Source organism: Panicum hallii, chromosome 2 (genome assembly GCF_002211085.1).
Source record: "Panicum hallii strain FIL2 chromosome 2, PHallii_v3.1, whole genome shotgun sequence".
NCBI lineage: Eukaryota > Viridiplantae > Streptophyta > Magnoliopsida > Poales > Poaceae > Panicum > Panicum hallii.
Genome location: NC_038043.1, coordinates 42,719,911 through 42,859,776, shown reverse-complemented (window position 1 = coordinate 42,859,776; position 139,866 = coordinate 42,719,911). Strand labels below are relative to the sequence as shown.

General features: G+C 44.4%; 14 protein-coding genes and 1 non-coding gene across 29 annotated transcripts; 6 read left to right on the top strand and 9 right to left on the bottom strand.

The window, feature by feature from the left end:
* Window positions 1–11,662: 11,662 nt before the first annotated feature.
* On the top strand, window positions 11,663–13,467 carry LOC112879321 (zinc-finger homeodomain protein 9-like). Its single transcript, XM_025943546.1, has one exon. It carries the CDS (start codon window positions 11,899–11,901, stop codon window positions 12,994–12,996), a length of 1,098 nt encoding a protein of 365 aa, XP_025799331.1. The 5' UTR covers window positions 11,663–11,898; the 3' UTR covers window positions 12,997–13,467.
* A 27,388-nt stretch (window positions 13,468–40,855) lies between these two features.
* Window positions 40,856–41,997, bottom strand: LOC112879708 (mini zinc finger protein 3-like). Its single transcript, XM_025944081.1, has one exon. It carries the CDS (start codon window positions 41,413–41,415, stop codon window positions 41,146–41,148), a length of 270 nt encoding a protein of 89 aa, XP_025799866.1. The 5' UTR covers window positions 41,416–41,997; the 3' UTR covers window positions 40,856–41,145.
* Window positions 41,998–52,937: 10,940 nt separating this feature from the next.
* On the bottom strand, window positions 52,938–54,618 carry LOC112881509 (myb-related protein 306-like). 2 transcript variants are annotated; one of them, XM_025946240.1, is made up of 4 exons: window positions 54,299–54,618; window positions 54,070–54,199; window positions 53,267–53,973; window positions 52,938–52,989 (listed from the first exon to the last, which is right to left on the bottom strand). In XM_025946240.1, exons 1-4 carry the CDS (start codon window positions 54,600–54,602, stop codon window positions 52,982–52,984), a joined length of 1,149 nt encoding a protein of 382 aa, XP_025802025.1. In that variant the 5' UTR covers window positions 54,603–54,618; the 3' UTR covers window positions 52,938–52,981. The 2 variants fall into 2 exon arrangements, with proteins under 2 accessions (XP_025802025.1, XP_025802024.1); XM_025946239.1 differs by lacking the exon at window positions 52,938–52,989 and having other exon boundaries at window positions 52,996–53,973; window positions 54,299–54,615.
* A 14,940-nt stretch (window positions 54,619–69,558) lies between these two features.
* Window positions 69,559–76,189, bottom strand: LOC112880613. The gene is made up of 4 exons (XM_025945332.1): window positions 75,873–76,189; window positions 74,127–74,442; window positions 73,277–73,436; window positions 69,559–70,172 (listed from the first exon to the last, which is right to left on the bottom strand). Exons 1-4 carry the CDS (start codon window positions 76,020–76,022, stop codon window positions 69,707–69,709), a joined length of 1,092 nt encoding a protein of 363 aa, XP_025801117.1. The 5' UTR covers window positions 76,023–76,189; the 3' UTR covers window positions 69,559–69,706.
* Window positions 76,190–84,618: 8,429 nt separating this feature from the next.
* On the top strand, window positions 84,619–89,536 carry LOC112880227. 2 transcript variants are annotated; one of them, XM_025944736.1, is made up of 6 exons: window positions 84,621–85,047; window positions 85,154–86,135; window positions 86,178–87,795; window positions 88,184–88,594; window positions 88,706–88,941; window positions 89,034–89,536. In XM_025944736.1, exons 1-6 carry the CDS (start codon window positions 84,869–84,871, stop codon window positions 89,283–89,285), a joined length of 3,678 nt encoding a protein of 1,225 aa, XP_025800521.1. In that variant the 5' UTR covers window positions 84,621–84,868; the 3' UTR covers window positions 89,286–89,536. The 2 variants fall into 2 exon arrangements, with proteins under 2 accessions (XP_025800520.1, XP_025800521.1); XM_025944735.1 differs by having other exon boundaries at window positions 84,619–85,047; window positions 85,154–87,795.
* An 872-nt stretch (window positions 89,537–90,408) lies between these two features.
* Window positions 90,409–92,231, top strand: LOC112879499 (60S ribosomal protein L34). The gene is made up of 4 exons (XM_025943762.1): window positions 90,409–90,572; window positions 90,696–90,775; window positions 91,683–91,792; window positions 91,880–92,231. Exons 1-4 carry the CDS (start codon window positions 90,494–90,496, stop codon window positions 91,968–91,970), a joined length of 360 nt encoding a protein of 119 aa, XP_025799547.1. The 5' UTR covers window positions 90,409–90,493; the 3' UTR covers window positions 91,971–92,231.
* A 979-nt stretch (window positions 92,232–93,210) lies between these two features.
* Window positions 93,211–93,291, bottom strand: TRNAL-CAG. The gene has a single exon. It is a non-coding gene; the product is annotated as a tRNA-Leu (tRNA).
* Window positions 93,292–93,492: 201 nt separating this feature from the next.
* On the top strand, window positions 93,493–104,753 carry LOC112881491 (pentatricopeptide repeat-containing protein At1g74600, chloroplastic). 4 transcript variants are annotated; one of them, XM_025946199.1, is made up of 3 exons: window positions 93,493–96,318; window positions 103,751–104,079; window positions 104,167–104,753. In XM_025946199.1, the coding sequence occupies exon 1, from the start codon at window positions 93,631–93,633 to the stop codon at window positions 96,076–96,078; it is 2,448 nt and encodes an 815-aa protein (XP_025801984.1). In that variant the 5' UTR covers window positions 93,493–93,630; the 3' UTR covers window positions 96,079–96,318; window positions 103,751–104,079; window positions 104,167–104,753. The 4 variants fall into 4 exon arrangements, with proteins under 4 accessions (XP_025801984.1, XP_025801985.1, XP_025801986.1 ...); XM_025946200.1 differs by lacking the exon at window positions 104,167–104,753 and having other exon boundaries at window positions 103,648–103,780; XM_025946201.1 differs by lacking the exons at window positions 103,751–104,079; window positions 104,167–104,753 and adding an exon at window positions 98,148–98,548.
* LOC112881493 (protein FEZ-like) lies at window positions 103,206–105,890 on the bottom strand. The gene is made up of 3 exons (XM_025946203.1): window positions 105,224–105,890; window positions 104,132–104,433; window positions 103,206–104,038 (listed from the first exon to the last, which is right to left on the bottom strand). The coding sequence occupies exons 1-3, from the start codon at window positions 105,402–105,404 to the stop codon at window positions 103,322–103,324; spliced, it is 1,200 nt and encodes a 399-aa protein (XP_025801988.1). The 5' UTR covers window positions 105,405–105,890; the 3' UTR covers window positions 103,206–103,321.
* Window positions 105,891–108,310: 2,420 nt separating this feature from the next.
* Window positions 108,311–112,201, bottom strand: LOC112880678. The gene is made up of 10 exons (XM_025945414.1): window positions 111,808–112,201; window positions 111,449–111,537; window positions 111,223–111,330; window positions 111,005–111,087; window positions 110,570–110,703; window positions 110,263–110,312; window positions 110,074–110,166; window positions 109,859–109,950; window positions 109,103–109,209; window positions 108,311–108,755 (listed from the first exon to the last, which is right to left on the bottom strand). The coding sequence occupies exons 1-10, from the start codon at window positions 112,072–112,074 to the stop codon at window positions 108,714–108,716; spliced, it is 1,065 nt and encodes a 354-aa protein (XP_025801199.1). The 5' UTR covers window positions 112,075–112,201; the 3' UTR covers window positions 108,311–108,713.
* On the top strand, window positions 112,172–115,779 carry LOC112880677 (activating signal cointegrator 1). Its single transcript, XM_025945413.1, has 4 exons — window positions 112,172–112,459; window positions 113,756–114,388; window positions 114,949–115,047; window positions 115,167–115,779. Exons 1-4 carry the CDS (start codon window positions 112,298–112,300, stop codon window positions 115,515–115,517), a joined length of 1,245 nt encoding a protein of 414 aa, XP_025801198.1. The 5' UTR covers window positions 112,172–112,297; the 3' UTR covers window positions 115,518–115,779.
* Window positions 115,780–115,947: 168 nt separating this feature from the next.
* LOC112881081 lies at window positions 115,948–117,328 on the top strand. The gene is made up of 3 exons (XM_025945785.1): window positions 115,948–116,034; window positions 116,199–117,138; window positions 117,225–117,328. The coding sequence occupies exons 1-2, from the start codon at window positions 115,948–115,950 to the stop codon at window positions 116,697–116,699; spliced, it is 588 nt and encodes a 195-aa protein (XP_025801570.1). The 3' UTR covers window positions 116,700–117,138; window positions 117,225–117,328.
* A 3,101-nt stretch (window positions 117,329–120,429) lies between these two features.
* On the bottom strand, window positions 120,430–124,852 carry LOC112879680 (pentatricopeptide repeat-containing protein At2g36730-like). 9 transcript variants are annotated; one of them, XR_003226137.1, is made up of 6 exons: window positions 123,089–124,852; window positions 122,870–122,914; window positions 122,163–122,224; window positions 122,013–122,077; window positions 121,376–121,883; window positions 120,430–120,944 (listed from the first exon to the last, which is right to left on the bottom strand). XR_003226137.1 is itself a non-coding variant. In XM_025944044.1 (2 exons), the coding sequence occupies exon 1, from the start codon at window positions 124,720–124,722 to the stop codon at window positions 123,118–123,120; it is 1,605 nt and encodes a 534-aa protein (XP_025799829.1). In that variant the 5' UTR covers window positions 124,723–124,852; the 3' UTR covers window positions 122,800–122,906; window positions 123,089–123,117. The 9 variants fall into 9 exon arrangements, 1 of the variants encoding a protein (XP_025799829.1); XR_003226135.1 differs by having other exon boundaries at window positions 122,870–122,906; XR_003226136.1 differs by lacking the exon at window positions 122,870–122,914 and having other exon boundaries at window positions 121,376–121,626; window positions 121,724–121,883.
* Window positions 124,853–127,020: 2,168 nt separating this feature from the next.
* Window positions 127,021–131,589, bottom strand: LOC112883087 (E3 ubiquitin-protein ligase MARCH7). 2 transcript variants are annotated; one of them, XM_025948314.1, is made up of 9 exons: window positions 131,438–131,589; window positions 130,690–130,760; window positions 130,231–130,594; window positions 128,796–128,867; window positions 128,642–128,706; window positions 128,340–128,490; window positions 128,166–128,243; window positions 127,983–128,072; window positions 127,021–127,548 (listed from the first exon to the last, which is right to left on the bottom strand). In XM_025948314.1, the coding sequence occupies exons 3-9, from the start codon at window positions 130,486–130,488 to the stop codon at window positions 127,423–127,425; spliced, it is 840 nt and encodes a 279-aa protein (XP_025804099.1). In that variant the 5' UTR covers window positions 130,489–130,594; window positions 130,690–130,760; window positions 131,438–131,589; the 3' UTR covers window positions 127,021–127,422. The 2 variants fall into 2 exon arrangements, with proteins under 2 accessions (XP_025804099.1, XP_025804100.1); XM_025948315.1 differs by having other exon boundaries at window positions 128,340–128,442.
* Window positions 131,590–134,780: 3,191 nt separating this feature from the next.
* Window positions 134,781–135,728, bottom strand: LOC112882649. Its single transcript, XM_025947744.1, has 3 exons — window positions 135,523–135,728; window positions 135,352–135,422; window positions 134,781–135,076 (listed from the first exon to the last, which is right to left on the bottom strand). Exons 1-3 carry the CDS (start codon window positions 135,605–135,607, stop codon window positions 134,951–134,953), a joined length of 282 nt encoding a protein of 93 aa, XP_025803529.1. The 5' UTR covers window positions 135,608–135,728; the 3' UTR covers window positions 134,781–134,950.
* Between the last annotated feature and the right edge of the window lie 4,138 nt (window positions 135,729–139,866).

The following is a 139,866-nucleotide window of genomic DNA, read 5'->3' as shown; positions in this document are numbered from 1 at the left end:
GTTTTGGTCGGGGACCGCGCGCTCGAGCTAACGGAACGGATCCGGCCCGGCTTGCTGCTGGCAGCGAGCGCGGACATGTCGTCGCCTGCGTGGTGTGCTTGGCCTTTTTCGCTGTTGGCTAGCTTGTCTCGTGCTCTAGGGGAGCCTTGAGGTGGTCCGAATCCGATCAAGGAGCGAGGGATGATTAGTTGAGATGCCGCTTGGGTTGGGTCCTCTACGTCGTGCGCCTGCCTGCGTGTACCGCGGGGGCGACGTTACGTACATTGTTGACCGGGCGAGCGTTGTTCAGTATCATCGGCTTGTTCTTGAATGCTGCTCCGCAGTAGCGGCGGCCTACTGAGTGTCTGCATTGCGGAAACAGTGCCAAGTAGCTGCACAATAAATCCCATCTGGAACGATCACTGCACGAGACGATGGCGTGTGTGCGTACCTGCGCACTCCTGGAGCACAGTGGCCGTTGATCAGCAGTCCAGACAAAACTTTGGCGAATCCGCACTCTGCGCTGCTACTGCCCTGGCATCTCCAGATCTGGATCGTCGAGCACCGATCGGATGGCCCACACGCGCTGCGGTTTTGACTCCTGCCGGTGCCTGCTGCTCCGGCTGCCCGGAAGAAACCGTGATGAGGACGTGAGGCTCCAGTGTCCTGTCCCGCGCCCCTACCCCGCGAACCGAGCGGTCGCCGCCGGGGCCCGTCATGTGCAGCGGCGCCCACCCGGGCCATCGGCAGTTCGTTGGCACGCACGGCCGCCCCCGCCCAGCCGATCGTGCCCCCATCCGACCACCAACCCAACACGGCAAGCCAAACTACCCGGCCGGGATCCGGTTCTGAACCTCCCCGTCTCCATCCACCTGCCGCCAGGGCCAGGCCGACGAGGCGACGAGCGGGAGGGAGCCCCACTCCCCGTCCCCGGCTCCCCGCCCGCCGGCGCGCCCACTGCCCCCGCGCTCGCAGCAGCGTACGTCGGCCGTGCGGCGTGGTGGTGGCAACTGGCGCGCGGCGTCCCGTCCCGGCGCCGAACCGAGCGGTCCAGGAGAGGCACACAGCTCCCCCACGTGGTGGGGGGCCTCGCGGTTTTTACAGCTCCACCAACTGTTTCGTTCCTTGGGCTCGCCGTCGCGCGCCCCCCCTCCGTTCTGCCCGCCGCTCCCGGCAGGGAGGGACAGCATGCGTGTGTGTGGTCTGTGCCGGCTGTCGCCGGGGCTGCACGGGCGCTGCCGCACTGGGCCAGAACATTCCGAGCCCCCAGCCTGAGCCCCGTCGGTCGGTCTTGGGCTCTTGGCCATGGCTCGGATCGGCTTACTATATGTCAAGGATTTACTTCTAGAGCCTGAAATTCCTCTAGAAAAGACACAGTAGCTCATGAAATTGCTCAATTTACTGGCACATTACCAGCGGCCCCGGTTGCCCGGCATCCCCACCGCCGCGAACGGCAATGCTATTGCTAGCTGCCGGTATCTGTATTTACTGCGTCACCAGGCATCGCTGCGCACTGTACCATAACCACGAAGCGTCAAAGGCCCTACAGCTGCTACACCACCACCTCACGTCCAAAACCATCAAATGCCCCAGCCCGAAACGGTGCTAGACACTGCTCCATTTACTTCGCCACCGTCCAGTTTCAGATTAAAAGAAAACCATCCGACGGCTGACGCCGCGCGTACGTTGGGATCGGGGACGGACTGCGTCACTCGTGCACGTAACCCTCTTGCCTGTCTCGCCTGCCCTTCCAACCACCGCGCCATCAGGGAGTAAATGGCCAAATTTATGAGCACCACCGCTTCCATTACCTCGTTCCCGTGTCATCTCATCACCCCTCCTCGCTCTCTGACGGTCTGGCCTCTTGCCGTTTCGCCATGGGGAGGGGCGGAGCTGCGCAGGGCTGGCCTGCGCACGCACGCATACGCCCCGAAAGTCTCCGGGCGCCGCAGCCTCGCAGGCCTAAAGCGAGAGGGGCTCGTCAACGTAACGCAACCCCGCCGCCCCCCCCGCCCCCCCCCCCCCCCCCCCCCCGCCAAAACGTGGCGCCAGCCGGGCTACACTTGTTGCCTTACCTGCATGCGCCTGCGCCGTGGCAAGGCACGGCACGGCACCTGACGGCTGACGACGCTGCCTGAATGCCATGGTTGTCCGGTTGATGGCAGCTTTGTTTGTTCGTGACCGTGGAGTTACGCGAGTGATCGTGGGTGGACTAATGTGTGTTCTGTACAGGACAGGAGGAAGATTACTGGGTTCCTGGAGCACACGTTGACGGGTTTCGATTTGGACCTAATGGCCTGTACGTGCTCCTTTTTTTTTCTCAAGGACAATGGCCCCTCCGGAAGGTGATACTTGCTTCTCTCTAAAAAAAGGAAGATGGCACTGTGGATAGGAGGTTTATCATCGCGGAGGTACACACAGGAGCTGACTTTTCCGCGAGGCGACCCGGCGGCAAAGGTTGCACAATGACAAAAGCCGTAATTGAACTGTGAATTACGCGGCACCTGTAGAAGCCAAGGAAAGGACGCTGCATAATGGTCTTGGAACTAGTACTATGCAAGTTGGCATCATTGCCTAAGTATCGGATGTAAAATTTCCAACCCTTTTAGAAAGTAAGATTTACGGAGGAACTTCGTAGAACTAGAATGTTGTTTAATAATTTTTCCTACGATGAACCTTTAGGAATAAAGGGTTTCTCATCTTGGAATCCTTCAGAATCTCTATAGAATGGCTTAATCCAGAGGAATTTTGGAGACAATTAATGTAATTCAGGGTCTAACCTCTTGCAAGGTTCTAATTCATGCATGTTCATGTGTTGCACCCAAATGTTCTATTACAAACTTTTGCGCATTTTCAATTCCGCACTATCGCAAATGACAGTGCAAGCAACTCAATTCATATGATTTTCTCATTTCCAACGTTTTTGGAATCCTGCATTCCGAAAAGCACCTCATAGTGCGTAACCCAAAATTCCATAACAATAATATATCTCACTACCGGATTTAGGCTCTTTACCGAGTGCCTGGGACACTCGGCAAAGCCCCGATTACACTCGGCAAAGGGCACTCGGCAGCGATTTCGTTGGCAAAGACATCTTTGCCGAATGCCAAAAAGCACTCGGCAAAGAGAAGCACTAGGCAAAATGTAAATCGAAAAAAATCCAAAAAAAAGAAACAGGAAAAAAAATTACTGGGGGAGGCATGCACAGCCAACTAGTGACCCATCTAATGGGTTGCATATTTTTTTCAGCAATTTTCTATAAGTTGTCGATGATAGGTTTCAAACTCACGACCTCCTGCACACAAACAACTCCCTCTACCACTGCACCATTGGACCAAGTGTGTCAACATTACGTTTTTATTCTCCACATATTATAATTAACTGAGTGTAAATTATTTGTTTGAGATAGTAAATAAATTCAAATGAAAAAGTTATTAACTACAAAGTGGCATAACTTTTCGAGATCTACAACTTTTATTTTGGTAGTTTCTTCATCCGAGATCGTCTATAAAATTTGAATTTCAAATTTGAAAACTTCAAACGTATTTTAATATGACACAATGATTTCAAATCAAAAAGTTGTCAACTACAAACTTTCATAACTTTTTGAGATCTAAAACTTTAATTTTGATAGTTTTTCCATTCGAGATCATTTGCAAAATTCGAATTTTAAATTTTCTATATTCAGATGTAGTTTTTGTTGACAAGATGACTTCAAATTAAAATGTTGCCGGCTGTAAAATCTTATAACTTCTCAAGATCTACAAAGTTTATTTTGGTTATTTTATCATTTCTTCATCTGACATGATAATTCTAATATTGTTCACAAATCTTATTTATCTCTCTTATAGTTTCATAAACTACGAGAGAGAGATATATATTTTGTGAACAAATTTATATTTATTTTGTCAAATGAAGAAATGTCCAAAACAAAAATTGTGCATCTTGATGAGTTACACAACTTTGTAGTTGAAAATATTTTTATTTGAATTGATTTACTACTTCAAAATATGATTTGAAAATTATTTTTACCAAGTGTTCTAAAAAGGGCACTCGGCAAAGAGCTTCTTTGCCGAGTGTCTAAAAAAGGCACTCGGCAAAGACCGGCACTCAGCAAAGAAACTCTTTGCCGAGTGTTCGAGAAAAAACACTCGGCAAAATATTTGACACTCGGCAAAGATCTTTTTTCCGGTAGTGTCTTCATGGACAAATAAAGGAAAACAAACCACAAAAATACTAAAATAATTAGCTCAGTATCTAGGTTCCAACATAAATCATGCTACCTAAACTTTCTTATGTGTGACATGGCCTTTGAACAGTCAAAATGCAAAAGTACATGTTTGGGTTTCAAGGCCATAGATTTGAAGCCACATTCGTAATATTGGATGACACAGTAATAACAATGCACATCAATATGATCATACACACTCCATTGCACGAGGAAGATTTGATAAAGTTTGCGAAAATGACATAAGAATTGTCTACAAATGCATACATAGCCCCTCCTCCCCCCCCCCCCCAAAAAAATGCAAATGAATGTTTGAATAGACAATCAAACAAAAGCAACCTCTAGTCATGGATTACTCTATAATAACTAAAGAAATCGTCTGGTTCTTAGCTATATATTGATGAAAGTATCAACTACGATTTGAGTGCATATGTTATTCATTTATTTCTTGTCATTACGTGATGATATCGAACTACTATAGTAGGTGACAACTTGCTATACTTGGTGAAAACTACATAACAGCCGCTTGCATACGGTGATGCTGTAAATTGTTCCTCAGACCGACAAAAAAATAATGACGCCATTGTTTGAAAACTAGGCAATTTATGGTATATTTTAATTCCAATAATTAATATTAATCATGATAAAAAATAGCGATCTTGTGACAACATGATATGTGCTGGTGTTCATGTTAATTCCACTAACTAACACGAACAGAAAGATAGATCATAAATGGTTTAGAGAGTACCCCGAGGCGGGACTGGTGCCGGAGGCACTGGGTGCACCTTTCCCAGGACTGGACATGGTGCCTGTCCGGACTGTTCGATGTAGCTGAGATAGGTTGATGCAGTGCAGATGGCCATCGGAAAGTAGTCGGGGTGATCTTGATGTTCAATTGGGGAACACAGCTACGTCCACCTGGAAGTAGCTATACATGTGAGGAAGACGACTACCAGGAGGTAGATATGCTTGATGACAAAGATCACCAGGAAGTAGTCATTCACGGCGAGCAGTCGTGTAGATGTACGCTTCCCAAAAACCTTATCGCCTGCCTATCCCGAGCAGGATCTCAAGGCAGCGAGGTTCCAGAGGCCTACTCACGCAAGCTCTGTGCGTGCAGAAGTTTGCGTTAGGAACGCTAAGGTAGCGAGAGAAGCAGAACAGTAAGGGAGAAGAGATAGGCTTCCTAAGCAGAAATGACTTTGAGAGTGAGAAGTGTATATTAAGGAAAGGTGAGGTGCCTCTTATATAGGCGAGTGAGCCAGTGAGGGGGACACACCTGGACATCTTCAAGGTGAGCAATGGCCATCAAAGCATAGGTTACTTAGTAACCTCTATGCCATTGAAACCCCTTAAACACCAGCCATCAAAACACCACTAATAGCCTAGCTATTAATCTTTAGTGCAAAACTTGTCCACTCCACGCAGCACATTACGTCCGACCGCACCATACCGTACATCATGTCACATCTCAACTCGACCACTTTTTAATTCCGTAGCATTTATTCGTGAGCTTATTCTTTATTATTGAATAAATGGGCCTAGCCCAAATATTCCAACAATCCCCACCAAAAATTTCAAGCTACACGAGAAATAATCTCAGTTCTACTACTGTTTTGATATACCAACGTTATGGCGGAGACTGTTAAGTTGAACATCCACCTTAGGCAGAGGCTACACTCATTCACAACTGACCAATGAACTATGTCTTAAATTGACAGTTTCATGCAAACAAGCTTGACCAAAATCCCTTAATGATACTAGGCTGCTTTAACCATCCTCGTGGTTTGGAGCGTATAAGTCATAATCCGAGCCACTTCATGAGCATCTAGAGATTACCCAATCTTACAGACTATGACTAATAGTTGAACTCGTATAGGTGCAATCCTTGGAGATGTTCTGTAGACCAATATCTCTGCTCCACTGAGCCACTTGGATCACATTAAAGTTTACACCAATCTGCCATACAGATTAGAAAAGAAATGCACCACCACTGGAATGAGCCTTGTTTAAAGGTTCTGTTCTCTCAGTGAATCAATAGCTTATTTCACCATCCTAATTCACGGGATCTCCAATCATATAGAATATGTTACCATTACTGAGTAACTCACATGGGTTTCAAGCCCAATTTCTTGGATGCATTGTCTATCATATTATGTGAAGGACCCTTTGTGAACTAATTTTTCAGATTTTTGGCCGTCTGAAGCATAGTTCAAGGCTATCACTCTGGAGTTCCTCCATTTTGACAGATTTTAACTGCCTCTTTACATTCCTTGAAGACTTCATGTTGACCTTAGAATTGTTTACTTTGACAATCACAGTTTGATTATCATAGTTCATTAGGATAGCCGGTATCGGTTTTTCAAATACCGGCAAATTCATTAGGAGTTCAGGAAGCCACTCAGCCTCAACAGCGGCAGTGTCTAACGGAGTGAGTTCTACTTCCATAGTTGACCTTGTTAAGATGATCTGCTTGAAAATAGAGCCACCTCCAAGTGAGAACACATATCCACTCGTGGCCTTAATCTCATCCGCATCAGAGATCCAACTTGAAACACTATATCCCTCTAGTACCCTTGGGTACCCGGTATAGTGAATTTCATAGCTCGTAGTACCCACTAGATAGCCTATTACTCTTTCCAGAGCATTCGAATGATCATCTCCCGGATTTAAGACAAACCGGCTTAGTTTGCCCATAACAAACGAGATATCAGGTCTGGTTGCACTAGCCAAGTACATGGGTGAACCAACGATCTGGGAATACCTCAACTGATCCCTAATTATCCTTTTATTTTTTTCTTTAATATTTTACTAGCATCATAAGGTGCTGGAGATAGCTTGCAGTCACTGTATCTAAAGCGACTCAAGATCTTCTCCATATAGTGGGAATGAGTAAGAGTCACCCCACCATCACCTTCTCTCACTAGTTTTATATTCACGATAACATCAGCTTTTCCCAAATCATCCATCTCAAAGTTTTGAGACATGAATTCTTTTGACTTCCTTGATCACATCAAGGCATGTCCTAAATACTAGTATATCATCAACACACAAGTACAAGATCACTCCTTGACCCCCACCATAGCGATAGTACACATACTTGTCAACTTTGTTCACAGCAAAGCCAGCAGATGTGAGAGTCCTATCAAATTTTTCATGTCATTACTTAGGTGCTTGCTTCAGGCCATACAAAGATTTAATCAACTTACACACCATTCCTTCTTGGCCTCCTGCTACAAAACCATCTAGCTAATCCATATAGATTTCCTCCTCCAACTATCCATTTAGGAAAGTTGTCTTAACGTTCATTTGATGAACAAGAAGACCATGAGAGGCAGCCAAAGAAAGTAGCAATCGAATCGTGGTCAATCGGGCAATGTGTGAGTAAGTATTAAATAAATCTTCTCCTTCTGTCTCTTGCTCCTTCTAGAAGCTTCACTGTCATCCTCCTCAAGATTTTCCATTGGCATTTTCTTCATTATGTTCTATCAAAACAACAGGTTCATTATTTATTGACAGATCTTAACTAGAAGTGCTAGTTCCCTCTTTCATAGGAAATTTGTTCTAAAAAAATATAGCATCTCTGGACTCCATGATTGTACCAACATGCATGTCAGGTACTCCAGATTTTACTATCAAAAAACCTATATCCAACGTTGTCTACAACATAACCTAGAAAGACACAGTCTACAGTTTTAGATTCAAATTTACGTTTCTTGGTTACTGACACATTGACCTTTATCAAACAGCCCCAAGCCCGTAAATAAGAAAGTGTAGGTCTTTTCTTCTCCCATTCCTCGAATGGTGTTATCTCATTGTTCTTTGCAGGAACATGATTCCGGACATGACAAGCTATCAATATAGCCTTACCCCACCATTCCTTCGAAAGTCCCCCTGTATCTAACAAGGTGTTAACCAAATCAGTTAGAGTGTGGTTCTTTCTTTCGGCAACCCTAGTTGACTAAGGTGAATAGGGAGCCATCCTCTCATGAATTATATCATGTTCCTCACAGAATAAAGTGAAAATATTTGAAAAATACTCTCCACCACGATCCGACCTTACACGTTTGATCTTTCTCTCAAGTTGATTTTCTACTTTAGCTTTATAGACCTTAAAATAGTGCAAAGCTTCATCTTTTATCTTCAACAAATAAATATAGCAAAATCTAATCAATCTATCAAAGTCATAAAATATTTTTTACCACCTTTTGTCAACACGTCATTCATCTTGCACAAGTCAGAATGAATTAGTTCTAATGATGCCGAGTCCCTCGCCTCAGCAGCCTTATGAGGCTTGCGAGGTTGTTTTGCCTCAACGCAAACATGGCATTTAGAACCTTTGACTAAGATATATTTCGAAATTAAACTCAAACCAACTAGACGCATCATACAACTTAAATTAATGTGACAAAGCTCGAATGCCAAACATTAGATTCATCAATATTAATCACATTGTTAACAACGTTATTACATTCATTTGACAAAGATAAGCCGAACAAGCCTCCGCTATCATAACCTTTACCAATAAATGTTCCATACTTAGAAAGTACACATATATTGGATTTAAAGACTAATTTAAAAAGTCTCTAAGTAGTAGAGAGCCGCTGACTAAGTTCCTCTGATGGTGGGGACATACTGCATGTTCCTTAGTCGTACTGTCTTTCCCGAAGTAAGCTTCAGATCGACCGTACCAGCACCAAGAACATGCACATGTGATCCGTTCCATATCAACAAGGAAGAAGTCCCTCCGACCTGATAAGATGAAAATAAGGAAATATCAACACATACATGAATATTAGCGCCTGTATCAACACACCAATAGGGTGAATGGCAAACTGAAAGAAATGTAGGTAAATAATTACCATACCCCAATATTCCACCGGTCTTGCTAATAATCATATTTGCAGACTTGGGCCTATACTTGTTGTCTTTGCACTCCTTTGCAAAGTGCCCCTCAAGACCGCAAGTGTAGAACTTGCTCTTTCCCTTCTCCTTCTTCTTCTTAAAGCTGGTTGTTTGTCTAGCCTTTCCATAGTTATCCGGCTTGTTCTTCTTGTTGTTGTTGTTGTGGAAAGCATTGGAATTGTTCTTCCGCACCAGGTTGGTACTTGAAGAACCAACAACTCCTTTGCCGCAAGTATCCTTTGCCCTCTCTTTCTCCTCAACATCCAAAGAGCCAATCAGGTCAGCAGTGCTGAACATTTGTCTTTTATGTTTTATAGAAGTGGCAAAGTCCCTCCACAATGATGGCAGCTTAGCAATAATGCTCCCGCCACATACTTGTTAGGCAACTCACACTCGAAGCTAGCCCTCAAGTTCCTTTGCTAGTGATTGAATCTCATGGGCCTGTTCCATTACTGGACGGTCATCTACCATCTTGTAGTCGTTGAACAGTTCCAAGACATACAACTCGCTCCCAGCATCGGAAACACCATATTTGTCGTCAAGTGCATTCCACAATTCTTTGGCCGACTGCAGCGAGATATAGATATCCTCAAGGCCTTCAATTAGAACACTAATCACATCACCTCAAAACAGGTTATCAATCGCCATGAAAGTTTGCTCGGCCTCTGGAGTCTCAAATGGTCCAGGCTTCTCCTGTGCAATATGATAGACGTTCATTGCCATCAACCAAAGGATCATCCTATCATGCCACCTTTTATAGTTTGTTCCATTGAAAACACTTGGTTTCAAGATTTGAGCAAAACTAGCTACCATAAGCCTATTAACATCATAAGGTTTTTGGATTGTTAGAAAACTAGGCAATTTACGGTATATTCTAATTTCAAGAATTAACATTTTAATCATGACAAAAAGTAGTGATCTTATGACAACATGATATGTGCTTGTGTTCACGTTAATTCCACTAAATAACATGAACAGAAAAATAATCATAGAAGGTTTAGAGAGTACCCCGAGGCAGGACCGGTGCCGGGGCACTAGGTGCACCGTTCCCAGGACTGGATATTGTGTCGGTCCGGAATGTTCAATATAGCCAAACTAGATAGATGCAGTGCAAATGGCCATCAGGAAGTAGTCGGAATGATCTTGATGTTGACTTGGGGAATACAGTTGTCCACCTGAAAGTAGTCGTACCTGTGAGGAAGACGACTACTAGGAGGTAAACGTACGGCTTGATGACGAAGATCACCGGGAAGTAGTTGTTCACGGCGAGCAGTCGCATAGATGTACGCTCCCCAAAAATCTTATCACCTGCCTATCCCGAGTAGGATCTCAAGGCAGTGAGGATCTGGAGGCCCCGCTCACGCAAGCTCTGTGCGCGCAGAAGTTTGTGTTGAGAATGCTAAGGTAGGGAGAGCAGCTGAAAAGTGAGGGAGAAGAGATAGGCTTCCTAAGTAGAAATGCCTTTGAGAGTGAGAGGTGTATATTGAGGAGAGGTGAGGTGCCTCTTTGAGAGTGAGAGGTGTATATTGAGGAGAGGTGAGGTGCCTCTTATGTAGGCGAGTGAGCCACCAAGGGGGACTGGCCATCAAAGCATAGCTTACTTGTAACCTCCATGCTATTGAAACCCCTTAAGCACCAGCATCAAAACACCACTGATAGCCTAGCTATTACACTTTGGTGCAAAATTTGTCCACTCCACGCAGCACATCACGTCCGACCGTACCGTACCGTACCGTACGTCACGTCACGTCTCAACTCGACCACTTTTTAATTCTCTAATATTTACTTGTAAGCTTTAATTCTTTATTATTGAATAAATGGGCCTAGCCTAAATATTCCAACAGCCATAATTGGCAAAGCTTGACTAAGAACTTTAGAGGGGACCAAGTAAACTATGCTCGATTTGATTTTTCGCGTATGCAAAATAACTTTGGAGGAAACAAAATAACGAAAACCGGGAGCAATGTGTTACATATGATGAATATTTTCTCTATGGTCATACAGACATCGGTCATGGTTTTCCTTCTGTGGTCATTCTAGCTTTGATTGTTAACCCCAGGGGTCTGTATGAACTGGGAATGCAACTGTGTGGGCAAATGCAAGCGTGTATGTCGTCATCATCTATCTCTAACTCTAAGAAAATATCAGAGTTTCATTTGATTCTTGTAGTTGTAAAGTTGCATTGAATATCCTATAGCTGGTGCCAACTGTATAACAACGGCTTGCATATGCCATACCATGACGTCGTTACAGCTATAGCTCACACCGAGGTTCCAACAAAAAGAAAATTAAAAGCCCGGCGTCACCTAATATCACTTTCCTCAAATGACACACCACCCTTGATCCTCAATCCAACGGTTGTTATGCATGCCTAGCGACCTGCAAAATTCCAACGGATTCGAGAGCCCATGTCGTCACTGATCTATCTCTAAGATGGAGTATCGTTCAAAAACTTGTTTTTTTTCCTGGCTCACTAATAATCCTAGTAAATGAGCTCTCCCTCGGTCCTCCTCCTCTTCCTTGTGGCCTACTAGTGTAGAGAAGACAGAAGAGCTTGCTCTCTCACTCCCCCCTTCTCTCTCACAAGTCACTAGCCTTCGCTGCAGCTGCCGCTGCCCTTTTTATTCTTATCTCCTCGCCCTCTCTTCACCTCCTTACCTGTTGTTTTCCTCCCTCCTCCCTTGACCCGTCGTCCCATGCTAAAGCCCAGGGTTAGGAGCTAGAGGTAATCTCTCCCTGTGGGTGTGTGTCTCTCTGCCCCCGGCCAAGCCGAGTGGGGGCAACCCATGGAAGCCATGGACGTCAAGTACAAGCCCCTCATGTTCCCCAACGGCGCCGCCGTCAAGAAGGTGAAGCCGGCGGCCGTGGCGCCGGCAGCGGGGGAGCCGCTGTACCGGGAGTGCCTCAAGAACCACGCCGCGAGCCTGGGCGGCCACGCCGTGGACGGCTGCGGGGAGTTCATGCCCTCGCCGGGGGCCAACCCCGCCGACACGACGTCGCTCAAGTGCGCGGCGTGCGGGTGCCACCGCAACTTCCACCGCCGGATGGTGGAGGGCTCCCCGCCGCCGCCCGCGCCGCTGGCGCTTCCGGCGCCGCCTGTGCTGCCCAGCGTGCTGCACGGCCAGCGGCACCGCGGCGGCGAGGAGACGCCCGATGACCGGCTCCCGGGGGCCGTCGACGACTCCGACTCCGACTCGGACGGCTCCGAGTACGACGAGGAGCGGTCGGTGTCCCCGCCGCCTCCGCCGCACCACGTGCCGGCGCCGGTGGCGCAGCAGCCGCCCCCGCCGCCGTACTTCCCGTCGGGGCCGCACATGCTGCTCTCGCTGGGCTCCGGCGCGCCGGGGGCCGCGGTGGCGGCCGCGGCGCAGAGGCTGCCCCCCGCCCAGCTGACGCCGTCGAGCGCGCCGCCCCCCGGGGGCGCGATGCCGAGGAAGCGGTTCCGCACCAAGTTCACCGCCGAGCAGAAGCAGCGGATGCAGGAGCTGTCGGAGCGGCTCGGGTGGCGGCTGCAGAAGCGCGACGAGGCCATCGTCGACGAGTGGTGCCGCGACATCGGCGTCGGCAAGGGCGTCTTCAAGGTCTGGATGCACAACAACAAGCACAACTTCCTGGGCGGCCACAGCGCCCGGCGCAGCGCCTCCTCCTCCGCCCCCGCCGGCCCCGGCGCCGGCGCGCCGCCCCTCCACGCCCCAACCGCCAACGCCGGCGCCGCCGCACCGTCATTCAACACGTCCGCCATCACCCCTCCCCCTCCCGTCCTCACCTCGTCACCGCCCTCCGCAAGCGGCTTCAACATCAACGGCGCCGCCTCCTCCGCCCCCACCGCCTCCGCCGGCCACCCGGACAACGTCAACGGAGCCTCGTCGCCGCAGTCCGCATAAACTAGAGAGAGAGAGGAGAGAGGGGAGGGAGAATGGAGAGAGAAAACATGTAGCTTAATTTCAGTGATCGTTTCTTTTTCTTTTTTTCCTTAGACTTTCCATCTAAGAAATTAACCCCAAGAAAGCATGCGCCGCCGCGCGCCATGCCTAGAAATCCAAGCTTCCTTCCCCTGTATGTCCTTGGGATCCGATGATGATGTTGATGCTGATTTAGGATTAGATTATCTCATCCTATTCCATCCCATCCCAACCAAAAGAGGCAGTAGCCTCCTTGGTTGTTGTTCTTGTCCTCTTTGATTGAGCTCATTCAAGAGCCGTGCTCGGAGGAGCAAAGCAGGGCGAGGGTTCTTGCTTCTAGACTCCTAGGATCCCATGCTGTTGTGCTGTGACATGTTGCGCCGAACGGAAGCAGCCTCCCGTCTTGCTCCTCCGAGCACTGTTCCTCCCATAAATTAATTGACTTGCTCTGTACTTGTGATTGCTAAATTAGGACTAGGATGGTGGCTAAGCCCATGATTAGCAGCCGCAGGGCAATTATTATAATACCTGCATGCATGATTTGGTACTAAGATTCTGTTAACGTCGCCAAACCTAAGCTAAGCTGAAGACACCTGTACTTGTTGCAATGCTCGCCGAGCTCCATACCAAGTACTACAGTACTGGTCACATCAGTAAGTGTAGTTCAGGGAATGGCCTCGTCTCCAACTCTTCCTAAGTCAGGCGGGCAGGCATTGAAGCCATGAAAAGTGCTCGCTTCGCAACAACTCTAGAGCCAAAAGCGCAGAGACGACGAGCCCAGGAGGCAGCCATCAGGTCGGGTCCGTCGTACAGTTTTAGGGACTGATCTGATGGGTTAGATAAGATCCAGAGCTGGGGCAGGGCAGGCAAGCGATTAGGCAGCGACGCTTTGCCCTAAGGATGTTTTAGCGCTAAAAAGGGCAAGTAAATGGCGGGCGCTGCTGGGCCTCGTACTGGCGGCACTGTGCGTGATGGGATGGAATATGAGGAGGGAGGCGATGCTTTTTGTCGCGCTGGGAGGGAGGGGCTCCAAAAGCTGCCGCCATTGACGCTGAAAAGGCCGCTCGGAGGCCATGGGGATGGGTCTCGGCTGGCCGGCCGGCCGTGACAAGCCAAATCATGCAGTGAGCTACTAGTAGCTGCCTCTGCGCTCGTGATGGCATTAGCCTAGGCATGGCGCCCTGACAGCGCTGGCGCAGGCAGGGTGAAAAAGATGTGCGTTTTTTCTTTCTTTTTTACGTCTTCGCCTGCCTCCATCGCTTTGGCTTGGCGATCTTTCCTGCTCAATTCCCAAAGAGCGCAATCGATGGATGCGGCTGCTAAACAAACGCATGATTTGCTCTCAATTGTATCCACCGCATTGTGGTGCCAACGCCTCTTTTTGGTTCTTTCTACAGAACCGTCCATTATAACACATCAGCCGAAGGGGGGAGTCCCTGCCCTCTGCAGTGGTACCTCATAATTCAAATAATTATGGTTTGCCACAGAAAATGGGGCATTGTTTTGTCCCTTCTGAGGTAAATCAAATCTGCAATGTATCTTCCGGCAACAATGGTTTGGTAATAATATTTATAAGAATTTAATTTTGGTAGAAAGATCTATGTATGAGCGGCTTATATTGAAATCTACCTGATTTCTTTTTGGTTGTCGATGGTTATCTATAAAAAATGTGCAATTCAGAATAGATCAAAGTGAACCTAGATTGTAGTTAAGGTAGTCATGATTCAAAATTTTCTATCACGAGAAATAACGATTTTTTTTTATTATTTTGACAAGATTTATCGATTTGTTAATGTGATCGGTGATGCTGGTGCGTCTTTAAGGGGAACTCATCATATGGATGCTCCTCATCATCATGCTTTATCCTGTGCTCGTGATGGGCTTCAAAGATCAGCTTGCTGGGTTGTTGGGGTTCAGGAGATGGCCGCGAAACCCTAACAAAACAATAATCCCTGCCCTGCAGCACGCCTGGTGCGTTGCCAGCTGAGATTCCTCACTTCCCTATCCTGATCTACCTTTGGTTTGGTTCCCCAAATGAACTGTTGCTAATCTGATGAGAGGATGTTCCCACTATTAGAAGGTGCCTTCTCAGGTAATCATGCTACACCTGGGATTATAATAGTAGAGATTTGATGCTGGCATGGGGCATGGGGATTGCACATGGAAGCTGGATCTGCATTTGTTTAATGGGATCGGAACATGTTACTTTGTCCTTCGTCACTTGTTTATTCTTAGGGTTACCTGTGCTTGGTAAAATAAGCACAGCTAGCTAGGGCGTCTCTCTGGAGCACACAGCAGGTTTCACAATAAAAATGCCTGTTCTTTTTCTCGCATTCTAAATGACCGTTCAGTTTCTCACATATGGACAGGTGTTGAGTTAATAATGAAAACAAATACCCTTGTTTTACAAAACTTAGGCTAAGAATGATCATAGAGTTACTACTGTTTTCTAGGCTAGAAACATAATTCTTAAAGCTTTCGATGACCATAAATGAGGATGCCCTATTCTCTAGATTGGATATGACTAGATCTGTTTCTAATATAAGGTATTGATTTAGTATCTAGTAGTATGTTCTCAAGCTTTGGTTATGAAAGGGACATCTTGGAGACTAGAAAGAGTAAAAAAAAAAAAAGAGAGAAGGCCGTAGGAGTAGTAATTCCTAGTCATGAAAAAGTAAAAGGGTTCCCTCTTTCTAGGATTCACAGCACCTAAAAGGCTATACAGCTCCTAAGATTAGTGAATATTTCAATCATCAGTAAACGACCTACTACTCTTCAAAGGGGAATGGCCGAAAACGATGGTTTGAGGCCCCCCTTTTCCACTCTCACTAACCTTTCCTTCCCTCCAAATAATGTCAGCTTGAATAATGGGACCGAATGGAATATTTTATCTCCATAGAAGTAACACTAACATGCTGCACACTCCATCAGGCGCTGAAACGTCAATGGAATCGATGCCCACGCGCTTTCCTCTCACCCTTACTTTCTTATCGTTATCCATCCCAGCTTGTTAACAATATATACAAGCTTTATTCTAATGAGCTCACTGATCTCACGCTGGAAAAGAATGAGCTACTAGTACTAGATTCTTCCTTTCCCGATCTGATCACTCCAAGCCCAATCAAGCAGGGATTAAGGTTACCTAACCAAGCCAAGCTCAACCGCTAATCTTTTTTCCCCTGGTCCAGGTGCCGTGACGTCACCGCGGCAGCTTATTAAATTGGAGGGGTGTACTACCACTAGTGCCGCTGCTGCTCAACGGTTCTCTGTGCCTGATGCCGATTAAATTCTGCCTGCGAGATCTGTTATCGCCTTGCTTGGAGTCTTGCCCGTCAGTGAGCTGTCACCGGTTTGTTTAAGTGGCTCTTGGCTGGAGCAGGGTGATCTATCTGGCCCCTAGCTAGAACGCAGTGATGATGGGTACGGTAGTTGTAGTGCCTTCCAAGTAACCACTGCAAATGCTTCTTTAATGGGCGGCGCGGCTTCCGAGGAGGTCAATTTAGTTTACCCCAGCAGGGTCAAACTTGTTTTCTTACTGGAGTAAATTAGTAGTATACTACTAGCCGGCAGTTTCACATGTGCAATGGCAGGATGCGAGGCCGTGCGGTTTGTGGGGGGTGGAGCGAGGTGTACCCTCCGGCAAACAGTCCAAATGCTTCTAGATAAGTTTATGCATAATCCATGTTAACCCGGGTTTTAGGAGATATGTGCACCTTACTCACTTGTGAATTCTTGAGCGTAGCAAAAAAAATTTCACAAACTTTAACTTTCCACATAATTTCTAACAACATTTCTAGCACATGGATCGTACAGGTTGATGGATGAATGGTGACAAATTTGTTTAAAAACTCACGAGGAGTCCTAACATATCTCAAGTAGTCGAAGAGGCTGTATGAGTAATTTAGAGGTGGAGGTTTGGAACAATTGGTATGTCTCTCAAGTCCGACTCACCTCAATTGGTATGCCTTTCAAGGTTTGAAAGAGACCTTAACGATAGCCAATTTTAATCGTGTGCGCCAAATAATTCTCCTTTTTATCTAGAGGAATATTCATGCGCACTGAAAATAGCTCTGTGGAGATGGTAATTAGCCGCATGCTTAAGCAAGAGATCCGTTACTCGAGCAAATCCGGAGGCAACAGCTGAGTCGCTGCTCCATGAGACATGGCCTGCCATATATGATGATGGAGAGGAGGTATCCCTACTGGGATGGCAACGGGCACATACCCACTCAGCTTTTGCTATCCTAAATCCGTACCTGCGAAAATTATTTAGATCCATTAAAAGATCTATATCTATGATGGGTATAAAATTTTACCCAAATCCAAACCCGTCGGGTTAATGGGTACCCACGGGTTGCTTACAGGTCATCCGTGACCGAGAATATTTGTTTACGCATTAGTTGCATCCTTGCCATGATAGAATCTTGTCAATGATCAATATATGCATATTCTTCAAATTATCAACTATGCTTCAATTTAAACAAGTAAGAGAAACAATACATTTATCTAAGCAACAAGTTATAGTTTGTATAAATATAGAATGAGCAATAAGTTCTTAATTTATCGTATAAAGATACTAGAGGGAATAAAATTACATGTATCACAAGTTTACTACTTCAAGAGGCAATGGTATTAACAAGTTCATAATAAAATAATGGTATTAACATAAATTTACGATTAAATGGTAGTATGCACTAGATTGCATTGGGTCTAAAAATTCACAGGTTCACGAGTTTGGGTATCCATAAATCTACAGGTAGAACTTCTTGCTCGTTAATAAATCTATAGGTTAAAAGTTAATCCAAACTCGTAGCTAATGGAGTAAAAATCTATTAGATTTCGCCCCTCTCGTTGGACTCTGCGAGTAGTAATCCGGCGCTTCACCATCAGCGTGAACTCGAGAAAAGGCCGGTGAGATTCCATCTTCCGGAATGATGACAAGACCACTTTCCGCAGCGCCCTTGACGTGGCCGCTACAGTTTCAATCGCTCTTCGCATTCACCCCCTGTCAAACTGTACATGTCGCAATGTGCCCAGCTCGGCACCACAGGCACTACTTTCGAGCGGCCTCGGGTTTATCCGTTCCACTCACGGCCTGGAAAGCATTTTACACGACTTAGTGTTCGAATTGGAATAGTTTTCGCGACCGTGTTTGAACACATATTTTATTAAAAAGTTCGAATTAGATTATTAAACGGTCTTTTATTTGAATCGATTTTCGTATAAACAAAAAGGTTAATGTAGTATTACTAATTGAACCCGCCATTCATTGTTCGTGTAAACAAAAAGATTTTCTCTATGAAATAAAACGGGAAACTTTTTTTTCTTCTATATTTCAAGGTTCTATATGGTAAAAAAAACTCGACCGGATGGGGTACATAGCTCCAACTCTTTTTTATTAAGAGGAAGCAACCGGCTTCCCCACTCTAATCACATAGCAAAAGAGATTTTTTTAATCTCCATCTGAAATTCAACCTACTGAAAGCCATCTAACCAGGTCAACTGTAGGCCCGTTCGGCAACACGGACATGATCAAAACGAATCTATCTTGTTGCACAGGTTTGACCTGTAACTAACTACGGGCACGGCAGCCGGCCGTTGGACGGAACGGCTATAGCTCACGCCATGAAATTAAAGTGGCTTTCAATCAATGGAGTTTGTTGGAGCTCATTGATTGACTGCTCCGCTGATCGCCGTGCCGGGGTACGCCAACGCGAGGTAGACGAGGGCTAATAAACACGCTTTCCGGTTTCGGTATGGATCTCTGGTGGTGGTGGTACTCTCGCAGTCTCGCATACGTGGCCTGTGGCTTAGCTAGCTCTGTTCCGGTGAGACTGCACTGACAGGTGGGCCGCGACGGGAGGCAGTGCGCGATGGGACCCACCGGCCGGAACCTGGTCAACGGCGAGCTGCATGGTTGAGATCAAGGAGGGGCTGCTCTCAAACGGATCTGCTGGAAACCAAACGCCGTTTTGACTTGAGACTTGAGACAGAGGGAGCGTCAATAAAGGCGCCTAGCGTACGATCAGTGTGCTTTGAACAGCGCCAAATGCTGGTTGTTGTGCAAGCATCAACTCTCTTCAACGTTGAAAGCCCAACAAGACCCTGGCTGGTTTTAATTTTTCCATTAAGCATATGTAGTTGTATCAATGTTTTCACAGAAGATAATTACTAAAATGATACTTGTTACTTTTCTTATAGCTGCTACTTCATTGCTAGCACTGACATATGGTGTGGTATTGATAAACATAATCAAATTAACACACGAGGTAGATAGGTTGGTTCCATATAGTTACCTCTTCCTTTTCTTTCTTTAGAATTAGTAATTGCACAAAACTAAGCTTAAAACGGAAGCAAGCAATAGTCTTCTGGACCATTCCTATAATTTTAAATTTCATTTTCATGAGTTTATTTAGCTAATCATTGGACACCGAGGACCATCCACATGACAAGTCGCCTGCATGCATGGGACCAATAAACTCCATGCTGCCTTTTAATTTGTCATGGATGGCAAAGACCCAAAGCTTCAAGACCTAAAAGCGCATCTAATCTAGTGATGGTGACGGAGCCTTGCATGCCTTGGCTGGCTGGCTATCAAGACGATTGGGAATTAGCACCAATCAATGTGCTTTTACCCTAACTCAAGTCTGCTGCAGCCCTAGCTAGAGCCTTCCTAGATACTCCTAGCAACGTGTACGTGTGAGCCGTATCAAAAAGTGCTGCTTCTCGCAGAAGATTTTTCTCTTGTGTGGTGTGTGAGAAGTTTGAGCAAGAGAAGAGGCCACAGCCACAGGGGACAACAGGCGGGCTGCCGGTGTTTTACCGGCTGCCCACCGAAGGATATACCTAAGGTGGTAAGTTTTAGGTGAGGAGACGTCGAGATTAGGAACTCGAAGGTGCAAGGAACACAAAACTTAGACAGGTTCGGGCCGCGAGGTGCGTAATACCCTACGTCGAAGGTGCAAGGAATACAAAACTTAGACAGGTTCGGGCCGCGAGGTGCGTAATGCCCTACGTCCTGTGTGATGATTTGTATTCCCTTGGTGTAAAATGATCTTGATGATCTGCTTTGAATGGATCCCTGCCCCACTTATATATCCGGAAGGTCAGGGTTACAAGAATTCTAGACCGATACTAGATAAGGAATCGTAACCAAATACAACTCGAGTAGATTCCTTCTGTACCGACTAGCTTTATCTCCTATTTATACGGGATAAATAAGAGATAAATGAGATAAATAAGAGATAAGACGGGCTTTATCTCTTAAGCCTGTTTAAACTACGTTATGTACACAGTCCCGTGGCTCCGGGCCTGATAAGCCCCCGAGCTCTTCGTAGCTGAGTACTGCAGGCTTTTCGAGTACTTTTGAAGTAGTCTTCGGCTTCTTTTGAAGCTCCGTCTTGAAGTTCTTCTTCGAGTACTTACTTGGCTGCATCGAAACTATGAGGTGCTCATGCCCCGAATTACTTCTTTGGTATGGTGTGCGATTAAAAAATCGCATTCCATATGGAGTAGGCCCCGAGCCTTAGGTTGAATCGGAGAATCAGACTGAGGGTCGCATTAGTCTTGAATCTTCCTTACTTACTTTTCAAATAAATTCGAAAAAATAAGTAGTCGATGCCACATATCCCGCAGCCCCCGAGCCTTGAATCTAAATCTCTCAGGTTTGGAAATAAGGATCCAAAAGTCCTAGCATTGGTGTTACTCTGAAATTCCGAGAAAAATTCTTCGCCTTCTGCACAGTGAAATTGAGCCTCCCGCTGGTTTATTTAACCGCACGGTGACTTAGGGTTTCTTCTGCACTCTCAGTCTTCATATGAGTCGTCTTCGAGTAGTTTTGCGGCGTCCAGCCCCCGAGCTTACGAGCCAGGAGAGCCGAAGGAGCCATATTGAGTAGTGTACATCGCCCAGCCCCCGAGCCTGGGAACTAGCGGAGCTGTGATGGCACGCCGTGCTGCTTGGAGGGTTCTTGCCGAAGCTTGATCTGAAAAAAGATAATACATACATTATGTAGCATAATGCGAAGATACCGAGTAGTACTCAGTAATAATGTGAAGACACCAAAATTTATTCGGTGTAAAAATTGCTGTGTCGAGCTCTTTTTTAGGCCATTTAAATCTCTCGAGTAGTATACGCGTTACGTTAAGCACCTGGTCCCGTTTTAGCCATTGCTCATAGCGTGTATGAGATCTTTGTCTCGTGTACGCGTAAAGGCATTAGGCATGACAGAAGAGCCGAGGTTTCACGGATTAAGGCATATGCTACCTGAGTAGATTAGCGACCGTTACGAGACAACGAGCAGAAAGTAGTCATCATGCGACAAAAAGGATGCGCAGTGCGCAAAAGTAGTCGACATTGCGACAGAATGAATGCGCGTTGCGCAAAGAGTAGTCGACGAAATGTAGCTCTGGAGGGTTTCAATGCCCATCGAGAGTCATACACGGATAAGTAGTTGGTGAAGTGTAGCTCTGGAGGGTTTCAATGCCCATCGAGAGTCGTACACAGATAGGTAGCCAATCATGGAGTAGCCCCCGAGGGTCTCATGCCCGTCGAGAGGCGTACCCAAAAAGCTAGTTGATCTTGTGAAGAACAAGTCGGAAAAGGTATAAGTCACTTAGCTTGACTCGTGGACGAATGTCGACAAAGCCATGGAGCTTGTTAATGGAGTTGCGACGGTTTGCTGATGAAGCTCGACTAGTCGGAGTCGATTCCGACTGGTGAACTGAAAAGACGCCATCGAGTTCGCCGGTGGATCTTGGATGCGCTCCCCTACCTAGCGCGCCAGCTGTCGGTGTTTTACCGGCTGCCCACCGAAGGGTATACCCAAGGTGGTAAGTTTTAGGTGAGGAGACGCCGAGATCAGAAAATCGAAGGTGCAAGGAACACAAAACTTAGACAGGTTCGGACCGCGAGGTGCGTAATACCCTACGTCCTGTGTGGTGGTTTGTATTCCCTTGGGTGTAGAATGATCTTGATGATCTGCTTTGAATGGGTCCCTGCCTCCCCTTATATATCCGGGAGGTCAGTATTATAAAAATCCTAGTCCAATACTAGATAAGGAATCGTAACCGAATACAACTCGAATAGATTCCTTCTGTACCGACTAGCTTTATCTCCTATTCATACAGGATAAATAAGAAATAAATGAGATAAATAAGAGATAAGACGGGCTTTATCTCTTAAGTCTGTTTAAACTACGTTATGTACACAGTCCCGTGGCTCCGGGTCTGATAGGGGCTTTTCAGAAAAGTGAGCTGCCATGCTTATCTATCTTCTTTAAGATTATTTTGCACAATATAATCTGGCACTCAAGTGCTGATGCAACTCCTCCCTTCCCTGCAAAATTGTCTTTCACAGAGAATTAGATCTAAATGCGTGTCATGTTTTACTAACTTAATCTATCTTACTTGTTGAGAAGTGTAAGCAGTGTATAACCCCATCTAGGTTCAATTTAACTTGAGTTTGGGTTTCTTTCTTGTTAATGAAAATACATGATGGTACTGTTACTCCTGGTAGGTAAGTATACTCTTCTTTTTAAGTAATGAAGAGGAGGTGACGTGCAAGTCAGAACCGATTAGGACCTAATCAACAATGCAATGTGAATAAAAAGACCTAATCTAAATTCCAAAAATACAACAACAGAGAAAACACTCATGAAGAGAGTGACAAAAAAAGATGTGAAACCAGCAGAAAATATATCCCTCCATTTGGAATCCATCTAGTACGTACAAGAAAACAACGACACCACAAACTTTACTAGAGCACTCGATCCATAGTGGTGACTGACCACATTAATCAATCTGGATTAGACGTGATCTTGATTAAGACCGGACATTTTTCTCCATCTGTTTCTGTACCCTATCCGACACATCAGGTTACCTAAAGTCCTAGGATTGCAGAGAGCTAGCAAAGTAACTGGACCAGCTCCTGCAGCGACAGTTCACAACAATGTTCCATTCCATCAGCCCCAGAGAAAAAACCAGATCAAATAGTACAGATTTTTGGCGACGACACATGGTGCCTGTCCATGCTGATCACTGGTTCACGTGGTGGTTGATTACTGGTCAAAATGGCGCACTATTATTCTCCCAATAATTCAACTCGTTTCACACACAACAGCAACTGCTGGTAATCAGATTTTTGGAGCGATGTTAACACCCAAACACTTGGACCTCAGCCAATGGAGATAAGCCTAACTTTGCTTACTTTTCCCGATCAATATCAAAGCATACACCGAAATGCCGCTCTCGATGCGGTAATTGTCTTAATCCTTTTCCCAAAGTCATGATTCTGGATGGTCCCATTTTAACAACTTGGAATCTTGGAATATGTACGCATGGAGTGACTTCCAGGTTTAGGTTTATCCTTTGATGCTTTTCTTGAAAGCATTTGCTCGTCAAACAAATTGCTTCTTAGTACTTTTTTAATACTTTTATTAGTACTTCTCTATTATTGAAAAATCAATAGTCTTGACCTTTTTTCCGGTCTCCAAAATACTACTTGCCAGTTCAAAATATCTAGATAGGGTGACCTATTTGGAACGTAGAAATTTCACTAGAACTTCAATAAAATATATTATGAGAAAAAGACGTTGAATTACATATATAGCAGACAGCAAGACACCACCGTAATAAATTAATTAATGTGATAGTAAAGTGGGGCATGCACAAACCATGGAGATCACATGAGGGCCTTGGATGTCAAACTACAAGTAACTCCTAACAACAGTACATCAACTAATTCCTGCTGGTAAATGCCCACCGCTGTAACCACATGCACCATCAGCCTCTCCCCATTTGATGCAAGGGTGGGGGATGCATCTGAGGTATCTGGCTGGCAATGGCACAAAATCAGCATGATTCCATTTATTGAGTGCATCTGCCATTGCAAACAATAATGAATTCCTATTGCAGATGGAGTAGAGTAGGGGGTTTGGTGAAAGTTGGGAGTGGGGAGAGAGAGAGAATGATGCTGCTACCCTGAGCAGCTAATAATCATGTGTGCAAAAACACCCTTCTAAGATGCACTGCAGTCCATGCCCATCCCTCTCTCTTTCACTGAGAAGAAGGTACACAAAGGAAAACCGTCATTGATGGGTGCCTCTGTGTGCAATTGACTGCCTCTGTCTATGTGTGCATGGGTGGCACTCATATCATATCTGTGTTGTATTGGGGCTTTGATGTCCTCCACAAAGATTCCCTGTGGATAATATGGAGATGGGGGCATAATTGTGAGCCTCAGGTCACCATGCCCACTTGACAGCTTGCTTATTTGCTCCGAGTAAATTGCATCCCATATGGCCTGTCTGGGCTCAAATTAACCCCATATATGCCGGCTGTTACTGTAGCTACGTAAAGTACAGTAAAAATAAAACTGCTCAGGATGTGGGCCGTCAGACTAGACCAATTGATGCAGTGAAAATTACTTTTTACGGTTTTACTTTAGAGATTGTGTCGACAGTGCTAGTTATTTGTGATTGGAGAGAGTGTTTTCGGTTGCAAGCAACTAATCTTCTAGATTTTGGGTTCACTGCGACAGTAACACTTGGTGCTCTGGGTCCACAAAAGAGGTGTTGTATCCAATAATTGAAAAAAATAAAGTATTATATGAGGCATAGGGTGGATGGCATGGGGATGGGGATCTTAATCTTATCTCTGAAAACTCCATCAAAGTTAGCCGAAAGTGGCTAAGCTTTTCTATCATTTTCTATCTTTATTCCAAAGGTGATAATTAGCCATGCTAACATCCAGGAAAATAAACTCATCAGAAACAGTTGAACCGAAGATAGATTAGTACCACCACCCATGCATATATCATGAATAAATGTTGTTTTAGAAAGTGTCCATACTTGTTACTTCACATGTCACCTCCAGTTGGTCAAATAGGGCTGGGTTATATTGCATAACTCTGTGGGGTCATTGAGTGAGACATAGGTACACATGCAATTTGTCTGAACTCCCTAATTGCTGCTGAAAATAATTACATTTTCTGACGCATCAGTACTACTAAAAGCAATCCCTTTCAGAATTGACATGCTATTACGATTGGCATCATGCCCTATTGCTTGGTTCTGTCTGCAGGCCATGATTATACGGTGGCATCATTTGCAGGCAGGGGATCACAAAAGATGCATGCTGGGTGGATTACAGATTATCATGCATCACCTGACACGCTTTCCTTTTTTTTTTGTGTGTGTGCTCTGGTATCAGCAAGTTGGGTGTGGTAGCAATTAGGGTTGGAGAGAGGTCACTCGGCGCATCAAATGATCTGCCGATCTGGCTGACAGCCAATTTGTACGGTGCTCAGTTACCTGTCCGGGCATAGGTCATGCTACTTGTTGGTTGAGCCAAAGGTTACTGTTATTTTTTTTAACTTCTGCTCACCGAAAATTGATAATTTTTTAGAAGAAAGGACTGTAATCATCATTTAAGGCACATTTTCATCCATAAATACAGGAGGGGAGATTAGCCAAACATGACGGCCATCTCAAGAGAACAAGGCAATTTCGAAGTAATACAGGTTGCCAATTGGATTCGCTATCTTTTGTGCACAAACAGCACAAAACCGACTCGGATCTGTCCTCGATATCTTGCAAAATCGTCATATATCATCAATAATAAACATATAGTTAAATCCAATCTCACGAAAAAAGGGTTATCCGTTGTTAGCAATGCGGTGTGCAGAAAAGCATGCTGCTTGTGAAGGGGGCCGTCTTCATTTTTACATTGGGCCTCATTTAAATTCCTTATTGGGCCTCCAGTACAAAAAGCAGAGAGTAGAACTGCTGGTATTTTGGGTCGTTTCTCTTTTTTTTTTTTAAAGCAAATTTTGGGACGTTTCTCACTTTCTCCGATTGTCTGAGATCGCGCTTCTGTTTTTGTCTTTGCTTGCTGCGCGCCAATCGTGCCCTTCAGTTCTCGGGCAAGTACCCGAGTACAATTCTAGGAAAATAATCTTGGTGATAAGATGTGATCTACGGTATAATACCACCATTCTTGCTACTGTATTACTCGCACCTCCCTAAATTAGCCGTCATTTTTAATTTATCCTAAGTCAAACTTATCCAATTTTGATCTAGTTTATTAAAAGTATATGAACATCTATAATACCAAATAAATGTATTATATGGGTATATTACATGATGAACGTTGGAACTTACAATTTGATGGGTATGTTATCCATGGTGAAGTAGTGGAGCATCACCAATATTTAGTGGTCAACAACTACTTAGACCTATTTGGGACTCTCCACACCAAGTTTTTCCCGTTCCACTCTAAAAACCCTATCATGGAGCAGCTCAACTAATTTCTAGATTTCTAGAGTGCACATTTACTTGGCACCAAATCTACCAAGATGAACTAGGGGAAGCCTGCATCTCCATATCTTTTTTCTCAACTCAACATTCTTATTTATTTGTAGAATTTATTATTCACCAATACTCCTGTAGTGTAGTGGTAAACTTCCTAGTTGAGAAAAAAAATTCCATCGCTGGCAACTCTAAAAAATAGTGGCAGGACGCCAACCTGTGTCACCTGTGGCTGGTCTGGCCCCTCCTACCAGGTAGTAGTTGCAGTGGCTGCTAACTTAGTGGATCGTGGTCGATTAGATTACGGTGGGACCGTATAAGGTGAAGCCAGGGTTCGGAGATTTTCTCGTCCGGCTTGGTTGAGATTTCTTTCTTAGTTCAATGTTATGGTGATGGTCTTTCCACGTCGGTTGAGTTTTTTTTAGAATCTATTATTCAATAATTTCATTAAAGATAACTGATTCAACATTTTCTCCAAGACTCAACTTTATTTAGTTTGTTGACTCAGCATTTGTAACACTCATTTTTTATATAAGACTAGTTTCAACAACTTTTGGAAGAAATGTTGTTTTAGTATTTTCTTGTTGGTTCAAAATTTCTTTAAAATTTACATTTGGGGCATCGTAGAAACATAGATAGGGTCAACGACGGTGGAAAACTTTCCCGAATCTCAAGGAACTAGCCGTAAGATAAAGAGGTGGTCGAATACGGCCACTCATCCGCTTCCTAGCCGTAACAGATGGAATTGGAATCTCACTTAATGAAAGATGCACTATGCTTCATTCAATTGGATAGCTTTGCCCGTCTCTGGACTGTACTCTTTCAGATTCGGCAATGGATCTTTTTTTTACCCTTCTGGGGACTAGTCTAATTCTTAATTAGGAATCTAATCTTGAATAATATCAAGCAGTGTTCCACAATAGCCTGTGCCGTGACCCATCCTCCTGTGACACTGACAGTAGCAGGAATTGTTTTCAGCACCTGGAAAAGGTTTTTAATCGGAGTCAGGCAACTCGAGAGCTCCAAAGGACATAAGAACTTCAAACAACTTTTCAGTGTGAACGAGATAGAAATTGTACTTCTTTTGCTCTTTATGTTCTTTGCCCTTATTTTTCATCTACTGTGGTACAAACTTTTTTGAAACGTCTGTCACGACTTAGTTTGAGCCATTCTTGGGAATGAGATAGCTTTCACCTCTTTCTCCTTAATAATATCCTTCAATTCTGAAGCTCGTTCTATTAACTGCGCAAATGTCGTTATCCCGACAGGAGCAAGAGGAATTCTAAATTCATAACGCAATCCTTTTAGGCAAATAGAGACTTGTTTTTTTTAATGGGAATAGGCTCCGAACATTGCATCGCCAAGAGTCTGAATCGAGCAATGAACTCCTGGGCTTTCTCTGTCGGTTCCTGGATGCATTTCCTCAAGTCGTCAGTAGTGACTGACTTCTTTCTTTAGAAGGTCGGAATCCGCCTGAATAAATCGCACATATGCTCCCAGGACTTCACGGAATTAGGAGGCACAGAGGTAGGTATACCAAGAGAAAGCTATGTGGGTAAGCGACGAGGGTTAAACCCAAATAACAAGTTTTTGTTTCCAGAAGTATCTCCACGCTGAGCGATGAACCTCGCCAAATGCTCTTTTGGTCCATCTTTTAGGTGAAATTTGGGCAATATGTATCCCGCTGGGTATGGCTCGTAGTCAATCTCTGGAGGATATGGAGGATCATAGGCTAGGTAACCTTTTCACTATTCTTTTATAAAGCTTCAAATAACCAGGTCTCTTCATCCTTATCGGGCACTCCCACAAGTGACAATTCTTTTTAGCCTCTAAGAGACAACAAGAAGAGCCTAACCAGGACCTTGAGATAACAGCCCATAGGGTAGCCCCTACAGAGCCAAAATCTAAGGTCGGAATACCGGAGTTCTTTCTTTGCTTCCAAGAACATAGATTCCTTCTTCAACCCAGGTCATGACCGAGGGCGGGTATCTCACTCGCATATCTAGAGCCCAGCATCTCTCCTGAACGACACCTTCCGCAGACTCTACTGGTGGTATTTCCCGAGGCGAGGGTAAATATGTGCATCCATATCGGTCAGGATTTCATATAGCCATAGCATCTAATTGTTACATGATGCTGAGATCAAAATGTGTCACATGCTGAATTATGTAACCACTAGTAACTGTAACTAGATTAATTACTAATATAGTAGCCGTGGCCACACAAGATAAAGAAACGGCATCACGACGAAATGAAACACTCTAAATGGAAGTTTCATTTGAGTTTCAAAGTTATGGTACACCAAATTGCATCCTCACGAAGTCCAAGTCTTCTCTCTTCTTATAATTCTTATGACATGTTACAATTTTTACTTACATAGTATGTTATCTAATGAGAATGAAACTCTTGTGAAACTTAATAATAACCTAATACTCGAGTTAGATCAGACATATTCAAATTCTTCCAGCTTAATGGGATACATTTTTTGAGGGATACCTTAGGGTCTATTTTGAACACAAGAGCAACACAATAGCTTCAACAGAAACTGGTTACGGATGTAGGGCGTGGGCCATATCCTATCTCTTATCCTAGAAAAGGTACGCTATGTGCGCAATCCCGTGGGCCTGGGTCTGACAAGCTTCCTAGCCTATCCATGACTTTTCACCATTGATGACCTAGAGCTTTAGAGACTCCATGCATATCAAATCTACTATTCAAGTTGAGTTCCCCATGTCCTTAGGAACCTATAGGAACAAACCGCACTCAAAACCGTTGCTGGATGTACCGCCGTCGACCTTGCTAGTGACCCTCGGCTGACGAGCGTACGGTCCGCCACCTATAGTCGGACAGTCCGTGAGTCATGGGCCCAACACCGAGCTTCTGCACAAAAATACGCCCCTAGAATTTTGTAGGGCGGACTGTCCGCCACCCACTACGGGACGCCACCCACTACTGGACGGTCCGCAGTTCACTTCTAACTTTCACACAAAATCAGGTAGTTTCTGGAACTCACCCCGACCTTGTACGGCGGACGGTCTACGAGCCCACACCGGACGGTCCGTAGTATTGCAGTAGCACAGTAGGCAAACTAGTTTGTTAAGCATGTATCATCTTACATAATTCATATAAAATTGAATATAACTCCGATTGATGTGAAACAATTTCTTTTGGCTTTGACCTGATGTTCTCTACATGTTAAAAATATATTTTCTCCCAAAATAATTATATTGTTTCCCAGTTTATTAAATATGTGTCTATCATGTTAATTGCATAATTAATTCTCTGTTAGTCCAAAAATTATGAAACCAATTTTGCTAGATTCCTCATGGAATGTACTATCCTTTAGACGTTTTTTCTTCTCATATGAATTATTTCTAGATTGGTACAGTTTAATCTATGTTTGTTTCAACCTAGTTAACTTGTAAATTGCACAATAAATACATATTTGCCTCTAAAATTGTGGATCCAATTTTATTAACTTTGTTTAACCTTTGTATACTTCCTAAAATTGATAACACCCATGCAATAGTTATATATTCATATGCTTTGTAATTTATTGATTAAGAGGTTGCTACTTAGTTGAATGCTTGGCCAATTATTTTTATGATGCTCCTAAAATCATGAGACAATTTTATTAGTTAGCTATGACCATGATGATATGTTGTTGTTAAATGTTAGCTTTCATTAGATGTTTGTAGAAGGATACTGTCGGTACATATAGATGGGGGTACCTCCTACCAGGGTGACCAGCTCAAGGGGCGCGAGGTTATCCGTAACCTCCCACTATGCCTCTGAGCGACGGGGCGTACGGCCCGTGCCTGATAGCTGGGGGGCACGGTCTCCGGACCTCCCCCCACGCACAAGCAGGTCCGGCGCCTCCACGTGCCCGCAAGGACGGAGTGCTCAGGAACGGCTACCACAGGCTCGGACCACCGCGGAAGAGTCTTGGGCCCCCACATGTGGAAGCCGGATCCCCAGGGGGCCTGAGTGCCTGGGCCAGCCAGGGGCCTAGACCTCCCATCCCCCCGGGGAGGAGGTCCGGTGCCGCCACGTGTCCTTGTGGAAGCAGTCGCTAAACCAGCGCCGCCACGTGTCTGGAGGGTTCCAGTCTTCTGCGAGAAGCCAACCAACTACCGCATTAAATGCGGGTGATTGGGGTGAGCGTGCCCGAGACAGAGCATGGCTGCCCTCTGACACGGCGGTCAGGTATGGCTGACATCACGGTAAGCCCGCCAGTTATCGAGGCAGCGCGTCATGTCACCACGCCACGTGCGTGGGCGAGGGACGAATAGTCACATCACAGCGCCGTGCGCGTGAGCAAGAAGTCATTATTACCTACTACAGGAAGGCTACGGCGTGCACAGCTGCAGTGCGAAAAGGCTACAGCATGGCGGGTCAGTGTAGCCCCTTCGTGATGTGAACCCGTTAGGGTTTGTTCCCGATCTTTCAGTGAGAGGGGATGGATAACTCGATTGGTGGATGGAGACGACGTTCACGGCCCGACTACAGCCTTCCAAGGATGCTGCGCCTTAACAACCGATACACCACCTGTCAGACCCGGGGCCACGGGACTGGGTACATGACGTAGTTTAAAGAGGTTTAAGAGATTAAGTCCGTCTTATCTCTTATTCATCTTGTTTATCTCTTATTTATTCCGTTTAAATAGGAGATAAGGCTAACCGATACAGAGGGAATCAACCCGAGATATATTCTGGTACGATTCCTTAGCTGGTGTTGGTTAGTATCTTTGTAACCCTGCCCTCTTGGATATATAAGGGAGGACAGAGACCCCTCTCAAAACACGATCTCTAGATTATTCTACACCAAAGGCAATACAAATCACCATACAGGACGTAGGGTGTTACGCATCTTGCGGTCCGAACCTGTCTAAGCTTTGTGTTCCTTGCACCTTCAAGTTCCTGATCTCGGCGTCTCCTCACCCAAAACTTACCACCTTGGGCATATCCCTCGATGGACAGCCGGTTAAACACCGACACCACCTCCAATGGCTGCTGCGATCTTGTGGAGTGCAACACCCGGCCACTAGGGCACTCGTCCTGCAAGCAATCGAAGAACAAGCAAAACAAGCAACTCAATTGCAAATATGGAGATAAGAACCAATCTGAAATCATAGAGGTGGGGTTCTGAATCGAGTAGAACGGATGGTCTAGCCGACACACGCGTCTACAAGCAAGTAGCAATAGCTAAACTTTCAACAAAACAAAATCCGCGTGTTCTTGACGGCGGCTAAAGGTTATAAAGAAGTGGGAGAATGACCACAAGGATGCTGGGGTCGTGTTCCAACCCTAGGACACATCCAACTTGGACTCAACTTGATACACGGCCCGTTGGGCCAAAATTAGGGTGACGGAGCACCGTGGCTGAAAAGGACTCTGTAGTAAATCGAGGATTGCGGTTGACTCCAAATAGATATGGAAGTGATTTTGGATTAGAAAGTAGATTTGATAAGGTTTCCAGAAAGTACTTAACGACCAAAACGGAGTCCAGATGAAGTCGTGGCGGCCGTCACAAGTCGCGCCTGTCCTGCAGTCCGAATCCAGCCTGCGCGATGCCTCTTCCCTTTTAATCCAATCCATTGTCCCTGAGTAAAATAAGAGTGCACGTGTCTCCATTGTCTAAATATGATGAACCTGAGCTTAAGAGTGAACTTACTTGATGGGTAAGCCGACGAGCACGAGCGCGAGTAATAGGACCAAGAGTTGTTGTCGAAGTAGATACTAGTGTAGGTGTGGATGTATCGTTGGTGGTGATGTCCTCATCACTTCGCCTGTTAGCAGGGGCTGACTCTACAGTGATAGCATGACCCCCTCTACGCATATCAGCGGCAGCAGACCCTATGCTAGCAAGACGGCACGAGACCATATCCAGACGGGAGGATACGCACGGAGGCTGATAAGGAAGATCTCAGGATCTGAGGCACTAAAGGCTCTGATGTGTACGTTATTTAATATGTTGCCGGATCCACCTGTCAGGACCCCACTCAGTGTACACGCTCCCCTTGGCCTATAAAAGGGAGAGCGCGCACGTTAGAACACAAGTTCCACGAACTCACGAGGCCCTCTCAAGCTTCCTCAAGCTCACAAGTCTCAAGCTTAGACACACACACACACCACTAGTTTCACAGACACTCGGAAGAGTTCACTCACACAAGAAAGCTGACACTCACAGAGGGTTAGCCGTTCCTCATCAAAACAAGCAATACATCACACAGTGGATGTAGGGTTTTACGCTCCGGCGGCTCGAACCACTTTAAACCCTTGTGTGCTACTCGTGATTATTCACCTTTAGATCGAGCATTCCTTGACTTGCCCCAAACTCATCCTAAACTAGGATTAGGCGGGTGCACTCCGCCACCCGGCTGGAGAAATCCTCCGACAGATACAAATTTAGATATGTTTGTTCTAGAACTAATTTACTTGCAAAATTTCTAGCGAATCAATTATGCTCATGTGAGCTATCAACTTTCCTTTATTAATTAAAGATAAATGTGATATGCTTCATGATTACAAATTTTCATGATACAACTTACAATGATGATGCTTGTCTTAATTAAATATGACAAACTTAGCTAGTTGCTCATTTGTAGAATGAAGTTATTACCTTTACTAAGATGTGATGTTGCTAGCAGCTACCTGTTAATTATTGAATTGTCTAAATTTGGCTATATTAATGTTATCAACTTGTCCAAGCATGCTCTAGTACTCTGTATTGATAACAATCATGAACTAACTTCCGTGGTTGATGCTTCATATTATGTTGATTTAACATATTGTTAGATTATATAATAAATAATAATAGCTCAACTAATTTTGATGATATCCTCATGTTACAACTTGTCTTGTTGAGTGTGTGCAAATGTATGAATAAGTATTTGACATCTTCATCCTGTGTAATTCTTGTGTGCCTAATTCCCCTATTTTAATTGCTTACTTTATGACCATAAATCATGTTAGCCTTTACCTCTCATGACTCATTGCATCTCATAAGCATATGCATTCATAGCATCTTTTCTAATTCATGCATTTGTCTACTTTCTTAGAGAATGACGTTTCGGAGTGTCGCGGTTGCGGAGTACCAAGGCAGGCACCTATGTATATCGAAGCTTACTTTTGAATCCTTAATTTGCTATTATATTGCTTGTGCATGGGCTTAACCCTAACTAGTCCATGTGATATGTGTAGGACCCACTTGTTATGTTTTCTCATTCTAGCTCTAGAATAACCTATACTAGGTAAAGTATGTATATTTAGATTTCTCGAATTAATTTGCTTGGCCATGCTTAGCTTACGGTAGAAGTCGAGAGATGACAAGGTCACCATCACTCATGAGCTATAGGGTGTTTGTCTAAATATATACTTAAGTAGATGACAAGAATTGAAACATGAGCAAGTTGTGAATGTTGGATCGAGACTTGAGCAAGCGAGATAGGGCCATGTTGGGAGTGGAATCCAAGTGGCATAGGCTTGCTTGAGTTGGTTAAGGACCGACGCGTCATTGCTTTGATACTTGAGCATTTTTTCCGTACAAGCCACATGCTTAAATATGGTAATGGTAAGCTAAGTATCATACACGCACCCTTCACTGAGCGGATTCTGTGCGGTTTATGATGTGGTGTAGTCGGCGGTCCGTTACACCTATCCATCCTGGCCGTTCGTTCAGCGTCGGGGGTGGGTATGGGCACAGTTGGCACACGAATCATTGCTTACGGACCGACGAGTTGTACAGCCTATGGTCTCATGTCGTGTAGGAAAAGTTGAACAATCCTGCAGAGTCTTAATCTATTGCAATAGCCGCGCTCCCAATCAAAGAGCCGCTCTTGTACTTTGTACTTTGATTTTAACGTAGAGTTTCATGAAGGGCTTATGCAAGATTGAGCTCATGATTATATGATCACTTTACTTAAGCAATTGTATTGGTGCTTGATGTAGAAATGTAGATGCCATGTCTTTTGCTTATTCATTTGATAAATTATGCTCTTATTTTTTTATAGATTAATGTTAAAAATTGACTAGCCTCATGCATCCACCAAATATATAGTATTATGGATAAGTCTTGCAAGTACGAAATGTACTTACGGTTATACAGTTATGGTTGAAAATGGACGAGATAAATCCCGTGCCGTCCGGTCCCGTATACCGTTTTTATCCTGTCCATTTTCGTATTTCCGGGACAGACCGATAACGGGACAGGAACCTGGATGGGATTGGCTCTATGCCCTCAGAGAAGCACCTAGGCTTGGGGTCGTCATTCGGGAGATTGCTCCCATCACCGTTGCGACCACCGTCTTCTATCAAAGGCAGCAGCAGCTGCTGCGCATCTGCTTCAGGTACTCTCATGCCAGTCTCCCCTCGTAGTCAAAGTCTCATGAGCTTATGAATGATGAGCGGTATATGTTCTTTAATCCCTACAGTAGCATTCTAATTATTAGAAGTTGTTTTGGTTGCACAAATGATAGGTTCCAAGAGGAAAGCAAGTGACTGTGAAGGGGCTTCATCTTCAGCAGCCAAGAATGACAATGCAAATCAAGTAGTTGGTCTTGACAGTGGCATTGGGACACCAACATAAGGATCTGTTCCTGGGGTTGATGGTAGTGACACAAACACACAGCAAACACAAGATCAAGGTACTGTACCTACTGTAGATATTATTGCTCTTAAAGATGATGACGAGGGAGAGGGAGAGGGAGAGGAAGTTCAGGCGACAACAAAGTGGTAACAGGAACAGGAGCGGATGTTTGCGACAACAAAGTGGTAACAGGAACAGGAGCGGATGTTTCCCGCGCGTTCCCATCCGTTTTCAACCATACTTACCGTGTTGCTATTAAGTTGTTTTGCAGGTTTTCTTAGAGAGTGACGACCGTGTTTATCCCGCCGGAGCCGGCAACATGGATGTATGGTGAAAATTACTCAAAACTTAGCAAGTGGTGTTTTATGGGCAATGACATCATTATTGCTAATTAATACTGTCTACTTTTCCGCTGCGTTTTAGCTTTCAATCTAACAAAGACATGATAAGATATCCATCTAGACCTAGGATACATCTTAATTGGGAGAGAACCTTTTTAATTGGTGAAAACCTTCATGATTATATGTTATAGTTTCAAGTTATGAATTTTTGTAAGATGGTCAAGACTTGTAAATTAAAGTTTAAGATTTTGCTCTCATATATATCCTTCTGATGGTTGCTATAATATACAAACGATATGCGATTTGTTACTAGGCGATGCTCAAGGCTCATACTGGGACTGCCGGGATTATTTTGCTTAAGCTGGGTTTATTAGTGGATGATAACATAGTTTAGTCGAGATAATTTGGGTGGTTTCTCGTACAAATAGTTCCCATGACTGTTGCTAACTACTGGGGCGTATTCATGTGCACGAGCTGTCATGCTCTGCAGCTCATAAAGCTCATTGGGAACAGTCGCAGGGCCGACCAGCAGAGATGAGATCGCTGCCTGCAATTGCATCATTCCACAAAGCCTTGGGGCATGGCCGCGTTGCTGCATGTGATCCTGTTCTTGCCCAGGACAAAAAGCAAGCATCTCTTGATAGCTTAGTAGCAGTTCAAAAATCAAAAAAATCCTGCGGAGGTTATAATGGTTTTCATGTCTCCTATATGCTAATCGTATTTAGACCATGTTTGGCACAGCTTGTGAACCAGCTTCTCATCAATTTTAAGCTGTGGCCTGGCCAAACGCTAGGCTTCTGCGCCGCTTCCCCCGGCAGCGCTTACCCACCTCCTTCACAAAACGCGCGTCGGTGAGCAGCGGGAGCGGACCAGCTTCTGCAGCTTCCGCCCCCCGCGCCGGCTGCCTCCGCCCCCCGCCCCCGGCGCCGGCCCCCGCCCCCCGCGCCCTCCTCGGCCTCCGCCCCCGCGCCGGCGCCTGCCTCCGCCTCCGCCCCCCGCGCCGGCCTCCGCCCCCGGCCCCCGCGCCGGCCCCCACCCCCGCGCCGGCCTCGGCCTCCGGCCCCCCGCGCCCCGCGCCGGCGCCTGCCTCCGCTCCCCGCACCTGCCTCCGCTCCCCGCTCCCCGCCCCCCGCCCCCGGCGCCGGCCCCCGCCCCCCGCCCCCCGCGCCCTGCGCCGGCCTCTGCCTCTTAATTGTATAATTAATTATGTTATTATCTTATTTAAGAGTAATTTATGATTAATTGTATGATATATTAATTGTTAATAATTTATGAACAAGTTTTAGCTGTGCCAAACAGAGCCTGTGACCAGCTGCTTCTTTAACCAGCTGCTTCTCTGGCCAGCTAGCCACCAGCTGGCTTCTGAACAAGTTTCAGCTGTGCCAAACAGAGCCTTAATATTATTTTAAACCTTAAACAGTAAATAGTCGACCATCCATCGTTTAGCTACGGTCTTTAAATATGTTAAACAATCATTAAACATATTAAGCGAACACTTCTAACTATCATGTAGCAATGTGTAAACGGCTAAATAGCCGTATAGGTGATAATAGTCCCACTACAATTCAGATGATGATGCTTAGATGAAGTGTTGCAAATGAGATAAATAAGACGTATCGTACCCCATGTAATTTCACTAATATTGCCGTACCATTCTTTGTACAATAGAAATATATTTTCCCTAAGGAACATAACATTCTTGCTTCCGTTTCATCGACTCCCACTTTTAAGTTTCTTCCCTCTAGAGCGAGGCTAATAATATAGCGAATTGCGGGCTATACATTATTGCCATGTCATCTTGAGTCAGTCTAATAGCCAAAAGGACTCCAACATTGGTTTGAGGGATAATTGTGCCATTACCCTTATACGAAGTCTACTTGTGGATTTCACTCTTTTCTCACTTCATCAACTTTTGAAAGCAAATTCATGCTAAATCGAAGCAAATATCACTCTTAATTCTCTTGGGTTAATACACAATTTCCGTCAACAACCACGAGGTTTCATAGGACTCAGTTTGGCCCCTAAGGTTTTAAATAGTTCATCCAAATCATTGAAGTTTCATGGCTTGCTCACTTTATCCCTAGACTAATGTAGAACACCACATGTTTGCGCCGAGTCAGCAATGTGTTTATGTGGCTCTTTTATATTATCCCCCCTTCGACCAATAGACTACTAGTTTCATGGAGGATAGTGATTATATTCATCATCTGAATAGACTACAACGTCGAAGTGCATATTTTACTTCAGACTACAACGTGAAATGCATATTTTCATTATCTTGAAGGAGAACAAATATATCTTTGTTCATATACCCAAATAACCCAGTCAAACACCCGTTAATTCAGCGTATATGTCTATGGACTTTGCATATCAAATAAATTAATAAGGATATTTCCAACCCTTCATTTAGGATGGTTTCTATACCACTAATTATACAATCATATAGAAGTTTTAGCTTAATTATGTGACACTATAATACATGACAGAGACAATAAAGAGGGAAAGAAACAGGATCTCATGCAAGACTCGGTTTCAACATGAAATCAACTACCAGGTTTGCACTAAGAGGGGATGGTGTCTTCATGTTAGATGGAGAACATTTATGATAGTTGGAGAGAGAGAGAGAGAGTAATTTATTAGAGACCCAAGAAACTTTGGGTTGTAGAGTAGTTTATAAAAGGTACCTTAATTATGTGGCAATATAGATATCACCTATTAACATTATGGGTTGGAATTGCCCTTACCCAACTAACTCAAAGCCGCCAACTGTTGACTAGGCTTCCAAACATGCTGCTCCGTGTCTCCCCACGGACCTAATGACACCAAACATGAAACATTTTAGGCTTTGTTCGGTTGCCAGGGATTAAATCCCGAAGAGGAACTCATCCCAGGGAGGGATTAGGTGAATCCCTCCCATCTCACCCAACCTGTGGGGATTGCTTCCCTTAATCCCTCTATTGGTTTTCTGTGTTCGGTTTGATGGGGAACCTATCCATGTGGAGGTTCTCTGTCCTTCGGAGAAACTAGCAGCACCAAATATTGGATGGCTCAAACAAATCATTCCAAAGACAGATATGAGATAGGATTACAATACGCAGCAGATGACCAAGTGAAATCTGAAGCACTAGTGATCTATACTATCACTGAACCAAATCCACAAACAAATCAGTACAGATGTTACAGTGGTAAATTTAAAACAATATACCTAATAAACAAAAAAAAAGGAAAACGTCCTCAATACAATAAGAACGATACTTCGACAGGTCACAGACTCTAGATGTTGTTTTGAGTCCTAATAAGCCAGCTTCTTTTCCTCAACTGAAAAAGAGAATTAAGACAAATAACACATTAGATCCAAGAATTAATACAAATTTATTCCAAACTGTGTCTCGATAATAGCTGACATCACAAATAACAAATGTCGTTTTCAAGCAATCTCCATTAAAATCTGAATTGGCAATAGATTTCACGGCCGATAATTGATACAAAATGTGAACATTGTGTTTTAAATCTTTCTTCTTGCTCAACTACACATGGGAGCTTTGCAATCTCTCCCTATTTTGGCACACTTTGTATAATCTTTCATCTAATGTAAAAAAAATAAACGAAAAGAAGGTACACAGCTCATACATAGCCATGGTTTCTGGCAGAACTCCTAAATTTTAGGTGATCAAAGCATCAAAGACATGTCACACTCTTAAAAATTAGTGAAACAGAGCCCAATTTCTACCAAACTTTCAGACAGTTCAGATAGGAATTAACAATCTACATATATGACTCATACTGTTAAATTCACAACTGAATCACATTATAATTTTTTAGGTAATGAAAATAGAGAGCACATATTTTATCATCACAATGAGGGGAAGGAAGAGTAGAGGGGAAGGTAACTGTTGCAGTGTTGTTCAAAAAAAGCACACATGACCAGTTTGTTCAGAAAAGGCACACATGGTAACTGCTGTAGTGTTGTATTGCCTGAATGGCAAATTGACTAGCAGCAGGACAAAGTGATTAACATTGTTGTTCATAAATTTACACTAGTATCATGTGCCATGAAACATATTTCGCAAAAATATACTGCAGGAAACATGGTTCATATTCTGAGCAAGAGAATTAGCTTGCTCCAACATAAATCAGAAAAACAGAGTTCTAACTCGAGTAGGGCTCTTGTTATTTTTTAATCCAGAGCTCAAGATTCAGTTATGCAGGGTTACGAAGCGGTGCCACTACAGAAAAAGATACTATTGTTACAAAGCAAGTACATGTATGCACAGAAGCCAAACGATAAGGCATTGACGGTCAGAGCACAAAAAAGGTTAGTTTGCATCAGTTACTCTGATCTAAAGCTTGAATCAATGACCAGCTCGCCAGCAAATCTCTGTTCCACGAGAATCAATAAGAAAACGAAATCAGAGTATGGCACTGAGGGCGGTCGGGCTGCCTCCTCACGTACTGCAACCATTCCAACCTCCCATCAGAAAGAGAGGAGGAGGACCCAGCCCACAACTCAACGATTTGTCAAAGCTCCCAAGTCGCAAGGGCACCAAACCACAAGGTAGGCTAAGAACTAGCTCTCGGTGCCGTGCTCCCTCGCAGGTTCGTGCCGCCGCCTCCGTGCGCCGCGCGCTGCTAGCTCCGTCCGCTCGCCCTCGCGCGTGGGTTTTTTCCACACCACCTAGGTCGGGGGTGAGATCCCAGGCCGGGGTGGGGTGGAATGAGCGGGATGGGCTGGGTTACAAACCAGAGCGGGCTTAAACAAATACGCATTTCGTATTGTGCTGGGAATTTTTCCACGCCGGGGTGACCCCCGTGGATCGGACCGCGATCCCGGCCGATCCTGGGCTAAACGAACAAAGACGCTGCGTGTGATCGCTGCTTTTCCAAGACGCCGCCGTTCACATGTCTTCATACTAGGTCAAAAAAGAGCAGGGAAAGCAATTCCAGCATACATGACGGTGACACATCCGACTCCGAGGGTGAGCCAAAAAGCAAAAGATAGAAGGATCAAAAGGAAGGCCTAGCTATGCATAGCCTGTAGCTGCGAATTCACCGCCATAAGTGTTGTCGCGCTGCACGTTTCAGGCTGCTGTCTGTCACGGTCCAGCCCAGCCCAGCCCAGGCGCGAGAAGGAGAACTCATCAAACTTTTCCTTCCACATAAATGTGGGGATAACAGTCGTGTCGACCTGGCCGCACAGGGACCTGAATCTGCATCCGTTGGCGCCAGAGAGATGAGCTATGCCTCGTGCTACTTGCTGGAACCATTGACGTCATCTGCTCGTACCTCTTGTGTTGTACTTGCAGCTTCAATTGCCGTATGGCAATGCCAAAGGGCTCACCTTCCAGCTCAATGCCCGTTACTGACGCAGGAACTTCATTCACATCGCATTTTGCAAAAAGCAGAACAGAGGAAGTTTGATTTGTACAGGAATTGAGGAAACTTCTCACGTTCAAAATTGGGTCTCGGTCTGCATACACTACTGCGAAAATTCCTTGTTAATGCAGCAAAACAGCATGTGCATGCCCTGACTTTGCTTGTACAGTGAAAATCCCCAGCGGAACAGAATGCCATTCTATTTCAGATAAACAAGCTGGCAGAGACAGGAAAGTGACGAAAACTGCATTCATTCACACACAGTAGCCAGCAAAGATACTACTATTGTCACTGTGGATCCCCAGAGGGGAGGAAGAACACAAATCTCAGGAAACCAGGTGCCACAGAAAGGTTCAGAGTGAAAGAATAAGTAGATAAATTTGAGCTCCAAGTTACAAAGAATCACAAGGGTCCTAAACAAGCACCGGGCAGCTTGCCGTCGGAGACACATGGGAAGGGGACGAATGGTTGGGCATTTGCCATTGCAGAACAGCAGGAGGAGGACTCCAAGATTGCAGCACCTCTCTACTCGGTCGATGATGTGTCGGATCCGTAGTCCCATGCAACCTCGTAGACCTGCACCCTGCGGTGGAAGCTGCGGTGGCAACCGCAGGCCGCGCACTTGAGAGCGGCACCGGTGCCCTCCACCCCTTCAGCGATGAACTCCCGGCACCCGTCGATGGCGTAGCCTCCGGTGCTCGCCGCATGGTTCCGACGGCACTCCCCGTAGCGCACGCTGCAGCAGCTGAACCGCACGATCGGCTCGCACCTTCGCACGATCAGCAGCCTCTTCATCGTCAGCTTCCCCACCTCTTTCCAGCCAGCCAGGCTTTGCTTTCAGCACAAGATGACCCCCCCTCTTCATCACGCACCATATATATTTATAGCCATCTTTCCTCCTCCAGTCCTGCCCCTCCTCCTAAAGGGATGTTACTCGTGGACCTGGTGGTGGTAAGGCACACAAAAGTTTCACATGATCATTCACTCATCCCTGTGGAGCAGTAGAAGACCAAATTGGGCTGGCTGAATTGATGGTACAGCAAATTCCACCTCACAATCGCAGAGCTGAATAGTTCTTGGGCCATTAAGGCAACCTTAGATTGGAGTCCCATTCTGCCCTACCTCATTCAGTGGCCTTTTCCCCCCCTCTATCTGTATTTCCCCCCCTTTTCTTCCTTTCATACCATTAAAGTGACCAGTGAAGGATACTTGAATCCTAAGAATCCCAAAAGAGTAGGTCCCCTTGATAGAAAGTATGTCATCGGCATTGCATGCCAGCTTAGAAATCTAAGAAGCCAGGGTGCTTGGCTTTGCTCAATTTTTTCGGCAGGTCGCAGCAATGCAGCTGACTAGTCCTCGTCTCCCTTCCTGTGCAATAGATTTCCTTAACTGTTTCAGCATGTGAGATGTACGTGGACACGAATTTATAAATTGATGCAGACTCATAAACAACAATTCACCTGAGCATGACAACAGGAAGCTAGATCAATCATACACAGGAAAAAAAAGGAGTCACAATAAATCTATCCATGCAAAAGGGGAGCATATCATTATTATCAAGACATATATTTTTTTATATCTTTTATCTGCAAAGCAAGTGGCTTAGTATTATTATCAAAGACAGCCAAAGAAGGCTTAAACGAAATTAAACAACCTACGTGAGGAGTCAGGACCAAACATACCAGAAACATTAAGGCCTTGCAGGCCAGCACAAAATGCTATGACCTGTGGCTGGTCCTAACTTGAGTGGGTACAAGGCCACCGTTCATTAAGCTTTTGTAGGTACTAGATCATGCATCTACTAAAAAAAATAGAGATTTCCATCATCTGGCAAATAGAATAGACAACATAAATCTTCAAATTTAATGATATGGAATATAATGGAAGGGACAAAAGGAGTGCCTTGTAAATTATAACATGTAAAGTATTGAAAATGCAAATAGATGCAAAGAAAGACCTAGGCATTCCATAGTAAAGTAGGCACCTAATGGAAAAACAGAACCGTGGGCAGATTACTATAGTAAACGAGTCACATGATCAATGTCAGACTATCAGCTAGCTGTAACACAGTACCCATAGATCACTGTTCAACTTCACCTAGGCTTCCTTCTTTTGCATCAGCCTATGACTGGAATGAAGAAAGGAAGTAGCGTGCTATCAGGCAATTATATGGTCCTGAGTGATAAAAGGAGCAGGGGAAAAAGTTAGTGATAAAAGAAAACAGCGACATACACCAGAAAGTGAACTATTTAATGATATAAACGGGTTAGCTAGAGTTTTCTTGGTAGCAAAGGCAAACAAGCCTACACATTCCATAGCTAGTGGAATTACTACTCTGTAACTTGCATAAGTTTCAGGTCATCAAGTTAGAGAGGAACTTAAAATGCAGATACACAGAATCATGCAGCCAAGAAACCAGTAACAGGATAATCCTTGCCAGCAATGCTTAAGCATTTTGCTCTTTGCATGCTAAAGGCTGAAACATCACATGCTACAGCTGATTGAGCATACTGAACAATTTATGAAAGATAAGTTTTATGACCTCATAAATTGAATAGGCGCCCCATGCTAACCAGAAGCTCCTTTCTCTAATCGATTGGATATATGGGATCAAGTGCCCTGATCACGTTATGTAGCTGAATAGCCCATAATATAGAAATATCACCACTGTTTCTTCTGTCCAACGGAAGGAAGAACTCACTCCAATGCGTTTAAGAAACATATGGTCTTGCTCATTTCCCATCAGTGAATAGAAATTGGGTTGGTTTCTGGAGGAATCTTTGCAAACAGATGCTGAGGTTACATATAAATTACAATCTACAGATGTGAGATGTCATAGGTTCGATGTTTAGGCTAACAAAACATATTATCTTGAACTAGAAATGGAAGAAATAGACGATTCATAATGCACAATTGCACATAGCTCATGCTAAATTCCTACACCATTTTGGTCTTTGAAAAACAAAACTAGAGTACCATAGTAAGCCAGTTAGGGATCCAATACCTAGCTTGGTAGAGAGCAAACTGCTACTTACCAATTGGAACTAATAAACACTACAACATGCCCATTAATTCTAGAAGTGCCGACTACCCAAGCACCATATTTGGAAAAAATCAGATTGCAAACCGCAACAGCTAAACCACACAACAAGCCCAAATATTCAGATGACGCACGCCCATCAACATCTCTACTCTCTAGCATAGAAGGAGCCACACGAAGAGTAGGAGTGTACCACAGGGAGGATATTACCGGCAGGTTCCACCGCCGGGCAGCGGCGGGGCCGCCGCCGGAGCGGCTGGGGTTAGGGAGGCGGCAAAAGGTGGTGGTGGGCCTTCTAGAGTTTTGGTTGATTGGTTCGGCCTTGTTGGGTTGGTCCCGAAACGGAAAGGCCAACATGGGCCAAATTGGGCCCAGTAGGTCCAGTTGGTGGAAATAGTCGTAGGCTGTACTAGTTAGCATGGCTGAGTGGAAATGGTCCTGCTTCTGCTATTTGTTTATCTCCAGACAACTAAAACTCCTCTCTGAAGAGCAGCACAAAGCGAGCTATTCTTTCGCTTTTTTTTTTCCGAGAGGGCGTCACCTACCTGTAGAACGAACGAGGAGGGCACGAACAGCATGTGAGATAGATCATCGATCGATCGATCACGCGGCGAAGAGGCTTTGGCAACCCAACCACGTACATGCGCCGCGTGCTCTGTGATCAGCAAACCGCGCGCGTACTTGCTGACTTTTATTCAGGTTCGTACATACTGCTCGTAATGGGCTCTGATCACTTCAATTCGCCGTCACATGCTGACAGGATAAGATGCGAGTACGTTCGCTTCGATCTTTTCGAAGGACCGGCTGCCCAGCTCCCTGCCGATGCCCCGACCATGCTTGTACTAACTGCTGAGGCCGCCGCGCGCGATCCACATCTAGGGTTTCATGGGCGCCCATCAACGGCGCGAGCAGGCGATCGTCCTCGGCCTCCATGCGGTGTACGGCGTGGTGGTGATGGAGCTAACTGGCCACTGAGCTTCTAGGTTGCGTACGCGTAGGCCGCCGGCCGGTAGTCGATCAAATCGCCGGGATCCATCGCGTGAAAGAGGAGTAGATCGATGATGTCGATACATATAGCTTGCGGACGAACATGCAATTGTGGGCCGGGTGTCCAATGCAAGCCCAGACGCGGGTGCTGCGCGGCACAGTGCACCGTCGCTGTCTTGTCTCTGAAGAAGCACGCGTCGATCAGGATGATCCATCGTGTGCCCATGCGCCGACCCAGCGTGCGTGGTGATTCTCATAAATTAATTCCAACGCCGGTATGATCGACGTATGGTACCACACTGATGTACGTACCCATACGTATGTATGTGTACACGTACGCACCCCGTGCCGTGCTGTGTACTCTGCACATGCTCGTCGCCTCGATCCCCACGCGCGTACGTATGTACGTACATATGCACGCTTTATTTATTGCATGGGCGGAATATTACGAGCGGAGCCGTGCACGCGTACGTACGAACGCTCGTCTCGCGTGCATGCAGCACGGTACACAGCACAGTATAGTACAGTACTTAGCATGAACTTGGCTACATCCGGATCGGGCGAGTTAAATGATCCCCAATAATCGATCGATCGACCAATCAGCACTGTGATGAGCTGCGTGTATGCTTATATATACCCACACCCACACACACACACACATATGCGTATATCTTAATCATCTGCTGGATCTCACCAACCATATATATATATATATACACACACACGACAAGGCTAAAATGCAACAATTAGATGGAGATAACCAACCAGAACTCACCCCTCCGCCACCCATCAGAAAGCATGCATGCAGAGAATCTTTTCTTGATTCAGATTGAAAAAATGCAATATCCTACACCGTAGCTCCGATTCTAGATCCATTTGCATCAGATTGTTGGAGAAAATATTCTTAAAAACCGAGATCCATGAAAACTATATTATATTTCATAATTGCAACTTAACTGCACTATGAGTTGCCATCACAGCTGCAACACGATTGCAACTTGGCTGTAGCGTAGTTAGTGCTTGTTGCAACCACTTAAAATCTAGTTTTTACCGAATTACTACTGGTTACAACTTAGTTACAAGCCTAGTTAGTCAAAGTTGTAACATGTTACTACCCGATTACTACTTGTGCAACCAGTTACTACCTATTGCAAGCCAATTACTATTAGTTGCAATCGGTTACTACTGGTTGCAATCAATTACTACTTATTTACAACCCAAGTACCGCTAGTTGCAATCAATTACCGGTCAGTTGCAACAAGGTACTGCTACATCTAATTACTATTGGTTGCAACCCAGTTACCATCCAGTTGCAACCTAATTACTACCGGTTACAATCCAGTTACGTTGTAATCAGTTACTACTTAGTTGCAAATCAATTGCTACTCTGGTTGCATCCAAAATTACAGATAAACCTAATTATAAAGATCAGATGCAAATAGTATATATAGTTATATCTAGTTGTAACTCGATAATATACAGAGTTGTAATCGGTAGTACATAGAGATGCAATTCGCATAAAAGTTAAAATATATTGATATTGGATCTAGTTTTGTTAAGCATATTTTTTTCGAGTAAGATGCAACAAACGGTTTGTCAATCGAAGTCACGGCTTAGAGAAATTTTGTTTCAAAGAATCAAACCAGCAAAAGATTTCCATGCATGCATGCGGTCTGGTGGGATTTTCGTGATATATGGCTCGGCATGGTAGGTAGCTGGTATAAATTAATATAGAAAGCATGCAGGTATACGTGGTTAAGTGCGTTGGTTGGTCCAACCTGGCGCGCCCACCGGCCTGGGTGCATTCTATGTATAGAATGCCCGCAGGTACATTATGTCAAAACACTATATATATATACATGTGTATATTATGACATAGGACGTATATTATGACATAGGACGTAACTGACCCAACGAAGACCATGTACGTGAAGTATGTGATCATATTAGAACATCTATGATGATATATACGTTGGGTATATGACCATACATACAATATGTGGACATACTAATTTTTATATACTAGTATAAAGTATAATTATAATATATTTAAAAAATAGAGGCGCTTTTGAATTTTTTTTATATATCCTTTTGAAGTATCTTAGATTTAGTATATGAATATACTCAAACTGATAAATGAGTATGCAGACATGCGCACAGTGGTATACTGATGGTGAGAGTAGCTACACGCGAGTGTAGATAAAACTCATCCATAATCACACACACGACGAGGCTAAAATGCAACAAGATGCATTGTCTATGAAAATATACCCAACCTGCAGTTGCAATCAAAAGACTACACGGATTGCAACTGGAAGAATAGAACTGATTGCAACTGAGCGCGAACAAGTTGCAACTGGACACAACAGTTGCAACTCAAACCAACCTGGTTGCAACTCAGACCGACCTGGTTGCAACTGGACGCAATCGAATTGCATCTAAAACTGTCACAGTTGCAACTAAGAGGATGGGTGCATTCTCTATACAAGATGCATCCAGGTGTATTATAATAAAATAATATATATATATATATTGCGAGAGAAAAGAAAGCTAATAATAAGCACCCGGCCGGCAGCAGGCAGCAGCACGTACACGTACGCCTCCTTATTACTCTGCCTGTCCTTAGCATCACGATCATCGATCGAGGCTTAGTTTCTGAATTCGGCTTGCACAAATAATCAGGTTTCTCGGTGCACGGAGAATCCCTTGCATGCATTGGTCACTGAATTTCGCCCCCCTCGCGTGCGTTTGGCGTCCAATTCGTCCCATTGATCGATCGCGTCAGCGTCGGGGCGTTTAATACCATGTCCTCGATCCAGGGCTCCGCTAGCGACGGCGCTTTCAGGTCAGGATCGGAAGTAACGAGGGCGTCAGCCTTTGCTCCTCCTAATTTCAAACCGTATAACGAGCGACTCTTTCACCATGAATCGCTCATGAGTGCATCGATAACGGACTGTCAGCAGGCCGCCAATAGCTAGCTTCTCCGTTTCGGGGGGATTTCGTAGCCAGGCGATGTGAGTTGTTCGCTTGCTAGCGACCGATCGAGCTCCGCACGTGCTGCACGCCCAGTGCTAGCTCCCACACAGCCTACGTACCAGTCTGCACATGCCTATGTCCGGCGCGCTAGCTTTGCAGCCCGGCCGGCCGGGGGATGATCGATGCGTACGCTGCCTGACAGAAGATATATAGCAGCTGTATGCATGTGTGCGCAACAGTGTGGTCGTCGTTGTTCTACAGTTGCTTATTTATTATGCAAATGTCAAACGCTCAAACTGATGGATTTTCTGATAGCACATCGATCACGGGCGGATCAGTCGAGTCAAGCAGCTGCTTGGTTTCCAACGGGATGACAGTGCCAATGTGCGCGCCTCGTTTTATTTTTCCCGGGGCTCGGCCCTGCTGGGAAACGGACTCTGGACTCTGAATTATTGAAGCCAGCCCTAGCCTGCAGGTAAGGCCTGAGAGAGCTGCAACACTGAAAAGGCCCTCACAATCATCACCAACAGCAGCATAAAATCAATCTACTAATCACTAGCTTGGATTAGCAGCACGGATCATTATTCATAGCCCAAGCCTTGACGCAGCGCATGCATGCAGTAACCACGTGCGTCCACGCGTCAGTGCAAGCCAGTTGACTTGCTATGCTTATTCATATATGCAGCCTATAGAACCAACTCAACATTCATGGTGAGCAAGCCGGGCCGGCAGTGTGATGAATGACCGATGATGATGATCCATGCAGCTCCGGATCGACCGATCGATACCTTGGATGGAGTGGGCGCAACTGCTGCTCTGGTTCCTGTAGATTCTTCAGGAAAAATGTGAAGACGACAGAGCTAGCAATCTGTATAGCTTCAGACCTTCATTGCTTTTACAGACTGGGGGGTGTTTAGATTGCAAGTTTGTATAACATTTGGAACTTTTTGATACTGTAGCACTTTCGTTTGTATTTGACAAATTTTATCTAATTATGGACTAACTAGGCTTAAAAGATTCGTCTCGTGATGTACAATTAATCTGTGCAATTAGTTATTTTTTTTACATATATTTACTGCTCCATGCATGTGTCCCAAAATTGATGTGATGGAGAGAGAGTGTAAAAATTTGGAATTTGGAAGCGATCTAAACGGGGCCTGGGAGTCTGGGACTGGGAGAAATCAGATATATCAAAGCTAGGCACAAGACACATGTCACACGCGTCTGCCCGATGCCGTCTTCGATCGATCTCGTGTTCTTCAGCTTTATGATCTTTACAGGCAGCTCGGTGAAGAGTTAAAGAGGAGGAACAGAGAGAGGTAGAGGAGTATACAGTATGCAGCTGCAGCAAGGATTCAGCTGATGATGAGCTCTCTGATACTGCTGGTGCTGGTGCTGGTGCTGGCTAGCTACACTACCATACCAATAAGTCACCTCACATGCGCAGTGGTGGAGGCCACGCATTTACTCCGCTTTCGTTTTCTCTTTTGCTCTGCAGCATTCAATTCCATCACTCTGAGTTCTTCTGGCCTATGCTCCTACTACATATTGTTTTATCCCTCTCTTTCTCTCTCCTGACATTTGACCACATCTCCGTTGAAGCTTTCTTCATCAGTAGTTAAACTACAAGTACCAGTGTTTCAGGTTCAACCATGTTTTTTTAGTAAGGGGGGTTCGAGTTCAACCATGTATTAGTTGTTCCTTCTCCATGCAGCGTGCACTGAAATTTTTGAGTGAGAAGTAGTCCTCCAAAGTCTGTAGAATACATATATGCATGTAAGTATAATAACTAAGATTGAGAAATATTTAATTTTAAGCATTCACATGCCTCGACACTGACCGAAGCACCCATGAAACGGGCGAAAAGAGCTGAACCTTTCCGTCATGAGGTCATGGCTTGCATGAGATCGAGCGCCATGGCTCTTCTTTCTTCTTTCCCTTTTTTTACAGCTTCTGTTCGGTGTGGCGCGTGCATGCATGCGTGAAGCAGGCTGCAGGATGACACTGGCGCCCTACGAAATCTGCAAGCGCGCGCGAGAGCCGGCCGGCATTTACTCCGTCCCGGCCCGTCCGCCCCTGTACGTTTCCAAGGCCGCATGGCATTGCACTCCGTCCGGGTCTCTTGTTGCCTTGCCCTTTACTCTCTCATCTGAGCCATCTCTCTCCTTAGCTTTTCTTTTTTCCCCATCCATGGCTGCCGCTGCCTGGTGCATATCCATGGGGGGTTGGTACATGCGATCGATGCAAGGAGTCGTCATGGCAGTCGTCCCACTGTCTCGCACCAGTGCTGGTGCCACGACCGGCAGATTCCGAGAGATGCTTGGATATGTTATCTGTGTGTTTCAGAGCGGACTTGAATGCTGAAAGGCCTCTCCAGTTTGTCATGAAGCAAGGGGTAGTTGACATGAACCAAAAATAGTCACCAAAAATCCACAAACCAGCTGTAGAGGTACGAGAAACTTAGAAGCTATTCTGATTCTTAATGTGACTGAAATGAAGGTGCGTTCAGTTGACGAGACGAACAAGGATGAAAATCCGGTGGCTAGAATTTTCAGTAGGCTGTAAATAAAATTACAGTTGGTTGGGCAAAAAAAATATTCTACTTAACATTAAATTGTTCGAGTGGTGGCACGATAAATTTGGAGGCAAAGCAAAATGTATTGATCGTGCACAAATCAATTGTTAAAGATCGTTGTAAGAATAGAATCAAGGAAACGTATAGAGGTTTTTAACCGTTCCAGATATAATAGCCGTAAAGGTTTCTCATTCTTAATTAATTAAGTAGATGATATATATGCAATTATAAGAGTAACAAAAGTAATTTCACTAGGAATTGCAAACATATATACCAAATGGTCCATGCTGCCGCTTTCACTTTAGGTCATTGTTTGTCTTTTTTCATTATATTGTTTGGTTTTTGATGTGCTTACCTTATCAGTCAATCTTAAACTGAATTTTTTAGGGGTGTGATTTAATGACCCTTAGGTGTATCTCCGATCCTCTTTGTTCAAATACTTGTACTACTTTTCTAAAATAGAATCTTATTTTGAAGAAGTAGTACAAATATTTGAACTAAAGAGGGTTGGAGGTGCACTTAAGGGTCACCAATTTGCACCCCTAGAATTTTTCATTTGGTTGGGACCAAAACAAATATGTTATGGCATCCTTATTGAGCACCTAGCTTCTTTTCTCTCGGAGCTAGCAGATTTGGTCGCACCTATTCCTTGTGCTAAAATTTGACTTCTCTTTCACATGCTTCCTTTGATAAATCACAAATCCAAAAAAAAAAACAAAAGGGCTTATGTCATCACCCAGAAACTAGCCTCTTGAAAAATCCGTGGTTTCATTTACCATAGGCATGCCGTATTATTTTTTGTCATCTATTTCTATGAACTTGGCAGTCTCTACCCCTTCGTTCCGATCGGATGTACATGCCCTTTCGGAATTCTTTTATCAAATTCATTGTTTAGTCTTTACTATCAATATAAAAAATAGATAGATTAACATAATAAAACCAATGTTATTGGATTCATCACTAAATTGTACCATAATACATAATATTTTTTATTTTAAGTATAACATTTTTGCAGCAACCACTGGTCGAAAATTTCTCTCTTATAAACAGTGTTGAAGTTATACATGACCTATATTTCTTATCAATTTGCTATCAATTGTTTAGCACAACTTTTCAGTCACTGTAAGTTTACACTGATATCAATCCTTACATGGGTATAGGACACGTCATTGTTGACCAAAGGCTGCGAAGGATGTTAATGGCACATATCCTGTAGTTGCTATCATCTTCCAAATACAAATTTAATTTATTATCATGGTGTTCTTCTTATCCATATACCCATAAGAAAAAACTTTAGGAGTTTCACATTATAAGTAATGGAAAGGGATATAACAGATGAAGATGACAAATTCGCTCCAGTTCAGGTCACAGACCCAAACAATTGGATTTAGTCTAAATTTAAAATAAATAGTCATATATTCTTATGCTCTATTAATATTTTCTTCAATATCTGAGTTTCTCATGCGTGTGTCAATGGCTGATCCCATCATGGGTCACCATCCATCACAGAATGGAAGGAAGGAAAATTAGGTCAAGTGTCTCCTATGAGTTATATACAGGGAGAGCTATCTAAATGATGCCATCAGATTAAACTAACTAGTCACACATGGTCTCCAACTTATGTGGTGAGATATGATGGGGCACGCACTCCACAATTCCAATTGATTCCAAATCCCTTTCTGTTTGTGGGTCCCTATATCTACACAGTTTAATTTGCATTAGTTGGTGCTGTCTTGAATATAACAGTTTGGTTTTCTCTTCTAAATTGAAGGAAATGTCAATTTCTGTATGATGGGTATTCCATGTTTGTTAAAATGAAATTAGGTCATTACCTTGTGATTACTGAGTGCCAAATTTGTATGAATCGACATAAAATTCGAATGACCTTGGGGATTTTTTTTATTGCCATTACTGTGTCATAATTATCTCTCGCTAGGATACTTCCATAAGTTAACAAAATTTATCATGTAAGACTTTGTAGCATGAAAACGCACACACAAATATATATATATATATATATATATATATATATATATATATATATCATCAACAATCCAGCAAGAGATTGTATATATGTAATAAAGATAGTTAAAAAACACTTTGACTCAAGTTTGTAAAAGCGAGAAGTTTCTAGAAACATCTAGAGTAGTCGCTGTTGTTTCCAGCAGGATATAGTTTCACCAGAAAGAGAAATCAGTTATTTGTAAAAAGTTCAATTAAAATACAGATATATAACAGTACACTGTACTCCAGAACAGATTAGCTGTGCCATGTGATTTTCATGCATTGGATTGGGCCAAATAAATGCAAGATAGCTCTGTATTCAAAAGAACACCAGAGCTCGCAAATTTTCAAGAACAAATAAAGATCTCAATTTAAATGGACGTACAGGCAAACTAATTTTTCTTCGACTTGGTGTCCCACAGTACATGTTAAAAATGTTATCAATTCACATAAAAATGATTCATGAACGAGATCCATCACATCTCGGGACTACAATCACTGGCTCCAACTTTGGAAGAACGCAATTAAGTTACTTTTATCTAGATATCATTTACATTTCTTTTTTGCGGGGAGGGGAAATAGACCGTCTAAAATTCGGTTGAGTTTTATGACTTTTAATCTCCACTTCATATAAAGTGGAATATAAATAAAATCTGTAAAGCATATAAAGTGCAAGGAAAAAAATGAGTAACATAATTGAACATCTATAACATCTAAATATATAGATATCTTTTAAGATGTACACTTCTTTCTTTCTGCCACCCTCATGCATGGTCCATTTAGGAACCTGTCATTAGTATAAGCTTACATGATCAGTTCCAAACCCTAACATCAGAGAAACACCAGCGAAAAAATTAGAAAAAAAGGGATTAAACAGACTAGATCGACACCCAACTCGATCCAAATCGCCGAGAATTCAAAGACATTTAGTTTGTTTAATGTCTGCTTAACTAGTAACCTAACCCGGCGATTACTTTCTTCTGTTCTTGCATCTTAATTACTAGCTACTCGATTAACTTGCTTTTGGTTGTACTTGTACATGGGCCTTGATTAAAAGAACTCACTGGGGTCCCCTAGTGGCACCACGTCGGTCATGAGCCCCACCTCGCCGTGCCCCATGCCGTCGTCGAGCAGCCAGCTCTCCAGCATCGAGAACGCCGGCGCGGAGCCGGCGCCGGCCGCGCTGCCTGCCATCTTGCTTGTCTCCGTCGAGTACTCGGGGGTCTGCACGGCCGTGTTCCCGGCGGCACCGCCGCTGTGGCTCGCCGACGCGGACGCCGCGCCCTCGCCGGAGCACTGCGGCCGCTGCTGCGTCGTCGCCGTCGTGGACGTCGACCCCGACGCCTCCGGCCCCTTGCCCCCGCTGCCGCCGCCCGGGCGCAGCCACCCCTCCAGCAGCCGCGCGATGTTCTCAGCGCTGGACGCGTATGTCGTGGACCCCGGAGGCGTCGGTGGAGGCGCCACCTTAGCCGGCGTTGCCGAGGGCTCCAGCGAGAGCGCGTCGCGCAGCGCCTGCCGCGCTGTGTGGATGTCGGTCTGCAGCCGCCTCTCCCACTGCCCCTTGGGGACGGCTGGACGCTTCCCGGCCCCGGCCCCGGTCTTACCGCCGGCGCCGCCGCCATCCGAGCCCGAGGCACCAGCAGCGCCGTCGTCTCCCCCGCCCCCTTCGCCGGCCTGCATCTTCTTGAGCTTCTTCTTGAGGTGCGTGTTCCAGTAGTTCTTGATGTCGTTGTCCGTCCTCTCCGGCAAGTAAGACGCTATCGCCGCCCACCTGCAGAGCAAATCAACAAAGCTCAGCACTCCAAACACCTCCGCGGCGATTCGACCATGAAAAAGGAAACAAAACCAGAGGCGAGTGAGGGATCACCTGTTGCCGAGGAGGGCCTGGAGGTGGATGATGAGCTTCTCCTCCTGGTCGGTGAAGTTGCCGCGCTTGATCCCCGGCCGGAGGTAGTTGGTCCACCGCAGCCTGCAGCTCTTGCTGCAACGCATCAGCCCTGCACCCACACCGCCGGCAAAAAAAGAAAAAAAAATTCAAATCAAAGCTTGGATCTTGGAAGGCAATTATCCCACGGCATCATCTTCAGCACACGCACCGGTGTTGGTCGGCACGGCCCGCCAGTTTCCGGGGCCGTGCTCCTGGACGTAGGAGACGAGCATGAGGTCCTCCTCGGGCGTCCACGGCCCCTTCTTCACTCCCACCTTGTCGCAACACGGCGGCCTCCCCATGCCACCGCCTCCTTTCCTTTTCCTCTTCCTCTCCGGCCGGCAGCTAGCGGCGGTGGTTGGTGCGTGAGCTCGCTTGCTAAGGGCTGGATAAAAGCACCGATCGATCGATTCCGGCCGGGGTCGTCCAGGCAGATGAGTGAGGAGGTAAAAGGGGGTGGGGGCAGGATGCATATATATACACGCACAGCACGAGTGAGGGCGAGAGGAGGAAGACGAAGAGAAGTGAACTAACCATTAGTGCAGTGGCAGTGGTGGCACTGGAAACAGTTTGACCCCGGTAGAATGCTGATCTAACAAATCAAACCCGCGACGCGACATGTGTTACATCCACACGCTCTCACGCGCACAGATGGGCAGATGTGCACAGTGGGCGCGGCAAGCGAAAGGGAAAAACAGGGCCTGTGTCTGAATTGAACCTGATCAGCGCGGGTTTGGTAGCATTTCCTGGAATTTTGGGTTTGCATTGCTATCGAATGGATACTTTTTTTTCCGGTATGGTGACCACTAAATGCGTGTGTGTATCTTTTTTCCTTGAGAGGAATGGCCGTGTAGTGTACGTGGTGACAATGTAATGAATTTGAAATAAATGAATGGCTGTATGTATCTTGCTAGTGAATACAAATGGGGTTTTGCAATAATAGTTATGCACATCTTGTCAGTGAATCTATGCTCAGTATAGCAAAACAAATGTGCGGTTAAACGCTCTAGGAAAAGAGAGAGAAATTCTAGAAGGTATAGGAAAAAATGGAAAAGAGCTAGCTGTCGTAATGTCATATAAAGTGGTGAACATAATCTTGGGATAATCATATTCAAATTTCAACTGAAGAGATAAGAAGGATTCTTAAGTGTAAAAAGTTCTCTCATCAATATACACTTTTAGTCAAAGAAATATTCAAGGTTCACTACCTAGCCCAATCACCTATGAAACCAGATATTCTACCCCCAAAATTATTCAAAATTATCTAAATAAAACCATGCGGTTGTTTTATAAGTGGTTTTTGCCTAATTGGTACTACATGTGGACTACGACATAGTGAGTATATATATAAAATAATTCCAAGGTATCATAACAACCACCATATCAATCAAGGTGAGTGAGAAGATGAGAGCGATGTTGGTGGGTATGCTCATCGATGAGGGTGTGTGTGATCGGAAGGGTGAGAATAGGGTTCTGATAGCCTCATCTTGTTAGGAGGGAGCTCGTGACAACAATGCCATGGTTGCTGGAGTTGTGGATGTCAAGGGGGTCTCCAACAGTTAGCGGAGCTTGGCAATGGTAAACTGTTGGTTCTGGCGTGTATATCCATGCCACATCACCACCCATGTGTAGCGCCACGTAGACAGATCCACATTTGAAGCCGATATAGGGGTTATTTAGACGGTATTGAATAGTGTGCGTAAGTGAGAGGGGGGATAGGGGTAGGGGGATAGCTCGGCTAGTTAGATTTGGTGGAACTTGCCCACTCACGTTCAGAGCTCATATTTTTTGAATTTATTTTAGAAATTAACAATAATAATCTTTCAGTGGTAGGTGACATGCTCATCAATGGTGAGACGCTTTGATAAGAGATGGAGGAAGTACTATTTCATCACCATCCTTCACTATATGAGGAAGACTTATTCGATCTATAATAAAAGAAGGCAATACATTGAAATATTTATCATCCAACAATGGGACACACTAAAATTGCTTTAGGATAGTAATATTAGATTTCCGAATCAAAATACTTTAAGATGTTCTCTCAGAAAAGTAATATTAGAGCTATATTTATTTTTTTCTAGAACACCTTGTCATTAATTCAGCTTTATCAATTGATTTCATTCCATGTGAATTCTTACTTGCACCCCAACCATTTTGTTGTGTGTCCAAATGTGGCTGCCAAGTAGTTGTAGTTAGATGATTAAGTGCTGCATTAACTCTATAATTAATAAAATCAACTCACAACAACCAAGTTTACTTTCTTAGTATTTAGAATGATGTAGACTATCCAAACTATGTTGACCACATCTTTTAAATAGGTCTAATTGCAAATAAGTGAGGTGTTTAGCCGTCAAGCCTGCCGAGAGATATCCAAGTTAGTAGATTTGTAGATAGGGTGTCGCCGAGATCTGAAACTTGAAGGTGCAAGCAACACAAGGTTTAGACAGGTTCGGACCACGATGCGTATAATACCCTATATCCTGTGGTTTGTATTGTCTTGGATTGGTTATTTTTTGGAGGGGATCCATGTCCGTCCTTATATACTATGGGGGGACAGGGTTACATGGAATTCTAGATCGATACTAGCTTAGAAGTCCTATTCGAGTACTACTCGGATAGTTTCCTTCTGTACCAACTAGTTCTACTTGTATCCGAGTACTTTACTATAAATTTAAGGTATGAAACATGTCACATCTCTTATTCTAAAATATTCTATACAATATGCACAGTCCCGTGATCCCGGATCTAACAATAACGTTTTGGACATCTACACGGTCTTTGAAACACAAATTTGATCAATACCTTTTGGTGTAACATATTTATGGATATAGAATATTATACTTTGAATATTATACTTCTACAAAATAAATTTTCAAAACACAAAGAGCTTAATTACTAAAGGCCGGACTTGCTAATCGGATATGGACCCAAATTATCACTTATTTGTAATTTTGTAGAGTAACTTTTGGATGTCATCAAGAAGACGAATTGTCTTCTCTAAACAGTGACACCATCTCATGTTTTATAGGGACAAGTCAAATGATTTCAGCCACATATATACACCCCATGTGTAGAGGTTGAAATAATTGTTTGAATTTTGTATTCCATTTCCTTTAAATACTTGTTTGAATTTTGTATTACATTTCCTCTAAAAACTGGCAATGATTTTGATTCTCATGAATCTATAGATCATTCTTGAATTCGAATTGACTACGTGCATAATTTGCGAGCTTTTCTAATCACCACACTTTCACAAATTATGCTTAATATTATTGGTATATATATATCTTGCAATCACATGTTTTCAGGTTGTTTGAAGTCAACTATTTCAATATTATACTACTACATATAAAGGGACATCTATAACTGCTCATAAGTCCCCATTTACCACAATTTTTAAGTGTGACAGTAATCGAGTCACGGATGAGGCCATTTATATCATCCGTGACATAAAAGTACTATCTGTCGTAGGATATCTGCTATCATTTTTGACATAATGCTGTGTAGAGAAAAAAGTCTAGTTCATGATAGATACTTCAAGCTTGTGAAAACATTCATAAATTAGCTAAATTGGTATAAAAGAAAATATAAATATTTTTAGATCCTAGGAGACCCTATTAGTAAGTCATTAGCACTGGTCCGACCCACCACCGGTCAGCCCTAGTGAACTATACCATGTGATGTAGGCATAACATGCATAGATATGACCATCCAAAAAGAACATAAGATGAGCTTGTTCCTATACACTTTTAGCAATTTTAAGAATGGTTTTCTACATAATAATACTATTATGGTTAGAATAATAAAAATAACTTGTAAGTAATTGAGAGAGGCTTAGAGAGGAAAAGACCAGCAAGAGGGTCTAAGATAAGTTTGAGGCCCACAACATATCAAATTCGAGTTTAACTCGGAGTTTTAGATCAAACCGCCTTAAAATCATCACCAGACCACATATAGAGTCTATTTTCGATGTTCTATATATGTATGTAAGGATAAGAAGATATACTTTCTAATACCACTAGTTCTACATCAATATGAGGTCCAAGTCAATGAAAATTATCGAAATAAGTGGATATTAAGAATCTATCAAGGTGTTATGCTGCCATCTTTTAGGCTGTTGGACCGTGTATTGTATTGGAGTCCATTAGAGATGCGTCTAGATTTTCTTGGCCGATCTCATCCCTTTATATTTAGTAGTTGTCACCCAAATTAGGGTTGGATTTTTGCTCAGATTAATCTATTAAGAATAGTTTTATCGTCATCAGTCTGTATTGTCGTCATCGGTCTATAACACCCCAATTAGTGAGCATAATCAATCATTCACAATCTTGTTGCATTCATATTTATTCTTGTTTGTGTTCTTCGACTCACAAGTAAAAATTAGCCTTCATGGTGAGAACAACCGGACAACACATGGTTGGTAACCAGAGATGACCTAATGTTTCGATTGCAGGTTTGGATCTGTTCATAGCTTGTCGGATTGTTTGTGTCAAGTGGTCGTTAAATCAATAGTTACCCTCTCCTAACGGAAGCCGGCACTCCCAATTTCCCATCATCATGTACCTAAATAACAGAAAATACAACTTATATTTGGCGCACCTAAGATTCAAACTTGGGACCAGCACCTGCGGATGGAGGAAGCATACCATCTAAGCTAGTGAAATTTTAACTTGAAACAAAATTAATGTATGTGGTGATTTGAACTTAAAATAGAATATATTGCAATGCTAAGCTGAGAGCCGGAAGGAACAATAAGAACATGACATTTTGGTATCAAATTTCCATTGCCCATTGCTCTTCCTAAATCTAGAGCTAGCATAATTCTTTGGTGCGGGCTATTGAACTCAAGACCTCTAGGTCTAGAGGAAGGGTTGCACCATATATATCAAATATAGTTGGATTGTGATGGAAATGGACAATATATTTCTTTTTTACTACAATATAATTCATTTTAAAGCAGTATGATCTGTTGAACAAAGAAAATAAAATTATGACTACTACTACTACCACCATATGATGTTAATTTCAATTGGACAAATATGGATATGGAACTTACAGCGCACATTTGGATAATGCTTTTGTTAGTAATATGATGGGCTAATCAAACATTATATGATTTGTTAGGAATGTATCTTTTAAGACTCCAAAAGAAGTGAAGATTGAAGTGTTTTTATACAAACAACGTCGTTCCGATTTCCTCGTAGACACTTCTTCACAACAGTGTATAATTAAGATGCGTAATATGTAAGTCTTGTAATCAAATAATTAGTTATTATCTAAAAAACCAAAGCTGTTCAAAGGGGTACTTGACATGAATTCTTTAGGTACTTATCTATATGAATGAACACTTGCATGTTCAAGTTGTTTAAATTTCTCATCCACCTCTTGAATCAAGTAAATAAAACGGATACGAGTGTTCATCTTCTTCTATTTGAGTGAATTTGCATATAGTCAAGCTAGTGACTACTGTTTTTTCCTTTAAGAAAAACTTACAGTGACTATACACGTAAGGCCCCAGTGCATGTGTGACTAACCCTAGATGATTCTTTATCTCTAGGCATTCATGAAGCATTCAAGCTACCGTACCGTCGATATAGTCTATACATTCACTGAAACAAGAACGTATTGTTGTCAGAGGTTGGGGCCCAGAAGCCTGCATGCATTGCATGCAACGAATGCTGCATGTGTGGGCCTCCGTCCTGTCCATCACCCCATAACCAGAGTCAGTAATAATTAGTTTGCACAAGTGTAATACGGATCGGAGCATCGCGTAGTTGCGCTCGTCAGAGAATCAGTATGTATGTGTGTTCTCGATCGATACATGAGGGAGGGGTAATGGACAGCTATCTTCTCAGTGAATTTAATACGGTGACAAAATCTTAAAGGACATACTCGACGAAGAACGTAATGCGTGCATACATTTGAATTCAGATTGATATATAAAAAACGTAAACTATTTCAGTGCATCTACACTATGTCTTTGGATGATTTGCGCGCAAACATATTATTTCCACACACTAGCAGCCTTTTTTTTCTCTAGTACTGAAATGATTTCTAGTGACAGTCGGCAAGCCATTTCTGTTGGCCGATACCAAACCGCCACTTGCTCCAATGTCACTGGAAATCACCGATCTCCACTAGCGGGTGAAAGGAACGCAGATAGAAATATTTTTATATAGAAGGATTTGACGGACGGTCCATAAGAGATCCGCCACTAGACATGCTTGCAAAACTCCCCCAGAAAGATAGCATATTGCAATTACTCCATATATAGTATTATGAATATTATTTCCAGGTATTTAAGCATACGCATAAGGATATTCTCACAAAGATGATGCGTTCATCGAGAATATACAAAAGCTCGATTTTTTTACACAAGTGTCCACCGATCACAAACAGAATAATTCCAGCTTTACATTTGACACGTTTATTTGTAATTTAAAGATCATTTTAGAATACATGAAATTCAAATAAAAAATTATTCTAATAAATAGATAGAAATATATTTACATTCTTAAATGGCTATACTACTATAATTACGGTGGGGCAGTGGTGCATGCAGTGTGCTAGCTGCAGCCTTACGGTTCTGTCTGATTTTACTTGTCAGTAGGGGAGACACCCTATTTATTTTATATAAATTTTATTTAATCTAGGTCAATTTTTAATTAGCTCCTACGGTGAGTTGAATCTAGACTTGTTGAATACTACTCGAGTGCTCTAACTACCAGGCTAGAGGTCCTTTGCAACTTTGGACCATTACTTTCTTTTTTGGACACAAAAGTATTTGATCATGTACATATTACTCTTGTTTACATTTGCAAGGCGCATTTCTTTTTCTCGGGACTTGTCCAATAGTTATTCTATTAATGTACAAAATTATAACTACAAACATGTTTTTTATACAGACGTAATATGTCAATTTCATGTTAGAAAATTATTTATTAATACTATAATTATTGGTCAAAGTCTTGTCCTGACAAAAAAAACTATGGTTTGTAAAGACGAATTGGAGAGTAATATCATTTTCACATGACATGAAAACTTTATATATAATTTATGTACAATAGTATCCAAATTAAATTGATTTATAAATTCGAATAAGAGGTTGTATTTAGCTTCCACATAAAAAATGAAAAAGGACAACACAGGAGATATTGGTAGGATGATAAATAGCTAAGATCGGAGAGGTACATATATACGTAGTGCATTGCAGATCGGAAAGGCAAAAATTAGGTGACAAGATGCGCTTCTAATCGTGACAAGACACCAAAAGGTTGTCTTCCGATCCACATACACATGAAAGATCAAAAGCAGCAACTTTATTGCGAGACCGATCAAATTAGCGCCAAATTTATTGCAAGCCAGCCTGGTGAAGAGTGCCAGGATACTGGACGAAATCCATGACCGTCACATGTGCATTCTCCTTTGGACATTTTAAAAACGCGGGGCCTAGCTATAACAATGCATAATTCAGAACTTAGTAGATATCTATGGGGGAGGGGGGAAATTCTTCTCTAGCTACCGTTCAAAATCGAGCAAATCTAAAATTGAACAATAGATTTGTTAATTCAAAATACTAATAATTAAAGTTAAAGACCAATCCTAACTCAGTCAATGGGAGATCTAGGTCTATACCCAGTACTTAAATTGTGTTCTTTTTGACTCGAATATGTTGGTGTCCATTTTCTGTCCAGTAAAAATTACACCATCCGTGAAAGACCTGGTGCTCTAGTGGTTACAAGAGTCTATGCAACTGAGATCCTAGGTTGGACTCCCCGTGGGTTGTGTTTCAGTGGTAAGCGACGTTTCCGTCGATAACGAAGCGCCTGTGGTAACTTCGTCAATCTCGAGGATTTGTCAGCTCAGTCTTTGAAGATGCTCATAGGGGTAGGGTCACTACTACAGAAACGATCTTTCGCCCTCCTTATTTGTCCCGGCCAGCTTTGGGTCCGGGACTAATGAAAGCTTTAGTCCCGGATCCAGCGGCTAGGAGAAGGCGAGGAGCTTTAGTCCCGGTTGGAGCCACCAACCGGTACTAAGTTGGTGGCTCCAACCGGGACAAATATTTAGTCTCATGTGGTAACACCAACCGGAACTAAGGGGTGACCCTTTAGTCCCGGTTGGTGGCTCCACCCGGGATTAAAGCGTTCTTTATGGGTTAGTTTAAAAGAAAGGCATCCCATTCAAAGTCACATGTGCTGTGTAGGTGGGGTGGTAAAGAAGCTGTGCGCAAGGAAAGAGGTTTTGAGTTTGAATCTTGTGGACCGCGAGGTTGGATGTGCTTGTGCCAATTAATTTTTTTGGCTGGCAGATCTTTTAGCCCTGGTAGCTAGACCCGCGTCAATTAATTTTTTTGGCTGGCAGACCCTTTAGTCCTGGTTGCTAGACCCGGGACTAAAGACCCGGGACCTTTAGTCCCGGATTCGTAGTCCCGGTTGAGGAACCGAGACTAAAGAAGCGAGACTAAAGAGTTTTAAGGATCGGTACTATTGAGCATATCTCTACTAGTGGGTTTGGGTACGTGCGTTCATAAGGGTGAGTGTGCTTTGTGAGTATCTCAGTAGTTGCACTGTGTAATTGAAAAAGAAAAAAATTACACCGTCCGTGAAAGAACTTGTCAAGGAACTTGGCAACTTCTCAAATTAAGAGTTAGTCAATATTCAAATTAATTAGAAATTTTTGGATCCAAAACCTTCAACCATAATGAAATTTGTGTTCTACAATTATAATGGTTCTTTAAACACAAATCCACAACCACTCCTTCCTCTAGCAAAAGCGGAAGTGACGCTTGGGACATTAACATGCATGGTCCAAAATATAATTGCGACTACTAATTTCTACTTATATTAATTGGCAAACCATATATGGCAACAAGTTGTAAGATATGAAACTTTTTTTTGGAGAAAAAACTACTTGTAGGTACCATCTGTAAATGGTTAGTAACTACCCCCAAAGTACACAAAATAAGTGATGGCCAAATTTTTTATATGTTAGCTATGCGCGCCACCCAAAACATCTCTTTCTGAGCGGAGGGAGTAAGCATATTTAGCAATATTTTATAAATAAAAGGACAAAATCCGGTTTACACTTTCAAATTATCGTAAAAGTTCAATTTTCAACCTTCAACTATAAAATCGGATAAGAGAGGCCATCCGACTGTCGAGGGCAAATTTGGCCCTTAGGATGGTTTTGAAGGTGAGTTTTGTATTTTAAAAAAATAAAAAAATTCTAATTAGATCTAAAAAATCAAAACTAATTCATTTTAAATCAGAAAATATGAAATAGTACCAATTTTTTTCTAAAAATGTAACCTATCTATTATTGCTCTATTTGAATCTTATTTATCCAAAAGTAATAGACATGACTACAAGCAACTAAATACTATGAACATAAAAAATGGATCTGAATAACTGATAAATATAGTGCCAATAGATAGGTTACATTTGTAGAAAACTTTTGATACTCATTTCGTATTTTTATGATTTAAAATATTTTTTATGATTTTTAATAAATTTTTTATTTAATGAATATTTTTAATTTTCACAAAATGGAAAACCACCTGAAAACCACCCAAAGGGCCAAATTTGCCGGTTTTGACAGTTGGATAGACTATGTTATCCGATTTTGTAATTGAAGGTCGAAAATTAGATTTTTGTGATAGTTTTAGAATGCAAACTGGACTTTCCTTAGATAAAAATAGTATTCTCCAAATAGTGGTGCGGTGGACTCCACAAATTACAGTACAAGGCACAGAATATATATTGTACTAGCTCACAGATCATGGGAAGGGGAGCACGCAGGGACTGACGACTCAGACGGCTACTTTGGTCAGCAACGATATTAATACAGAATGGAGGCAGGTAGTGACCCGCCGTATAAGTGTCTCGTGTATGTTCAAGGTCCATTTGACTCTTCAATCAATATGCAGCAGGAAAGCACCACTTATTGACCGGAAAAGGACGAAAATTTTGTATTGTTTTTGAATTATAAGTATTTTTATGTATATCTATACGCCATTGATGATGTTGTGCACATGATTATTATGTCCTGTTGGTTTATGTACTAGTTGAGCTTAAGCCGAACCTAAAGTTGTCATCGACCATAGAGGTGGGCGGTAGACCTAAACAGCTGAATAACTGAACTTAGAGTAAGCTTGATGGTCTAGAAAAAAAACTTAATGACTTTCAATATACTCCAAATTTCAAGTAAGCTTGACTGCCTGAGCTCAGCTCAACAATCTGGAGGAAGTCTAGAGACAAACTGAGCTTGAATCGAGCCAAGGCAACAGTGAGCGGAGCTCAGTAGCTCATGAGCCTTAACCTTTCCTAGCTTGTTTTTCAGACTTCGTTTAAAATTTGGAAATGGTAAAGAATTTCGCATGGGTCTCTCCAGCCTCTTTTTTCCAGGAAATATACAGGTATGCAGAACATACTTTAATAAATAAAAAGTTACAAAAACCCACATACAAGCTAGTAGGTTTTGAAATACTCCTACTCACTTGCAAGTCATTTTCTTACTGTCTAACACAGCAAGTTTTATATTTTTCGAATACCCCTCTATATATGTCCGCTGGCCAAGCTATGTGTGTGTGCGTGTGTCTATATATATATATATATATAGCCTCGTGGGTAATCTGACTTGTTGGTAATAAGCTCGCCAAAGAGTTAAGAAGGAATCTGAAACATTTAAATGCTTTCAGGTTTTAGTTTGTAATAAGTAGCTGCTTTCATGTGGATATCTTGCCAGAAACACGGTGCCCACACGAACCCTAGCTATGCAGCTATGCTGGATATATATTCTTCACGGTTTCACTAACCTGGCAGCTAATTACCGAACAACTACCCGGTACGACAAACGCAGTCGATCAAGAAATCCAAGTGCAAGTATCGCAGCCCCCTAGCTAAGCTACTTTCTTGTTTTTGTTTGAAAACTGATGTGCGACGAGGTTGTTACACGTATAGGAGCTCGGTTCAGTGAGACCATTAATTGTGATTTCGAACCTGCTGTATTCATCACATTGGTTGGGAAATCAATGAGGTACCTTGCTACCTAGTCTAGTGAATTGCCCACATTAAGTATTGGTACGAGAAGCTAATTCACATAAAAAGTCTTGTTTGGCATGGTTTATTTTGGCTTCAGCTTCAACTTATTTCACGCAAATCGAGATACTGTAATATAACGCTGTTTTATAAGCCCGTGCTAAAATAAACCAGAAGCCGGGTGAAGCATGTTTTGTTAGCTTCACCGGCTTTGGCTCCGTTAGTGAAGCCATTTTAGGTGAAGCCATATGCCAAACGGCTCGTAAGTGTACTAGTTGAGACCGCTAGAAGGACAAAATCGGTTTATCTGTGGAAATTTGAGGAGGCATGTGTGCATATTTTATCTTTTCATTGTTGAGTTTTTATTTGCTGGTCTTTTCCGCAATGTAACTAAGAGTATTCACTACTTAGGTCGTAGAAAAAGGCATTTAATCCTATTGTCTTGAATGCCTTTTTTTTTAGAATTTTCATGATCTACGTTACCCGTTTTCAAGTATCAATCATTTGACTTGATGCATGGCATTGTTCTTTTTTCTGTTCTTCTTAACAAAGTTTCGATACAAATTAGTAAATATTGTTGAAATCTAATGATTTACGCGCGGGGTTGCCGGGTTGGGGCGCTGGATGGCAAGCAACCAAGTGGGACTGTGGGAGCCTCGCACGCTGAGGGCCGAACCACATTTACACATGGAGATCAGAAACGGGATATGATACGCTGGGAGCCAGACTATTTCATGAATAAGAGGAAGTAATAGCGTGGGCCCACCCAACCCAAATGGCATTCAACAAGAAGGCCTCGACAGTGGGGTGACATGCTGGGCGAAGATCAGAAGCCTGATTGCCAGATGAGTTTGTAGAGAGAGTCAGATCTCTCTAATAATAGAAAAATCTGATAATCAGCAAGTAATTAAAAACAATGGGCCTAATAAAGGTCCATGGGCCCACGGAGACGAGACGTGGTAAGGTGGACACGTAGGCGGCATGTTTGGCAATGTCGTCTATTTGGTTTTCATTTGTTATTTTCTCATTATCTGAAACTGTGGACGTCATGTACAATCAACTTGACCATTTATAGCCTGAGCTGACAACCCTGCTCGACAGGTTACCTACATTTCTGATCCATGTATATTGTATACTACTACTTGCTTGACACGTAGGAGTACAGCCTTTATTTCGTGCGAACTCTGCCTGAGGTAGCTAGAAGAGTGTGAAATCTCTCATACGAGATGCTCCATGTATGATGCACTAGCTGCTAAATGAAGCTGGCGACTCAATCATGGGGAGCTGGCCTCATCACCTTTTTCGTCCTTGCGAGATCCATGGATCGATCATTCCCCAAGCTCGATCAATTCGCGTGGAGGCATGTAGATAGATGTAGGGGCGTAGGGCAGACACAGAAGCCCTCAGCCGTATCCTCTGATCTGTTAGATAACGTTGGCACATGTGAACGCAGACAAGATCGCAAGTAGAACAAGGCAATGCAGTCAGCATGCATAGAGAAGAAACTGACATGTTCACATGTACACACACAACAAATATAATGACTACAGTCTACAGATGTGTATTCCAGATGTGTACACAAACAAATAAAGAACATCTGTACGCATGCAATACACATCGTCACCCGTCCCCAAACCGCTCATCAAAATGCATACATACATGGAGTTAGCTGTGTAAAAGGAAGCAAATTCCACTAGGCTATGCGTCGTCATCTGCATATCCCGTCAGACGTCGCCCTTTGAAAGTGGACTCTTGTACTTTGCTACGAAAGATGAACAGTGCAGTCGATCGACACCGGCCAGCAGATGCACTGTCAGCAAAACCAGCTCGTCGTACGCCTTTGATTTTGGCATCAGCGTTGGGAAAAATTCAGCAGGAAGCAAACACAAGGCTGGCAACATCTGCACATACCTCTAGCAAAGTTCACATGAAACAGTCTCGATTCTGATCAGCAAGTGTAACAGAAATCCACTGTGCACCAAGGCGGGGGCGGGCAGATAGATGCAAGCTTTTGTCAAGGGAATCTCAATGGCGACGCTGTCCGACGGTGGACGTGCCGACGGCCGAGGATGCGTAGCGAGAAGGACCCGATCACCCGAGCCGTCGATCGGCTGTCAAGAGGCCAGGTGTGAACCGGGGCCGCCACGGGACGGACGCGCCGGATTGTCAAGCAAGGCTGCGGCGCCGATCGGATGTGACGGCGCCTTCAATGCGGCGCGGGCTGACTCGTGTGCGTCACCGAGTCAATGCTGGTGAATGCGACGCCGCTTTTACTGCCGTCCACGTCCCGCGGTTCATTCGGTTAGCCGCGCCCGCGCGTGCTACCATCTCGCTGTGGTTCTCAGCTCGCTCCTCTCCCTGTGATCCGCCGAATTCTGTGATCTGATCATCAGGCGTGTATCCGCCGAATTTTGGTTGTTCCCCATCATTTTGTAAGGTCTGCGAAGGCTAAGGGATCTCGAATTTTGCCTTGCCAAGTTTACAGCCAAAGCAGGGCGCAAGGGACGAGAGAACCGAGACTTGGTTTGGACGTGACAAGGAAGCCTCTGGATGACAAGAAGGATGAGCTAGGGAGCCCTGTGTATGAGGAAGCGATCAACCCTTGGTGGCGAGGTGACGCGAGCGCCATCATCGATCGAGAGTGGGGGTTTGCGGAGATAGCGAAGCAACTTGGATCAGTTGGGGTTGGTGGGGGCTTGGCAACGAGCCCAGGTCACTGACGCCAGCGACCTAGCGGCGGGTCGGTTGGCATATGGCGCCCGGCCCCCTCCTCCCCCAAACAGCTCATGTTTTCGTTTGTCTGGACGCGGAGGAGAAGGCGAGGACGATCGGGAACCTTTTCGCCAGTTGCAGCGTGGGGCGGATTACGCACGGATCGATCTTCTGGCTGGCACCAAACCGACGCTTTTTGGCACGGCTGTACGTGTCAGGAAGCGATAGTAATCAGAGCCACGACGGCCTTCCCGCCCCCCCCCCCCCCCGTAGGGGTGTTATACCGTATATAGCTAGGAGTATACAACTGAATCAACTGATCGCGAAAAGAACGGGATGGAAGCTGACAGGGTTGAAATGCTGCAGCTCGCCAGCTCCAAGTCCACTGCAAGTCTGCAACGAATCACCCTCGCTAGCACTGAAAACAAAATCTCCTCCAGGCTGTTTGGAGCACAGGAGTTTCATAACGATTCCTTCAAGTCTTGCCCGTGTTCCAGGCAGGCCTTACCTACCATGTGTCCAAAGCCATTATCGTCAACCGACAGAGTTTTAAAGCTTTTGGGCATCGGTTCCTCTTCGGAACGCGCTCAATGACGGCTTTCGCAGTGCTCTTTTCCCCTAGGAGAAACGCTGCAACGATAGTAGCTGAACGCCGATCCTTCACCCCGCCTGATTCTCTCCAAACGCACTCGTAAAGCCATATGACCCACGCAATCTTAAACAATGAAGCGCCATCGCCACGCGTATACGGGCCCCGTATCCTACCGGTCCGTTCAGGCAGATCAGGGGCCCTATCTCGCCGCATTTAAATCCACCGGCGACGACGCCCCCGTCCCGTCGCCGTGGACGCTCTGGAACCCCCAGCTGGTTCGTTCGCTACACTTCAGCGAGGGCCGGAGGGGGAAAGTCCACCTCCGAACCGGGACGCTTCACTCGCCACTTGGACTTCCCTTTCCCTCCCTTGAATGCGTTTCCCTCTCGCCAGCGCCAAGCTCAGCGGCGGGGGGGCACGTGGCACGGCGCTGCCCGGGGGCGCCGACGGCGACGGCCCCCGCGGTAGCTTTCGCGGCCGGGCCACCACCGTCAGCGGCGGAACCCGGCGAGGTTGCGTGCCGGGGGGCGCCGCTGGCCTGGCCTGGGAGGCTTCAGTAAATGCCGCATTGAATAGCCGCGGCACGGCCCAGCCGCTGGAATTATGTGCCAATTATTGACCAGAATCTGTATGTTGCCTCGCACTTCGCGGTGTACTCTGCACTGTGCCTGCGTCTATCGGCACAGGAGCACCTATCAGCCTCATCCCATTGATGCCCCGGTGAAAGCTGGGAAATCACAGGTCACCATACACAGCAACAACGCATCACCAAGGTGAAATGTACATGACGGAGGGGGTGAAACGTTTACCTCAGGAGATCGGCGTCTTCCAGGGCCTTGTACTTGGGCCATCATCAGTTACAAAGAACAAGGACCAGGGGCTGAGAAGAGTAGGACGAACTGCTGCGACCATGTGCAATGAATGGGCGCTACCGGACCGGATCAAAGGGACAGGCTCTGATGCAGATCAGACGGGAGCCACGGCGTGCCTGATCGAAATGTGCAATTATTGATCAGGGCGGTACGCTTTACGCACCCCCTGCGATGCATCGGATGGTTGTTTTGTCAAAAGTAGGCCTGGAACTTTGGAGGTGTTGGTACCCGGGAAGTGAATAAGGGATGCTGCTTTATTGTTGCCAAAAGCTCCAGTACACCGTAGCAGGTTCATGAATTTACTCACAAAGTGTGGGACTTGAGTCTGGCTTCGGTGCAATTGCTTAAACCCACATTCATCATCTCGCGGCGAATGATTCCTGCAGGAAGCTGTAGAGCTCCTCGGCGACTGCCAATGGGTACTCTTCCTGCGGCAGAAGAGCACCGGGAACCTCCACGAATTTGGTCACGCCTTTAGCGCCCTTGAGAGCCTCCATCTCAGCCTTCGACCTCTTGGGGGCGTTAAGCGTCGACACGATCAGAACAGGCACATCTCCGTCCAACTTGGCAAACAACTGCACGAATTCCTCCCTTGACTGGACAGGATCGAGGAGGCCTGTCAGGAACGCGGCAGGGACATACCGTGCACCTTTCCTTTTGGTTAACTCGTATCGGCTCTCAATGATGTCGGGCGTCACGTTCTCAGGGTTGGCGTAGACGTGGGACTTGTACTGAGACTGGATAGACTTCTCGTTGCTCACCAGAACGTTGTACATCATCCAGCCAATGGCTGGAGCTCTGAGTGTTCCTCGTAGAAGCCCATACCTGTTAAATAAGAATTGACATTCAGCAAATCAAATGAAATCTTAAGCATTAATAGGCTCACATATATGTAGCCAAGTGGGAAGAGTATATCGCAGATTTTCAAGATCAGTATGACATTTAACACATGATTCAGGACACTGCTTAACTCTAGCAAACTCCTTCACTAGACTAAGTGTCTAACCAATTAGTTACCACGATATATATCATATTGAGTACGATGAATGCGCACTTTGATATAGTACACGTGAAAATAAATGAATGTAAGTGCTGGAAAACAGACTGGTGGATGGTGATCTCCTTAATCAGATCAAGCCATTGAACCAATTTGAAAGATGTAAGTGCCTGCAAAACCATGCTGTTGCCACTTTCTCTACAACAGACAAATTTACTGCACTGCAGCAACAACGATTGCTCTTGATGGTGTGACAATCTGTATATGAATTAAAACTATTTGTATATGTAGCAGGGTTGCATTACAGAACACTGGAAACAAATGCGTTGTTGATCAAACGTGATAGCCAGTAAGAACATGCAATGCAATTAGTGACAACATGGACACTGCCGAACAAATGGCATTATGAGGTAGGCAAAGCAAACTTCAATAAAGTAGATAAAAAAGTCAGGGTCCTTATAAAAATGTTCAAAATAAAGTATTTGTCTTATAGTTAGGATGCAAGTTATATATTTTTTGGGTTTTTGGGTCGACCCAAAATGTTGATAAAATGAACTAGAATGGAATTTTGCGTAAATAATTTGAGAGGAGATATGAACTAGAGTGGCATGCAGCGTAATTAATTAGTTGACCCAAAAAAACACTATTGGGTACCCACTTGCATCCTTACTTATAGTTCCTTCACATATAATGAGTACCAAGGTCATAGTATTGTCTCAACAACGTCACAACCTACAAGGTTGTGTGTACTTCATGCCTTTCAAACCAGATCTATGTGTGGCAGACCATTACATAGTCAAGTTTATACAGATTATCAGTATTTCAGTTCTCTTAATAGGATAAGTGCTTCCACCCAAATGTTAATGCCATGCTAATGCCACTTTCTCTAAACAACATATAAATTTTCATGAATGAGAACCAAGGATAAATCCTACTAACAGAGTCACTGCATGAGGCACATTCATTCATATGAACAAACAGTCTCAATTGCCCCCAGCCATGAGATCTGTAATGGTGTGACAAATGGTGTATATACAAATCATTTGTACACATATCAGTACAGCATTACTAAATAACGGAAACAAATGGACCATCCTTTGAATATGATATGCGAGTATGAACATGCAGCACAACTAGCAGGAACAAGTGGAAATATGCCACTTGCAAAGCTAAAGTCAATTAGTAGATGGAAAGCCAGATTACTATAATGATTTTCAATGAGAGCATTCCTCTATTCCTGCTGCATATAACGACTACCAGGATCATACAACAACTTCATGCTCTACAAGGTTGTCCAGTATACTTTTGTGTAGTAGAGTGTTTATGTATGCACAGGTATCTAGTAATAAAAGTTGAAAAAATAATTTCAGTAAAATCAATTGGAATCTTAACGACTAAGAGGCCAAGATGTGTACCCAAGTGTGAGCATCAGTTTTTGTTGTATCAGTTAACACATGATTCAGGATACTGCTTTAACTCTAGCAAAATGGAAATATCAGCATAAGTCAAATCATGACAGTATGATACAGTTTGATATGGGTTGAGCCAGCTATAAAAAGGTTAGGAAGGCTCAACCTACGCTTGAAAAAAACAATGGAACTGGAAAGCAGAATTGGTGGGTAGGCAGGTAGCAATCTCCTTGTGTTTGTTCAAAAATAAGTATTATGAGACATGAATTTGCTCAAAAGTCAAGGTGCCATCATGTAATAGTCCACATACATCAAGCAAAAAGAATGTTGAGGAAATGGGTCAAATAGATATGCTACAGGCATGTAAATAGAGAATGTATTGTATAGGAAAACACGTACAGAAAATGCAAAACTAGCAACAATACATAATATCAGCATCATTTAAGTTCTCTTAGCAGGGAAAGTACTTCCACCTATTGTTGAGAATATAGTAGAAGTCCTAGACCACAAGTGGATCTTTCTAGGCCTTCGCTAAAAAGTATATGTAATAAAGGAAGTTCCCAAAATCAATTGAATGCTTGTTTTGCATCATTTAACACATGGTCCAGAGTATTGCTTTAACTCTAAACCTCCATTCCAAGTTTTTGCTAGTTAGTTATACAAAGTATCATCATAAGTTAAATAAATGATAGTGATAAACATGGAAATGAAAGAAAATGGCCCTGGAAAGGGGGAATTGATGACTCCTTAATCAGATTAAGACATAGAACCAATTTGGAAAATGATTTGCCCGCAGCTTCCGTTCGTAAAATTTGTACAAAATGCCGACTGATTCGTAGGCGTGGACGAATTAGAAACAATGCTAATGCCACTTCTCTATAAAGCATAGAAAATTCCATAAATGAGAACCAAAGGCCCAATCTTAATAATGGAGTCACCACACAAGGCAAACCAATTGCCTCTCAACCTTGAGAACTGCCATAATGGTGTGCCAAGTGATATTGTGTATAAAACCATTTGTATACATAGCACTAGCAGCACTAAATTACTAAAAAATGGAAACAAGTACAATGTTCTTAGAATATCATAGCCCAGTAAGAACATGCAGCACAGCTAATGGAAATATCACAGAACAAGTGACAACATGCCACGTGCAAATAATAAGTCAGTAGTAGCTGGGATCAATATAATGGTTTTAGAGAAGAGCATTTCTCCTCTATTCCTGGTGCATATAATGCCAGGATCATGCAACTACTTCAACTTCAAGGTTGTCTGGTACACTTTTTGTGTAGTAGTGTATCAATGTATGCATCCATGACAGTCGACACATATCAACTAAAACAGAAGTCAAATGTTGTGAGGAAAGGGGTCAAGAATATATTCTGCAGGTACCAAGCATGTCAATAGAGAATCTACCGTATAGGCAAAGAAAGTCACAGTTTGAAAAGTCAAGAGGATCTTTCTAGGCTTTTCTCTGACAGATATGTAATATCAAATAAAAGTTCAGATAATTAGTTTACTACCTTGTTTCCATGTCAGAACCTCGGCCAAATACGATGGGAAGGGGTCCAGCCCAAGTTGGTGCAACAGCAGCAACGGCAGATGGTCTGATAAGGCCCTTACCAGCTGCACGGACTGCTATAGTTGCTGCATGACCACCTCCAACAATTACCAGTTCATCATCTGTCATAGAATAGACAGAACAGCCCCAGTTTTTATTAATGACGACATTCAACGTTGAGTTCAAATGTTAATGCTAGCAGTTTCTTTATAGTGAACTATTGAAAAAAGTCATTCTGACAAGCATAGTCTGCAAAACAGTCACCGACTAAGCAGAACTTGTTTCTTGGCTTTAGCATATGGTCCAGTCATAAATATATCATGAGCGATCTTTTCCGGTGTGAAATGCTGTTCTACAGAATAGTTTAGGTTCTCTTTAAGCTGCGCTGTTACTCTACTAATTGACATATGTTTATTAGTGTGTCAGGATACCCTTAGATGTCAGTTTACAGTTGCCATTAAGTTCTCACCGACCAGCAAAGAGTGATTTTCCAAGAAATATCCTTTTGGGAGTATTTTCAACTGACTACAAATGGATGTGCTTGGCCAAAGGTAATCTTGTTCACAAACATAGTATTTTTGGTTATACAACTGAACCCAGAATCAAAACTTTTCTCATCAACATTAACAGTGAGCATTTGTAGGCATGATAGGAAGTTACAACTTAAAAATGGAGGAATGAAACGGAATATTCGTTAACCAATTATCCTCAACAAACCTAAAGTGTATTCAATAGGACTCAGGTATAAGTTCCATTGAAAATGCTTTGGTACCAGACTACCAGTGGAGAGACCCAAAAAAAAAAAGGTTTACCTGCATTTGCCACTGGACTATTCGGTGAATTCATTAGCTGAACCAGGAAACTCTCCATAACATCAGCATTATAGTTCAGTGATGGCCTATCTGAGTAACCAAGACCAGGCCAATCGACAATAGTAGCACGGTAGCCTAGTTCTCCTTTTCGCCCAACAATATCTTTGGCAACCACTCTCCATTCCTCCACTGTGCTAACATCTGAGATAGTAGGGATCATGAGGATGTTCTTCACATTCTCAGAAGTGCCCTGCTCATGTTCCTCATAATAAATATTTATTGGCTTATCCTCAAATTTCCACTCCCATTTCCCAGTCTGTAAACACAAAAAAATGTTATAGCACAGATAACAGCAGAGAGGCAGAAAGAAATTGTTGATATAACTTTAGGCAACACATCATTCTTCAAATTCTAATGTTGTATATTTGCTCCACAATACTAATTTGATTCATTAAGGATGTTAACATTAATCATATAATTAACCAATATCGATGTAAACAGTTCCACAATTCCAAAAAGAAAAATGGAATAGGTATTTGCTTTGCTGGAAGCTAGTGTTCAAGCCATTGGAGAGCTGGTTATGCAACAAAGAGAGACTCTAACAATTGGCTCGCACTATAGAGATTGTTCTATTGTTCAAGATCTGACTTTGCCCAGTTGTCAAAAGGACTAAGTTTAATGTACCAGCCCACATTGGACCATGTTATGTTTCCATGTTTAAGACTTCCAAGCTGTCTGGTTAATTGTATATGCACAGGAATAGACTTCATAGAAGATCATCATAGTCACATGTCTTAAGTTGTCCAAGTTTTTGGACTAATAAGCTAGCGGTTAATGATCAGGAGTAGAAAGCAGTATTGTCCCTGTCTAGAGGTAAGAAACCTGTGAGTGTGTTGCTCCTTTGGCCAAGAGAATCTGAACCCCCTTGATTTTCACCATAAGTTCATTGGTGGCAAATAAAAATGTTACATGCATGTACCACCACTCGAATGTTAGACCAAAAGGTCCACAGATTCCATTAGATCACTACGGTATAAAATACACAGTCCATGACTCAATGATGCTTTAAGTGGCCCTCATTTTTTCCACTCATGCCAAAAATCTGAACCAAAGTTAGAATCATTGCCTCTCAATTGTGACAGGTGTGATGGTGATTGACAGTAAGAACTGGAAGCAGCAAAATCTTATGTTTTTAGGTTCTCAGTCTATTGGACATAAAATTTAATTTTTAGCTCTTCTAAGGATAAAGAGGTATCATATCTGATCAATGATCATTAGTACTCCATCCCTCTTCCATCTTCGCAACTGAAATTTCAAGTGTTCTCTAGATGAGTAGAACAGAAGACATATTAAAACTGTAGCTCAAACTAGTGTGGCCCATGATGTATGTTGACACTAGTGTTTATGTTTTACTACTATGACAATTTCCTTAGTGTCTGCATGCGTGTCCACATATTTCAGCAAATGAAAGCCGTGTACAGACTGGAAGATCAAGGAATCTAGCCATCTTCCATCTAAATTGACCATCACAGCTACAGAGCTGTAGCCTCTACACCGCAGTACCCAACAACATGAGATCTGAAAGCGCATAGAAGCAGTTCGCACTCCAACCCCGCTACGAGCCCGACCTTATTCAGCGAATTATCTGACCCCCAATTCAGCGATCTCAGTGAGCTCAATCCGGCCGAAACCTGAACCCATGTACAGTACATTGCTGCTGCACGAGTAAAGTCCAGGCGATCGCACCTTGGAGGGCGGCGGGGCGGGCTTGGCCTTGGAGGCGGGAGGGGAGGCGACGGCGCGGACGGCGAGGTGCCTCGCCCGCCGGAGGGGAAGCGCGCGGCTGGACACCGCGACGGCGGGGGAGAGGAAGGCGGCGGCGGCGGCCGGAGGCATGGCGGCGAGACTGGAGGGGCCCGGGGTTGGAGGCGGACGCGGAGGCAGCCAGGCAGGCGCGGGGTGGGAGTGGAGAGGAAGCAGCGACGTGTGCAGCCGTGGACTCGGGAACTCTGACCGGACCGGAGCGGGGAGCGGGGGGCGGGGAGCGGTGAACTGTGGAATGCGGAGACTGCGCCTTCCCCGTGTACAATGCGTTTGCCCTTGCATCCGCGCGTTTCCCAATACCGTTCGAAATGTTTTCCCGTTACGAATTTATTTTTGTTCCATTGTAAATTTTTACATAGAGCAGGTTCAAATTCAATGGTATTTTTTTATGCTAATACCATCGAACTTATGTTTAAAAATTCGTACAAATCTAACAACTTGCACAACCTCACGTGCTTGTGGCCTGAAACGAGAGAGCGCCAGGAGACATTTTTGTGTTTTTTCCCGTGTCAGCTCTGTAACACGTGGACATTTCAAATACCACACGACGGACATGGCCAGAATTCAGCAACAATGATGCCTCGCCGGAGAAAAAAAAAGAAACGGGGAATGCGGCCTGCTGGACTATATTGGGTCCTGATCCTAACAGCTCGTTCCGCGTTGTTGGGCCTGGCTGGAGAGAGACCAGGTAGGTGCGGTAAGCGCGATGGGCTCGCCAGCCCAAATGCTGCCCGGGCAAAAATACCGGCGTTGCTGGCTGTTTTCTTCGTGGTGTGCATCAGAGAGTCTGTTACCGTTTCGTCCTCTCCTCTCCTCCATCCCGATAAACCTCTCCTGGCACGTCCCTTGAGAGACCAGGCGAGGCGGCCATGCTTCTTCCGATCACGCGATCCACACGACACGGATCGAGCGAAGCAAGCGCCGGCCGGGCCGAAAAGCATGACACGAACGCAACGAATCCCCAACAAACTGCTACCAGAGCCGAAGCCGGCGCTGCTGCGTTCCCCGCCGTCGGCAGGCCTTTCGCCCCGCGCGCCAGATTCCACGCCCCGGGGTCCGATCCTATCCCCGCCCCGCCGAGGCGCCGACGGCCAGGGCCACACCACCACTCCACAGAAAAAGGGCAAAACGTAGCTGCTGATGACCCATGAGAACGCAGGCGGCGCGTCCGCCGGACGCCGACGCCGACGCGCGGTGCTTTTCCGGCTTCGCTTTTGGCCACGGCGCGCGCTTACAATCTTATCGCCCGCAACATTCCATATTATTATTCGGTCTCCCTCCTCCTCCTCCTCGTCGTCGTCGTCTCCGCCGGATCTGGGACGCTCAGCTTGCCCGTGCGGTTCACGTTCACGTCATGGACGACGGCCAAACGGCGGTGGTCGGAGGCGAGAGAGCTCAGCTCCCTCCGCTTCCTGGCCGGGCCCCGTACGCTTATACTTATAGTATGTGTAAGTGTATTATCAATAAAATAGCACTGCGACCTTGACCTTGATTAGCATCTAAGAAAGGAGAGGGCGGCGTCGGTCTCGCGCCGCATCTGGCGACGAATATTTCAGGCGACCAACCCGAACCGCACGGCAGGCGGAACCGCAGCGGCAACGCCCCGTGCAAAGCGAACGGAGGGACCGAGAGCCGCAACTGGATGCCTCGGCATCGCTCGCGCTCAGGCTCACGGACACGTGCTTCCGATCCTCTCCACACAAGCGTTTGCTTAGCATCGCTGCTCTGCTCTCCCAAGGGGCACCTTTCTGCCTTCACCTGCGCGTATCGCGGTGCCATCGGGTAGCTGGAAAGACACACAAAGTAGCGAGCGAGCGAGCTGCCTCGTGCCAGCCACAGCTGAACGCGAAGATCGACCGCATCTTAGCCAGGGCTGCTGCCTGCTGCAGTGCTGCTGCTGCTACGTGCCATCCGCGCCTTCTTTTGGGACGGCCGGGCCTCGTGGTCCTCGGAAACCCTGCGCTCACCATCCGTTCCCGGCGCAATCCGAGCCACCACCAACAACAAGCACAGGGGGCCGCCGGAATCCAGGCTCCCCCCTCCTTTTGTTTCGCCTGCGTCCTTCCCTGAGCTCAGCTGGACGTGCCTGAGCGTTAGGTACGCGTGGGTCACTGAAATCGCCATGAGGGACAAAGAAAAAAAGAAACACCAAAAAGGGTTGGAGTTGGACTAGCCGTGCCCCATCCTGAAATAATTTTCTAATTAAAAAAAGAGACATCGAAATCGCATCGATTGTGGCCTGATGAAGTGGGCTCGAAACAGATTATGCTTCTGGGGCCAGCGTGGATGGAGTGGACGGCTCCGCAAGCATGAATCTGTTTTTAGCAGGTGAGTTTAGTAGGTGCATTAACTGCTGACGCTGGCCGCCGACCCTTTTCCGATTGATCGTGAAGATTTCGGAAGAGCAGGAATTGTAGCGGTGCTCCTCAATGGCTGCCGTTTTGGGGCACACGTGGCAGGTGATGGTGTTGACTTGCCACCAGAGCAATCCGGCGCGAAATTTAGGTGAGCTGCATTCTGCACGCGGCATGTCAAAAAGTTGATGTTTCTTCGGGATACGGTAATGGTCAAATGTTCATACTGTTCGAGAACCGTGACCATTTCTACTGTTTTTGCTTGGAAAAGAAGTGGAAATTTCCATCTGTCTGGAACTGACAGAAAAAAGGTTCTCATCATTGACCAAGTTCAATTATAATTTCTAGGTTTTTCTATTGGTAAACTTCTGGGTTATTTCTCTCTCGATAGACAGTATCTCCTTTTGTTTTGTACTGGTCTTTTCCACAAGTGCTTCCTTCTTTTCCTCTTACCCAATCCATCATGCTTTGTTCTTCCTCGTCTGCATTTGCAATCAATATTTTGTGGTCTCTTTCACCAGCCTCAGTCCCTTCCCACATGGCGAAAATTTGTCGGTTTTCCACTCTATGACAGCTAGGCAGCCTTTTTCTTTTCCCCCTCGCTCCCAGCGGAAACGAAGTTTTACTGTTCTTGCAAATGCTAATCAATCAGCAATTCCCAAGGAAAGGAAGTCCTACATGAGCACGGCATGAATCACGTCTGACGCCTAAGATTGCAACTTCCCATCCTTTGTTCTTCCACGGAGAGCGCAAACAAAGCCTCAGTCGAGATCAGCAGCTGACGGGCCAAAATGGAGTGAGACGCACACAAAGGGCGGCTCCGCTTTGCCCTACTGGGATCCGTTTCAGGGATGACCCATCTAACAGGTAAAGTGCAAAACGAAACCGCCAAACCAACCGACCCCCCGGCGGCGTGTCACTGCTCCTGCTCTAGAACCGGGCGTTCCAAACCACCGGGATTACAGGGACCAGCCGGCCTCCACGGAGGGAAGATGGAAACCTGAAGGTGACTCGGAGGCCACCTCCACTGGTTTCCCGTCCTCCCCGCGGTCACCATCTGAAAACAAACACCTCACCGTGGGCGGGCTGGGTTTGTGTTTAACCCAAGCAACCTCCTTCGAGAGGTGAGGTTTTACTTTCGCTGATGGAGGCATCAAGAACGTTGTTTTCTCAGCAGGGACAAATTGCTGTGGATGAGTAACTGTCGCGGCCGCGGAATTATTGTTCGAGCTCGGAGAACATTTGGCCCAGAGAGAGAGGACCGAGTCGGTCCGAGTCTGTCCTTGTCATGGGCCATGGCCAGGCTCTCGAAGAGTTTAGTTCCAGGTGTGTAGAATACACAACACTTCGATGGCGTAATCTTCTTCTCCGTGACCGAGTGTTAGCGGATTAGTCGAACAGCGTCACTGCGGGACGGAGTGGTGCCGTTGCATCTAACGCACTTGGTTGCATTCACTTTTCTGCAGATGCTGTTGGTTCAAATGTTCAGGAGCCTTTTTATCCGCCCGCCAAGGTAGAGACGGCGAGGTGCAGGTGCAGCAGGGGATTAGAGATTAGGCAAGCAAAACGGCCGGCAAAATTGGGCAGGCCAAGACTCTTGCCGTCTCGCGGTCACGGCTGGAAGCCTGGGGTCTGCGGCTCTGCGCATGGCACTGGACACCTGCCGCCCCGTGCGCGCACGCCGACGCGCCGGAGCCGTGGACCGGCCCGTCGGCCGTACGGCAAGCCCCGCGCCCGTTTTGTCTCGTCCCCTGGGCCGGTCGCGGCGCGCACCGTTGCTAGCCCGGCCGGTGGCGTTTTTGGAGCGGCGAGGGTGGCCCCGATCTGGTGGTTTGCGCGCAGTTAAGGGAGGGATTTGGATCTGCGCCGGGCGTGGGGCCGGGGAGAAGGGGATGGGCGTTTAGGAGTTTAGCGGGTTTGGGCGTGCAGATTTGACACCATGCGATGATGGCCTCGCCTTTCCGTCGTGTGCGATGGAGTAGAGACGAGTGCGGCGTCAGGTACCGCGCCCCTGTCTGGCGTGTGCGAGCGTGACCGGTGGTCGAAAAGCGGGTGCTTTTTCGGTGGTTTTGCGTGGCTTATGGTTTGTGTCTCCTTTTAAATTCCTAGCTCGAGTATGATTTTTTTGCGCCGAGTCTCTCCTAGCAGGTGAATCTATTTGGAGTACGTGTGGAGACAAACAGGACAAGAAAGGAAACAATAATGTCAACACCTCAAATGGCTAGGGGGGTGGGGGTGGGGGTGGGGGGTGTTTGATCCCAAACCCAAAACGATGACATCCGTAAATCTCAATTTATGTTGTCGTATTCATCAACACAAAAAGCAGTTGCGCATGCTATCCCCATTGGCTATGTGTAAATCAGAAAATGCATTAAAATAGTATTAAGACATCTTGCTTCAAATCCATCTCAATTGCTATGATATGGGCCCACATGCTTCAAATCTATATTTGCACCAATTAACATGGCAATTTCCTAGCCTTGAGGGTGAAGAAGATAATATTTTTTAACTTTGCTTATAGTAACTATATTTATGCATTTTACATAGACTCACTATTTAGGTCCTTTTCCAAATCATATGGAAATAAAAAAATTCTAGATTTTTTTATTTTGAATAGCTATTTATTAATAGCATATTAAATAGACTCTTTATTTATTTTTTTTATTCCCAATTCTTATGGAGATAAAACTATTGATTTTTTCATAGTTTCTACATTGAAATCTGGCAGCTACTAGTTATGTTTGACATGGACTCTTTATTTAGGTATTTTGTGTCCCAATGCATATGAAATTCGTTGTTTTACATAATTATTATTCCATATTTATTGTTGATTATTTGCTCCTTGTTTTAGTCTAGCATTATAGGTTCTTTTCTTTTTCTGATTAATGAGTAATTTCTAGATGATGTGTGTTTTTAATTAACACTTCATAATAAAAGATATCAGACAAATTGACAATTTATATGTAGATGATGTGTTCACATGGTTCCGATAGTTTAAATTGGAGCTACAAAGAATAATCAATACTAAGAAATGGTTTAGCACCGCAATCTGATTCCTTACCTATCAACACCCCACAAGTAGATCTACAGTATAACCACTAGTATCATATGGTCAATTGAGTTTTATCCAATTCTCATATCTAGTAGCATAATTCTTGTGCAGTAGATCGTTTCGTAGAGCAGCTCAGCTTTGTCTTGCAAATTAGATATGGTCGGTGATGGTCTGTGGTAATGACTTCGACACCAACATGTTCTCCCTATGCCCTTGTCCTCTTACACGGGAAGGAAACGATAGATGTGGTAAAAATGAATATTTTATTACACTCGACTCGAATCGAGTTTGACGTTGATTTTCATCTCTTCCATGAAGCTACTCTAAAATGGGAGGGAGCACATGCCCCCTTTTATAAATAGTTTATGAGATAAATTTATTCGTAAATATTTAGTCTTGCTTATAAATATATTTATTAGTAGTTTTCTCTCCTCTACTTAGCCATAGAGAAGAGTTTTTCTTTGGGATACAACAAGAAAGTCACAAATAATCACTAGGTACAATTCATATAATGCTATCAAAAGCAAGATATACCTTTGTTAGTTTCCAAGACATATTCCAAAAGATCAGTAAATATATTTAGTGATAGATATACGGGACTTATTTTGTAAGAACATCGCCATGGTTATCAGGGGCATCAATGTGTTCATCTCTCTTTTATGTCTTGCTTTTATTTAGGTCAAAACTTTATTTAATATTGCAGACGTTTTTAATGCGCTAAATTTGAATGTAGCAATCAATATTAGCGCTAGGCACCCCATGTGGAGGGGTACGGACCTAGGTGCCACAACTTAAAAATTTTATGGTAACAACCCTAAATCCTAAATCCTGACACCTTTTTTTATAAGTTTATGGACCTTTGTATTTAAAAAACTGCTATATATAGAAAATTCACCAAACACAACGAGCAAGGGGTATAGATATGTTCCTCTTTGAATGCTAACATATAAAAATGACAAGGGAATGCTTTTTCATCGCAAAGCTATATAAATGTGCAAACAAAATGAACAGAGGAAGTATGTTTTGGGGAAGTTCTATAGGACACACAAGTTTGAGGTTGCTACTTGCTAGCACTTGACTTTTACCATGGATCTGAAATGTACGGCCAATATTTTATCATAAATTTTCCATATGTTGGTGGTAGTAGGGAATAAATAGTCAGGTTCAGTCCATGGGACCTCAACACACTAATTCTTTTACACGCCAATATTACTCTAAACTAACTGTGATTGTATATACGATATGTGCAGGTAGGGTAATATGCTGGAGGGTCTAAAAATACATGACTTATTGTCACATTTAATACATAATTTCACAAAAAATATAATGCATTATTATGTCTTACCTGTAAATAATACATTATTAAGTCTTACCTCTAAATACCCACCAAATCATTAAACACGAGTCATGGGACACATCTTAGCACACACGCACACATCGTTTAATTAACTAGCTAATTTGATGTTTCGCTATCGAATCTTATCATAACATAGCAATCTCAATGGAACCCTTCGCTGAAAGTTACGTGCGAGTCATGCAATTCCCTGCGCACAATTCCTTAGCACAAGCTGGGGGGACACCAAAAGTTAAGGGAAAACCTGCGTTTTGCGCATTGACTAGGATGGCTGACTTTATAGCGACCCAAAGCAGGCACGAGTGAACTCCGTTGCATCCTTTTCCCAATCCGCACGGATGATGCACCGTAAAAAGCGACGAATCCCATATCCCACACGCATTTGCATTGGTAGGGGCCAATTCATTATCGCGCGACAAGAATCTGGCAGCTATAAGAAAAAGGCAGACCATAATCAAAATGCTCCTGATGGGAAGGCGCCAACGCTATCTGGCGGCAAGAAAAGGCAACCGATGATGCGGTGCTGAAATATCCGGCCAGTCTCTAGAGCATCTCTAGCAATGATTCCAAAAGCAGAGACTCTACAAGGGCTCGCTCTATTTACAACTAGTTTTTTAACCTCAACTCCGGCAGTAGCCTTTAAATCTCATAATCTAAAGGGTAGGATCCATTTGTCATTTGTCGGTGAATAGGGGGCTCCCTAAAGACCCTCCAAGAATAGAGAGTGGAGGTAGATATTTGGAAGCCTTCCCAAAATAGGAGCTTTAGAGCAACTTCAAGAGACTATCTATATCTTTCCTCATTGTTAGAAATAGAGATTTTGATGAAAAAATACGCTCCAACAGTTTCTCTAAGTGGTTTTCCAAATGTACCCATTCTCCATTCCGCATTTCTCGGTAGCCAAATATAGATAACGAAAATAACTTTCTAGAGTGTACACAAGATATAGAAAAGTTGTTGGAGGGAAAAAAATATATAGAAAATAACTTTTATGCAGAAGGCTCTCCAATGATAATTTAGAGAGTCAAATTTAGAAAGACTCTTGTAGATGCTCTTATGTTGATAAAAAAATATACCCCGTTATCATAGGAAGTCCAAAGCTGTGGAAAATTCAGTTCCTTCCATATGATGTATCCCCTGTCCTGGCAACCAACGTGTTCAATGGCGACGGAATAAATAATAAGTTGATCGGCTACCATATATTCCCCATTTTCCCCCCTCCCTACCTATGGCAGAGACGCACCGTCATCCGAGTCCATTTCTTTGTGTTTTGCAAAGCTACCAAAAGTATCATCCAAGGAAGGAATAAGAAAAACCCGCGTGGGCTTGAAAGGGAAGGAGGCGCATCGCGTCTCGACGGGCCGCTCGGGGCTACGGCACCGGCTGGCCGCTCGATCGGCCGCGGCCGGGCCGGTCGCAGGTCAGAGGTTGTTATTCTGGCCGAGTCAGCCTCCGCGCACTAACCTAACCCCCGGCGCGACACCTGGTCGCACGCGAAGCGGACGCCCCACCCGCCCAAATCTTTCGCCCCTGCGCGTACGTACACGCGCCCCGCCGTCCCCCGGCCCCGGCGGGCACGGGAGGGGAACTCGATCCCGCCTGATCGCTTGATCGCATCAGCCGCGCGGCGACCCTGACCCGCCGCCCCGACCTGACTGTTGATCCGCGACCGGGCGGGGGGGACGCGCGGGTTCGGCCGGCGTGCTCGCACGCCTTCGTTCTGCGGGAGTGGTTCGGCCCCGTGCACGCGGCGCGAGTCACGTCAGGGTGTAGGTGCGACCCCTGTAGCGCGACGCGGTCTCCCCTCTCTTTTGAAGCCGAAGCCAAAGGCCGAAGCCTCCCCCGGCCCTGCCCCGCCTCTCGCCGTCGCGGCCTAGCTGCGCTGCGCCATCCCGGACCAGTCGCTCTCGATCTCCCATCTCCCCCCCAGCTATCTTACTTTTTCCTCCTCCTCTCGTCTCCACTGCCGCCCCGCTCGATACGGCTGGTGGCGCGTTGTTTTCTTCGCCCTCTTCGCCCGCCGTGTAGAAAGCGGCTGGGGTAGTAGGACCGATCGGTAGCCGTTGCCCCGCCGCTACGTACCTCGAGGTACCTGGCTTCAATTCCATGGTGTGTCTGGCTTGGAAGGTGGATTAGCCGCCGGGCGTGAGGGTCAGCCATGGACGCCGGGGTTGGCGGCGGCGGCGGCGGTGCGGGCGTGAGCGCCGCCGCGGCCAGCGGCTCGTACGGGCTCGTCCGCACCGTGGTGGGGTACTCGACCTCGCCACTCTTCTTCTGGCTTCTCACCGTCGTGCTCGTCGCCGCGATCCACATCGCCTCCGGGTCCACGTCCTCCAGGCAAAAAAACACAGAGCTTTTTTTTTCATGAATTCTGATCGATCGTGTTGATTCGCCGTGTTCGTTGACACGATGGGATTGATGATGGGCTTTGTCTCCTTTGCAGGAGTGATGAGGAGGAGAGGGAGGAGAAGAAGAAGAAGATGGAGGCGCGGCGCGATGCGTTCGCCGCTGCCGAGGAGAGGGAGGTGTCCGGCAGGGGCGATGACCGGGTTCTGGAGATGATGCGCAGTTTCAGCTTCATGCAAGCGACCGAGGAGGATTTCATGGAGGGCATGGCCTCGTACGAGTACAGCCACGTCGACTCCGGCAAGGCGCCCGAGCTTGTTGCGCCCGAGCCGTTTGCGCCGTCGCCGGCGTCCACGAGCCTCAGCTTCAAGTTCCAGCACCAGATACCCGAAATTCCGCGGGAGGCGGCGCTGGTTTCGAGAGAGTTACCAGCCCAAGTACAGGGAGAACAAGACCTGCAGGAAGAGAAGGCGCCGTCAGTTCTTTTGGAATCGGCGGGCAAGCATGAACATGAACCGGCGGTCAAGCGCGAACATGAGGTTGAAGCAGAGGAAACAGAGCTCGTGTTGGAAGAACATGTGGAACTGCAGAGGAGGAAGGTTATGGAGCAGACTGCGCCATCAATGGTCGTCGCGACCACGCACAACTACCAGTTCTTGACGGAGCGCGACTTCCGTGGCTTCGTCAGGGAGCCGGAGGCCATGACGGTGCGCGTCCAGGAGTCTTTCATGCCGGCGTCGCCGCCGGCGCCGCCGGCGCAGCACGAGGAGCGACGAGTGGTCAACATCGTCCCTCGCAGCGGCGGCTTCCTCACAGAGAGAGACTTCCAGCCGGCGGACGAGCCCGACGTGCGCGACAGAGCGGCGTCACCCGGGATGAGGACGCCGTCGCGGAGCCGGGAGCCGGCGAACTCGACCGACGTGTGCGAGAGCGTGGCGTCGTCCGGGAAGAGGACGCCGTCGCGGAACCGGAAGCCGGCGGACGAGCCCGACGTGTGCGAGAGCGTGCCCTCGTCCGGGAAGAGGACGCCGTCGCGGAGCCGGAAGCCGGCGAACTCGCCCGACGTGTGCGAGACCGTGGCGTCGTCCGGGAAGAGGACGCCGCCGCAGACGCGGAAGCCAGCGAGCTCCCCGTCCGTCGCGTGCAAGGGCAGCGCCGTCGGCGCGAGTATGAGCTTCGCGTCGGAGTTCTCCGGCTTCGGCGACTCCGACTCCGAGTCCAGCGCCAGCGACGGGTACTCGGTGAAGGACCTCGTCGTCGACTCCGACAGCGACTGGTTCCTCTCGGAGAAGGACTTCCCGGCATCTGCGCGCGACTCCGGCAACCTCAAAAATTACAAGGCCAAGATGCTTAAGGCCATCGAAGCACTGGAGGCGGTGGCCACGCTGGAGCAGTCTTACCAGGACTCGGCGACGACGGTGTCGCCGGGTTCGGTCGGCCAGGGCTCGCCGGACACCATTCCCGATGGCTCGCCTAAGTTCCCTGAAGACATGTGGTCTCGCAGTCCCTCACCGGACGTTGAGTACAAAGAGGACGAGGACAAGGTATCGAGGGAAGCTGAAGCACAGAATGACGAGGACGTCGAACAGAGAAGCACGGCAGAAGAGGAGGGGAGCGTCGACATGTGTGACGACGAGCACTCGCCGAAGGGCAAGAAGATAGAACCGGCACCAGTCTATGATCTGGCTCCTGTTGCTGACAAGAGTATGGATCATTCAGAGAAGGAAACCATCACTCTGAATGATTACTCAGGTGAAGCTTTTTCTGATACTCAGAGAAGTCCAGAGGCAGTCTCTGCGAAAGAAGTAGCTGCTGTATCATCAGATCAAGTTGCCGGCCCAGCCAATAGAAGCCATGAGCCATCAGAGAAGGAAGATGTTGGTTCGGTTGATCATTCACTTGAGCACAGTTCTGATGAGAGGAGAGAAACTTCCAGTGAAAGTGGTCAGTCATATGAAATAGTTTTCGACGACAAGAGAAGGCTAGAGCCTTTGGAGACAGGATTCGTCGGTACAAATGACCACTCGCATGAACTTATTTCTGATGTTTGGAAAGAGATTACCAGTAGAAATGATCAAACATCTGCAGTGGCTTATGCCAATGAGGGAAGCCTGGATGCAGCAGAGGAAGAATTTGTGGGCAGAAATGACCGCTCAAATGAGCTTATCTCTTATGAGAAGAAAGTGACTTCCAGTACTACAAATGATCAGTCAATTGCAGTAACTTCTGATGAGAAGAGCATCCCAGAGACTCCAGAGGAAGAATTCAGTGTAATTGACCGTCGAAATGGAGCAGTTCCAGGCTCCAAGAACATTCCAGAGACCAGAGAAGATGAGGAACAAGCCACTGCAAATGATTACATGGACGATGCCGCTCGGCAAGCCTATGTTTCAGTCACCGGGAAGGCGAAGATATATGATGAGGAAGGAGATGATCCGGAAGTCAAGTGGAAGGATTTGACAGAAGAAGAGGAGGACGAACTGGAGTCACTGTGGGAGCACCAGGATCTGATAGAGCAGCTGAAGCTTGAGCTGAAGAAGGTGCGGTCGATCGGGCTGCCCACGATCCTGGAGGAGTCGGAGACACCAAAGGCGCCAATGGAGGACCTCAAGCCGTGGAGGATCGATGCTAAGTTCCTCCGCGAAGATCCTATGGACGAGCTGAACAAGTTCTACAAGAGTTACAGGGAGAGGATGAGGAAGTTCGACATATTGTGCTACCAAAAGATGTATGCAATAGGTATGATTAATTTCTCAGATAAAAATAATTTATCATTGCCTATCATTACTTAGTCTGATTCCAGTAATTTTTAGTTGGGACAATTGCAAAGCTATTTATGTTTTGCCTGAAATTCTAGTCAGTGCTGCGACTTTATGTAGGAATCAAGCTTCATCTACATGTTTAAAGCTAGTTCAGGGCTGATGCAGCATTTTCTTGATTTACCTAGAAATTATTTTCTTCAACTAAACATGCCAAGAAAAGGAAGCCTCTTCCCTTTAAGACTGGTTAAGGACTGACACAGCTGTATCTTGCTTTATGTAGAAATTTCTTTCCTGAATTAAACATGCATCAAGAAATGGAAGTCTATTTAGGTACTAATATAGGGCTGTATTGAATTTGGCTGCAGATTTCCTACAGCTCAGAGGGCCGCAGCAGTCCGCCAACTCTCTGAAGTCCTTGTCACCGACGATGACATCCATCCTGTCACACAATTTCCGGTCGTCGCGCCGGAGATCCCCCGAGGACCCGTCGGAGCGGTTTCTCAAGGAGCTCCGGTATGATTTGGAGATGGTGTACGTCGGCCAGATGTGCCTGTCATGGGAGTTCCTCCGGTGGCAGTACGAGCAGGCCCGTGACCTGCCGGAGTCTGACCCTTACCACAGCCATCAGTACAACCAGGTGGCCGGGGAGTTCCAGCAGTTTCAGGTCGTGGTGCAGAGGTTCGTGGAGGACGAATCGTTCAAGGGCCCCAGGCTGCCAAACTACATCAACAACCGTTGCGTCCTCCGCAATCTCTTGCAAGTACCCGTGATAAAAGGTGAGCGCCGTTTCAAACTTCAGAGCTAAAAATTTAGTCAGCAGTCCATGTTTTCTGCTGAATTTTCAATGAGGAGCGTTGACCCTGATGCCTGTATGTTGGTTTGTGCAGAGGACAGTTTGAAGGACAGGATGGAGGATCAGCGCAAGGGGAACCATGTCATCACCAGTGAGGAGCTGGAGGAAATCATGGAGGAGGCGATGCACATCCTGTGGGAGTTCATCAAGGCCGACAAAGTCGAGACGACACCGACATCAGTGCTCAAGGGCTTGTCGAGCACTCACGTCGAGCTCCAGGACCCTTCAGATCATGATCTTATGGCGCACATCCATGCCGCATTACAGAAGGTAAGTGCGTAACATAACATACTGCTGGCAAAAGAGACGATTTGCTACAGTGCTAGCAGAAGTCATGACCCTGGAGCCTGAAATGTGTGCAGAAAGAGAAGAGGCTCAAGGATCTCCTCCGGACCGGCAACTGCATCGTGAAGAAGTTCAAGAAGCCCAAGGAGGACAGGTCGAACCAGAACCTCTTCTTCTCGCAGGTCGACATGAAACTGGTGGCGCGGGTGCTGCGGATGCCGAGGATCACCAGCGAGCAGCTGCAGTGGTGCAAGGCGAAGCTGGACAAGATCATACCGGTAGATAGGAAAATCCACAGGGAGGCTTCATTTTTGTTGTTCCCCTGTTGAGAGAGTACATATATATGTTCTCCTTTTTGTTCCTTGTTCTCGGTAAAAAAAAATTATCCTCGCCATGTAATCAATCCACGGGTTTAGGATTTTGTTTTAACCTTTTGGCAGCCCATTCCTTTACACAGGCTCGTAATTATAGTTGTAACTTGATAAACAAGACTGCCACAAACCCACGGAGTCCATGCCCGCCATGGTACTTACATTACCTAGGGGCCGGTAGAAACTATATAAAGTGTCATTAATCATTAGATCAACGTTTTGCCTCCTCAGCAGGTTTAAGTATTACTCTCCGTCGCCACATCATCTGATCATGCCGTGCCAGTACAAAGACAGTAACCTTAGAGCACTGCACTCGAACAAGCAGCAGCCGATTGCACGTTCAGTTTTCACAGGGTGGCAGCACGTACTGGCCCATCCCAATTGCACTCTGCAAGGTTGCACCAGGATTTAACTGCACTGTCATTCCTGACCTCTGGAGGAACAGCACTTCAATGACTCGTAAGTCACAATGAAGATAAGGGTGCAACAGAGCTAGCCGAACTATATAAAATAAAATCAGAGTACCATTATATAATAAACAAATATCTCACATCATCACAGCATTGATAATTATGCCTGCTTACTTCAGTTGGCTGTGGCTGCGATTGCAGCATACAGCAAGCAGAATCTGCTGCAGGTATTGCTTGCCGGCAGCTGCAGCTGCAGTCAAAATGAGCACAAGCAAACACAGGATGACGCACCCGAGAAACACAACTCCACGCTGGTCATGAAACCACCGCTGCATCGAGGTCTGCTTCGCCTTCAGTACGTTCACGTAATTACGCTGTGTCTTGCGAGCAGATGAAGCAGGTGTCCGGTTTCTGCTGATGACTGAAGACACTTGTAACTGTCCGACAAACTGAAACCCCGCGCAACGTCGTCCATCTGCTTGCTGCGGCGCTGCGCCGCCACGACGACGGGCCACAGCTACCACGAGCGCGGTCCATGCAGCCCACTTAAATGTTCATGTCAAGGCCCAATTACTTCTGTCCGGCCCGTTATTGCATCACACCGATCCTAGCCGTCCGATTTAGGTCAAGCCCTCGCGGCGCAGCCATTTATATACCCCTTACCGCCGCCACGCGCTCGCTCCTCTTTCCCCCAGCCTCTTTGCTCCAGCCTCCCACCAGGGTTTATCCACCGGCGGCGTGCGCGGCGGCGGCGAGATGGTGCAGCGTCTGACCTACCGGAAGCGGCACAGCTATGCCACCAAGTCCAACCAGACGCGGGTCGTCAAGACCCCAGGTCAGGATCCCCTCCTTGCCCCATCCTTTTCTCTTCTGTTCCCGTTCCATTTTTGGTGGTTCTTTTGATCTGCTTTGGGTGTGGTTTTGATGTGCTCGATCGGTCTGTGGCTTGTGCTTGCAGGTGGCAAGCTTGTGTACCAGTACACCAAGAAGAGAGCCAGCGGGCCCAAGTGCCCCGTGACCGGGAAGAAGATCCAGGGGGTGAGTCCCTGCTTTTTTAGGCATATCGTAGGCCGTAGCACAGCTTGGGTGATGTAGTTCTTATTGTTCAGTTGGTCTTTTCGTTTGGTAGGGCGATTCGTGTTGGAAGTAGGTATGGTGGTGGGGAAATGGGGTGTGTGGGGTTGGTTGGTTAATCTGCTCGCAAAATGTAGTGGAGTTAGATGTTAATCTCGACCTCTATGTTACTTCAGAATTTAGTGTTTAGCACTTTTCTTTAAGTGTGAAAACGGTGACAATTGCAGTGTAACTTACAATTGGTAGGTGCTGAGTTCAGCTTGCTGCGCGTGGAGTCCATAGAATGACTTTCGTAGTGCAATCATGGTCTGTTTGTACAGTGGGGCAGTCGTTACGCAAATTACTGCACCAGTAATGAATGTCTACATTCTCACATGTGACTTCTGCAGGTTTGTAACGTGCTTAAGATTAGGTTTTAACTGTTGAACGTTTGGGGGCATAATCCGCTGGTCTTTCTTGTTCCTTTAAGCATTGGATCATGTGCTGTAAGTGGAAGCTTGGCATTGTCGTTCTAGTTCGGTAGTTCCTATTGCTAGGCCTTTCTGTTTCATCGACTCTATTGCTTCAGATGATGCATCACAATCCAAGGCTGTGCTCTGCTACACTCTTGAGAATGCATACGCTTTAGGAATATGTATATGGCAATAGAAAACACTATATGTTCTTTGTAAACATGATTCCATTAGCTCATTTCATTGGTGCTTTTCCTATAAGGAAAATGGTGCCTGGTTTATTTTTTGTTGAAACTTATTGTGTTTCATTGTATGTTTTGATGCATATCTGGATTAGCGTCTTGAGAATTCTTTCATGTTATATTTGACTGTTTGATTTGAATATGCCATCTTGTTTGATAATGCTGTGATGACTACAGATTCCCCACCTCAGGCCTGCTGAGTACAAGAGGTCCAGGTTGTCTAGGAACCGCAGAACTGTGAACCGTCCCTATGGTGGAGTGCTCTCTGGAACTGCAGTTAGGGAAAGGTCAGCATATAGGCTTAATTTTCTCTGACGGAATGTCCCCAATAATTTCTTGTATGGAATCTTATGTGGATCTGTATTATCTTGCAGGATCATCCGTGCCTTCCTGGTTGAAGAGCAGAAGATTGTGAAGAAGGTGTTGAAAATACAGAAGACCAAAGACAAGACTGCCTCAAAGTAACTCTGAAATGGAATTGAGCTCCTGTTCTGTAAACAAGGGGAGATATTTTTGTCAATGGTGATGATCGATGCCTTAGTCTCTTCTAGCTAAATTTTCTAGTGTGTCGTGGCGACAACTGTTTGTAGGATTCTTGAAATCCTGTCTACCATTGTGATGTTGAAGGTTATGAGACAACAATGATCCCTCTGTTGCTTTTGTTCACATCGCCAAACATCAAATCAAATTCACATCAGTAATGAGTTGGTTTGAGTTAGTGTCTAATTTCCTGACAGTTGTTATGTGATGCAGCCTTCGAGCTCGGTTATCTTATTTTTCTCACTGATTGTTCGCGCTGGGGTTTGTTCGTGGCACGCTTTATCGCTCATTCATATGTAAATTTCGTGCTGATAATGCACTTCGCTTGGTGGGCGTGCGTGGTGGCGGTAAAATGATAGTTCCACGTACGGAAGATGGTATTGTCGTTTGAAAACGAGAAAGATAAATTGTTTTTTGGAAATAAAAAGGAAAAAGTCTATTTTACTCTCTTCAACAATTCACTTTGTCCGCTTAAACCTCTAAGCAAAATCTAGGCTCAATTTGCTCCCCCCAACAATTCCAATTAGTCAAATCTACCCTCTCTAATGATATTCTCCGCATACGAATTGAATTTTAAGTTTAATTTTATGAGTGGATAGAGAACATGATGCCATATGTTAAAAAATATATTAATAATTTTTCATGGTTATTTCCATAATTTGGAAACATTTAACACAAAATTTATCATAAAAATATAATTCTGCATGAAAAATATTTATGAAAAAACTATAATGTATTTTTCTAGCATAGGGCATCATTATATTGCAAAATTTAAAGTTCAAATTCCAATTGAAATAGTTTGGGGTAATAGCTTGAGTCTAAATTTTATTTAGAAGGTTAAGTGGACAAAGTTAATTGTTGAAAGGAGTAAAATAAATTTTTTCCACATAAAAAAATATAATTTTGCATGAAAAATATTTATGAAAAAACTATAATGTATTTTTCTAGCATAGGGCATCATTATATTGCAAAATTTAAAGTTCAAATTCCACTTGTAAGTGAAGAAATAAAAAAGAGAAATTTCATTAGAGGGTAGATTGGACCAATTGAAATAGTTTGGGGTAGTAGCTTGAGCCTAAATTTTATTTAGAAGGTTAAGTGGACAAAGTTAATTGTTGAAAGGAGTAAAATTAATTTTTTCCACATAAAAAAAAGAATACTGTGTTGTCAAGAATGGGATTTGAACCCATGCCCTTTCGGACCAGTACCTGAAACTGGCGCCTTAGACCAACTCGGCCATCTTGACTTGCGCACTTAATGTCAGAAATTATTTCAATTAAATTAAAACTCTTGTATTTTCGACACACACAATACTGCTAATTTGATTTACAGAAGTAAACATTTTTTCAGGGCTCATTAATATCTCTATTCCACGTTCCAACAAGGCAACATAATTCATCTCTCCGTTTCCAAAAGAAAACGAAATCTTAGGAATTAGGAAGTCGGAAGCAAGATATCCAAGTCCTCAAGTCCCAAAGCTCCGGGCGTCTGCGCTGCGCCATGGCGATGGCGCGCTCTCAAGTGTAGCAACGTCTCTCCCACCAGGGCTCCTTGCTCCACTGCTACACCGCAAGTCCGCAACGCAATGCCCCCACCGCGGCCCCGCCTCCCCGTCTCAGCCCCACCTGCCCCCGCCCGCGCGCTCTACTCGTCCTCCTCCTCCGCTGCCGCGCGCGCCCACAACCCGCTCGACGGAATGCCGCGCCGCGGCGCCGCGGACCGCCTCGCGCACCTCCCCCCCGCGCTCGCGGGCTTCGTCCGCGCGCGCGCCGCGGGTGCGGCGGCCTCCGTTCCCTGCAGGTTCTCCTACGGGAACTCCCTCGCAGCCTGCGCCGCCTCCGCCGCGCCGCTCGCCTTCGCCGAGCAGCTCTACTGCGCCGCCTGGAAGGACGGGGTCTCGCGGGACGCCTACGTCTGCAGCGCCGCGGTCGACCTTCTCGCGAAGCACGGCCGCCTGGAGGACGCGCTGCGGGCGTTCGAGGACGGGGACCGCAGCAGCGTGGTCTGCTGGAACGCGGCCATCTCCGGGGCGGTGCGTAACGGTGAGCCCGCTCTCGGTGTAGAGATGTTCATTGAAATGGTGAGGAGGTCCTCTTGTGGGCCGAACTCATTCACGTATTCCGGGGCTCTCAGCGCGTGCGCGGCGGGCGTAGAGTTGGGGGTTGGGAGGGCGGTGCATGGCATGGTGCTCCGTGGTGATCCCGAGTATGATGTCTTTGTTGGGACATCCATCATTAACATGTACGTGAAATGCGGTGAGATGGGTGCTGCCATGAATGAGTTCTGGAGGATGCCTATCCGGAATGTGGTTTCATGGACAACTGCGATCGCTGGTTTTGTGCAGTTGGAAGAGCCAACAAGTGCCATGCTACTGCTCAGGGAAATGGTGCAGAGTGGCGTGGTGATTAACAAATATACTGCTACGAGCATATTGCTCGCCTGCTCTCAGATGTCCATGATACGGGAGGCTAGCCAGGTGCATGGCATGATTATGAAGACTGAGCTGTACTTGGATCATGTTGTGAAGGAGGCTTTGATTTCCACATATGCAAACATTGGGGCTATTCAGCTGTGTGAGAAGGTGTTTCAAGAAGTTGGCACAGTTAGCAACAGAAGCATCTGGTCGGCTTTCATATCCGCGGTTAGCAGCCATAGCCTACAAAGATCAATTCTGCTGTTAAGGAGGATGCTATGTCAGGGCCTGAGACCGAATGACAAATGCTATGCTTCTGTTTTCAGTTTTGTCGATGCAATTGAGCTTGGCAAGCAGCTGCATTCATTGGTCATAAAGGATGGGTTTGTTCAGGCTGTTCTTGTGGGAACTGCACTTTCCACCATGTACTCCAAATGTAATGATTTGAAGGATAGCTACAAGGTTTTTGAAGAGATGCAGGAACGGGATGAAGTGTCATGGACATCAATGGTTGCTGGTTTTGCAACTCACGGTCATTCGGTTGAGGCATTCCAGGTGTTTAGGAATATGATTGTTGATGGTTTTACACCACATGATATGTCCTTACGTGCCATTCTTTCAGCCTGTAATATACCAGAGTGTTTGCTCAAAGGAAAGGAAGTTCATGGACATGTCCTTCGTGTCTATGGAGGAACCACGTCCATTAACCATTGCCTTGTTTCTATGTATTCCAAATGTCAAGATGTACAAACAGCTCGAAGAATTTTTGATGCCACTCAATCCAAAGACCAGGTCATGTTATCTTCAATGATATCTGGATACGCTGCAAATAGTTTTAGTGAGGAGGCAATCTCATTGTTTCAGCTGATGTTGACATCTGGTTTTCAGATAGATAGATTTGTATGCTCATCAATTATTAGCATCTGTGCTGACATGGCAAGACCATTCTATGGTAAACTATTACATGGGTATGCAGCGAAAGTAGGCATACTATCTGACCTGTCTGTGAGCAGTGCACTTCTGAAGCTATACTCGAAAAGTGGCAACCTGGATGAGTCTCGTAAAGTTTTTGATGAAATAAGTGATCCGGATTTGGTTACTTGGACAGCTATAATTGATGGATATGCTCAGCATGGAAGCAGTCAGGATGCTTTGATGATGTTTGATTTGATGATTAGATGTGGAGTAAAACCAGACCCTGTCGTACTTGTGAGTGTTTTGTCTGCTTGTGGCCGTAATGGTTTGGTTGAAGAAGGCTTCAAATATTTTAATTCAATGAGAACTGTGTATGGGGTTGAGCCAGTATTGCATCACTACTGCTGTATTGTTGATTTACTTGGTCGATCTGGGAGGCTTGCAGAGGCAAAAAGTTTTATTGAGAGTATGCCTGTAAAACCTGACTTGATGGTGTGGAGCACGCTGCTTGCTGCTTGCAGAGTTCATGGTGATGCTGTACTTGGACGTTTTGTAGAAAATAAGATCCATGAAGAAAATTATGATTCAGGGTGTTTTGCTACTCTATCAAACATTCGAGCAAATTCGGGAGACTGGGAAGGAGTAATGGAAATAAGAAAATCAGTCAAGGATGTGAAGAAAGAACCTGGATGGAGTATGTTGTAAGAACAAAAAATGCTTCAAGAGATATATTGTATTTATGAACCTGGATGGAAATAAGAAAATCAGTCAAAGATGTTTTTTGTTCAACTTACGAGAGTGGTATGTTGTATTTATGAATTGTCTTCAGGAAAATTATTTGGAGGATGCTTTGAAAATGCATAATTTGCTGGAAGAGTTCAATGAAAACCATGGTGTCTGTCAACTCATGATTCTTGGAGTGCACGAGCACATATTTACCAGAAGGTAGGTTGAAAACTTCGCAGTTATTATTGCATTTTCTTCATCTTAATTTCCAATTCAGCAACTAATTTCTGAGAATGCTGGATTGTAGTGTGTCGTCACTTGCATGATTTGTGTTGAACCATGAGACTGTTAAGCAGCATGTCTACTTTAGGCCCATGGCCCATATTCCTCTCTGTACATATATACATCAAGACTCCACTATTGAGAGTAATCCTCATCTACGGTAACATGGAATCAGAGCAGGTAGGGTTAGGGTGAGGAGCGTCCCCTCCGCATCCACCCAAGATCCGTTTTTTTTTTTGCCCGCCGCCCGTCCGCCAGTTGCCTCTCGTGCGCGCGCCGCGCTCAGGGCGCCGCGCGCGCCGCCTGTTGCGGCCTCCCCATCCGTCCCGCGTCTGCAGCGGCCGGCGCTGTCCGCTTCGTCTGCCCGCCGCCCGTCGCGGCCCTCCCGTCCGCCGCCGTCGCGGCCCCATCTCTGTCACCCGTCATCAAGCCTGCTGCTCGTTGCAGCCGCTCGTCACCTCTCTGATTGTCCGCCTGTTCACCCTCTGCCGCCGGTTGCTGCGCCCCTCCGCCGGTTGCTACGGCCCGTTTCCTCTTCTCGGCGCCCCGTCTGTCTGCTGCGGAGGGGGGTGTGCGGCTGCTCTGTTCTGGGGGTGTGCGGCTGCTCTGCTCTGTTCACCATGACTCAGATCAGTTTCATTGTTATTAATATCACTCTTGATGGTTCCAATTATCCGGAGTGGTCTTTTTGTGTTGAAACTACTCTGAGAGGTCATGGTCTTTACTCCCACCTCACTGATGATCCACCTAAGTCTGATGGCAATAATGCTAGTATTATCACCACATGGCAAATAAATGATGGGAAGGTGATGGCTGCCATGGTTAATAGCATTAAACAGTCCATGATTATGAGTCTCAGAAAGTTTAAAACAGCTAAGCAAATATGGTCTGCTCTAAAGCAGCGTTATGTTTAGGGCAGTGGTGCTCTTCTCCATAATCTCATGCAGCAAATTCATGTCATTGAGCAAGGTGATATGTCTATTGATGACTATTATTCTGCTTATGACCGTTTGATGGGTTCATTGACTTCCATGGTGAATGAGTGCACAGCAGCTGACTGCCCAGCCCACAAATTCATTGAAAAATTTCTGACATATCGTTTTGTCATGGGAGTGAAGCCAGAATTTGATTCCATTCGTACTCGGCTGCTTCATAATTCATCTACTTTAACCATGGACCAAGCCTTGGCTGAATTACTTGCTGAAGAGACACGCCTGCAGTCTATGTCTTCTTTATCCACTGTGACAATGCCCCATAGTGTGCTGGCAGCCTCTCAGCGGATCACTGTACCTAGAGGTACATCTTCAGAGCCATGTAAGCATTGTGGCAAGACTACTCATCTATCGGCAAATTGTTTTTCTGCATATCCTGAGAAGCTAGCTGAGTATCGTGCCCGTCGAGCTTCTCGTGCTGCTCATGGCCGTGGTACCTCTTCTACTGCTCGAGATGGTTCTGTCTCTGTTGCTGCTGCTTCATCTGTTGATGCCTCTCAGCCAGCTTGGGTTCTTGATTCCGGGGCCTCCTTTCACGTGACATCTGATCAGTCTCAGTTGGTTACTTGCAAGCCAATCACTGACGGTGCCTCTATTCAGACAGCTGATGGTACATTCTGTTATATTACTCATCGGGGTTCTCTTTGTAATACCAAATTTTCTGTCCCTGATGTCTCATTTGTACCTAAGTTGTCCATGAATCTTCTTTCAGTGGGCCAAATTGCTGATCATAATTGTTTTATTGGATTTGATGACTCATCTTGTTTTGTTCAGGATCGTCAAACCGGGATTGTGATTGGGACTAGCCATCGCCGTAGAGGTACTTCTAACCTCTACATTTTGGACACCTTGCGTCTTACTTCTTCCGATGTTCGTGTGTCATCTGTTTCATCATCATCTCCATCATCCTTCATGAAGTGGCATCATCGACTTGGTCATCTCTGCGGGTCTCGCTTGTCCACATTAGTACATCAAGGCTATTTAGGTCATACATCTGTCGAGTCTAACTTTCATTGTAAGGGTTGTAAGCTTGGAAAACAGATTCAACTTCCCTATCCTTCTAGTGTCTCTCACTCTGCTAAACCCTTTTATCTTATTCACTCAGATGTATGGGGCCCGGCTCCTTTTGCTACTAAAGGTGGCCATAAATATTATGTTATCTTCGTTGATGATCACTCTCGATACACTTGGCTCTACTTTATGAAACACCGGTCCCAATTATATTCTATTTATCAGTCTTTTACTCGCATGGTTCATACTCAATTTTCCACCTCTATCAAAATTTTTCGTTCTGACTCTGGTGGAGAATATTTGTCTGATCTTTTTCGCCAGTTTCTGGTCTCTGAAGGTACTCTTCCTCAGCTCTCATGCCCTGGAGCCCATCCTCAAAATGGTGTAGCTGAACGCAAACATCGTCATATCATTGAAACTGCTAGGACTCTTCTAATTGCCTCCTTTGTTCCCTCTCACTTTTAGGGGGAAGCGGTCTCAACATCTGTTTATCTTATTAATAGAAAACCGTCATCCAAACTATCTGGTAAGTGTCCTGGTGAAGTTCTTTTTGGCACTCCTTGCTATGATCATCTTCGGGTGTTTGGATGTACCTGCTATGTTTTGCTTCCATCTCGTGAGCGAACTAAGTTGACAGCTCAGTCGGCTGAATGTGTTTTTCTAGGATATAGTCCTGAGCATAAGGGTTATCGTTGTTATGATCCTTCCACTCGTCACATGCGTATCTCTCGTGATGTGACATTTGTTGAGGATCGTCCTTTCTTTTATAACCCTTCTACCCATTCATCATCTTCTTCTACAGAATCTACATCTTTTCTTTACCTTCCTCCTATTTTATCTAGTGATGATCCACCTTCGTCTACACCAGCTCCTCTTGATGACGCTCCACCACCTCCTAATGACCCTCCACCAATCCCATCTCCACCATGTAAACCACCCATAACACGTGTTTACACGCGTCGCTCTACCACTCATCTACAGCCTCCATCTAGTCCATCTTCCTCGGCCAGTCCCGATGCTCCTGTTTTGGTTGATTCTAATGCTCCTGATGAGTCACAGGTTGGGCCTAGCTACAATCTGCGTGATCGCGCCAATCTTCAGCCACCTGATAAATTGGGATTTCCACGTGCCAGTGCTATTCTTGATGAGCCATCCACTTATCATGAGGCTTCTATCATTCCGGAATGGCAGGCTGCTACGTCTGAGGAGCTCACTGCACTTGAGTGCACAGGTACTTGGGATATTGTTCCATTACCACCTCATACAATCCCTATCACATGTAAATGGGTCTTCAAAGTTAAAACCAAATCTGATGGTTCTATTGAGCGATATAAAGCTCGTCTGGTTGCCCGAGGTTTTCAGCAGACTCAAGGCTGTGATTATGATGAGACTTTTGCTCCTGTTGCTCACATGACCACGGTTCGTACTCTGATTGCCGTGGCTGCTTCTAAGTCCTGGGATATCTCTCAGATGGATGTTAAGAATGCCTTTCTTCATGGTGATTTACATGAGGTAGTTTATATGCAGCCACCGCTAGGTGTTAATGCACCTCCAGGATATGTTTGCCGTCTTCGTCGTGCCTTATATGGTCTTAAACAGGCTCCCCGTGCTTGGTTTGAACGCTTTGTATCGGTGATAAGAGCTGCTGGTTTTTCACAAAGTGCACATGATCCTGCCTTATTTGTTCATCTCTCTCCACGTGGTCGCACTTTGCTGCTTCTATATGTTGATGATATGCTAATTACTGGAGATGATGTTGATCATATTATTCATGTGAAGCAACAACTTGGCGAGCAATTTTAGATGTCTGACTGGGGCCCTCTCAGTTATTTTCTAGGAATTGAGGTCTTGCATTCTTCCAAGGGCTATTATCTCTCTCAATCCAAGTATATACAAGACTTTATTGCACGCTCTGGCATTACTGACAGTCGAACAGTTGCCACACCCATGGACCTTCACTTGCAGCTTCGTCCTACAGAGGGTGCTCCTCTTGAGGATCCCTCTCGATATAGGCATATTGTGGGCAGTCTTGTTTATCTCACTGTCACCAGACCTGACATTGCTCATGCCGTACATATCTTAAGCCAGTTTGTGAGTGCTCCAACTTCAGTTCACTTTGGACATTTGCTTCGTGTGCTAAGATACTTGAGGGGGACATCATCTCAGTGTTTATTCTATGCTCATAATAGCCCGCTTTATCTTCATGCCTATTCCGATGCCACTTGGGCGAGTGATCCAACTGATCGCCGTTCTGTCACTGGTTATTGTATTTTTCTTGGATCATCTCCTCTAGCATGGAAGTCCAAGAAGCAGTCAGCTGTCTCTCGGTCTAATACCGAGGCAGAATTTCGGGCCCTTGCCACCACCACTTCTGAGATTATATGGCTTCGATGGCTATTGGCTGATTTTGGCGTTTCTTGTGATGCTCCCACACCTCTTCTATGTGATAATACTGGAGCCATACAGATTGCCAAAGACCCTGTGAAGCATGAACTTACAAAGCATATTGGTGTTGATGCTTCCTTCACTCGGTCTCACTGTCACCAAAACACGATTGCTCTTCAGTATGTGCCTTCCGAACTGCAAGTGGCAGATTTCTTTACTAAAGCACAAACTCGAGAGCAACATCGGTTACATATGCTCAAACTCAATGCTTCGGATCCTCCACCTCCGCCTTGATTTTGAGGGGGTGTTAAGCAGCATGTCTACTTTAGGCCCATGGCCCATATTCCTCTCTGTACATATATACATCAAGACTCCACTATTGAGAGTAATCCTCATCTACGGTAACAGAGACCAGCTTTGTGACAGTTCGACAGAGGGTCCTAGCTAATCCATTCCAATGAAAGAAAATTCTAAGGCTCCGACTCCTCACCCCTGCCTTGTTCTTTGAGGTGCTTCAAAACTGAGCGCCATGGCAAAACCCTGGGCCACCAGCGCAGATATAGCACCCACCAAACCCCCCCTCTGTCCTTCCAGCATCCGAAAATGAGGCCGCTGTGCTCTCTCCTACAGTCCTACTCTCCCTACCCTACTATTCCGCTGCTCCATCGTAATTCTCAAATGCCTCCACCCGTCTCACCGGTCCCACCCGCCCGACGTCTGTGTCCTCTGCGCAGTCTTTTCTACTCGTCGCCCCCTTCCCACGTGCCCTACCTGCTTGACGGAATGCCGCACCATGGTACGGACCACCTCCTGCCGGTTCTCCTACAGGAACACACTGGCAGCCTGCGCCGACGCCTCTGGGACGAACGCCATGGCCCTTGCCTTCGTCGAGCAGCTTTACTGCACTGCCTGGAAGGACAGGCTCCTGGTGATGCGCACGTCTGCAGCACCGCCACGATGAACCTTCTTGCCAAAGCCAGCTGCCGGGGCGATGCTTTCAGGGCGTTCGAGGATGGAGAGAACTGGTGCTCTGGTGTTCTGGATTGCGGTCAGGTGATCATCTCGGGGATGGTGCGGAATGGCGAACAGGCACTAGCTCGCCATTGTGACATTCAGCTAAATTCGTTCACGTGCTCCAGGCCTCTCTGTGCATGCACCGCAGCTTGGAGTTAGCGGTTGGGAAGGCAGTGCAGGGGATGGCGCTCAGACGGGACCCTGATCACAGAATTGGGCAGAATCAGGCACCAGTGTGGCGGGTAACAAATACATGGCTATGAGCATACTGCTCGGTTCCTCGCAGATGTATATGATACGACAGGTAGCCATGTCCATGGCATGAATATGATGACAGACCTGTGTTTAGATTGCGTTGTCACAGAGGCTCTGATCAACACATATGCAAATGTTGGGGCTATTCGGTTGTCTGAGAAGGTGTTTCAGAGAAGTTGGCATGCTTAGCACCATGTGTTCTTGTGGGAATTACTCTCCACAATGTACTTTTAGGTGTGGTGATTTTGGAAGATAGCTACAAGGTCTTTGGAGGGAGGATGCAGGAACGTGATTAAATGCAATGGACAGCAATGGTTGCTAGTTTTGTATCACATGGTCATTCAATTGAGGCTTGAGGCATTCCAGTTAAAAAATATGCTGATGGATTCACACCCGATCCTGTGTTGTTATCTGCTATTGCTTCAGTTGTTATGGACCAAAGTGTTTGCTCAAAAGGCGATGAGATTCATGGACATGTCCTTCACATCTATGGGAAAATCATTGTTAAGTATATCAAAGGCCCATATGTTGTAGGCCCATGTGCTCTCTTCATAAACACACCTAAAGACAAATGGCTAGCATCTTTTCCACAAATCATTCCAAGATAACATGGATTAACCATTGTTTTGTTTCCATATACTTCAGACATTGAGATGTTCAAAGAGTTCGAAGAATTTTTTATGCAACTCCATTCAAAGATGAGGTTGTGCTATCTGGATATACTATAAATGTTTTTTAGTAAGGAGGTAATTTCAGTAATTCATCTTTAGGTGGCAACTAATTTTCAGATAGTAAGGTTCGAAAGCTAATCTGTTTTTAGCCTCTGCACTGACATGGCAAGACCATTATCTGGTAGTCTTTTACATGGCTATGCAACTAAAGCAGGATATTCTCGGACTTATCTGTAAGCAGTTCACCTGTATACCTGTACTCCAACAGTGGCAACATGGAGTATTCTCATAAAGTTTTTGGATGAATTAGGGCAGCTATAGTGGATAAGCTCAGCATGGAAGCAATCAGGATGGGATTGGCATACATGGAAATACTTATCAACTTATGATAGAATTTGCATACTTGGCATAAAGGCCTCATACCTAGTTCTCGTTGAAATTGTAGAGTATCCATTATACTAGACATACAAAACCAAGCTTTTCTTCTCTCTGATAGTTTTTCTGTTAACACGGATATATTTTGTAATTATAATTTTATAAAACTAAGTGAAAATGTACAAGGGTTGGTCTTTTGCTAACAGATGAAGATAGCTCTTGGTGTTATATCTCTAATTATGCATAATATTTTTCTGTGGAGCTGCTATTCGACATTTCTGTGGGAGGTGGGGGACAAGGGATAGAATCACATGGCATGCTGCTGGTCCAATCATCTGGTGAATCCACCTCTAAATCAAATGGAAATTTTATTTTTCGTTGACTTCCGCACTCAATGCCTGAACTGAATCCATTACTAGGTTTTCTTGAATATGGGTCATCATCTTTATTTTCAACACCTCCATTTGTGTCTATACCCCAATCAGCCGTGTATCCATAGGATGGTTCAAGCTGCTCCATCTCTGAGTTTGGCAAAGCTTCATTCATGCTATTGACTATTCCAGGGGCCATACTTAGAAGCACGGATGTGACAGCTGATGATTTCTGCAGTGATTGTGTTTCAAATGGCAAGATGATTGTACTGCTATGGTTGTCTTTCTCTGACAGTTGAGTTGAAGATGGACTGCGGTTGAAGTTAATGATTTTACATGAAGAGCCGTCTTGTGAACTGTTAAGCTTCTGCTGCTGCCGTCCCTGCAAACAATGTTGGCTGTTGAATTGATTTGGTGAGCAAGAGGAGCTTTCCAAAGCAAAATGGGAAGCTTGTATGGACTGCAAAGCTGATAGCAGCTCTGGCTCTGTCGTTGCCATTGATTGAGGACTCCAGGAGTGAGACAACACTCTTTGTGCCACAGAGCTAGGCTTTTTAAATATCCTGCAAATAGCCCAGGCATCCTGTTTGATAAAGAAAACTATGAGAACAACACGACACATAGGTATTTTCTGAACTTCTGTGCTATAACTGAATGCTCAGAGTAAACTGCTTACATTGGCTGGAATATTTTTGTCTTTTGGTGTTTTAGGAAGTGAGGGATCATTGAGTGAAGGCATCCTGTACTCATGCATCATCCAATCTGTCTTGATCCCTTTTGCTGCTCTCCCTTTATAAAAGACAAGTGACTTCTTCAGGCCTATGCACTTGGTTCCTTCGGAAGAGTATATGGGCCTATCTGTTCCTGTTGCTTTCCAGAATCCAGCTCCTGTGACTCTATTTGGTCTAGCACTGTTCCGATACTTCCTGTCCCTTGGGCAGTAAAAGTACAATTCTTTCTCCCCGGAGCTTGCAAGCTCTGTGCAAGAGTAATTCAACAAGAATATATGGTTGCAGAAAGCAAAGGTGAAAAATCAGACATGATGTAAGATGGCAACCATAGTATTCTGATGGGAACCTACTAATCTACTAGGTATCTATACGTTTGAAGATGAACAGCTTGGGTGTGTTAATAATATCAAAGAAAATGAGTGTGTACTATGTTTTCCCATTTTTGATTGTTTTTGTTTATGGTTGCCATATTCAGAACCCTTTCACTTGCATGCTTACAATATTTGATTTCTTTTTACTGGTGATGCTGTAGAAGTCTTTATTCAAGTTGATTTGATTTTTATTGCACCGAGGGTTGGCTACTGTGATTTGTACAGACTTGTTTCAGTACTCAATCTCTATCCTGAAGTGGATGAAGATGACATTGTTATTTTGCTGATAGGATAATTGTGAAAACTGAAAGCTGTATCATTTTGTTGAAGTGTTGGCAGTACCTATATCTAAAAACTGTACAGAATAGTCCTAGTTTGTATAGCGGATCATGAAGCTGAAGTGCTGTGGCTTGGGCTATTGACTTCTGTGCATACTTTGGTTGCTACAAGTTGGTGATGAGGAATAATCTTGGGCTCCTAATATATCCTTTATGTGGAACACAGTATATTCACGCTAGTAAGCAGAGAAACTATTCCACCAGTTCTATTGACGCAGAAATATAAATTCATTTTTGCAGTCATTTTATCATTTAGAGAAAAAGTTGCTTCACAAAACCGAAGTTGGTTCATTGACTAACAAGAGGTACAGAGAAAGTTGTGGCTTACTTGGGAGATCCCATGGATCATACTTGTAGATGTCCAACTGCCTGATGAGCTCTATGGACAGAGGTTTTTGCTGAATCTTTCGCTTGAGATAGAAGCCGACGAGCTCTTCATCTGTAGGATGGAACCGAAAACCAGGAAGAAGGACCTCATCTGACTTGTCCATATCAGATCTCTCATCCATAACTTGGACTGGTGAAGACTGATCCTGGTTACCCAGTCTTGTACTACTTCTGTGGAAATAGTGAACGGGTTTACGACTGAAAGTAACTATGCACTCCGTACTGTCATGTATAATTAGTGCAGTGCAGGAACTCTATCAGCTCATATAAGAGGCGGTGAACTGCTCAAAGGACCTAGATTTTAGAAGGTTGGGAGGAGGAAGAGAAGGCAACTAGCTTAACTGGAGATGAGGTGAGAAGCAAGTGCTTTTATACTGGTGACCTTGGTGATGAACTGCATTTCAATCAGATGAACGTTCCCAAAGGCCTCTTACTACACGCCTGTGTTCCGGGTCATAAACGTTAGGAAGGGGAGGTTAACATATGCTTTACATAAGAAACCATAGCTGCCAAAACACGACTAGACCAGGTACGCAAGTATGGATACCAACTTGCATTAAAGAAATCCTATACTCCTTGTCTCTTGAACCTATTTGATTTTTTAACCAGTGATTAGTATATCAATGAAGACAATCTTAGCAGCATACAGGGACCATCAGTCCCTTTCGATTCACACTACGCAAGATTATGATCTAGGCATCTCGGACACCGGTAACAGCCATACAGAAATTCTCCTACCGCGGTAATGGAGAATGTTATACAAATTAAACTGAACGAATTTATGCAATGGAAGCTGGACAGTGGACACCTCCTCTCTACATCCTGTGATGTACTATTAGTTTTGTACGTCACCTTCCGTTTTTTTCATGCTTTGAGATCCAAATTAGTTTGATTGGATGAGTTCTGCATTGACCCATAAATCAAAACTTGCATCCCTAATTAATATCACAGCCCCAAAATCTTTAAATTCTTCTTTAGGTTCACTTTATCTGCAAAGGATAGCGTCAAGACATCTCTCCATTCTCTGGATTAGAAAATATCTTACCATATGATTGTTTTACTATGCATCACTGCTCCTGGGCTCTATTCCTACATCAAGACCCTTTCCTACTTGTTTAGTTTGGTTCTCACTATGGAAGCTTCATTTATGTGGATAGATTTTTTTTACTGTTAATTGATTGGAGCAATATCGATGTGACAGCATATAACACATATGAATTTCTGTGTGGAATTATTATCTTCAACCGGCAATAGCTTAGCTCAAAAGTTGGAAGCAGTGTTAGAAAACCGCATTTAGTTATACGAGAAAACTTTAGCGCCCAATGGATACATATATGGCTTTATCGATGGCTTAGCAGTGTAGTAATCCTCCATATTGTATTTTATCAACTGCCGTACTACTTACACCAAACTGTTCTCACCAATCTCACGGTACCTTCTTACTGTAAACCAGTTTCTTATTGTAAACCAGTTTCTCGAGGGCTTTATTATAGACTTAAAGTTCACTTCTTAAATCTTGTTTGATGCTAAAGTTTATGAGTCAGTCCTACATGAACCTTGCAGAATCGTCCACAATCATCTGTGTTTCTGGCATCCAACAGTAGTTCAAGTTAGTGTGCTTTCTATTTTGGCCATAAGTTGGCTTCCATCCCGTTTACATCGTGAGCTTGATAATAATTACTCAGATGCATTCACAAGCAACTGCAGCATGTGTATAACTTTTTCATTCATAGAAAAATAAGTTTACGCGCAGTCAGCAACTGAAACCTACAAAAGAAATACGATCCTGCCAAATAGAGTGACCCCAAGAGCCTCCAAGGTTTCATACTTCCCTATCATTTCTTTGTCCATTTACGCCTTCCGACCTTGCATCACGTAATCCAGTCATTCCAGATCCTACCTGCATCTTGTCATGACTGTTACAGGGTAGAAATGGACTGGCCTAGAAAGCGACACCTAACATTGAGATAATATGATTGGAGCCGTTAACTTCACTTTAGTTTGTTCCTTGAACCAAGTTGGCAGATAGGACAGCAAACCAGACTGCAGATCAATCGTCAAGAAGAGAGTAATCAGCGGATTTGATGTCGTGTTCGCGGCTCCCTCCATTCACCGATTCACACAGAAGTTCGAAGGAAAAAGGGTGAAAAATTCCACTTCCACCATATTCATAGCCATGCTAGTGACCTTGCAAGAAACCAATCAGACTTGTATTTAAGATTATACTGGAGGTAGTACACGCTAGAGCCCTTGCTCCATGTCCTAAAACAACTGGAGCCCTTCCAACATGCGGGAGTCTACAGTATAAAACAACTCACTGTTTGTAAACTTTCTTTGAACATGCAAAGGCTGTGACATCCTACTGCCGTAGCTATAGAAGACGAAATGCACCGGCTTGTTACCATAGCCTTGCTTCATCCCTGATTCACACGAAGAGCTCGTCCGCCGTGCGGAAAGCAGAGCAGAACACTGGCATTTCACTCACGTTATATTAAGTGACAGCAGGAGAAAGCATAGCACACATCGAAATCCCTTGCACAGCGCTCCAGGTGTGCATTTGGCGCATGTCAACCCAGAACTGCACAAAGGACATTGCCAGTGGGCAGTGCTGGACACTGTTTGGAATAAGTTCTCAAATAGAGTGCAACTTGTGCATGCCATTTTATAATTTCAAGGTCTTCTGTAACTATCCATTAGCTATGATTAGTGAAACCTAATAAGTCACCCCAGAGTCTGAACTAAATAGGTACCCCTCCGTTCCAAATTATTAGTTATTTTAGCTTTTCTAGATATATAGATTTCGCAATGCACCTAGAGATAACATATGTTTAGATATATAACAAAAACTATGTAAAAATCTAAAACGACTAATAATTTGGAATGGATGGAGTATAAACTATCATATGCTTCATAGAATGGAGCAAGGTCGCTTATGTCAGCATGGAACACTTGGAAACAATTAGGTATCGGTAAGTCAAATATGCAGGGGTTGTCGTGTCGCCGGATCCCACATTTGAATCGCACCGGATGAAGTTCATATTCAGATGTATTTATCTTACCGATGTTAGGCATATGTTGTTCTGCCCTGTTACCCTGTACCCCAAAGCGTAACTCCTGGCTACATACATAAAAAACAACTCATGACATGAACAAGGATGTAAATCCTTCTGCACTTCATGCGTTTATTGACGGGTGTTTCTGCAGTTCTTGCATTAAGGTCATCTGCCACGCGCCCTACATGAACAGCTTTACAGAGTAGTGATGTGTCGTAAAACTTCTGGAAACGCAACCAACTTGCAGACCCGTATTTCTTTGATTCTTTCCACGTGGTTTTGCTGACATCAGATGTGACAGATCACACGCCCTATAGAGCTCCTTGGTATCACCTTATTGCACAAAACCAGGGTCTGCTTTGTCCAAAGTCCAAACCTTCACGATGCCCCCAACAGCTCCTTGATATCATATCCTTGCAGCTGACACAGTATACAAAACCACTGTAAATTACTGCATTGCATACCTTTTACAGAACATAATATGTTCCAGAGCACTATGACTTAAATTAAAAAACAAATATAAAGATATTTAGGTAACAGAGAAATAGCTGTTCCTACTCTTGTGCAATTCTATGCAACTTATGATTTTGAGAATGTTCACCAAGAACGAGTTTTGCCAAAATGCGTGTATTGTAATAGGAGTTAGAAGATTGCGTGTATTGTAATAGGAGTGTATTATGCTCACCAAGAACTTATGATTTCGAGAATTCTCAAAATGCGTGTATTACTCACTGCTAACTTATGCAACTTATGATAGAGGGACATACCTGAAGAAAGGTTAGCAGCAATATTACTCCTGAGTTCCAAAATGCGTGTATTGTAATAGGAGTTAGAAGATTGCGGGTTTGAGCATACGAAAACCCTAGTGTAACACCTGCATAACAATGGACAAGGTTAGTAAGTAACAATGGCAAGCAAAAAAGCAAAGAATTAAACAAAGAAATCAGTAACCCCAGTATCTAACAACTGATTGCATATGCCAATAGCTGTGACTGTGCCTGGTTGTAGTCATCGGATCTAAATCCATTTAATTTAGGTGTTGCATGTTGTGCCTGCCGGTTGTGTGTTTGGATACAATCGTCTGTCAAATCAGATACCTGCGCAGCCAGTTCTAAAACTACTTTCTTACAAAAACAGACCATAAATATGGCATGCCAAAACTTACCAACAAATCAGCAATTCCTGTAATTGACAACAGTTGAATATGCTAACGGTTGTGATTGTGGATGTCAGTTTTAACTGCATTTAGACCTTGCGTACTGTGTCTGCCTATTGGGTTACCCCTCCCCCACCCCAACACCCCAACCCCCTGTGCCACGTGCGCTTGCGCCGTTTGCAGCTGCAGCTGCCATATCTTGAAGTCAATTTTCACTTTTTTCTTACAAAGAAAAAACCAGAAATATGCATACCACAAAATGGCCACAACGATGTAACTAGGCAGGATATGGTCCAATTGATTACCAACTAATATGTTTGGTATTCATATGGTTTTCTATTTTAATAAAATTTGAACAGAGAATTACCAAGTAAAAATAGCTGTGGAAATTGTCCAGGAGTCAGATGAGCAAGGGCGAATACAGCAGCACTGACAAGTACACAAACTGGAGTAGGAAACCTGTACCCAGAAAAATTGTTGAATACCTCAACATGAAAAACTTTTGCAATGCACCAAATTTCTACATGCAAGCAGGAGAAAAAAAATTGCTAGGACAAACGGGAAACAAGTTTGGATTTTTACCACTTAGTCAAGGACATCATTAGAAATCCTCGAAACACGGTCTCCTCCAGAAGTGGTGCCAGAACTCCAGTAATTCCCACCAAAAAGGCAGTGCTAGCAACAAAAAAGAAAGTTGGAAACAAGATCAAGTTCGCGTTACCTGGTTAGAGGCAGGAACCCACTAAAACACAAAAGAGAGATAGATGATACCTAGTAGTGGATGAGCCAATCAGGGGCAATAAAAGAACTAGTGAATCAGTCTGAGCCAATGAAACGAAATATTTTTGTAAGTACTTAACAAATTCCAAGAAGCGCTTGGCATAGGTTATGCTCTACATGTACTATTGTATTAAACAGTAAACAGGCAAATATATGAAAAGAAAATACATCATATAGCATATGACATCTTCTATGCTGAATAAATTGAACTACAAACATGTTTTGAACGGCATTAAAGTGACTAATATGTGGTAGTGCACAGGAAAGGTCTAGTTGCTAAAGCATATATTTATCTGACCTCTCTCTCTGGAGTTTCACCATTCAGATAGGTCATAGCAGCTCCTGCTAAAGCAATAGAAATCACTGCCACAAAGAGGCCAACTCCAGCCCACAAAAGCCATCCATTCTGCAGCTTGAACGGTTCTTTAATATCTGAAAGTTTTACAACATTCCTGCATAAATATACTTCTTCCTTTTGATAAAAATTATTATAAAGGAAACATTCATCACAATTTTTTTGAAGTTATTCATCATAAATTAACTTTGAGAAGCAGCACCATGAAAAAAGAAGATAAACCTAGACTGCTAATTATGATTTAAAATGGTAATTTATGTTCCATCAAAATATCACACAACAATTTTCACTTGACAAAACAGCTTTTATGAGAAAAATGCTTTTGTACTTGCATAATAAGAAATTTATTGAGTGACCATAACAAGATTGAGTCCTTACCATAACGAAATACATCATCTGGGAATGGTCGAAACGTATTGGTGATGCCAAATATAACGCCAAGCAGAACTACTGTCACGCTACTGCACAGAGAGTACAAAAGCAAAATGTAAATCTTTCAGCAATTTGTGTTGCTCATTTATTTGTGGAAGATAAACAGCTTATAAGCAAGGAATTGAAAGGTGTTGTGCACATAATAATAGAAAATTGTATCATACAGTTGCCCAAGAAATAATATTTCTGTCTTCTCATCTATAGTTGCCTCCACAGCTTTAAACCCCACGTATTGCAAAGCGGATTGCTCAACCAATCCTGTCAAAACAAAGCTGTCTAAAGAACACTCAGATTCTTTATTCAACAGACTCATAACAGTACAGTCAAACATGCTAACCTCACCGTAAATAACAAAAAAAATTAACAATCTGATGTGTAAAGGTGGCTTACCTTACTCCACAGCCTACCATGGTGAGCATAACAGTTTGCCACTCCCATGGCACATCCCACCGGCGAAGGATTGGCCACTCGTCAGAACTCTGCTTAGGTTCAGATAATGTCACAAGCTCCACACCAGTCACGAAAAAAAAATATCATGAAAACAAGGAATAGCCACAATCCAAATGAACTCCGGAAATGCCCTAGATTTAGCTACATACTCTGCAGCTATGTATTCCTGACAGTTCATTCTGATGCACTCAGCTAAATGATATATTTTCTTTGCCATTACCGGAAGCTAAATTCTACAGAGCTACTTTTATATCCAGTTCAGAAGAAGGTTATCAAGAAACGAAACGGTTAAGCATCACCTTATCCGAAGGAGAGGGACTCCTGTTATTGGCGTTATAGGAGAAACACGGAAAGCGTCCGCCCCTCCTATAGCTCCTCCTCCACCGGCCGGTCTCCGTCAACCGCAGCAATCGCTGCTCTGCTCCTGCAACTGCTAAGCGGCCAGATTTTGGCGAGGGAAGTGGCTTCTTCTGTCTCGAGAGGACGACGGGTCTGCACGGGAGCGTCCGGAGGACGATAAGTGAGAGCGGCGGCGGCGACGACGATGAGGACGCCATCGGAAACATGCCTTCTGCTCTCTGCTCACCGATGGTGAAGCCGCGTGAAGTATCGCGGCGTCCCGGGGATAAGATGATGGGGCTTTCGAAAATTACGTAAATCCGAGGTTGAAAATAAAAATTGTAAAGTTAGGCGTATCCGTGAAAAATCCTATAGGTCGAGGGATCGAATCGCAAAAGAGTTATAACCCTTCTTCCTGTCCCGGCGGTTGTGTTGGCGGCGGCGGCGGCGATGGCGACGTCGGCAAGCACGTCCGGGGAGTGGCTCAAGGGCACCCTGCAGGATCTTCGGGAGAGTAAGGGGAGCGAGCTGGAGCTCGACGCTGACCTCATCTCGGGCCTCGTCTCCTTCTGCGAGCTCGCATCTCCCCCCGACGCAGCCAGCTACCTCGAGGTTCGTGTGCCAGTGCCCATCCCTTAGAACGACGCGTATATTGTGCGCTTAATCTGCCGTGGCTCTTTAAATTCTGATCGGAGCTTATCTTGTGCGCTTGCGCCTGACGCGGCGGCCTGATCTGACCGCCGGCCAGAGTGTTGTTCTGGGATTAGGGTTTTCGCGATTTCAGATCGCTGAAAACTTGATAGTTTTCAATAACACGGTCGCCGGTCTATTCTGATTGTGTGGATGTTTGCTGCTGCGCGTCGCTACCAAATTGCTTTGTTGCTGGGGTTTGGGTTTCTGTGGGGTTTCGTTGCAAGGAGAGGATGATAAATGATCGAAGTGCCTCAGCTAGTTAGATTAGAAGAAGCTTCATGTTACTGGGAGTCTTATGGACTTGTTAGGTGCTTGGATGAATTGTTTCATAATGGATGACTTTGTATAACCTGATCAAGTATTGCAAGCATGATTGAACTTCAAATCTGTTGCTTAATTTGCCGTATATATCCACAAGGTGGATATAGAGGCTGGGTTAATCCTTTATCTAAAAAAAATCTGTTGCTTAAATGTGTGTCTGCATGTTCGCTGCAACTTAAATGATTTGGTCCGGTAGTGTCCAGGATGATTGAGTTCAAGAATATTAATTTATTTTCTATGTTCTTACATGGATGTTAGTGCCTGGGCACAACAAGATGTTAATCATGGTTCTGCCACTCAATGTGAATTTGATTCAACGGATGTGTAGGATCTTTATCAAATAAGCCATCTGGTTTCTTTAAGGCCTGATGTGAAGGCAGATTTCTAATTCCACTGCGATTTTCCATTGCCTTCTCTTGTGATGCAAAATCCTGTGCTATTTGTCTCTTGTTTGATTGGCACATGTGTATTATTCTCTCCAGAACAAGGTTTCTTCATATGTTCCAGTGTATGATAAAAATATGTTACTTTCTTGCGAAACTGTCGCCTTGTAAGTTGCAACAGTTTGATTTTTTTTTAACTTCACATATCTTTGCTGTCCATCTTGAAGCATCTTGAAGTTGAAAGGGTGAACTACACACACTTGGCTCAGATACCGATGAGGACTAGCATACCTTTAGCATCTTTTGTTTTCCTTTCTTTTCTTTTTTGGCTTGAAATTTTTCTCAGTTTGTCACTTATCATTATGAGAGGTCTAGTTCCATCACTTCATTTTTTTTTGTTTCGGTGTATTTGTTTCATACCGCTTTCACACCATTTATGTACAAATGTTGAAACCACCATAGCTTAGTTTACATAAACACTTATCATGGTTTGCACTTTTTGATGTCGCAGAATTTTATTGGAAAAGAAGCTGCTCAGGACATTATTCAGGAGTACTTGCGGAGGAGGGGTCACATTGGTTCCTTGAATGGAACTGAAAGCTTGCAATCATCTAACCTTCAGCCTTATGTTAAGCCATCTGCTGACGCGGCGGCTACACAAACAAAGAAACAAATGCGCGCACAAAAGAATGCAGCGTCTTCTTCTAGTCAGAGTTCCAAGAATCAATCAGAAACTGCAGAATCCCAACTTGCTTCCAAGAGAGGTTCAAAAAAGAAAGGGGCAAAGGCCATTTCCCTCGCTGAAGCGGCGAAGGGTTCCATTGTCTTCAAGCAGGGGAAACCTTGTTCGTGCCAAGCACGGCAGCATAACCTTGTTAGCAACTGCTTATCTTGTGGCAAAATTGTGTGCGAACAAGAGGGCGAGGGGCCCTGTAGTTTCTGTGGTGCACTGGTCTTAAAGGAAGGTAGTACATATGCTGGTTTAAGTGATGTTGGACTACCTCTTTCAGAAGCTGAAGCTGAAGCTGAAGCATATGCAAAGAGGCTTGTTGACTATGACAGGAACGCTGCTGCAAGGACTAAAGTTTATGACGACCAAAGTGACTATTTTGAAATGGAAGGAAACAGTTGGCTCTCTTCAAAGGTAAATTACATTTGATTCTTTCTACTTGATAGTTCCACTTCATTCCTTATGGTCCATACATGTTCATATTTTAAGTTCCATCCATTGATCTATGCTGTGACCATGCTAAATCTTAACAATAACGGATTTTAATAGTGAGAGCTTGATCTAAATCTGCCTCTGATCCTGATTTGTGAATTAATTTTTATTATAGGATTTATTATGGCTGAGTGGTTAGGGATAGGCAAGGATCTCCTGATTGGTTGTGTCCATAAGCATGATCTAGGATTTCCTTGCCTATATATACATGTATCTTGTGTCCCCTATAATGAATCTATTGTCCACGCAATCTCAATTGCTTTCTAGTATCCTTTTAGGAAGTTTAAATAATTAATTTTGTGGAACTGGTTCTGTTTCTATAACAACCTCATAATTATAATCTCTAACATCATGTGCATTAAGAACATGTAACCTCATGGATAATATGAAGAGGTTATGTACAGCTCTCTTAAGAAACTGGCATATCACAATTGAACTGCTTTCAAGGATGCTAACTTAGTTACCTATTTTTCACACTCCAGGAAAAGTCAGTCCTACAGAAGCAGCAAGAGGAAGCTCAGGAAGCAGCTGCAAGTCAAAAGGGGAAAGTGGTTGTTACATTTGATTTGGTGGGCCGTAAGGTAATTACTTGCTTTATTGCATTCCTGTTGAACAGCAGCTCATCTATGCTTGGTTCAAGTCTAGAAGCTTCAGCAGAACATTTGGATGTAGACATAACTTCACAAGTGTTTTTCTGCAGGTGATTTTGAACAAGGATGGAGCCACTGAGCTGGAAACGGAGCACCCAATCATGAGACCGCCTGAAGAGAAGGATCAGAGCTACCGCATACAGCCCAACCCCACAATCAGAGAGCAACCTGTGTACGTCGAAACAGGTCCAGTGAAGCCAAAAACTGACCGAGCAAAACAGAGTAAGAGACTTGCCAAGAATGGTCTGTGCCTGGAGGTAACCGGCAGGCTGCAGCACGATGACAAGGACCTGCAGAGCATTCTGAGTGGCAAGGTGAAGAAAGGTGATCACCTGGCTTACAGTTCCTTTGGTCAGGCACGCGAAGGGGATGACGTCGAATGCTCCCAAGATTTTGATTGAGACGTCTGAATTGTAGTGAGCTGAAAAAATCACAAAAGGCCTGTAAAATCATTTAGTGCCCCATCCAACTCATGCACATACACCTTTTGCACCCAGTTTCCTGCAAAATGCAAATGCGAGTGTTTGGCACCTTTTGTCCTTTCACGTTACCCTCGGTTCAATTTTTTGTCAATGGTACTTGATGTATAACAGATTAAGAGGATCTTATGTTAGGCAAGTCTCTAGGGCCCTATTACGGAGGGTGCGTCTATGTTCGAATGAATCTCGGCGTTGTTTTGACGATGGATGCCTCTGTTTTTCGTGTGGTGGCAAATGTGGGCTTTTACTGGGCCCAATTCGGCTCGGCCTGGCGCTCGCTCTCCCATTCCGTCATCGACTAAACGTTCTTTCTGTTCACAATCCGGCCGGCCGCCCCTCTCCGCACTCGTAGATGGCGAAGCGTTCGAAGGCGGCGGCGATGGAGAGGAGGGACTGGCCTTCGCTCCTCCCCGACCTACTGAGCCATGTCGGGGCACGGGTACTGGCTGCTGATGTGGTGGACCATGGAGTTTTGGAGTGCCGCCTAACCCGCCACGACGCGCTACGCTCTTTCCGCCACTGGTGTAGCGGCCGTTTTGAGCGCCACAGGTTAGGCACGCATGACGGGTTAGGCGGCACTCCAAACATCTCCTTCCGCGGCAGCGCTGGCGCGCGTCCGCGCCCAGCCCGCGCGACCCGACCCTCCGCGACCCCCGCCTCCGCCCGCGCGGCTGGGTCGCGCTCTGCGACGGCGACGGCGTGCGCCCGGCAGACGCGTGCGAGGTCGCCTTATTCCACGCCGCCACCGGCAGGTGCCTCCGCGTCCGCTTGCCGGAGCTCCAGGGCCACCGCATCGTCGGCTTTACGGATGGCCTCGTCATCCTGATCAACAAGGAAACCACCGCCGACCGCGTCCCGCACCCCTTCACCCGCGTCGCCGTCGACCTCCCGCCGATCGCCGCCATCTTCAACTACATGGTCAAGGAGCAGCAGTCCCGCGCCTGGATGAGAGCCGCCGTGTGCGCGTCCCAGGACTCCCCCGATTCCATCGCCGTCGTCGCATGGTCGTCGCCGAGCCTAGCTTCCCCTGCTGGTATATCGTGCACCACAACCTTGTGCTTGCCTCAGCCATGCCCTTCCATGGCCGTATCTACGGCGTCATGAGCAACGAGAGGCAGGTTCTGCAAATCTATCCTCGATGTTCGAATCCTTGTGTTGCTCGTATCCCGAACACATTCAGCATCCCTCGAACGCACGCATTCTTCCTCGTGGAATCCGCCGCGCGCTTGATACTTGTCCTCCATCATTTTCACTTTGACAATTACATCGAGAGATATAAACCTTGCCAGTTTGCAGGCTTTTTTCTCAGCCGCGACCGATGCCTCTGTGTGTCTCAGAACAATCTGCCTTCCATCACCAGCAACGCCATTTACTTCGAGTCTGAAGACCTCTACCCCGTGGTTATGTACTCTGTCAGCAGCAGCGCATGTGAGCTATTATCGACGTTGTCCATCATCCATGACTACAGAAAGAGGGTCCAGCCCTCTGTTCGGCCCTTCACGCTTGTAGATCATTTATTCACCTTTTGCAACCATCGTTGTTGGTAGGCTCTTGGACCTTAGTTATTGTCAATTCCATTGTTTGTGTGTAACTCTAATATTCTAACTGAACTGCTTTCTCTTACTGTAGGTTGGGGACTTATGTTTCATGAATACCGCTGCTTACCTAGATCATGGAAGAAGCTGTTGAAAAAACTCAAAACTCAAGACTGCGAAGTCAAGTTCCAAGCCAGGGCCATACATTGGCAGGTGTAGTCTGAGCGGTGTTTCAGTAATTAATGCCTAAGACCTTGTCCTTTGGCCTGGAAGCTTTTCCATTTACTTTCGACAACTCTGTCTCAAACTCTCTCTCTAATCTCGTCTGCACAAGTGCTACTTGAAAGGACCTCAAGACGTCTAGAGGAGGGTAAATAGGCTAATATGCAACTTTAACCCAAATGTCCAGATACTCTAGACTTGAGGTCCGAATTTTTTGAATATTATATCCGGAATATCTGGATATGAAAGTTGAAAGACAAACAATAAAGTACAGGTGTAGAAAATTTAGATCGAGTAAATTTGCCAATACCAGACGTTCCTTCTAAGCATTTCTCACAAGCTGGTTCAAGCTAGAAGCTTGTAAATAAGTAGATCAAGCTCAAACTCTAGAAAGTTAGTCTCACAAGTAAATAGAAAAAAGTTTAAGTAAAGAACATATGGAGAAATAGAGATTTATTTTCCGAAATTTACTCCCAAAGGAGCTACGTCTCCGTTGAGGAAGAGTTCAAGAGACGGTGCTTAAGAACTCTTATGCTCCTCACCCAAGGACGAGACCAACGCTCAAGCCCAAGGTCACTTACTATGAGTTCCTCCAAGAGAAAAGATGATTACAAACTTCCCGTGATGCTCACAACTTCAGCTGAGCATTTGCGAGCACGCCTAGCCGTTTAGGAGCTCAAAGCTCCTATTGTAACAAACTTGAATCCACCAGCTTGATGAAGACTAAGTGCTCAAACGATGGAATGGCAGCTCACTAGCACGGATTTCTTCTCTTGCAACACTCTCACTTTCCCTCAAGGAATTCTCTCAAGAAAGGAAGAGAGGGAGTGATAGAGCTCTTGAAAGGCTTGTGAAACTGTTCAGTTTGAAAAATTTGACAAGAGCCCCCTGGTTGAAGGTGTATTGGGGGTATTTATACCCTCATTCAAAAAAATAGCCGTTGGCGAAAGAGTACCCGGATACTCCGGGTATGTATCCGGATACTCCGGACATTGTTCCCGCACATTCCGGACAGAGACCCGGAGACTCCGGTTTTGGCAGAGACACTCTTAAAATATCATTTTGAAATATTTTTTATGGCTTACAAGTATTCCTGGTTCTAAGTCAAAACCTGCATATTAAAGTTTCTCTTAATAGTACGGGATTTCATACTCAAAAATAAAATAAAAGTCTACTATTCGAGTAAATTTCAATCACCGCTTTTTTATTTCCTTTTGAGGAGTTGTACTTCATCGTATGTTTTGCTTGTTCAACTTTAGCACCTACACACATGCAAGATAACGAGATTAAACATACATATGTTTTGTCGTCTAAACACCCAAACCCTCCTAAATATCTTTACTACTGTAGTTTATAGGGACTCAGAAAATACTTCTCTGTTGTGCAAAAAGTAACTCCAATTAGGCAATTACTATTCTCCTTTATAGCTAACAGTCCCAAGTCCCCCTAATGTAACATCTACTAACAACGAAACAAAGGATTCCATCATTTTTGTGCTTCCCTTTTTCAACGTCAAGCAAACAGTTTTCTTCTACCCTAGCTTGCGCTCTATGCTGTTTAGTCAGGGTCCTTCCTGCTATGTTGAACTTGACACCCCATTCAATTTATGACATCTGTTTGATATATTACTAATAAAATTGGGATTTTTTTTGCATAAAGTCAGTCCTAGTAAGTAAAAAAAATGCATGATGACCATAACACCAAATAAAATGTTTTTTAGTTTGTTAGTTAAGCATTTTGTGGCAGGATCCCAAATTAAACATAGAACAGGGCCTTAAAGAACTTTGGTATGGCCCTGTTCCATGCTTGGTGGGGTTGAGTTCCAGGATGTAGTTGTTAGGCCAGCAGTTTCCTGTCATTGACATGCTGCCCAGCAGTTTGGGCATATGTAGTTGTTGGGCTTTGGAGTTTGGATGCATTGAGCATAGAGTTTCCATTGACATGCTGACCAGCAGTTTTTCTGTATTAGATTGAATTAGTTAATTTATGGGAAATATTTTGTGCAGTTTGGTTGTATAAACCTGTGCTTCTAAAGCTTCCAATCATAACTTCTGTAACTTGCTCCAATGCATAAGCTTTGGAAAAAATCAGGTGTGGTAGGGGAGGTGATGATCCATCCAAATCGGCACTAGAGAAATTTATCAGACCTCCCTGTTTCCATGTTCCTTTTGGTATTATTTAAATCTGAATCAGACTTTCAGTTCCCTCGGAGTATGTGCATGTGCAGTTTCCTGTAAAACTATGGAGGGCAAGTCACAATAGGAACAAACAAGCAAAAAAAAAGTTTGTTTTCGCTTTTGCTGATTTGCACATTTAATTTTCTTTGTTCTGTGATGTTTTGTTATATCGATCATGGTGCATGGTTACACTTTGACAATTGAAATTTAGAAATTTGCTTTTTGTTCTGCTAGGTTGATTAGTGTCACGAAAAGAGCAGCATTTTCGGACCTCCAAGGGATTCAAGTCGCAGCTCGAGATGACAAAGGTGGTAAAGGAACTCTAAGGTCACGGCTCGCAGTGAGAAAGTTTCATGACTTGCTAGAGCAACGGCGAGTTATTTTGCCAGTGCTGCCTATGTTTACAGCATTCAGTTGTGATTGAGCCGATGCTGGTTGATGCATGTGCATCGAGGTGTTGTTGAAAGTGTACGTGTATCTCTTGTAACCCGCTACTAGTCCTAGATGAAGCTGGAAAGAAACAGTGGAGTCGCACTAGGATCTGGGGCGCTGGCACGGTCCGCTACATTGAAACATGCCTTGAAACATTAGCTGGAGAAGGCCTACATCGGCAAGCTTTAGTTCGAGCTCCCTAGAGCAACAGATCGTTTCAAAGTGAAGGATATTTCAGGGGAAAGAAGCGGACCCAGCGCAGGTTTGGCAGCTCATACGGCATGAAGGGGAGCTCAGGGTCCGTGCTGGTGGAGGACCAGTTGTACCTTAATGTTGCTTCAATTGAGCTTATCGTTGTTCCAAAGTGAGTTCGAGAGTTTACTAGTTTATTATGTAATCAAGAACATGTTGTAATCTGCTTGCTACTACTTCTTAAATGACATGGCAGCACTCCTGCCCTTTATTTCAAAAAAAAATAGAGCAACAGATCGTTTAATGATATAGGGTTACTATCCATGTGCACATGCTCTGCGTTTGACAATTAGGGGCTTAGGGAAGCACATGACCCAGATATATGTGTCAAGTTCTAGACACCTCTCTTTCTCAAAATAAAAATGTTCTAGACACCTCGCTACTCCCTGCCGACACGACACCCACAACGCAATAGCGAAATCCGTAGCATAGCTGGGCGGGATCCCACGCATCTTTACAATTGGTACAACTGATTAGACGAAAAATTTAGGCACAAAGTCATCTGGTCCTGCACTTGACAGAAGCCATAAATCCTCGCTAAACCCATGCAGATAAGCGACATGCGGCTGCTGCAAATGCGGCCACAGGCATACAATCAAGGCTGCGGCCTTCGTGCTGAGGTGTGGCAGCCTGGCAGGGGAATCCGGTGCTCTCGATGGTGAAAGGCACTCCCCTTCTTGCCCCGACCGCTGGAAGAATGCCACCACCGTTGCAGCTAGAGCAGCAGCGTCCTGAACACAGTTTTAGGGATGTACAAAAGGCAGTACAGCCACACTAGATGCTGCACGGCATGTGGCCAAGCAACAGTGACAAAGTCGTGCCTCGTGCAAATTTTCCTGCTAAACTGAATTCTCATGAATCAGTTTCCAACATATTCAATTGCACGGTTATGCACAGCACACGGCCAACTGTAAGTGTCAACCATGTTCGGACCATCACTGAGGAGTAAGCGTTACATAACTTAGATCCTGATCTTGATTTTCGCAACGAACGCAGCAACCCAAATTCAAACAAGTCGGAAGTCACAAACTACTAAACAGGTCAGCTCCGTCTCAGTATCTTAGGAACAAGGCAGTGAATAAGTTGCAAGGTGCTCCCGACATATGTTAAAGACATAAGAAAAGAAAGATGAGGATATTCATATTAGAAATGACAAGCTGACCTGCCTCAGTCTATGGTGCTGCAGGATACTGATTACCCAAACCATCACTTGGAATACTAGAATAGTAGCAGGAAACCAGCAGCAAGCAATAGAAAAAGGCTGTCAATCGCAAACCACCAATACCAAGTGTTAATGGCAACTTCTTACATAGGATGCTAACAGAATATTTCCAAGATGGTTATCTACTTCCCTTACTGAAAACATAGCAGAAGTATCATCAGAGCGTGTCTCAAGACTAAAAGATCCATTAACTGAGCATGAAGAGGCATACATGATGTTACATATTAAAGAAAGCCCTGTTGATTTAAGTAGCAACAATATAAATACATCTGATCTGTAGTTACTCACAACAAGAGCGGCAAAAGGCAGCAGTGCAGGCATTCGTGGCAAAATAATCCTCATATTCAGCTACCATGATATGGTTTTGTGACACTGCAAGGACCCTTGGATCACGCAAGTCAAATCCAGTACCAGTAATGGTCCAGTCACCACTATGAATCACAAAGAACTGTGACGTGATTATGAGCAGTTAGATGAAAATATATTACAAAAGAAAATATGTAACAGAACAGCTTAAGAAGATTAAAATAGTACTCTAGCATCCAAGTTATGTATGAAAACAAGCATTATGCCCTACCTCATATCAATAGTAGTTTCATCAGGATGAGCTCCGGGAGGTCCAGTGTACCCATATTCATAAGGCTGCAGACATGTATTTTTCAATACAATTTAGTAATTGTCATCTGTGAAAATGGGATCACAATTCTTTATTCATGCATAAAATCACCTCATGACATTTCACATGTTACATCTCCTTTCTCATTGCAGCATCATTGTACAATGGACATACTGCATAGCACAAACTAAAAGCATTTTAGAAGAGTATCTGCGGAAAACGATCTTAAAAATAATCACATGTAAATGCATGAGCCTCATGCAGTGCATAAGGAACGCAATTTCAAATATTTTTGTTTCCAAAACAAATCTGGGAAGCATGACAAAAAGCAATCAACTCGAAATTTAAACCTATTCAAATGGAATAAATAACAGGTGTGCCCAATTTGCTAGGAGGTGATTGACATATCCGATTAACACTGGTACTTGTTGTTCGGTCTAATTTACATACGTGCTAGTTAAATATTTGCAGTTAGTCACATCATTAGCTTTATCCCATGGAGTATTGCCCATAACTGAAGATAAGATTTTACAATAATAGGATATTTGTATTTAGGTTTATAATAGGATATTTGTATTTTTGCGTTGGCATGTTTGAAATGTGCTCACAACATATCATCAAATTAACCTTCTCTTATATGAAAAATATTTTTTATTGACTTGGCTTGTAGCTTCTTGCGAAATGCTGTTGGCATATTGCTGTTGGGATGAAAGAATATATTATCTTGGCACGTTGAAATGTCACACATTCATTCAGCAACGGGCATTTTTTTCAGGTAGTAAAATTATTAAATTGTACACATATTGCTGGCCAAATACCTTTACGTAGCAATCATCTTGTGTCCCTAGATATTGCCTGTGATACTTTCCAATACATAAGATTAGTATTCACACACACACAAAAAAAGGCAAAATTAGAGTTCCACAAGACCCACATCAACTACATATTAATGCCAAAACAGAACTAGCCATTGAAAAAAAAAACAGAAGCGCAGCCTTTACACAGCAAAATGAACCAGAAAGAAATGTGGCACCAACCTAAACGGTTTGCTCGACATACACTGTCCTCAAATGTCAGCATCAGCAAGCAAAATTTTGTCCACAGGTTCCCATTTTCTCATGATGTTGTTCAGCTCATGAAGAATCCTGGACGCACCGTCAAATCCAGGGCAAGAATCATCCCCGGAGATGAACCGCTGAATCTGCCCCCCGATCTCAATGCAGCTCTCCCCTGCCATCTTTTTCATCCTCCCTTCCCTCATCACCCTCCTTGTCATGGCCGCCTTATCCCATGACCCAATGTCAGAGTATATGTTTGCAACCATCACGTAATTCCCGCTTCTTCGGGGCTCCAGCTCCAGCAGCCTCTTCTGCACCTTGTCAACAATGTCTATGCAGTCCTTGGAGCTGTGAAGCTGGCAGGCGCTCAGCAATGTCCTCCAGACAACTGGGTCAGGCTTGACTGGCATGTCCATAACAAAGTCATACGCTTCCTGGAGGCGGCCACTGCGTCCCAGGATATCCACCATGGCACTGTAGTGTGTCATCATCGGCTTGATTCCATAGACATGCTGCATTTCATGGAAGAATTGGCGGCCCTCGTCAACCAGCCCAGCATGACTGCATGCACAAAGCAGCCCAAGGAACGTGACATAGTTGGGGATGATAGATGCATCCTTCATCTTATAAAACAGCTCTAGCGCCTCCTGTGCCATCCCATTCTGCGAAAACCCCACGATCATCGCACTCCATGTCCAGACATTTCTTATTTTCATCCTCCCAAACAAGCGGGACGCATAACTTACTGCGCCACACTTGGCATACATATTCACTGTCGCGGTGCCAAGCTGAAGCGTCATGTCAAGTCTCCGGGCAACGACCTGCCCGTGCGCCCACTTGCCGAGCGCCAAGTTCCCCAGCTCGGCAGCAGCGGAGAGCATGACCACGAACGTTGCATGATCAGGCTCGAATCCAGCCTCCACCATCTCTGTAAACATCCCGGCGCACCGGTTGTGGCGGTCGTTGTCCGCGCAGGCGGTGAGAGCAGTGTTCCACGACACCACAGTCCGGCGTGTCATTTCGTCGAACACCTGCATGGCGCGCCCGAGGTGGCCGCAGGCAGAGTACGCGGCCATGAGGGCGTTCGGTACGTACACCACGGCGTGCGCGAGGCCGCTCTTGATGGCCTCCACGTGGGTGCAGGCGACGAGCGGGAGGGAGGCCGGCGCGAGGCGCGCGAGAGCCTTGAGGACGTGCGGGAGCGTGTGCGAGTCGGGGCGCAGGCCGCCGCGGCGGAGGCGGACGAAGAGGCAGGCCCCGGCGGATGGGTCGGTCGAGGATGCGATGGGGGGCAGGAGGAGGTTGAAGAGGTCGAGCGGCGGGGATGGTACGGAGAGGAGGAGCCGGTGAGCGAAGGGGAGGTGGAGGTGCGGGGAGGGCAGCGAAATGATGCGGCGGAGGAGGGCGGGACCGAGGGAGTCAACGCGGCCGGAGGTGAGGAGGTGGCCGTGGATCTGCCGGAGGTTCCGGAAGGTGGTCGCGGCGGCGATGAGGGCGCGAACGGCGGCCGGGGGCGTGGCCATGCCATGGAGCGCCCTCCTGCCCCGCGCAAGGACAGTGCACTGCTTGCTTCTCACAGTCTCACCTGCCAATGTCGCTGCGGCGCCAAGCATTGGCCTCTGGATCCACCGACAGGCCGATCAAGTGGTGCGCAGCAGCATGCCCTCTGCTGCTCTTGACATCTCCGCAACGCCGCCTTCCGCCGACGCCGCGACGCCGCGACGCGAGCGGCGGATCGAGAGCGTGGCGGCGCGCGGGTTGGGATGGACGGGTCGCCGGGCAACGGGCTTGGAAGATACCACGAGTTGGGCTTGAATTAGCCCAATTCGCTCAGCCCACACGACCCATATGCCAGTGCGTTTGCCTCCGGCTTCCAGACCAGGGCCGGCTCGGGGGGAGGCAGTGCGACCGCCGGAGCCCATGGAGCTGGGACCCAAGATTGTAATCAGTACATATAATTTTCTAATAAGTTTTTGAAAACCCATCACAAACCTTATAAGACCATAATAAACATTAAGCTTATCACAAACCTCATAATGATTATTTTTTTATTTTTTGTTACATTAAAATATGCATTTTTTCATAACGGTCACATAAATATGCTTCAGTTATTTACATATGAAACCTATTAATTCATTGTTGGTTCCAATGACGCATTTGTTGCCCTGTGACAATCAACAAACAAGACCAAAATGAGTTCCATGGTCATTCTCATTGGTATTTCAGGTAATATTTGAACTTTAGTTAGACCTTGGTCACATATTCTTCTATTACCATTTAACTAATGTGTATAGTCTTTTAATCTTTATAACGCGATGTGTCTCTCTACTCAGCTCCTTTCTTCATTGTTTTGTACATTAACTCCTTGAACATGAAGCCACTTCCTTTGATACACTTTTTTTAACTAACTGCAATATCACTCCATGAATAGCTAATAAATAAAGTGTTTGGAAAAAAAACATTTTGAAACCCATTCATTTTCAGTTCAACAAATGATTCACACACACCATTTCAGAAAAGTCCCATCAAAGAAAATATATACTACTAAATTATATATATGTTTGCTTCATATAATATGACTAGCTAATATATCCCAATTAAGAGGGCTATTTGGCACACGTAAGGTGCGCCATTATTCTAGCGTTCTATGTAGTTTGGTTGTATATTATATGTAGGGTTGATTATCCATCCAAATTGGCATTCCGTCCATCCTAAAATATAAGAGATCCTAAGTTTATTCTAAGTCAAACTATTCTAAGTTTGATCAAGTTTGTAGAGAAGAATAATAGCATCTACCACATCAAAGAAGTAACTATAAGAATATAATTCACAGTGAGTCTCATTATTCCATTTGATACCATAAATATTATTGTTCTTTTATATAAACTTGGTCGAACTTAAAATAATTTGACTTGGGCCAAACTCAGAATCCTTTATATTTCTTGATAGAGGGAGTATCTGGGGAAACTTTAAATTAGGCTTTTCCATTTTACATGTTCATTTTGGCTTTAATTGAATCTGAATCGACTTCAAGTCATCGTGTATGTTCACATGGGCTTCCCTTGTAAAACTATATGGAGGGACAAGTCCCTAAAGGCACCATTCGCATGGGCACACTATATTTCGGTTTTGCTGATTTGCGTATGCAATTTTCTTTGCTCTGCGGTGTTATCTCATAATATGAACTGTGGTGCATAATTACACATGACAATTGAGGTGTTTTGGCAGGTTGATAAGTTTCACAAGAAGAGTCAGTATTTTAGCAGCTCCAAGGGACCAAGTCACAGCTCACAATGACAAAAGTGGTAAAGGGTGACTTTATGACTTGCTAGAGCAATGACAAGGAGGCTTCGTATTGTGTCAGTTATTTTGCCGGTATATCTTGTTGGCGGGGTAAACATTTTGCATCCCTGAACTTCCCCCAAGACTCAATCTCATCCCTTATGTTCGAGGACGAAAATAGGGCTATTCCACATACTTTGTTTACATTTTCAGCATTCATAGTGGTTGACGGTAATGGGGCTATTCCACCTATCTTGTTTATATTTTCAGCATTCAGTACTGGCTGAGTCGATGCATATGCATCGAATAGTAGTTGAAACTTGTGTGTCTCTTGTAGAACCCCCTTGTAGACGAAGGGAGCAGCTCTTTCACTTGGGGCCCGATAAATAAAAATCATAAGACTTGTGCAAGCCGTATGGAGTTTGTTTTCCTTTGCAGTTTGAAGAAATGTTAAAGCAGCTATCTGTTTCATGTGGGCTGTAGTCTTGTGCGGTTAACCGTTAACGCAGGTGGGCCTGGAGAAAACAGCGAAGTCGCGTAAGATGAGAAGCCCCGCTATCACTGGAATATTACTGTAAACATTTCTACATCGACAGAATATAGTACAGGATTCTCAGAGCTGGACAGGATTATCGCGCATATATTTATACATCAACAGGGTTAGAATTCGTCAGGACATGATCTGGCTGACTCGGAAGCCATATGTAGAGATCACATCAAACACACGCCTCAGAAAGTGCCGTTTTTCAAACTTTGACAATTGGGGCAATCAGGCCCCCGATATCTCTGTTAAGTTATATACACCCCGTTACTTCCCAGCCAACATGCAAAACGCACTAGCGAAATCCAAAGCACGAACATGCATCTTTGCACTCAGTACACTGATATGCAATGAAACTTCTGGTGGAAATTATCTGGTTCTGCACTAGACTGCAACCACGATAAATGAATCCTTGGGGGATCCGGTGCAAGTAAGCAATCTGCGGTCGCTGCGACCATTGCCACAGCCAGCCACTCCTTCATAGATATCATTAAGGGTGTGGTGGTTCATGCTGAGGTGTGGCAGGGGAGTCTGGTGCAATGGTGAAATGCATTCCCCTCCCTTGCCCCGACTGCAGGATGAATGCCACCTCCGTTGCAGCTAGAGCAGCTGCCTCCTGAACACAGACACACAATGCAGTTAGGGATTTACAGAAGGCCCTTGAGCAACACTAGATGTCGCAAGTAACCAAATAATGGTAACAAGGAGGCATGATAGACCAAGATTGTGAAGATTTTCATTCTAAAACTGAATTTTCATCAAATCTGTTTCCAACATATTCGATTGCACTGTCACAAGCCAAACACAAGTTTCAACCATGTTTAGGCCATTACTGAGAAGTAATCAAGTTAATAGATGAGTTGCATAGCTTAGTTCATGATCATGAACTACTCAAATTCAAAGTTTCAAACAATTCATTAACTACAGGGTCAACTCAACTTCGATATATTTGGAGTATGGTGGTGAATGAGTTACAAGGTGTTCAAAATATTTTTAAAAATTATAAGAAAAGAAAGATGCAGATATTCATATTAGAAATTGCATACTGACCTGTCTCTGTCTGCGGCGCTGCAAGATACTAATTGCCCATGCCATAATGTAGAATGGTAGCAGGAAACCGGCAGCGCGCAATAGAAAAAGCTGTCAATTATGAACCATCATTACCAAGTGTGAATGGTAACATCCAAGCATAGGATGTTAACAGTATATTCTCAAGATGGTTCCTTCACTTACTGAAAATACTGCAGAAGTATCATCATCATCTTCATCAGTTAGAGTCAGTGCGTGTCTCAACAATAAGAGAGCCATTAACTGAACATAAAAGGGTAAATAGGATGTTACGTGTATATAAAAGCCATCCTGTTTTACCTAGCAACAACATAATAATTCTGTTTTGTGGTTACTCACAACAAGAGCAGCGGAGCGGCAAAAGGCAGCAGTGCTGGCATTCGTGGCAGAATAATCATCATATTCAGCTTCCAGGATATGGTTTTGTGCCACTGCAAGGATTCTAGGATCACGCAAGTCAAATGCCGTACCAGTAATGGTCCAGCCGCCACTATAAATCACAAAGAAATGAGAAGTGATAAAAAGCAGTTAGATGAAAATATATTGCAAAACAAACCATCAGAAAATGTGAAAGAACAACCTAAGAAGTTAAAAATACTCTAGCATCCATGTTATGAATGAAAACAAGCATTATGCCCTACCTTATATCAATGGTAGTTTCATCAGGATGAGCTCTGGGAGGTGCAGTGTACCCATGTTCGTAAGGCTGCAGACAGGTATTTTTCCAACACAATTCAGGGTAACTGTCATCTGTGAAAAATGAAATCACAATTCTTTGTTCATGGCATAAATCACCTCATGACATATTTCACATGTTACATCTCCTTTCTCATTGCACCATCGCTGCACACAAGCCCGATGAGCATACTGCATAGCACAAACTAAAAACATGTTAGAAGAGTATCTACGGCCAATGCTGTAGATCACAATCACATAAAAAAATGCATGATAATGCACACATAAGAAACACAGTTTCAAATATTTTCTTTTCCAAAACAAATCTGGGAAGCATGACAAAAGGAATCAACTCGAAATTAAAACCTATTCAGCTAGATGAAAGAACAAGTGTGCCCTATTTACTGGGAGGTGATTCAAAGATCAAATTAACACTTATTACTTCACACTTAGTCTACCCCGCATACTGCTTGTTAAATACTTGCAAAAGTCGTATCATAAAAATAGCTTTATCCCATGGAGTACTGCTCATAACTCGAGATAAAGCTCTATTATAACAGAAAAATTATATTTAGGTCAACGTTTGGGTATTTTCAGGTTGACTATTTTAATATGCTATCAACATATAATCAATTGCCATTTTCTTCTATAGAAATAAGTTTTTATTCCTTGGCTGGTGGCTTCTTGCAAAGTGCAATATTGGCATATTGCTGCCTGCTTGACGCATTGAAATGGAACACATTTCATTCAGCAATTGCCATTTTCTCATATGGTAAAATTATGAGATTGACAAAATGCCTTGAACTACAATCATCTTATGTGCCTAGATATTGCTTATGATACTTTTTTTAGTTCCTACCTACAGGGTCCACTATATAAGATTAGATCCAATCTATTTTGTATGAACTGAGACCTAATCAATCTATATTCAGTAGATATTTAACAATTATCGATGCCAAGCAGAACTGTCATTTCTTAAATTCAATGCACAAATGAATAAAGATAGGAAAGAGAAGACCCCATACTAAGCCACGACAGAATATCAAAAGGCTCCGATCTACTACATATTAATGCCAAAACAGAAATATACCATTGAGGACATGATGGATGGTATAGCTGAGTGACTAACTGATTGTAGCTCTAGGGAGTAGAATGTTTTAGGTCTAGAGGATAGAATGAGAAACATGGTATGTGCATCTCGTTAGAGCTATGACATGGAGCAGCCCCAGGCTATGCTAGGGCCAGATTACTTGTGAGACTATTTCATGCAAACAATGACCATGGTACTGTTCACGGATGCCCTAGGATTAGGATTTAGAGATGACATTAGATGGATAAGTTCTTTAATCTAGAGATCGGTTTCTTACAAGTAAGAAACTGCATCTATATAAGGATAAATTCCTACCTCCCATGTCACACATGCTTGGCTACAGGGCCATATAAACTATATCCATGACAAAACATTTAACACTTCAAATAATAATTAGATATGGAGTATAAAAATATCTATCCATAATAATCTGAAGAAGAAGAGGAGGAGTGGAGTAATGCGAACCTTTAGACTGCCAGTGCAAGCGCATGGACTCTCTAGATTTTTAATACTATCCTCCTCCTGACAAATGCGACACTCCACCATCTGTAGAAGAGGTTCTTCTTCCGAAGCCATGCTTTCTCCCATTGCTAAAACGGCATGAGCCATGGAGGGTGGGCGTGCAAAGGCTCCCCCAGATGATGTGTTCTTTAATGCCCTAGTGACCTCATTGGGCTCAGGAATGCTTAGGTCATCAACATTGAGCAATAGATGATCCTTCATTGTTGCAAACAACTAATAAACCTTCGAGTAAAAGAATTCTTGTAGAAATGCTATTAGATCAGCAAAGAGCTCATAATCTATTTGCTAGACCAAGCTTATTGTTCCGCTGAAAAAGAAAAGAGAAAAGAACAGTCAGCCGATGCGATGATTAATTAGAAACACATATAGAATAATTGAAGCAGCTGAAGAAACCTATCTAACCTCGCAAAATGAGGCACCAGAGTCCTTGGTGAAAGATAAAAGAGACACCAATGATCTGAGCTCCACCTTATCTGCCCAATATATTATATATCACAAAACAATTTCATAAACATTTTTTCTTGAACACTGAAGGCATTTGAACACTAAAACAGCAGAGATGAGACAAGTCCAACGGATATGAATAAAGAATTTGTTCTGAAACACAGAAACAGTAATGTTTCTCCCACAAAACAATTATGCATTTCCTTTGCAAATGAAACAGTTACTTCAACCTGTACATTTCCAAGCAATAAGTTTGCTTCCACAAAGAATGCCAATCTAGCATCTGAGATGTCCCTCACAATTGCATCCACAGATCCACAAATTGGTAATAAACAGAAGGAACAGATACTACAATAATAAATTTTATCCAAAATGCACATTCGTAGGTTTGATAATTTGCCTGTCCTAATAGCTCAAGATAAAATTCCCAATACAAGCTACCAACAGGATAAACTGAATAATACTGCAAGTGCAACACAAGCAACCTCTGCAACCAAAAGAATTAATCAGCCCAAAACTTGGCAGGCAGGGGCTGAACCAGTATAGAACATGGGTGCGCCCGATAATTTTGCAAAACATCCGAAGTCAGTTGGCATAATACACGTAAAATTTTGTAATTGGGTCAGATCCGAACACAAATAGCTTAGGTTAGGGTTCGCGTGTTCGGTTTCGCACAGGAGGAACGGAAGAGAAGGGGAGTGCATACTGGTGGGTGCTCGTCGCCGGCGAAGGGACCGACGAAGACCCGGTGAAGGACGGCGCCGCTCTGTCGCCGCCAGGAAAAGGAAGGCCACGGGAGAGAGCGGTGCGCATGGGCGAAAGTAAAAGGAGGGGCGAACGCAACAGGCGGCGACGCGCTCGGGAGCTTATGGCCGATTTTCCTTTCCTTTTCATAATCATTTTTCTCAGTTACAAAAAATAATCCAGCGTAAACTAAAACAAGAGGGCGTAAACTAAAACAAGAGGCCAGATCATAATAATTCACTGGCCAGACTATTTTAATCCAATATAGGATGCCCTTCCCAGCTTATATCGATAATAAGCTGTACTTAAGAATACGGCGAACGTAGTGCTGGCTGTAATTTTGGTGGGTCGCACAAACATTCTATTTTTTATCTAGTTTAGTTTTAGAAAGGAGATAAATTTTACATATTTAGATTTTCTTTTCTAACAAATTTCTGCACAATCCACACAACAAAGCAACACAAAATAAATATGCAAACTTTAACTTTACTCTCGGTTATCTGGTGGGTGTGTGCATACATGTGAGGGGGTAAAAGAGAGCAGAAATTGCTGATGATATTTGCAAAAATTGCTTATAGCTTTACAGAATGTTGTTTCACACGCCTGAGTTCAATTAAGTGGATATTGGTGTTCATATTGTAAAGATAGAATGTTTGGTGTGATTAGTATTTGGTGTGATTAGTGGATGATGGTAAACAACGTTGTTGGGTAGATGAATGTTTATTGCATGATCAATAATAGTCAATTTTAGCTTATCAGTTGAGCATTTTAACTAATTTATTTAGTATTTTTTTATTATACATAAAACAATTTATGTATCTTTAAAAAATATTGTCGAATATAGGGCCTTGTTTTGAAGATCTCTTCAAAAGAGATACGATTGTGCAATCAGAATTTGATTTTGATGGATAGTTTAAGAACTACAACTTTTAAAGTTTTAAAATTTCTTGCATGTGCCCATTGGCCCACTACGGTAAACATTGCACGTGGGATGAATAACAAATTTACACTGTCATGCAATAACGCAAACGCATGGCCGGCCGAAAAAAGTCATAACTAAAAGGACAAGTTAGTCTAAAATATATGTTTCTTTGATGATTTATATAGAGGAGATTATAGAAACACCTTATATCTCCGTTGAAGTTTGAGATTTCCTGTAATTTTTTTTTTGCAAATATCTACTCCTACTTGATTTTATTGCAAAAACTTCCTGGTGGGCACTTGATGGGCAGATGTAGATACGTGAAAGACCCAGCTAGCTGAATCAAGGCTGTTCAAGTAATTAAATTAAGTTTATTAGTGATTTTTAATATTTTACAAATTTAAAACTTGATGCAACAACATTTGAATTCCCATTCGCAACTATTTTGATTGAATCACAATAGTGTCAAGATTATACTCTGAAAAGTATACTTGAGTAGGGGGTATGCATTTGCACATTATGATAGTTTTGCAATAAAATTGGGTGAGAGTGGGCATTTGCAGGAAAGTGACTTATGGGATGAATACCGAACTCCAAGTGGTATGAGGTGGTTTTGTAATTTTCTCATTCAAATATTTCTAAGCTATATTGCTTTTTAATAATGTCAACCCTAGATTCATGATTGAGGATGGCCATGTTGTTTTCCTTTTTTTCTTTTATGCTTCTATTTCGCGACGAACATGCTTTTGCACCTAGGCTCGTTCCTTAGCACTACACAGGTCATCTGTGGTAGCGTCCGTGTAATTTGAGTCTCGCCGCTGTTCACTTTGCTATATTAGACTGTTATGAGAATTAATTTAAAGTTTGAAATTAGCATAAATTTATATAGATGGTTTTTGTCGATGTTTATAATTAGATCAGCTCATTCAAATCATCTAAAAGTAGGTTTGGAATCAGAATCATTAGGTACCGCGTATGTATGCATGGTTGTATAGAGATACTTTGAATGAGACGCTATACCACCCTCACTGTGCTCACTTCACGTTATCCAGCATGGTGCTCCTTTAACAAAGTGTTTCTTATCACATATTTTCCATATGCATATGTCTTGTTAGAACTTAACTAAATTATGGAACTTGGCGTTATTAAGTTAATGAATTTTTTTTGCCTCTATTAACATACTTGTACAAACAAATCGTCTATCAGCCACCACAACACTTTACTATAAAATTGTATGAATTTTCAATGTACTAACTATTTTCTGTATGTAACATATATAATTAATAGTTTGATGTTTCCGTTACATTAAGGGGGTTTTAGCCCCCCTCCCCCCCCCCCCCCCCCCCCCCCCGCTCCAGCTAGCTCCGGCGACCTCTTCTACACCTTGTCAACGATATCAAAGCAAATATTAGAGTTGTGCATCCGGCAAACTCTCACGGCTCATCGTGTAAATATATTCCTCTAGACAATTATATAAAAAAGATGTATTCCTCCCGACAACTGTGTCAGCCTTTTGATTGATCGGCATGTCCATATCTAATCAAGGCATGAGCTTCATAGAGACCCATGACATGTTGCATTTCATGGAGGAATCGACAGCTCTTATCGACCGACCGACCACACCAGAATGGCCGCATGACTGGATCCGCGAAACATGTGCATCCTTGATCATGTTCATCATGTCGGACAGCTTCGGTGCATCACATGCCGTACCATTCTATGAATAACCGAAAAATCTACTAATATATCTTTCCACTCCATGGATGTCATCAAGACATTACGTGGCGTCATCCTCCCAAACAAGCAGGGGCGGAGTCAGGGTCCGTGCTAGGAGCACGGACCCAGCCCGATTTATTCCATATTAATCTCTATATTAATTAGGCCTAAAGCAATATTATTTAGCATAATTTTGATCAATCTAGCATTTGTCCATCGGTTAAACTTCGGGTTGGGCAGCCTTTCTGACTCCGCCTCTGCACATGGTGCATGGCTCACGGCGCTGCATTTAGTTTGGCGTACATATTTGTGGCCACCGTGCCAATTCAAAGCGTCATGTCCAGTCGCCGTGCCCGTGCACCCACTTGCCGAGCACCAAGTTCCCCACCAGGCACCAGCTTGGCCGCAGCGGGAAGTATGGCATTGAACAGTCTGGTCGGGCTCGAACCCAGACCAAACTCTACCATCTCCATATCCGCAAACAGGCCAAACAGGAGTCGTGTGGGCCATACTATAGGCTTTACAAGTGCAAATCGCAAAATTTTCTTTTTAAAAATGCAATATATATATATATATATATATATCAACATGAGGCTCGTTGTTAGAACTGGAAAGCAAAATTTGTACAATATCTTAATAATTGACCAAAATTCTGAAAATTCACGTATTCCAAACATGGTATGATTATTTTTAATCACAAACTTTTCATACACCGTTAACCACACAACTATCTATATTGATTAATTGTATTGTAATAATTAACCACACCAAACATCACATTTCTTTTTTTAAAAAAAACATCACGTTTCTTGAGCATCAGCCAACAAGGCAACAGCATCATCTCCAACCGGGTGGCTTGTGGTGGTTGTTGGGCCCCGGGGGACCGTAGTCCTGAGTCTCGAAGGCCATCCTCTCGGAGATTACGGACTCGTCATCCTCCGGCACAAACCTCTTCATTTCCATCTGATGAGAGAGACGACGATGCATGAGAAATGACCACGTCTTCTTGAAAGTAAAACAAAGTGAAGCATAGTAAGATTAGAATCTAGTATAAGCAAGAGCAGATAAAGTTTGAAATTAAGGCTTCGTTTACACCGTCCGAACTTCTAGCGTTAAGTTGAAAGCAGGCCGTCAGGTTTAGCTTTCTTTCTGAGCGGTGAAGATGCAGTTACAAGGCGAAAATGGGTCAAGAAGATTTGCTGAAAGGAAGGCCAGGTTGACAGGACTATGGTACGTACCTTTGGCTCTAGAGTGCTGCCTTTCACCGATGGCATCGGGCCAGCCTCTTGCATGGGCATCTTTTGCAGTCCTGCAGCAAGCCACGGAAACGAATGGTCTGATCACGTGGTGTCACAGCAAAGCCACAGAAGGAGTCGAAGCATGCGGAGTCGAGAGATGTGTGAACTCACTTGGGAGAGGTACAGCACTGGAGGGAACCAAGAGGTAGAATGCCAGCAAGGTGATCAGAAGACACAGAGCCGGTGCCCTCTCCATTGCCGCCGTGACCTCTTCAGCAGCGCAGTACTATCTCTCAAGCTCTCAATGGATAATGGAATCTCGCTCGTCTGTTGCCTTCATGTGCCCTGCACTCTCCTTGGCGAATGGCAATGCCCTGGACCCCTTTTTATTGCGCATGTTATGCAACCTAGATCATTCGTTTAGGGACGACCAAAGTAAAAAAGGTAACAGAATTGGCAAAGTCTGATCGGTGTTCAGTGGAATTGGACACTGGCCCAACTTCTTTTGCTTCCTTTAGTTTCTCCCCTCCCACTAAGCGTTGAAGTGCTCCTATTAGTCCATATCGCTACTCATCTTGGTCTACTTGGCGATTATCCTGATATACCACGCCATTTGTCGAGTGAGGAGAGCCGGTGCTCTTCTATTAAAAGAAGACGACTGAGACTAAGACAGTGGTGTACCTATCAGTTAGATGGACCTTATGCACTTTTTAAGTTTCAAACGCAGATTTGCTCCTATGATAAGGTTTTGCCTCCATCCCTAGCTAATCCCAACGTGGCACATTATTAAAACTTAACAAAAAGAATCCATTCAGAGAAAAAAAATACTGCAGTAGGGCTTTCTTTATGTGTACGCGCGAATTATTTTTTCCCCTTATTTGCTTCTAAAAAGGACTCGCCATTAATTGGGCAGTATAACCAGATGTCAATTATCCATATAACAGTTCTTCAGATCTAGAGCTATCGGTTTTAGACCTAAGGCGGTCGCCGTCAGAGAAAACTGGACGGCATTTTGATGAACTTTATATGCAAAATGCACGGCGATGACCGAGATATTTCACTCGGAGACTTATTGATCATCCGTAGTGGGGCATGCACGAGGGTGGGAACCAGTGGCTGAAATTTCTTGTTTTAGCGGCAGTGGAGACGGCTCGAGGCGACCTCTGCAAAGTGGAGGATCCTCTCCAGCTTGGTTCATTCCAAGTCCAAACAAAAAGGCGTAGTTTGTGCGTTGACGATGAGTATGGTAGGTGTCTAGGAGCAGTGCAACACATGTGGTGACGGAGATCGATGGCCTGATCTTTTGAATCTCGGCAATGGGGACAGTACATCAGTACATGTGCATGGATGATTTTGGCTGACCAACGGTGGTTAATTACTTGACTGTAGTTGGTTAGCTAGCTCATCATGTAATGAGGATCGATGCAGGTTAATCAGTCATTCATCAACTTTCACGTGTTTCGGCTAAACTGCCCATCAGGCTTATAACGTATATGGCATCTGTTCTGAGTTGAAATTCGAAGTAAAGATTTATGCAAAAGAGAAAACAGATGCTAAATAATCCTGGGGGGAATTGGAAGTATTACATGCCTTTGCTAATTTCGGTCTCAACATCAAACGAAGTACTCCTTATCCAAACGGTACCAGGATGATGAAGGAAAAGAAAAGGTTAATAAAGTGCCTCCTTTTAGTACGGGGAACGGGGAACCCCATGCACTCTCTCTAGCTAGATATTGCACAGGTTTCTTATTTTTCTGAACTCTACCTATCACTGCACAGTTGGGAACGTGACCGATTGAACTCAACGTTAACTGTCATATGATATATGCTGGAATAGGCGATATATATGCCTGCAAGTGGCCTGGTGGTGTAGATGTGACTTGTCTGACATTATTAAGTTCGAAATATAGGACCATTTCGGGTTCCCATCCCCTGCTTCTTCTTCAGTAGATCGAAGAGTTCGCCGAAAACTTCTTGAACAAAACATATGTGTGGCTTGACTTCACAAATCAAACTTCAGTTTCATGAATGATCAGTTTGGGTGCCCATCACCTTCTGTAGACTGTTGTGAACGGTTGATCGAGCTGAAGGCTCGTGTCGTTTCTGAAGAAAGTGTACTGATGATTGTGTGTGTTATTAGTGACTTACTGTTACTAGGATATATAGATGCCAAGGTGACCTATCCTTGTATGTGTCGCACCGAGATGGGGAGGTGTGTGTTCGTGATTGTATTTCCTTCTTTGGTGTTTGCTTCTTTGAGCTTGCTTATTCTTCCTTTTTCCTGAAAACGAGCGGCAAAGCTCCATGCCGTTCGTTTCATCATATAAATAAAGTGCTCTGTATGCATGCATGTATGACCAATTGTCCAATTCACTTGTTGGTTCCGGACACTAATTAGCACCTCGAACTATAAAAGATCTTTTTTTGGGTAACTCTAAAAGGTGTTAGGTGTTTTGGTTTAACAATGGAAGATGTACATGCACACTTGCTCTCCAGCCTTTTAGAGTAGCGGGTCGCGGCCTGTAAGAAATGCAGGCCGAACCGAGTGCAAGTCTTGCCGAAGCCCAAAAATGATTGCAATGGGTGAGGGAGTGGCTAGCACTGCTGATCACAAACGATGGGCTAGGCTAGACGCAGGCAATTTAGAGCGAGTTTGGGCTTTCAAGATTAGGCTGGCTTGATTTGTTTTCTTCTTCGCTTGCCGGACGTAGGCCCCGTAGGGATGGCAATGCCCAGACGCCACCACACTCCACACGGACACGGACACGGAGACGACCATGCAGATCTCGCAGCCGTATCCTAACCAGTGAGTACAATAGCGAAGCCCTTCTATTGACTCTTGTTTTTCTTTTTTGAAATGACTATTGACTGTTGTCAGGACTATTATCTTGCTCACCTTGTTTTCGCGTCTTGCTAAGCAAGTTCTTATCCCATCCTCAGGGAACCGGTTCATTGTTAGGTCAAGACTATTGTCTTGCTCACATACATAGTCACCTTATATTCGCGTTTTGGCCTTTTCTTTTGTACGATATCTTATTAATCATACACCGCTACACACACATGCTAGCCACATATACCTCAAAAAGACCAGCAATAGATCTTAAGATTGAAAAAGTCACCATGTACATCTTATTCTCAATGACGTCTAGATCGAGCAACAAAATTTATATCATTATTATGTCAAAATTCCTAACTATTACATCAGGTGTTTGAATTAGCCATTTCCTACCTCTATGTGGGCACAAATTTGAATGATGCAGCTAAGGCTGAGAAAAAAGGGATTGAATTCTACTATTTTGTACAAACAAAGATAAATTACTTGAAATCAACATCAAACTTCACCAGTGGAAAATCATATTGAGTTCGAGAGCTCGTAATCTGATAAGTAAAGTTGTTTTTAAGTTGAAAACCTATTTTTCACTTTCGACTATCACTACCTATTATATACAAAACTCGGTCTAATTATGAGCTTTTTCACCCGTTTATGGTGAAGTCCTACCAAACGGATAAAAAAGATACAGTTTCACTTAAGAAGCTCCCAAAAAAATTTAAAATAATTTTTATTGGTTTTATTGGCTTCTCTCTCCCCCGAGCATTTATGTTCCTTAAAACTACCCATATCGTCATTGAAATTGAAAAGTCGCCTCACCATAAAACCATTTCTTCAAAAAGGCTAGAGCCTGAGCCGTTATAGAAGAAACCAAATCATACCATACAATGCCTAATTCAAGACACAGTGAGCTTAACTGATTTAAAAGTACTAATAGCTTCTTTTTTCTTCTTGAGCAGATCACAAGAGCTTTATTATATGGCAGGGTTACAATCAGCATGAACCGCTTCAGCTAGCCTTGCCGGGAAGCAGTCACTACGCCAGAAGCCCTAATCTGAGACGCGCCCTAGGCAAAATGCTAGACGCGCAGGGGTCGCGTCCCGCATTACCGCGTCGCAGATTAAAAAGTAATCTGAGACGAGCCTCACACGCGTCTCAGATTACCAAAATGCAAGACGCGCCTCAATTACGGCGCGTCTCGCCTTGGCTTCACACAGGCTTCCCTGGGAGCCAAATGCGAGACGCGCTCTTGTTTAGGCGGGTCTCGCATTAGTCAAAGATGGGAGACGCGCCTCACTTACGGCGCGTCTCTCCTTGGCTTTACACAGGCGCCCCTGGGAGCCAAATGCGAGACGCGCTCTAGGTTAGGCGGGTCTCGCATTAGCCACAGATGCGAGATGCGCCTCACTTACGGCACGTCTCGCCTTGGCTTCACACAGGCGCCCCTGGGAGCCTATTGAGAGTCGCGGCCTAGGCGAGGCGCGTCTTGCATTAGTCTACCTCCAACAGGGATTTTTTTTTCCCCAGCTGCATCCTGGAACTAGCCAGGATTTGGCAGCTGCAATCAAATACCTGCAAAAGATTTCAATTCACAGAATTCACCGCAATCATCGCACGCATCCATATAATTCACACAGTGCGATACACACAAGGAAAGATAGTATTATATAACACATGTACAATCA

Excerpts from the sequence above, each read along its gene's own strand:
- LOC112880678 (XM_025945414.1), bottom strand. The coding sequence starts at position 112,074 with ATGTTTCCGATGGCGTCCTCATCGTCGTCGCCGCCGCCGCTCTCACTT. Across the intron at positions 111,088-111,222 it reads ATATTATTTCTTGGGCAACT|TAGCGTGACAGTAGTTCTGC; the intron begins GTATGATACAAT and ends CTCTCTGTGCAG. Across the intron at positions 110,704-111,004 it reads AGATGATGTATTTCGTTATG|ATATTAAAGAACCGTTCAAG; the intron begins GTAAGGACTCAA and ends TAAAACTTTCAG.
- LOC112880227 (XM_025944735.1), top strand. The coding sequence starts at position 84,869 with ATGGACGCCGGGGTTGGCGGCGGCGGCGGCGGTGCGGGCGTGAGCGCC. Across the intron at positions 88,595-88,705 it reads GCAAGTACCCGTGATAAAAG|AGGACAGTTTGAAGGACAGG; the intron begins GTGAGCGCCGTT and ends TGGTTTGTGCAG. Across the intron at positions 88,942-89,033 it reads TCCATGCCGCATTACAGAAG|AAAGAGAAGAGGCTCAAGGA; the intron begins GTAAGTGCGTAA and ends AAATGTGTGCAG.
- LOC112881081 (XM_025945785.1), top strand. The coding sequence starts at position 115,948 with ATGGCGAAGCGTTCGAAGGCGGCGGCGATGGAGAGGAGGGACTGGCCT. Across the intron at positions 116,035-116,198 it reads TGAGCCATGTCGGGGCACGG|CGCTGGCGCGCGTCCGCGCC; the intron begins GTACTGGCTGCT and ends CTTCCGCGGCAG.
- LOC112879499 (XM_025943762.1), top strand. The coding sequence starts at position 90,494 with ATGGTGCAGCGTCTGACCTACCGGAAGCGGCACAGCTATGCCACCAAG. Across the intron at positions 90,573-90,695 it reads GCGGGTCGTCAAGACCCCAG|GTGGCAAGCTTGTGTACCAG; the intron begins GTCAGGATCCCC and ends TTGTGCTTGCAG. Across the intron at positions 91,793-91,879 it reads GGAACTGCAGTTAGGGAAAG|GATCATCCGTGCCTTCCTGG; the intron begins GTCAGCATATAG and ends ATTATCTTGCAG.
- LOC112879321 (XM_025943546.1), top strand. The coding sequence starts at position 11,899 with ATGGAAGCCATGGACGTCAAGTACAAGCCCCTCATGTTCCCCAACGGC.
- LOC112879680 (XM_025944044.1), bottom strand. The coding sequence starts at position 124,722 with ATGCTTGGCGCCGCAGCGACATTGGCAGGTGAGACTGTGAGAAGCAAG.
- LOC112881509 (XM_025946239.1), bottom strand. The coding sequence starts at position 54,602 with ATGCATCCTGCCCCCACCCCCTTTTACCTCCTCACTCATCTGCCTGGA. Across the intron at positions 54,200-54,298 it reads GGCCGTGCCGACCAACACCG|GGCTGATGCGTTGCAGCAAG; the intron begins GTGCGTGTGCTG and ends GTGTGGGTGCAG. Across the intron at positions 53,974-54,069 it reads CAGGCCCTCCTCGGCAACAG|GTGGGCGGCGATAGCGTCTT; the intron begins GTGATCCCTCAC and ends TTTGCTCTGCAG.
- LOC112881491 (XM_025946199.1), top strand. The coding sequence starts at position 93,631 with ATGCCCCCACCGCGGCCCCGCCTCCCCGTCTCAGCCCCACCTGCCCCC.
- LOC112880613 (XM_025945332.1), bottom strand. The coding sequence starts at position 76,022 with ATGCCTCCGGCCGCCGCCGCCGCCTTCCTCTCCCCCGCCGTCGCGGTG. Across the intron at positions 74,443-75,872 it reads CCGCCCCGCCGCCCTCCAAG|ACTGGGAAATGGGAGTGGAA; the intron begins GTGCGATCGCCT and ends TTGTGTTTACAG. Across the intron at positions 70,173-73,276 it reads GGTTCTGACATGGAAACAAG|GTATGGGCTTCTACGAGGAA; the intron begins GTAGTAAACTAA and ends CTTATTTAACAG.
- LOC112881493 (XM_025946203.1), bottom strand. The coding sequence starts at position 105,404 with ATGGATGAGAGATCTGATATGGACAAGTCAGATGAGGTCCTTCTTCCT. Across the intron at positions 104,434-105,223 it reads TGATCCATGGGATCTCCCAA|AGCTTGCAAGCTCCGGGGAG; the intron begins GTAAGCCACAAC and ends ACTCTTGCACAG. Across the intron at positions 104,039-104,131 it reads ACAAAAATATTCCAGCCAAT|GATGCCTGGGCTATTTGCAG; the intron begins GTAAGCAGTTTA and ends TTTATCAAACAG.
- LOC112883087 (XM_025948314.1), bottom strand. The coding sequence starts at position 130,488 with ATGAAGGATCATCTATTGCTCAATGTTGATGACCTAAGCATTCCTGAG. Across the intron at positions 128,868-130,230 it reads CTTGCACTGGCAGTCTAAAG|TATGCTCATCGGGCTTGTGT; the intron begins GTTCGCATTACT and ends TGTGCTATGCAG. Across the intron at positions 128,244-128,339 it reads GCCGCTCCGCTGCTCTTGTT|TTAATGGCTCTCTTATTGTT; the intron begins GTGAGTAACCAC and ends TTTTATGTTCAG.
- LOC112880677 (XM_025945413.1), top strand. The coding sequence starts at position 112,298 with ATGGCGACGTCGGCAAGCACGTCCGGGGAGTGGCTCAAGGGCACCCTG. Across the intron at positions 114,389-114,948 it reads ACAGTTGGCTCTCTTCAAAG|GAAAAGTCAGTCCTACAGAA; the intron begins GTAAATTACATT and ends TTCACACTCCAG. Across the intron at positions 115,048-115,166 it reads TTGATTTGGTGGGCCGTAAG|GTGATTTTGAACAAGGATGG; the intron begins GTAATTACTTGC and ends GTTTTTCTGCAG.
- LOC112882649 (XM_025947744.1), bottom strand. The coding sequence starts at position 135,607 with ATGGAGAGGGCACCGGCTCTGTGTCTTCTGATCACCTTGCTGGCATTC. Across the intron at positions 135,423-135,522 it reads CAGTGCTGTACCTCTCCCAA|GACTGCAAAAGATGCCCATG; the intron begins GTGAGTTCACAC and ends GGCTTGCTGCAG. Across the intron at positions 135,077-135,351 it reads GCAGCACTCTAGAGCCAAAG|ATGGAAATGAAGAGGTTTGT; the intron begins GTACGTACCATA and ends CTCTCTCATCAG.
- LOC112879708 (XM_025944081.1), bottom strand. The coding sequence starts at position 41,415 with ATGAAGAGGCTGCTGATCGTGCGAAGGTGCGAGCCGATCGTGCGGTTC.